Source organism: Chamaea fasciata, unplaced genomic scaffold (genome assembly GCF_029207755.1).
Source record: "Chamaea fasciata isolate MVZ Bird 193981 ecotype frontalis unplaced genomic scaffold, bChaFas1.0.hap1 SCAF_2, whole genome shotgun sequence".
NCBI classification, from domain to species: Eukaryota; Metazoa; Chordata; class Aves; order Passeriformes; family Sylviidae; genus Chamaea; species Chamaea fasciata.
The window spans coordinates 5,254,250-5,395,827 of NW_027094087.1; the positions used below are offsets into that span (position 1 = coordinate 5,254,250).

Consider the following 141,578-nt stretch of genomic DNA (forward strand, 5'->3'; position numbering starts at 1 on the left):
AGAGCAGCCTCCAAGCAGCTCTACATGATAACAGTTTGTCCTCTGAGCTATACCCCTCCTCAGCTTTGCCACCATCCAGGCCAGACTTCTAGTCTGTCTGGAAATAAAGATGGACTGCTGGAAGAACTGGTGTCAAAAAGGAAGGCTGATCTCAGCTGATAAAATTAAAGAACAAAAAGTTCAAGCCTCGTGATGTCCCTTCCCACTTGAATTATGCTATGATTATAAATTGTTGGGAGCGGATGGTCTGCAGCAGGTCAAGGTTAATGCAGCATCTTCTATACAGGTAAATAATATCAAAGTACAGAATTTCTTCAGCATTTCAAGAAAAGTAGCAAAAGGAGAAATTATTTGTATTATTTAAAAAAAAAAATCCTCAGATCAGGCTGTTAAGGGGGCCAAGTGGCCTTGGTTTGAGAAAGAAGCTTTGTTAGAGATCATGAATAAGTAAAAAGAAGGAAATTAATGAAGTAGTTTGCCAGTCTAACACAGGAAAAAAAATAATAAAGGCACATATCCCAAAGCACAGATACTGTTTAAAAGATGTGGTAGTGACCTGAAAAGGAACAAGAACATGACCAAAACTGTAACTGGTGCAAATGTATCTACCTACTGATGTATGTATCTGGTGATAGGCACATATGTCCCATGGCATCAATAACATTTCTAATTTAGGGGGTGAAACTGCTCATTGAGAAGGTCTCTTCTATGTTTTAACACACATTTTATTTACTTTTCTAGATGCATATCTGTCAGAGTGGCTTTTTTTTTTATGTTGCTTGGGTTTTCTGGGTTAGAAATAAATTTATCAACTTTTTTTTTTTTTTTTTTTTTTTTTTTTTTTTTTTTTTTTTCATGGCCAGCTTTTCTCAGTAAGAAGGAGTCCTGAAAAGTGGATACAGACATTCTGGATTAGTTTGCTTTCCCTGGAACATTCTTCTGTGATTGAGACTCCTTTGGCAGAGGATACTTTGTCCCCAGTTTTCTCAGAGCCTATTCTTGCCTCCGAGTTCCCATTCCATTTAGGGAACAACTGCTGAAGTGCCTCATAGATGAACATCTTTCTTTTCATGTGCCAGGGGATTTCTGAGGCTGTCCCAGCTCTCCTGCTCTGAGACACCATGGCACAAGTCCTGTGGGGGCAGTAGTCCAGGCTCCTGTGATGGAATAATCTAAAATGGCCAGGAGATGAAGCAGTGCAGTAGCAGCAGAAACCCCTGGGAGGAATATGAGCTGCTGCACTGGCAGAGGAAGTGTAATGATCTTTAGGTACTCCAGGCTCCAGAACTCCTTAAGCAACCTTAACTCCTCACAGAAAAGGTTGTAGGAAGCCTTTTTGGTGGGCAACTCCATGACAAGAGAGGCACGATTGCCTAAACATGGGGCTTATTGCTGGAGCTGTAAAGACAATGTCTTAATATTGATGAGAGACTGCTCTGCTCATCTTGAGAACAACTGATATGGCACAGCTTATGTCCATTTGGCTTTCCTCTGCCTCCCTTCCTCCCTCAGACCCCAAGCTGGGTGGTTTTGTCCATGGTGTCTTGTGGGAGCTGTTATTCATTAAGCCAGCCTCCTGAATCATCCTGGGAGAGCATCATTGGCCTGGAAATAAATGGTCAGGGAACATGCTGACTGTTCAGCAGTACTAGTGATACTGGGATCAGACTGGAACCTGTGCCTTGGTCCTGTTTGTGAGTTTTAGATGGACCTTCACTGCCTGAGAGCACACTAGATTTGGAAGAGGAGGAAGGTCACAAAGTAAACAATTAAAGTATGACTGTGCCACTGAGATCAGGGACAGAGGAAAAATGAAATCCCTTAAACTGCAACCTGCTGCATTTATTGGACTGGTTTTTGGTAGTGGATTAAGTGATGGATTCCTCAACTCCTGGCTGCCCAAAGAAGTGGATTAGGGCATAATCAACACCTTTGCTAAACTGATGAGCTGATGCAGTAGCTACTGGACTGATGTGCAGGTTGGTGCTGGAGTAGGGTTGGCTTTTGCAGAGCCAAGTGGCTCCAGCCTTTTGTGTCTGTGGTATCTCCATGAGCAGAGTGAGCCAAGCTCTGGGCATCAGAATTCCCAAACTGCGTGTGGGTTGCTCTGTGCTGGGCACTGAGTACAAGCTGGCAGGAGGCAGTCAGTCCTGAGAACATATCCATCATCTTTGAAAAAAAGTATTTGTGGACTAACTCTGCTTTTTGTAGAAGGGAAACCATCAGCTATTAAACATCTAAGTTTAGCTTGGTTGTCCACTTGTCACAGATTGGAGGAGGAGAATCTTGGCTGATTCCTGACTGCCTTTCAACTTTTGGAAGGTGAAAACTTGGTAGAAAGAATGAAACTGGAGCATGAAAGCCTGCAGAAAAAGTTGATGCAGTCACACTATTACCAAACTGTGCATTCTTGCACAGACAGTGTTGCATAGCATTTCTAGAGGCTGGAATAAATATCTTGTGTCTGCAGAGAGCATGTGCTATGTCTGGAGATCCACTCCCTAGTGCACTGTGCTCTTTCATTTGGGGTGTCTTTGAAGTGAATTTGTATATTGATGTTTGTCCAGTCAGTACCTGAAGGACTTTAATTTTTTAATTTTATCCTAAGGGTAGGTGACAATAAAGACCACCGTGTGTGTATAGATAAGGTGGTTATAGATGAGATTTTTTTGCAAATGAAGAACAAACCCACTAAGAATATAAAATCAGGAGCCAACTGTATGGCTCTGTGGAAGCCAGAAATATTTTGGCTGCCTGAAAACCTGGTTCTTGGTCACTGCTCATCCTCTACTCAGCCAAATCAGAAGCATTCAAGTACTGAAGTGTGTTGCTTTTTAATGCACTGTGAATTACCAAGAAACCAAATATTTTCTTTATTCCTGCCTGGAGCTCCCAGGAAGCTGTGTAAGCGTCTGTCAGTTCACTTGGTTGGGACTTGTATTGGCTTGTTGGTCGGCTGCAGGCAGCTGTGTAATTTAAGTGGCAGTGATGTGTAACACCCTACAGTTGTTTGGTCTGTTGAACAAGGAGGAGATGCCCTCACCTACTGACATCATTGTGGTAGCTAGTGCAGCCTGGAGCCCATCCTGCAAAAAAACCCTGCAATGAACCGGCAAAAAAAAACTGCTCAGGAGGAGGGATAAGGACATTGCTAGTGAGCCTGTTCTCTGTGTTGTGCCACACGAGTTACAGAACTCAACGTGACTTGTTTAAAAACAAAGTGTGGTAGGAACCGCCATCACTCCTGCAGTTACTGCAGCTCAAGGAGAAACCCAAGAATATTTAGCAAGCAGAGGTGCTTTCTTCCTGCACTCACCTTTCTTCCCTGAACTCACCAGAACCTGAACACACCTCAGTAGAAATGGTGGCTGTGGGATGTGCTGCATGGTGTTGGTGTGCCTCAGAGATCCTAGAATAAGGTTCTCGGTTTGAATGCATTCCCTTGACTATCAGACACGACCATCTCTGGTTCCCAGAGACCTCTCTCCTCAGTGCAGTGATAAAAGCACTTTTTTAACACCAAAGCTGCTGTGTTCCCACGCCTGTTGCTGTCATGAGGGAGGCTGGTCTTGAACAATAGCAGAGCAATAAAGAATGGCCTTGCTAATCGATATCCTGCCTAGACGCTGAGTCAGGTGGCAGCTCGGGCCTCTTTAAAATTCCTGCATTGTTCCTGATTTCTCATTTGACTGGGGTGAAGTTTTATCTTCAAGGAAAGAAAACACACAGGACCAAGTGTCTCTGCCTGCTCCACCATTCCCTTCCCACACCACCCCCACTCAGTTTTGCTGTCTTTGTCCTGTGGTAGCCTCCAGCAGTGAGGGATATGGATATGATTTTCTAGCTTGGACTCGGAGCTGAGTGTGATGTGCTGTGGTCAGGACAAGGTGACTGCGGTCTGAGCGGGGCACCCTGAGTCACACACACCTGCAAGGCTTTAGATAATGCACCCTTTCACACCCACATTTCCATGGGGGCTCATATTAATGTGTTTGTTTTTAAAATGGTCAGAAGGCAAGACAGGGATGCAGGCACAGGTTTCCAGAAAATTTCTCCATGGATGTGTTTAGAGTCCTGGCAGGATGCTAAGACAGTCTGTGTGTGAACAGACATTTGGAAAATTGACAGAAGTGGTATTTGCTTAAACAAACTGCAAGATCCAGTAGCTCAAGCTCTTGAATCCACCTCAGATGCACTAAAAACATTTTCCAGAAGGAGAAGGGAGCCAGCGAGGCTTTTTGAAATCTCTGAATCTCACGGGGCCTTGCAGGATCCTCTTTGGGGGTTTCATCCATCTCCTGTCACCCCAGAGCATCACCCCAGATCTCCTCTCACCAGCCTGGAGTGGGAAAGGGAAAACTGTGGCTCTGCTCCTTCACCTGCCTCAAAGGTGGTGGAGGACAAAGCTCAGAGACCTTCAGGATTTTCCTCAGGGCTGAGGGGTCCCCAGGACATCTTTGTGGTTCTTTGGCCCTGCTTGCCTCCCACAGAAAGGCCTCAGCAGAGGGGGAGAGCTGGTCCTGGCTGTGCCGCCGGGCAGGAACTGTTGGAGCTGCAAGGGGAACTGGTAAGGGTTACATTTGTGTGTGCAGATGTGAGATAAGAGCTGACCTACCCTTCACCCCAAACTGAACTCTCTGAAGCTCAAACAAGGTAAGCAAGTGCTTGTGAAAATGCTGGGGGAAAGCCTGCCAGACTGGCAAGCTTGCTGCTCCTGTCTGGGGCTGGGAGCAGACTTTCAGCCACTATCCATGGAGTCCATGAGAAGCTTGCCGGGCTCTCGACTACAATGCACAGAGGAATCAGGAGCTGCAGATGCCTGTCAGGAACCAGAGAGAGGGGTAGGGGTGGAGAGAGAAACAGAAAATACAGACAATGGAGGAATTATTTCAAATTAAGCTGAAATAGCACCTACAAGATATTTGAGCAAGGGCCTTCCTGCACGTAGTCCCTGATTGTTGCTCATGGATATCCCTACAGCAATACACATTACAGATACTGCCACAGCCTCTTCGCCCTGTGCAAATATAAACAGGTCCTCATCCACATCTAAGTGTGGGACAGAGTTCCCACATAGGAAATCTGTTTCTTCTGGGAAAGAAACATCTCCCTTCAGTGATATCCCTGAGTGCTTAAGTCTCCCGGGAGCCTCAAATGTGTTTTTCGCAGCACGGGATGTGGTGCCTGCCAACACAAGTGTGGCATGGGCAGGGCTGGCCTGGCCCAACACCAAGCTCTCACCCCTAAACCCTGCGTGCCTGCTGTCCTGGCAGTGAGCAGGAGGATCTGCCTGTCCTGCTACTGCCTGTGAGGTGCATTGGTGAGATGTGTTTTTGTATTGGAGCTCAGGGAGTGGGGGAGGCTCTTTTTGCCCATGGTGTCTTTATGAAAACTAGGAAACGGAAAGCGTGAATATCTCAGGAGGTGTTTTCCAAAAAGCACACACCAAGAAAAAGTGACTCTCTCTTCTCTCTCTGTAAATGTAAATTCAGGGTGCCAGAGGATCACACAGCTGGGCTGGTTAAATGCTCAGTGCAGCTCAGCCTTGCACAGATAGGGACTCCCTGGGGGTGAACTGAACATTTCTTTTCAGGCCTGGGTGTCTGTGCTGAGGCTGCTCCTAAGAGCTTCATTGGCATGATCTGGGAAAGGGAGCAGCTGAGCCAAGCACACTCACACCATGGGAATACAAGGGAGTCCTTTTGCTTCTTACAGAGGCTGTGGGGACTTGCTGTGTGTCAGAGCCTGGTAGCAGGGCTGTGGTGAGTTGGTTGCCCTCCAGAGTAATGTTGCTTGAGCCACTGGGCCCCACCTGTGGTAGCCCAGGTAGTGGGGGCCTCCTTGGTACATGTTTGGGTCCAGATTCCTGAGTTTCATGTTGTTTCGAAGCACTCCAATCAGTCGGGCTGTCTCTGTTCTTGCCGTGTGGAGTTTATGGTCACCATGCCAAGGATGGATCCAGGATGTTTTCTCTCTGACAGCACATATTGCTCTGTGGTCTGGTTAAACCTCCTTTTCTTTCTGGAACTCCGCTCAGGGACTGTGGGTGCACAACAGAAATAAATTTCTGGTGAGCTTGTTCACCTTCCCCTGCAAATCTGGTGGAAAAAGACTTAAGTCCTAATGAAGCTGTTAGTCACAGCAGGTTTCCCAGGCCTTGAGGCTTGCCTGAGCAGGGGGCTAATCTCTGTGGGGTGTATGCCAGTCATGCTCCTGGGGGCTCTGCTCCGGGCATATGGGAGTGCTTGCCTGGGAAACAAGTCACTTCAGGCAGCAAATCTTTCCTCCCTGGGAGGAAGCAACCAGGGGACACATCCATCAGTTTGTCTGAGCAACAAAAAAATCTCTTAAATGTTCTCCAAGGAACCCGTGGGCATTCCATAAGGAAAGATCTGTTCACTGCAGGGCTGGTGTTGTGACAGCTTCCAGCGGAGATGGGATGGATGGACGGACAGGAGGCTGCGTACCGAGAGGAGAGGGTGGAAGGTGCCTCCTTCCAAGGCAGCAGCTGGTGAGAAGGAGCCTGGGCTGCTCAGTGTCACCACACACGTGGCCCGTGGGGAAGCGTGAGCCCAGCTTCAATCCTTGTCAGCGGCACCTCGTTGACTTTTAGCGCTTCCTTATCGTGTCCGTGCCCACCTCGCGCGGCGCCGATAAAATGCCGCGGCCGGGGCGATCTGCTGAGCAGCCCTGCAGAAAAACCTTGCAGAGCATGGGAGCCTGAACTGCCAGCAGCCGGCCCTGGGGCTCCAGGGCACAGCAAGGTAACAAAGGAACGCTCCTAACCTGGGACAAGGCGAGCGAGGGAAGAGCTCCAAGGTGGATACGATGGGACCGGCACGGCAGCAAGTGAATTTTGGGTTGGAATAGGGATGTGCGAAAGTTGGGCTCGCTGTGACTTTCCCATACCTAGCAGAGTTGGAGGTGTAAGAGCCATGTGAAGTGATTGCAGGATGTTAGTTCTCACAGCTATAAACAATAGAGTTGGGAAGGAATGCTCAGGGGCTTTTTGGTTTTTTTGTTTGGTTGGTTTTTTTTCCCTTATTCTCTTTCTTTTCTTTCTTTTCTTTCTTTTCTTTCTTTTCTTTCTTTTCTTTCTTTTCTTTCTTTTCTTTCTTTTCTTTCTTTTCTTTCTTTTCTTTCTTTTCTTTCTTTTCTTTCTTTTCTTTCTTTTCTTTCTTTTCTTCTCTAGTAATAACGTTTCTCTCTCTTGGGGTATTAGGCACCGAAGTAGTTCTGGTACAAACCTTACTTATCACTAAAAAAGGGTATTATTTTCCCACACATTACTGCTACCTTACCTCTAGGCCTTCCTATCTAGGAAACCTTTTGTTTCAGCCCACAGCAATTTTTAAAAGTAGTTTTAATTATTATTATTTTTTTTTAAAACAGGTCAGCAACTTACAGTGATACACTTGGAAGAGTCCTCTTGATGGGTTTGAGCTGAGGGCCCCAGAATATAAAACCCTGAGCATCTACTGAGCAGGTATGTAATTTTTGAAACCTGTAACTACTGCCAAACTTGTGAACAGTATCTTGCCACTACAGGAGAACAATGAAACCTGACTGGCTGGAAAGAAGAATTTTCTTTCTGAGTGTGAAATTTAGATGTGCTTTTCCTTTATTTTAATTTTATTTTGTCAAAAAAAATTTGAAAGGGTCTAAAACTTAGTGTCCTTCTTCCTAAACTGGAGAGAAAATCCATTATGCCAGAGTTTCTTCCTGAGAAAAACCTCTAAAGTTTTTACCACAGAACCTGGGGTCAAAGTTCTTTACCTTTTTTCATGGTTGAAGTTTTGACTTTACCTTTACTGGTCCAAATATTCTAAGTGATTAAAGGTGAAACAAGGGACTTCTTTAGAGAAAGGAATTATGGTTAACAACAGAAACTTGCAGTGAAATCAATGAAAGGTTTCAATTTGACTTGTTGTTCTTCTTTTGCATCTTATTCAGAAAGTCGGTTTATGCAGCTCTTGGCATAGTTTTTTTCTTCTTTGGCTACAGCTCTACTCTGCACTATGTTGTTCATTGAATATTATTATCCCAGATCTCTTATATAGCACTGCTCTTGGAATCATCCCTGTAATCACTTCCACATGCTGCAAACTTGCAGAATGGAACAAACTCCTTCCATATTCCCTGTATTGACATGAGCTTTGCCAAGTTCTTATTCTCCAATACTTGCTGGGATACCTCAAAGTTTATTTTCAAAATCATAGTCCCAAAGCTCTTCTCACAGGAATATCTAGTGTTGCCCCAGTCACCTTTAGGAGTCTCTTACTTTTTTCCCACCAACTTTGTTCTTTTCTGTGCTTTTGAAGTGTTCTCCTCTTCTGCTTTCTTTTGTTTCTGCCCAGCATCTTGTCCTAGCGTCTCTTTATTTTGGAGCCTCACCATTTCTCCAGTCTTTCGTCATCTCCCGCCAACATCTGGGACTCTGTGTGGGAAACCTGGGCCTTTTCCCAAGGCCACCACCTCTTCATCAGCCCCAGCACTTCCGCTCTTCTCCCTGACAGTGACATTCAGATCCCCACACCTTTTACTGTATCTAAGCTCTGTCTTGTGTATGAACCTATAAAATCTCACCATTTTTTCCTCTGAAACCTGACTTTTTGTCTATACTGTCTGATTGAAAACCTCCTTTATGCCTCTTTTCCAAGCCTTCAAAATTTATTATACTGCACTTCAATATTGTTGGTCTTCTAATTTTTTTTTTTTTTTTGATTCTGTCTATACTAGGTAGGATTGAGACCACAACACTTTGAAAACAGTGGATAACTAATTCCCCTTGATGTGAATACTGATTGTCTGCCCACCTAGGAGTTAGGCAAGGGAATACTGAGGTGTTTGTTGCCAGTGTGCCACCTGGCACCCATGTTAGCCCTTTGAGAGCAGTACTTGTATTCCCAGTGCTGTTGACGCCACCTTGTCTGTGGTGTCTGTCAGTAATGCCCTCAAAGTTTGTATTTTGTAACAGCCTGAGGATGGTATCTAGTTCTTGTTTCTGTCCACTGGGATCCCTCTGCTTCTTCCTCTGTCAGGGCTAGATCTCATACAGGTTTTTCTTTGACATTTTAAGGAGCTTCCACTTCAGATTTGCGTGAATTTCATTCCAGAATATGCTCCAGCATGAAAGGTAGAGCCTTTTGTCCAAGACACTCGAGCTCAAGAAAGTGTTGATCTTCATTTTTTTCTTCTTTTTACCCACATTCTTGTGAAATGTCCTAATTAGTGACTTATTGGCCACATCACCACCAGCCTGACTTACTATAATTTTATCTTTCTTTTTTCCCTTGGGTGCTTTATGACACCCCCCACTCCCTGCATTTTGTACATGGACCAGGAAAGACAGCAAGGTGGTGAGTCCCATTTTCAGATGGATTCACGTGCTACAGATTGGTGTGTCATGAGATATCCACGTCCTTATGAAACCATGCCCTCAGCAGCTGTTTTTCCATGGATATCCGATGTGGCATCCCCAAGGGTGCTGGCATTTGCTGGTGCACTTCTGAGGCACCCAGTACCAGCCACCCTCACTCTTTGTGCAGCAGTGAGGGGATGTGAGCTACCAGCTGAGCTGCTCCTGTTTGCTGCTGACCTAGTGAAAGAGTTCACCATGCCAGCAAAAAAGGGAGGAGGAGGAGGAGAAGAAAAAGGGAATAGAGAAACTGAAAAGCGGAGCCTGAAGTTAATGAAAGTGGGGGAGTATTTCTGGTGTTATAATGTTGCCAGAATTAGGTTTCTTTAGCTCCTGCTGTGCTTTGCTAAAAGCGAGTCTAGTTAGCAGCAGCAGATGTGAATGTAACAGCTGTACAACTCTCAGGGGAATGGGAGAAGCTATGAGAAATCCATGAATTAAGTAGATTCTCTTACTTTCTTTGTGTGGAGATCTTAGAAGTGGAAGTTTCCGAAGTGTGTCCTGCTGGCTGCTCATGTCAAGTGATTGGGATGTGGTAGAAAGTGGGAGAAGGGCGCAGCAAGCAAGATGCATGGAATGTTTTCAGTCAGGAAAAGGAGAGCACTTGGGGAATGAGTTACTGGAGCTGCTGGGGGATGATGGGGTAGCTGGGAGGAAAGATGCAGCTTAGGAGTAGACACTAATGTTGCAGAAGTGGGGATGGGAATGCATGCAGCTAAGAATAGATGCGTTTATGGAAAGGATACTGGTGGTTATTTGGTAACCAGAAACTTAAGTGATCAAAGAGTTTAGTAAGACCTTCTGACTTTGCCTTGCCCTTCCAAAAATATATCATGGCTGTGTGGAAGGTTCCCTCCCATCCCTTCTTAGATGTTAATCACCCCCTTCAATATAGGTGGCCTATCAGATTGCATAGGCTGGGTAAACACTGGGATATGTGATAGTATATTTGCTGGGCTGCAGGATCTAAAGGTAAGGATGATATCTGGAATGCCAAGATATTTGTAAGGGGAGGCAGGATTCCTGCTCTCTTCAGCTGCTCGCCCTCCAAGTGGAAGGAGAAGGCATTTTAAATTCCTTGCAAGCTCCAGGCCATAAACAGGCTCTTCCTGTATGAAACAATAAGGATCTAACAGTACTCAGGAGTTGTCTGCTTTTCTGAACAGGTCTAATAATACTGAGATATGCTTTTGTGGGGAGGATGAAGCCCATCAATTGTGGAGACAGAACTGCCCAGTGCTACTGGGGAAGATCATCCAAGAAGACGGTGTTGAAGACAGAGTCATGGGGCAAAGAAGAAATCAAAGTCCCATCAAGCTGAAGCAGACACAGACAGAAAAGGGAAGGAGTCAAAACAAAAAGAAAGCAGGAAAGAGGAAGAAAATAATTAGGCAAAGGTGGGAGAACTATTAGCATTTTTTTGTACAATGGAGAAGTGGCTCAGCCATTAAATACAGTCCATAAACACTGTTTTTTCAGCTAGCTGGGCTAAGGGCCTCTGTGGGGGCAAGCACACAAATGATGGGTCCCCAAGCCCTGCTGCTCTCTCAATGAGAGCAGAATTTATCACCTATATAATGATCCTGAATTCATCTGGGGGGAGGTACTTTGGCTCTAACATGGTCTGGCTCCTCTGTATCACATTTCTGAGTAAGCCTGTATTCCCCAAAGTAATGTGAAGATTGATATGGACAAGGGAATGCATTTGGTATTTTCCTTTGTGGATCACAGGGCGAGTGCCACATGCAGTAGTCATGGATGCTGTGTTTATCCTTACCCTTCTTGCTAGCTTGAAGACAGCGGTGCTGCAGCTTGAGTCTCTGAAGCTGTTCTTGGCATGTAGGCTTTTGGCATTAAAAATCTGCATGGGTCTGTCACCACAGGCCACAGCCATTCCTCGGGGTGCAGGGCATGCAGGGTGTTGGTGCTTTGAAATTATTTGTAAGGCATTGCTCTGTTTTGCCTGGTTCCAGGCAGGGGACTGAAGTGAAGGTTACTAAAATGCAAGCCACTTGGATGATGGAGGAACAGAAGTGTCCCTTAGAGCTAAACTAAAACCTTCTAGGAGGTATGTTGTTCTCACACTCGTCAGCTATGACAGTGGGGGGAAATATCCTGCCTGACCAGGTAGGATATGTTTCACCTGGACCCTTTGTTTACACAGAGAAAAACCATGGGATTTCGTGCCTTTTTGTACAGTGATCCTACAGTGAAATGTGAAACTTCAGATATTCCTGTAGGTACAGACTATGTGACCCTGCCCCAGATGGGAAATCTGCATGGTAAAATGCCAGGTCCCTGAGCCCTTTTCCTCCCTGGGATGAAATTCCCTTTTTTTCATTGTGAATCTTACCAGCCAAGGGTGTTGCTTCACCTTATTCGTTAGCCAGCTAGTGTCAGTATAATTAAGGGTTAAGTAGTTAATTTTAAAAAATCCCTTGGAAGTCAAGGAATCCATACATTTGCTTATTTGTAACTTATGCACTGCCCCTGAGGCAACGAGGCATTGGAATGTGATCCCATATTCGTGTATTTAACAACTGAAAAGATGATGTGAGAAGAGGTTTGGGTTTACAACAGTGTAAAGCAAACTCTGACTGTCTAACCTCCTGTTTCACCTCCCCTGTTGCAAGTCATGCATCTTCCTAGTGCCCAGTCCTGTGGAAATCCGGTATTTCAGTGTGCATTGAGACAGGCTTTTCTGACACAGGATGGAGCTGAGAATATGCTTAAGTTTGTTTTTGTCCCAGCCAGAGAGGAGAAAACTTTCTTCATTAGGGGCCTGTTTGTGGTAGGGTCTACAGAAACACTCATCAAATGCTGACTTTACTTAAAGCTCTTAGAATCAAATCACACCAGGTAGGCTGAGCCAGGAATACCTCTAGAGAGGTTTGTTGTTGCTGTTTTTTGCAATGCAGATGTTAGGATTTTACAGGAAACCCATCAGTCCTCCAAATGGGTGGGGATGTGTACTTGTAAGGAGGAGTAAACATTGAAAAGTTGGTGGTTTGTGGCTGAATGCTACTGAGCAGGACAAGCAAGATAGTAACTGATCAGTAGGAATGACTCAAAAATCGGTGATCTGAAAAAAAAAAAATCCCAACCACAAACCAAAAAAACATTATTGCAATAGTCCGGATGACTCAGAAAGATGGGGCCAAGCATAACATTAGCTGCTGTAAGTCACATGTCAAAGAATAAGGAATACAGGCTACATTTATCAGTTGGCAAGTTTGTCTCGGGAAGGAGTGGGGGCTGGTGCAGCTCCCTGGCTGACTACAGAATTCCAGGAGGATGCTGTAGCTGGGGGAACTCGTGTAGATTTCAGTAAATAAACTGAATGGTTCTAGGAAGGGCTGAGTGTGTTCGTGTGTGATTTAGCACTAACATGTCACTTCCCATGTACTCTGTTCAGTGCTTTTTTGGGTAATTCCCGGATGGAAGAGGTTTCAGGGACAATGCCTGAGGGTGTTAAAGAATTGGAAGTGTGCCTTCCATTAAAGAGGTTGAAGAGGTGGAATGAAAAGGGAAAGCTGAAGGCTAACTTTTTTCAGTGTCTAGATATCCTACAAGGAGAACAAATTTCCTATGGTCTAATAGACTGAGGGGCACTAAGACCCAAAACCAAGGATATGAGACTGGAATAAAAAACGATTTTTAAAAAATGATATGAGAAAAAGCACTACTTTTTAACATCATCTGTAATTAACCACTAAAAAAGCAGTGAGGCTTTTGGAGGATCCTTTCCACAAGGCTTTAAAGTTGTGGCTGGATTCTTGTCAGAAAGTGGACCCCTGTAGAGATGGGAGGGATTTCTGCCAAGTTTTCTGACGCAAGTTTGTGAAGATGTGGGTCTGGGTGATCGTGCCACTTCTTTCTGGCATTACACTCAATGTTAGCTCACAGCTGTTGGCAGTCTGGGGTTGAGAACTGGGACCTCAGGGCAAGAGCCAAAGGCATGCCCTCTGAGCACAGACCTTGCTCCTTTCCATCCTGCCCTGTGCAAACACTCACCAGTGTTTGGTTCACCTTTTTATTGGGTAATGTTGCACTGATATCCCAAAGTAAATGAAGCTTCATTAGCGTCCAGTGGTCAATGATGACTAATTGTCATCTATCAATGGTCCTTCAATCCTCTTCTATCCAAATTGAATTGGATAGAATCTCTCATAGAGGGATTATTCCTTTTACATACCATCATCTATGGCTCTGTCATCCATTTCAAACTTTAAACCTTGTTACCCTCTTGTATTTCTTAGCCAAACTAGAATGAGTTTTTCCTTCTGCTACCTCAATGAACATCTTAATTTTTTTTTCTTTTTTTGTTTTGTGGGAAAGCTGTATTCCCATGATGCCAGGTTTTGCTTTATTTCTTACCTTATTCCCCGCAGACTTAAACTTTGTCAGAGGCCAAGTCTGTGCCTGTGGAAGAATCAGAAGTGCAATGTACCATTAGAAATGAGGCCTGAGAGCAGGAGAAGGATGGGCGTTGATGCAGGTGGAGGCTGGGGCACCATCAAGAGGTGCCAGCAGAGCCTCTGAGCCTTTGCACACAGCCAGCACAGCCAGGTCCTTGCTTTAACAGCATCAGAACTTCCTAGGAAACACAATGGCCACTTGTGAGCCAGTCCTGGGCCAGGGCAGCAGAGGAAAGCCAGGCAGGGCAGCGTGTCCCTGCGGGCAGCAGGGCTGGCTGGGTGGGGCGTGCGAGGATCCTTGGATGTGACTGCCGAGGCCCTGCGGGGTGGGAAGCGTTTTCCTCTCGTGACTTCACCTGGACTGTGTGCCAACCCCGGCACACAATGTTATCACTGCGAGCCAGCACACGGTCAGGACGGCTGTGCTCGCACAGGGGGCCCCAGGAGACTTTCTCCAGGCCTTACAGCTTTTGGCCTTGATGGCTCTTGCCAGAAATATACCACGGCCCCGTTCCGTGGTTTTGTTTCCAGTGGTACCAGAACTGGCTGTGCTTGTGGATGACATGGCACTGAGGTGGAGATCTGGTTGTGAGGAGTAAAGGTGAAAAGTTTTGTCAGGACCTGAAGCAGGGTCTACCCCACGCCCCTCTGGCAATCAGGGCTTGCTCTTGGCTCTTTCCTTATCCAGGGTTTATTGCTGTGCAAAACAGCCAAGTTAATGAGTCATTAAGAACCCTCAGTCCCTGCATGGGGACTTTTCTGCCTGGATGGAAATCCTTCCCAAGAAGCCCATTGCCCTCTCTGTAGCAAACACACAGCTGTTGAAACCTCTTGGATAAACAAATGCAGTCCTTCAGGGCTCAGGCCCAGCCTACAGTGGTTTCCATGGGTCAGGGATGAGTGGTCCTGCCTCCAACCATCTTGACTTTTGTCAGTGTTAAATGGGGAGAGTTGGGCCTGGATCATCAGAATCTCTTGGCAGCTTCACAGATCTCCTTTCATGGCAGTCTACAGAAGCTCTGTCTTCTCTCCAAGGACACACTGTAGATTAAATGCTGCCTCTAGAAGTCCTCAGCCTGCCCTTTTCCCCACACTGGGAGAAACCCTATAGTGTTTATTTTGTTCTGTTGTTCTGTGAATGAGACCTTTCGGCCCAGACAAGCTCGGGCATCCTTTCCTTAAACAAAGAACCTTTCCTTAAATTCTTTGGCAGACTTTGGCTTTCCCAGGACTGATGTTTTGGAGACATCCATGTTTTCCGTGCCTTGGCATTCAAAGAAGGCAACAGCACTGGACTAGTCTGCAGAAAAATGTGATGCTTTCAGCCTTTGACATCTGAGATTTGTAACTGACTGATCTAAGACACTTGTTCATGCAAGTGTCTGTCTCCAGGTTGTTCAGAAGTCTTTGTAGGTTCATCAACAGCTCTCCAGGATTGGTGTTTGTGCTCCAATGGAGTTGAAATGGTGCAGTCCCAAACAGGAGGTTGGTGGCATCCTCATGCTGTGTAAGAATCCTCAGGATGATGCAGCACTTGGCCACTTGTGACTCTGCTTTCTGGGCTACCTCACAAATCATAAATTATTTTTGGGAGGTGGATTGGAGATGAGCAGATCTGAGCCCTTAAAATTACATACCAGCAGGCAACGTGTAGATCTGCAATCTCATGGGATCAGTACAAGGTAAGAAGACACTGCTGGGGGATACCTTGACACCTTCTTCATTCAAGCTGGCAGGTAGTCATTAAAATAAGCTGGCCTTTGAACCAGAAAATAAGTAGTCTTTTTCTAATTTGATGACTTACGGGTCATGGAGAACATGTAATGGGAGCTTTTGATAGCAGAGGGCTTCCATGAAAATTGGAGGACAAACCAGGCAGGACTGAGGTGTATCCAACTTGCCTCTATGTGTCAGCCCTAAGATGTGCAGTGGGAGTTCATATGCAGCTTCTCAGCCACCCTGAGCTCAGGGCCCTCCAGGAAGCCACTGCTTCTGGGACAAAGTTCTCCACAGCAGAGCTACAGCTGGTCTCCCTGCAGAAGGGCAGGAACTGCCCTTCCCTTCCCTGTGCTAAAGCAAACCTAGTCTGTGTTTGTCCAACCCTCTGAGCCATCAGGAGTGCTCTAGATCAGCAGTCCCCTTTTTCATGATCCACCCCCCTCCAGGACTTGGTGACTTTTGTAAAGTGTTTTCTTCTAGGTTATTGACTAAAAATATCCTGATGCCAAACACCCTCCAGGATCTTGGTACAAACATATTATTAAAAAAAACCCGATCACTTCTAGTTCTCAATTGTGTTTTGGAACCAGTCTAATGGGTCATTTATAGTCTGTTTAATGACTGCTGTCTTATTTTTATGCCAAGCAAGTTCTTTAATCATAGTGCCACATGATAGAAGGGAAACTGCCTTCCAGGATCTCAAGTATATTGTACCAGCTTTGTTATATTTAACAATGGTACATGCAATTTCCTCAGAGAAAAGCAGGAACACAGTTCAGTGGGGGTGAATTTTCTGTAAACCCGTGTCGGTTGCCCCTAGTTTTATTTCCCTCTTTCTCTTCCCTGTGTTCTTTGTTAGCCACTTCATTATTTAGTTCAGGTCTGAGATCCTGTCACAGGTCTGTAGTTACCTGTGAGTAATTATGAGATAATTATAAAATAATTACGCCCTTCTACATAGTCTTTACAAAATGCCAGACTGTGGGATTTCTTCTGCTCCTCTAGGACTTACCCATTGCACCACGAAGTACAGAAGATCAACATAATCATGGAATTATGTATGCAGCTTACGAAAAAAACCCACAACTAAAGAAAGATAGAAATTTTTAGTGCAAGGTACTTAGTCCTGATGATTTAAAATGCCTGATTTTAGTAGCTGGTATTTAACTCCTCTGAGACACTACCAGAAGAGACATGTCATTAACAAGGTCTTCATCAACTACTTTCTTTCCTCTCAGCAGTAGGATAGGAGTATTTATTGATTTCTTTTGTTGTTCTCTGCATTGTTATTGAATAATCTAAGATTTCTATCTGATAACAGATCAATACTATGAGTCAGACTCATTCTGGTCTTAATTTACTTTTTAAAAAAATGCCTTTGTCAGTCTTTTTTTCCCCCCCCTTTCACCTCCATAATTTTTTTTTATAATTCTTATCTTCTAATTTGTATTCCGCTTCTCTCATACTATTTGTTACATATGTTATACTTCACTTACTTAAAGCTGCCTCATTTCAATTTTACATCAGGTTGTGTTTTTTTCAGTTGCACTATTCTTTCTTTACTGGGGAGCTGTGTATTTTTGGTGCCTCGTAAATGATTTTTAAGCAGCTGCTAGTGATTATTTATATTTTTGTGTTTAAATACTTTCTTTGTGTTTATTTAGCCCAGAATTCTCTTCAGGGCTGGGAGACAGGACTTTTTAAAACAACATTTTTTTTTTTAAAGCATTGCATTACCAGTTTGGACTTTTTTCTGCTTTCATATAAGAGTGCAGCGAGCTGGGGATCAGTGAACTTGCTACCAGCCTCTCATTTCTGCCATCACTTTACCCCTCCTGATAAGGGAAACGCAAGTTTTGTTCAATTTGGATTTAAAGTCTGCCAGATGAGGAAGCTGTTAAGAACATTTTCAAATCCCCAAGGCTGTTTATTGAGTCAGCAACATCACCATGCATTAAACTAAGCAATAACTTAAGTTTTTACTTTGGTGAGTGCTTGAGTAACCAGTGCTGCCATATTCCAGCGTTTCTTGATTATCCATCCAAATCATCAATCCTGTTACTGGAGCACCAACTCACAAATATTGGGTACTGATAGCTAGGAAATTGTGATTCAAAGTCACAAACAAGATAGCAAGTACTTTTTTTTTTGTTCCATTCAGTCTGTCTTAGGGCTATACCTATTGATTTTAATATGGTCTTACAAACCATGCCAGCATTTATTCCAATGTCTTACCGCTGTAGTCCCCTGGGCAGGCAAAGCCTTGATGAATATAACCTGAAAAGGAATGCTACAACTGTATGCAGCTAAAGAGGATGTACTGGAATGGACTTGGCTTCTGTATTGTGTTCCTGTAAAGGAGGGCAGGCTTTTGAAAGGCTGAGTCAGGGCTGCAGCTGCATAAACTCAGCACTGCTCAGGGGGAGTAGAAACCTACCAAACCTGCAGCACCCTGGGCCAAAGCAGGGGGGCAAACAGAAATATTAGAGCACATGTCCTTGCTTCAGAGCTTTGGGGACTGGAGAGACACAGGCCATTTAAAAAATGCCTATATTTTGCTGAGGAACTACCTGTAATAGCTGCAGTGGGCTAGGAAGCTCTTACATTGACTGGGATGGTGTTTATCAGTCAGGCAAGAACGGGGTCTCACAGCACAGGGCATGTGGGAGAGTATTCAGCTGTTGCCAAGGTGGGATTTAGAAGTAGTTCCTGAGATTTCTGCCAAGTTTCTCACAGGACAAGGGTCCCCCAGGGAGTCTTAATGCTTCTTTTAAAAGGATCCAGATATGCTTTAAACCATTTTCTTCCTAAGAATATCATATTCACTGAGCAGTAACAGGGCTGAAATGGATTGCAGTTTGCTGGAAATAATGAAGAAAAAACTCTCCAGTCCTCTCCAAACTGGATAAGCCCTTTGGCTCTCCCACCTATGTTTTCTGGCAGGTCTGTACACAGATAATCCTTGACTCCTTCCATCTGGCTGTTTATTAGTTTGGAGCCAAATTGTCTCAGTGAATGCTGAACACCTCTGGATGAATGATGATCTATGGGCAGGTTGTCTTCTTGATCAGGAAAAGAGAATGACTGGCTCAACAGCTTCCAAGTTCAATAACCTCCTTTACTTCTTAATGAATTGCTGAGGCATGAGCGGCTTCCGTTCCTTGCTGGCATCTTTTACACTGTGCCCAAAGAAACAATCATATCAGGCTCAGGAAGACTGAAAGGGCAGGGAAACAGGAACCATCCCCACGGATGTCCTCCCCAGAGAGGCTGGGAACACGCTCTGCTGTGGGAAATGGGAAGCTGAGGTCAGCCAAAGTGCACAGCAGGTATGCACATCTTTTGGGATGGGAAGAGCAGATAATGGCCTGCTTTGCCATCCCCATCCCTGCCCTGGCCTGCTGGTGAGCTCTCCTGGGCCACCTTCACACCTTGCATGCAGAGTGCACCTCCAACTGTGTCATTCCGTGGTGTGGAAATGAAGGCAGGAGATAAAGGTGGAGAGTGGGTGGTGACAACGTTCCTGAGAGCCCTGAGCCTACCACTCAGCAAGGCAGGCCTTGGTGGTGTGAGAAGAGCCCAGAAGAAGTGAGAAAGGAGTAGGGAATGAGCCCCCAAGAAAAACTGGAAGGCAAAAAACTCCATGGACAGTGAGGTAACACAGGACGCTTCCAGTCATACAGACTTGTTCCCATCTTTCAGAAGCTTTGTCCCTTCTAGCTCCTTGTGCCTGGGAATGTTAAGAGATTGTACAAAAAGTCTTGATAAAACAAACATATGGAGATCCCCTCAAGAGGCTGGGAGATATTATTAGCTCCTCTTTTACTGGCAGGCCTGGAGCAATTAATTATTACCAGAAGTATTATCAGGTACTTGTCACTGCTTTCCCTGGATCCACTTCACATAGCCCAGTCTGGCTGTAAGCAACATGTTCCCTGACTGGCCTGATACCCCATAATTCCTGATAGCAGTTCCCTCTGCTCCTCTCTTGAGGATCTCAGCACTGGTGGAAGGGCCATAACCTCGAATATATGCTGAAAGAAATTTGAGTCCATGGATCACTTAAGTATGCAGCATGCCTGTGTTTTTATATCTTCTCAGTGATGTGCTCCACCTCTGTGACCAGGGGGAAAGTTTTAGGCAGGAGGCAGAAAAAAGGGACAGGTAAGAGGATACGGGGACCTAGGGAAAGGCATTTTGTGTCTGATGGCTGCATAATAATGCATGTTTAACAATTTGCCTGTGAGCTCTGGGCCCTGTCCCAGTGCTGCTCCTCAGAAATGCCATTGTGGATGCTCTAAGAACTTAGAATTTCTAACCAACACTCTCTTGTAAAGGTTTGTGCCTCTAGAAATAGTCTGGTCAGGTTTTAAGTGAAATTGTGCTGATCCATGAAATCATGTGTCTAAAGGAGTATTCTTCTCTTCCTGGTGCTGCCTGCTGCAGTAGCACAGCACCTACCTTTGACACACGAGAAATATCTTTTTTGCCTTACTAGTTCTTTGTACCTTTAATGAATTTTCACTATTGATATACTTTTAATGACGTTTCTATTATTTACCATGTTATTGTTAAAGGGAAAACCATGCAGATCAGCTGGCATACCTGTGAAATATTTGCTGGAAAAGGGATGCAGGTTCAGGTGAAAATACAGATTTTTACTAGTAAAAAAGGTGCTTTGGCAACAAAGTTTACCCTGAGTTTATAGGTAAAATTAGAGACATAAAAATGATCCTCATGTCACTTTAACTCCATCTGTTTAACCACTGTAAAAGTACTGTAAAAACCCGTATCCGGAATAGTCATTACAGCATCGCTGTGTTTGCCGCGCTTAGTTTTGCATCCGCGGAAGAAGTTTAAGAAACGAGCGACGGGAAGGGTCGGGTGTGGCCAGGAGAAGGCACAGCGTGCCCGTGGCGCCCTTTGTCACCCGCAGCATCCCTGGCTGCCGGCGCATGGATGAGAACGCAGTGCCCGCTAGCGGCGCGGGATGCGGGAGCCGCCGGCTGCTGCTCCCGCTGCTCCAGTGATGCTGCTCCAGCAAATGCACCGGGACGAGGTGCCTGGCCCTCCCTCCAGCCGCCCGCGGATAAAATCAGCACCTCTGGGGAAAGCCCTGGCTGGGCTGGGCCGAGAAAACAGAGCAAATTGGTTGAAATTGGGGTCATGGTGAGCAAACGCCTCTAAATCTGCAGCACGTTCAAAACCATCACTGGAGGGAAAGAACTCTCCTGAAGGTGCCCTGGGCAGCGTGGAGATACCTGGGGTGAGCAGTGGGAAGCAGTACAGCACCACCGTGCTTCACACTGCCCCAGCTAATTAGCCCCACTCCAGAGGAGAGAATTAACTCAAGCGCAATTCCTTGCTGGCGTAGCCAGAGCTGTGTCCCCCCGGGTCAGCATTGCACTGGGTGGTGTAGAAAACCCGCCATGCCCAGGCTGGGATTTCAGAACTGGTGGCAAGATACTAATTTTTTGGGTTTTTTTTTTTCAACTGAAGGCATTTCTCTTCTCTTGGCCCTACCCCAAACCGTGGAGCCAAAGACCTCAGAAAGCCTCCCTCTCCCCCTGTTGTTTTTCTGCTTAAGAGGTAAGATCATCCTTAACAGATGTTTGTTTACCTCTTCATAAAAACCTCCTGTGATTCTACAGCCTCCCCAAGCAGTGTGCTGCCGTGCTTTGCTATTCTTGCCATTGCAAAGTGTTTTTCTAATGTTTAGCTATATCATTTTTATTGCAAATTAAGCTGATTATTTCCTCTTCTACTTTTGGTGAATGTAGGGGACAACTGTTTAGTCTCTCCACCCATTATAAGAAATGTTTATGTGCTGGAAGACTGTTATCATGCCTCCCCTCCCGTTGTTCTTTTCCTAGAGAAAACAAACTCAATTATTTTATCCATTCCTTATAAGTCATGGGCTTTTTTTCCACCTCTCTTATCATTTTGCTGTTCTGTTTTGGACTTTCTCCAACTTGTCTGCATCTCCTGTAAAATGCAGTGCCTGGGAGTGGACACACTGTTCCTGCTGGGAGCTCAGCAGTATCAACTAAATGCACAAAATAACTGCTTCCATTGCCTTATACACGAAATCCACATTAAAGCACCTCAGAATGAGATTTGTCCTCTTCTGTGGGGATCTCCCTTAGCAGGCACACGTTGGGTCCCACCCCAGCTCTCTCTGCTTGACTGGTCACCATTCAGTTTGGAGCAGCACACCTGGTGTCTGTGCAGCCACCTCTCCTGAGCTGGATCTTGGTGCAGTCACCTCTGCAGAGGCAGCCCAGCTCCCCAGTGTCTCACATTCCTCTCAAACTCCAATCACTTCAGCCTCCTGCCTTCAGGAGGGACTGCTGACCCGCAGCCCAGCTGTCATCCTCTTGGTTTTGTCCTCTAGTCTGTTGTCCAAGACACTCAAGGAAATACTGAGCAGCCCTGGAGGCAGAACTTCAGGGACACAACTCTCCCAGCTGGAAAAGTGAAGCCCTGCTAATTACCCTTGATTATGGTACTTCAACCTTTGTTCCCTCTGCATGGTGACTTTGCATGCTGCCCTGGGAGCCTGTAATCTAGATATTTTCCAAGTGTCCACTGAAGTAAAAGTATTTTACACCTACCATTTCCTCCTCATCTACCAGGCCTGTTAGTCAAAGAAGGAAATTAGCTTGGTTTGACATGATTTGTTCTTCAAAATTCCCTGCTGGTTGTTTCTTATCAGCATATTGTCCTTTCGCTGCTTATAAATTGATTGTTTCATAATTGGTTCCAGTATCTCTCTAGGTATCACAGTTAGGCTGACTGGCCTGTAATTCCCCAGGTCCTCCTAGAACAGTAATTTTCAGAGAAGAACTGCATTTAGCAGATACTGAAAGACATTCCACTTTTGCCCTGCTTATCTTTATTAATTGTCTAGTTTGGTTCCATCCCTTAAATTAAAAACATGTTTCCCATAAGTATTCATCCTCCACTTGAGGCTCAGCAGAACAACCCAGCCCTATCTTCACCTCTTCCGTGTTCCTGCCCTTGTGTTACATACTTCCCTAATTTTCTTCCTCCCTGATGCTTTATATCTTCCTCCCTCTCTTTTCTTTGTGGTTTGCTTGCAGCTCCCTAGCAAAATATATTTCCCAGCAATTCACATCCACCAGTGCCTGGAGAGTGTCCTGGAAAAATCTGGGAGCCTGGCCCTCAAAATGCAGGCAAGTGACATTTGCCAGGCTTGCAGGGACGTGGTAAGGTCTGCTTAAAGATTTGTCCAGGGCTGGCTACACTTAGATGATTTCTGAGACCAGTAGGTGGCAGAGAGATGATAAAATCTGGGAGACTGATCCTGGTGATCAGAGGATAGATCACTTTGGCTCTGGGATAGACTAAAGACCTGGGTGAGTGTGTGGCAGAGGAGATAGCTGGGTAAAGTTCCCAGCTTCTTGCAGGGAGGCTGAATGTGCCCAGTGTTCAGCCTCAGCCACGAGTGAGAGGTCTGTGTGCTCAGCAGAAGAACAGGAAGCGTGTGCCACTTCCTAGCTAAGCAGATCCCCAGAAGATAACTTTGTTTGAGGGAGGGGTATCGTTATCCAGGGTTGTGCGCTATATAATTGCACAATCTGCTATCATGCATGAACAGAGCTGTTCAATAGCATGGCCCTGCCTTGCCCTGACATCATGTCTGTGTTGGAAATCCATTTGGAATAAAAAATCCGACATTCCCCAAGTGACCTCGCAGTCTCTGAGCAAAAGGCTGAGTTGCAGTGGAGACTTCACAGACTCAGTGGTGCCAGGGACAGAAGCTCAGTCACCAGCCTCAAAGCAGCTAAAGGTTGAGAAGTCAGCAATGAAGCAAACTTCTTTCCAGAGAAAATAGTATTTTAAAAGTGCAAGAGATGCCTGTGATTCTTTGAAGGCTAGAAAAGTCCCAAAGGCAAGGAAAGGGCACCGTGAGTTAACAGTGCAGTGTTACTTTCACTAGCTGCTACTATTTTTAGCACTGGTTTTTGGGGATGAAAGTACTCAGCACATCTACAGGTTGCTGCAGAGAGAGAATAAATTAATGAGAGCATAAATACCAAGCCAGCTACACAGGTTGAAAGTGTTTGCCCTTCTCAGTCTGGCACTGTCAGTGCTGCAATTCTTTTGCAGACTCAGTGATTGTCACATGCTGCATGTGAGGTCCAGTCTTCTCAACCTTTGCTTTTATGGTCTCTACTCCTTTCTTTCACAGCCACTGCTTTCATGCTACAAAGCTAGCCCTGATTTCCAGCATTACCCTGATGCCTAAGTGAATCAAATTTCCTTCTTGCTCTTCTCATGCTCTGCCATCTCCTCTTCATGCCCATCTCAAACAACCACTTCCCTGCATAGCCCCAGGACAAGAGGAATTCCTCACTGCCCAGCTTCGTTTTCATTTAGATCCTTTTCTTCAGAGGGAGGAGGCCCTAGTGAGCTGGAGAACTTGATCCAGAGCTCGGTGGTGCTTTTGTAAAAAGCCTCCAGATGAAGGGACTCTGGTTTTCCACAAACCAGAAATGTCCTGCAAACTGGGTGTGCCCCATGCTAAAGGCTCTGTACTCTGTGATGCCAAAGAAAGTCAGCCTGATCATTTGGATGAAGGTAACACAGACCCAGTAATCACAGACTTGAATATAATTTCTGCATCAGTTGCATATTGCAAGCTGTTCTGCAACTTGTCAGACAATGTTTGATATTTGGATAGTGTTAGCAAAAGGCAGATAGAAGGTTAATGGGAAAGGTCTCTGACAGTAGATGGATGTAATTTAGAGATGGACTAGAGCCATGTAGTTACATACCAGATTTGGGGTTTGGCTCATTATATTAGAGAGAAAAGGCCTAGAAAGGGACGTGCACATTCAGCTAGAGCCGAGTCTTCCAAAAACACAGTTTTGGTCTGGAAAGGAATGGGCAGTTTAACACCTGAACCACCTGCCCTCTGTGATGCACCATCCTCCAGGCACTCTCTAAAAGTGCTGTTTAGTCCTCCCTCTCTTACTGCTTCCCAGAGAGGGGTTGAGGGTGGCAGTGATGATCACTCACTCATGTATTGATACTAGTTTATTTTCAGTAGTATATAGCAAAACAATAAAGGTGTTCCTTCCTCCTCCTCACTGTCCTCACTCCTCTCATTGATCCAACCACGCCTTTTCTCATTCACTTTGTGTTCTTGGGACTTGTGAATTCTCCGCAGTGTGTCCTCGCTCCAGGAAGGCTGTTCCCATGCTTTCTGTAGCATGGGCTAAAAAATGTTCTGCTATTGTCTCCCTGTTTAAGAGAGTGATTTCTTAAGGTGTTCAGAATATGACTTTCAGTCCAACTACATGCATTGAGAGTGATTTTTCTTTTGTGTCTCCAGACTGGTTCCTCTTGCAAAATATGATTCTTTTTCATCTCTCCCTTATGCTTTAGCCCTTTTGAAATCCAGTTTGAAAAACATCATCTCTTGCCTCCAGTTGTGCTTTGGACTTTGGGGCTCTGCAAATCAGCCTAAAAGCTGTTTGGGGAGACAACTCCTGAGATGAAGCTCTGAACTTAAATGGACACAAATGCCCAGAAACACAGAAGAGTGGCCTGAAACTCTTGGTTTGAGGGTACAAAATTTTGTGGCCCTCGTGTTCTAATATCTCATTCAAATTACAGCATTTTTGGAGACAGAGTGTCTCCCAGATCTGGGAAATTAAATTCAGTGTTGAGTTTGCATAAACAGAGAGGAGAACTACTTGCTGCTTCATCACTTTATGAGCCTGGCATCTGTATCACTGCTTAGCAAATCTTGCTTCCAGTAATCCTCTTTTTCTTCAGAACTGAGCACCAAGAGCACATTCTGAGCAATGCCTTCAGAAAGATGACAAAAACCATACCTCAGAGTAAGGTTATAGCCTTTGACTTTTAATTAAAACTCTCAGGGCGTTTAGTTGTACTTGTGGATGCATTACTGAGCCTGTGACTCCTCTCTTCTGTGGCCCCTCCAGCATTTTTGCAGGTGGCTGGTGGTAGACAAGTGTGCCTGGGGTAGCATTCCTGTTTGCTGGGCTGCTGGACTTCAGCTATGCTCCTTAATAAAACAGTTTGGTTTAGACATTCTTGATGCATGTGCACATGCAAGATGCATTTGGAGGAAAAACTAAGCAGAGCTAAGAGACTGAGAGGTGAGGTTGTAAAATTGGTCTTTCTCAGCTTTGATTAATATTGACTGATAATCTTGTTTCCCCATTCTGCTGCTTTTTCCAGGTAAAAGATGTTAAAGACCAGGCCAAAGTATCTGACAGTGCCAAATATAAACCTAGTACTTCAGTACCTGCCTGAAAATCAGTAATGCAACTTGTCTGTCAGAGCTGGGTGTAGGGTAACAAATTAATTTAATCAATGCTGCCACTATCAGAGATGTTGGCGTTCACTTTTCACTCGCCACACCACAACACCTAAAGACCAGCGAGTGTGGACACACACATAGCTGTGCTGAACCACAGTGGAATGGCAGAGATGCTTTGGTCCCTGCTTAACTGAGCAAACTCCCATTTATACATGTATTAGGTTTTCACTGCCTGCCGCCTGTTCCTCTCCCCCCTCTGCTTTTTTATGTTCAGTGGACTCTCCTCTCTGTGTCTCTGCCTCTCTCTCTATTTTTTTTTCTGCCTATTGTTCCCCACGTCACTGACTGTCACTCACTTCATAAAGCCGTCTGGCTTGGAGCTTAAATATTGCAGGGCAACTAAAACCCACCATCAGAGCCAATTCAGTCATATCTGCTCAGTCGTGCGACAAGATTGGGGCTTTTAGGGTAGGGAAGAAGAGAGACAAAAGTTCACTCTTCCCTGCAGAGTGCCAAGAGAGGAGGGGGACACATTTCTTCGGTGGAGCCTCTCGCAGCGGCAAGTTGCTTGCTCAACACCCTTAACCTGTTCGGCCTCTCTCGCCGGTAGCGTACGCAGGTCGCGACGTCTGGGAGCGCAGGGTGGGGGTCTGCAGCCAGCCCGGGGGAGTTCAGGACACAAATCTGTTGACTCTGAGTGGGCTTTAGGCAGGGTCCTGCTCTTTTCCTCGTGACAGGCAATTTCAGGGGGAAGGTGGCTTCCTAAATACCTGGCTTGCCCCTTTTTTTGAGGCTGGAAGGGCTGACTGCTTGCTGGTGGAATCCCAGACATTTTCAAACTGGTTGTGCCACCACTCGTCATCCGTCCACCCAATATTGTCCACCCAACCTCGAACAACTTCACTTGCAGAAAACAGAGGGGATGGGCATGGCAGGGTTGTGAAGAACGTGGCCAGTTGGAAGTGATCTCAGGGAGGGCTTAGCCCAATGTAGCAAGTTGAGAGCGAGAGACGTGTGATGGAGTTAGACAGGAAACATTTTCCCTTCTCTTGTGCAGTGAGTTTTCCGTGTGATAAGGTTAATCACACCTAGAATGTGGCTCTTGCTTGCTGCAGTGGAAGTGCTCAAAGGGTAGCGTAGATATCGGTGTGACTCACAGGGAAAGAAAGGAATGGAGTTAACCGAGGTGCCTGGGGGACAATGAAGCTTGTACTCTGTGTAGTCACGTTTTTTACAGAGTTGCACGTGATTGGAAACTGTCGGGTGTACTTTGCTCTGTGAATTAGCAGAAAGAGGATGTTTAAATCAGTTTAGATAATGTATGTAAACAGCATAATCTTCTGCTAGACTTGTTAATGTAAGCGCTGACATTAACACACTTCTTTACACGACTTTAATGACTGAGAAAGTAGCAATTTTCCTTGGTGATTAAATTATATGTTTGCCGCTTATGTATGCGAGGTGTTTGTGCAAGCTGAAGGAGCTGTGTTCTGTTCTTCATTTTCTAACATGGTTGTCCGGGATAAAAATATTGTGAGGTTTGAAGGCACGGAATATGAGTCCGTCTTGCTTTAGCAAAACGCCATCATAAGCCTTTTGTTTGTTTGTTGTTTTTTTTTTTTTTAATTGAAAATTTGTGAAATTCCCCTGAGCCATAGAATTCTCAATATTTTGCGTGTTTGTCTATGTGTGACTACGTACACAGAGTAGTTGAAACAGACTGGTATGCGTTGGTGTGTCGTAGCATATGGCATTACAAATATATCCCAGTGGTATCTGAAGGAGGAGGGAAGTTTAGATCCTCAGATTTTCATGCTGTTGACTGTACCTTCCTTTTCCCAGTGCTTGTGTATGTGTCTGCACTTAGGGAACTATAGATGGAGGTAGTATCTAAGAGATGAACTTCTAGATCCCTGTGAACAGCTATTTTATGAATAACTTTCCCTGATTCACTTGTCATGCTCTACAAGTCAGTCTTTCTGGGCCACTGTAATAGTCTGCATTCCTCAGAGATTTCAGACTGCTGTGATGTGTTAAATCAACCCATACAAAACAACTTTCATCTCTATTTTCCTCATTCATAGATCTTCCCTTGCCTGAAATTATATAGTGGGAAGTGCAGGATATGCAGAATGCAGCCCTGACCTAGGAATAATTTCTTGTCATGCAAAAGTAATGACAGATGCATTATTTGACTTGCATTACTTGAAAATGGATGACTATCTTAGCTTTCCAATAGTATATCTGCAGCTGGCTCCCAGCTCTGTGTTAGCCTGAGATAGTGGCACTGACATTTTAGAGGCAGCAAATAGTATTTTAGGTCCCAGTTAGAGACCTTGGTGTTTTCCCCAGGTTGGTTACACTGTCAGTGTGGCAACCAACTTCAGCAGGGGATGCAAAGGAATAGCCACAACAGCACCAAAAGAATTACACTGCATATAACATATTCTACATAGCAAAACTAATCTCTGTAGTAGTTGTTAAGCTTATACAGCATTACTAGCACAGTAATGGTGGCGTAATTGCTGTTCTTACCTAACAGAGTGATTGCTAAAGTAGAATTGACATTTGCAACCCAGAGAGAATTCAGGTTTGTTTAGTTGCAAGATGGGCGCAGATTTGAGATCTGTTCGACCCGGGAGGGGTTCTGGTGCAGAAGTGCTAGTGTGCTTAAAAGCTTCACCCTCTCTTCTAACCACTGCAGCTGCCTTGCTGATAAATCTGTTCCACTGTATTGCTGGTGAGTGTTTGTATGTGTACAAAATCTAAGCAGACTCACAGAACTGAGCCCACAAGGCGCCACAGAAGACTCTCACCTGCAAAAGGAGATAAATATACTCCCTGGCTGAAAAGTAATTGCCCATTTAGAGCCACGGAAGGAAGAATTTAGCAGGCAGCTTGCTCTGGCTTCCCAGCCCTTTTCCTGCTAATAAATCATTGTGAACAGGCAAATCAGCAAGCAAGCAACTGCCTTTCTGTTCTCAAAGCATATTAGGGAAATACTGATTGAAAGCAACCAAAGACATCAGCGGAAAAATCTGAAATCTTTAAAATTTAGCATAATTTGTGGTCTTTCTCTTTGTTTTTTTTCTTCCCTTAGACTGTAAGAAATGGGTGACTGGAGTTTCTTGGGGAACATTTTAGAGCAGGTGAACGAGCAATCCACTGTCATCGGGAGAGTTTGGCTCACAGTGCTCTTCATTTTCCGCATCCTGATCCTGGGCACGGCTGCCGAGCTCGTGTGGGGAGACGAGCAGTCAGACTTTGTGTGCAACACCCAGCAACCTGGTTGTGAGAACGTCTGCTACGATGAGGCCTTCCCCATCTCCCACATCCGGCTCTGGGTCCTGCAGATCATTTTTGTATCCACCCCTTCGCTGATGTACTTCGGGCACGCTGTGCACCACGTCCGCATGGAGGAGAAGAGGAAAGAGAGGGAGGAAGCGGAGAGGCGCCAGCAAGCTGAGGTGGATGAAGAGAAGCTGCCCCTGGCTCCAAACCAAAACAAAGGCAACAACCCTGATGGAACCAAGAAGTTTCGCCTGGAAGGTACTCTCCTGAGAACGTACATCTTCCACATCATTTTCAAAACCCTCTTTGAGGTGGGATTCATAGTAGGTCAGTACTTCCTGTATGGCTTCCGAATTCTCCCCCTTTACCGCTGTGGGCGGTGGCCCTGTCCCAATCTTGTGGACTGTTTTGTCTCCAGGCCCACGGAGAAGACCATCTTCATTATGTTCATGCTGGTGGTGGCTTCCGTATCCCTCTTCCTCAACCTGGTGGAGATCAGTCATTTGATCTTGAAAAGAATCCGGAGGGCTCTGAGGAGACCAGCAGAGGAGCAGCTTGGAGAGGTCCCGGAGAAGCCCCTCCACGCCATCACAGTCCCCTCCATCCCAAAGGCCAAAGGCTACAAGCTGCTGGAAGAAGAGAAGCCGGTGTCCCACTATTTCCCTCTCACGGAAGTAGGTGTTGAGCCCAGCCCCCTTCCATCAGCCTACAATGAGTTTGAGGAAAAGATTGGGATGGGACCCTTGGAAGATCTCTCCAGGGCATTCGATGAGAGGTTACCGTCGTATGCGCAAGCAAAGGAACCGGAAGAGAAGGTACGAGCAGAGGAGGAGAAGGAACAAGAGGAGGAGCGGCCAGGGCCTCATGAAGAGCCAGGGGTGAAGAAAGCAGAAGAGGAGGTGGTGAGAGATGAAGTGGAAGGGCCTTCAGCACCTGCTGAACTTGCCGCTGATATGAGACCCCTGAGCAGGCTAAGTAAAGCCAGCAGCCGGGCCAGGTCAGATGATTTGACTGTATGAAGGTGCAGGATGCGGGGAGCAAATGAAAAGGAAAAGGTTGAAGAGAAAAGGAGAGATAGAGAAAGAATCAAATGATATTTTTAAGCAAAGTGCTAAAACGGCCACTTGAGTATTATTTCCTTTTATGATTCTCAACTGGAAAGGTACTACCATGGTAACTGTGCCTTATTTGCCCCATATGTCCCTGTATTTCCCTGTTTCCACATGCCAGCTCACTCCTTACAGTAATATCTACACTGTACACATAACTGATGTATTTTAAGCCCTAACATGGCAGTGATACCCAAATGTTGCCACTGTGATTTACTGAAAGCCTTGTGTTCTACATTTCTCTAGGAATGTGGGGAGGATCTGTCTTTCAGCCAGTGAGGGGAAAGACTGATCAGCAACTGTATCTAGTTTTCTGTTTCCTCCTATGGCTCACTGAGCAGATCTCCCCTTTGCTGTTGGCATGGAATTGCAGTTATTTAATTCACAAAGTGAATTCTATGCTTAGCATCAACACACTAAAATACTAAGCCAAACTTCCCTTCTTTATTCAGAAAATAAAGGCAAAAATGTTCCAAATTTCTCTGTGAATGCATATCTGAGTTAGGTAAAAATATTTTCCCAGGCCAAAAATATTTCTGCTCTTCAAGTGACATTGACAGCGGGCAAGGTTAACAGTAGCTCTCTACTAGGATTTAGCAGATGCCCAGAGATGGATTATTTGTTCCCAAGAGGGTCATCCAGCCCTGAGACTAGTTCAGAATACTGGAAAGAATATGTACAAGTGATATTTTTTACTTGTAGCCTTGTGACTTAAAGATCTGAAACTAGATTTAGCCAAGCAAGAGGGAAAAATCTTCTGAGAAAGGAAGGGACAGCTACAGCCCCCAGAGCATGAAACCAAATACAAGCCTTCACGGTATGATCCTGACAGGTGTTCAGTTCTTGGAGCTTCCAGGCTCCCAGGCACTCAGCAAATCTCAGGTACAGAGTCCTGAAGGCACCTGTGAACCTAAACCAGGGGTCTAGGTAACTATGTGACTTTTTAGACCTCTAAATACAAAATTGGTTGGTCAAGTCTGAAAAGACTGATATGGTAAAAGTCTTTTGACAGCCTTTGTTTTTAATTCGACAGACGGGAGCCATTCGGTGGGCTACTTCTCCATTAAATGCCAAAGTCTCCCTCAAGTAAGACAATGCCTTTCAAAAGATGATTTAGACCTTTTGTGCCAACAGGTCTGTACAGAGTTCTCAGAGACTCAGAAAAGTCTTTTTTTACAGAAGGCAGAAAATGATGTGCTTGCAAATGTTTAGATGTCTAATACAGATTTCTAATTTTAGGACTACAGCAGCAACTCTTGGCTGGGACAGTGCAGCAATGCGTTCAAAAGCTTCAGGTTAACAGCTGTGTCCCCCCAAACTGAGCCTCATGCCAAAAAAGTGCAGGTATGCACTCTGCTCTGCTCTGCTCTGCAAACCCCAGACCCTGCCATCTCAGCAAATTCTTTCTGCTGGGCTGCAGCCCATCCCATTGTTCCCAGGGCAGGCTCTAATCCAGGTCAGGGAAAAAAAGGTCTTTGGCACAATGCATCAAACTCATCCCGCCATTAGCTAGAAAAGACCCCCTGCGGCCTCCCATTGTAGCAGGTCTGACTCAAAGCCCAGGGAAGGCAAATGGGTGTCTGTCTGTGAGAGCCCTGGGTAGGCTTGGGTCCCGTCCGGGGCAGCCCCGGTACAGTCAGCCCTGTCACTCCTGATCCCACCCCTCTGGTGGAGTCGATGGAGTTCCCTGCCTGGCCACGCAGCTGCCAAGGTGGCCGGACTCCGCTGCTGAGTGATGATAAACTGTACATATGTAGAAAGTTTGTAAGGTGCATTGGGATTCTTCAGCGCCACAGAGGTGCCACCTCTTCTTCTTCTTTTTTATTTTTTTTTTTTCTTTATTTTTTTTTCTTTTTTCTTTTCTTCACCACATCCTTTTGCTCCTCTTGGGCCTGTGTATGTTCCCAACCTGAGGTCAAAACCTTTATTCCTTAGACAAAGGCTGTTGGGTGTCTTTCCTTGTGAAGGAAGACTGGAAGGTCCCTCCTCAGTTTTGGGAAGGAATATGACAAAGCAATACATGCAGGGAGAGAGCCTGGAGTCTACCATTTATCCACTCTCTTAATATAGAAACAGGAGAACTGTTATCACAACTGAGGAAAGAGAATGGTTTTCAGCAGGAAGAGTCCACTCTGCCCAGTTCAAGATACTAGAACTAAAGGAAGGGCTAAGATTTAGATGATCTAAACCACCACGCTTACACACAATCACCACACTTACAGTAGATGGGATCTATTTTATTTTCTCCACAGAAAGAGATAAGAGAGTTTGAATGATTCTAAGCATCAACCAGCCCCCTTGTTGCAGGGGGTTGGAAACATACTTTCCTGCAGGTAAAAACCACAACCTCGTAACAGTTTAGTATGAGGTATCTGCATCAAAGCATCTGACCCTTCCAGATACCAAGGTACTGGACTGGCTGAATCACACCCACCCCTGTTGACTTCTAATTACTCAACAATTCCACTCCTGATCTCTGACATTCATACATTCATTAGACTACAAGACTACTTAAGGATGAGTGCTTGTTCATCAGGAGTATGTGGTTCACCACATGACTGTGAGGCAGGGCAGTCTTTGATCACCACATGTTAATTATGTCCTTTTCCACTGGACAGCCTCAGTAAAAATGCACCATGTGCAGTGTACTCCACGGACACTGTAGTTCTCTCACAGCTGCCTCAGGAATGCTCCTTTTTTCCTCTGGGTCCCCAACAGCACAAGGAGAAGTTGGCATTTTACTCCTGCATCCACTCAACTGCTTCTTGATTTTAAGGGTTTTTTTTTAAAAGCCAGTTTTCAAGTACTCTGCCAGGCTGGCAGTGAATCTGTAGCCACCAAGCATGGGCCACGGCATCAGGACAGTGCTGCTCGGCAAACGGGGCAGGGAACAGTCCAGTCTTCTGGCACTCAGCCTCATCTCCGCAAGGAAATCACTGTGGGACTGTCAGCAAGTCATTCTTCCTTCCTGTGCAATTGGGAATCATTTTCTACCTTACAATGATGATGTGAGGCCTGACATGTTGTGCTAGTTGTGGAAAGGGAGGTCCTTGGATGGAAGGCCCTACAGATGAGCAAAGGATTATTGCTATTTCTGGATGTGATGGCATATAAATGTGCTTTATTCCTTCTCAATGAGACAAACTTAATAATTTTTTCAAGAAATTCCTAGTGAAGATGTATAACAGCTTCAGAGCTGTGGATTCAGTGTATGATTCTACTCAAAAAAAAACTTAGCAAAACATAGAGATATATATGATGATTGGGGAATATTATTTCCTTGGGAAGGGGGAAATCACTGGACAATTAGAGCCATGCCTGGATCATTTAAAGGTGTGTTTACCCCCTTGGCTCCCTGTGCAAATAAATTCCTAACTGATCACATGGCTCTCTGCAAGGAGCATAAGATGCAAGTGTCAAAATCACCAAAGGAGGTGAAAGTAGAAGAGCAAGGTAGTCTCTTAGCTTACAATAGCACGTGGGGGTTGGTGTTCTCTAGTGTCTAGAGCAGTGGACCTAGGATAATAATCTTAGATTTATTTCCAGCTCTGCTTCTGACTTGCTGTGATAATCACTTTACCTCTCAGTGCCTGTTTTCTCCACCTGTAAAATGGGTGTAAGAATTTCCACCTACCTCACAGGGATGTTGTGAGGCTTCCTTAATCCTGTTTGTAAAGTAAGTAGGAATGATCTGATGAAAAGCACTGCTGAAATGCATGGTATCCTTGTTATTTCTTGGCAGAACTGCTAAATTGGGTAATATATGACTCCTCGATCAGAAGGGCAATAGTTTGGAGATGTGAACACTGCACTGCACTGGCAACATTAACATGGATGTGGATTTGCCATGGGTCAAAAAGACTTTATTGATTCCCTCACCCATCTCTCCCACCTTAGCCAAGGCCACGTATGAAGCTGTGGTGACAGTGTGGTGACGTGGACCCCTCTTCTCCATCCCTGGCATCCATTCTTGGGCAGCATTTGTGCTTAAATAAGGCAGCTCCTGGAGCACTTGGTTCAGGTTGGTGGAGCTCTGACAGTTTTAAGGTGCTGGCAAGGCATGTGGGAGAGGGTTGTATCATACAGAATATTGCTGGGCTTCTGTTTTGAACCACTCAGCGCAACAGAGACCGACACCCACAGTCTCCCAGTGGTGAAAAACAGTGAGGTGCAGATTCCTCCTCCTGCAGGAGAGGAGAGATTTGGGGGATCTCTGCTCTCTAGGTCTGTGTGGGCCTAGATACATATATTTCTAAATATACTGATGGGGGAAGTCCCATCTCTCCTGCTGCTCAGTAACTCACTGACTGTGCAGTTTTACATTAAAGAGCGGCTGTGTCACAGAGTGCTGAAAAAAAAAAGTGGCAGTTTGCTGTTTTGTATAGAAAATGGCTTTTCAGGCTGACAACCGAAAGTAATCCTAGCCTAGGCTTAGTTTTGTTTAGTAAAGACAGGAACATCCATGAGTACTACACTAAAGCCTTCCTGTAAGCCCAAGGCAGCTGCGATAAAACAGTATATGGTGCCAGATTTCCTGAGGGCCAGGGCTGGATAAATGCACCAAAATCAGGGGACTTGTCGAAGTATTGGAATAATCTTTCCCCCCAACAGAATGACATTGCCATTCCTTGGCCTCTGTGTGTGCTGTACCTTTTAACATGGCTCAGGAAGGGCTTTTTGCCAACACCCAATGTGCTTACACAGCTGAGCAGTAACCATGGCAAGCGAGTATGTGTCGGCTTGCCAAGACATAGCCTGGCACACAGTCCTTTCCTTGCCACCAGCTTGGCACCAACCTATTTCAGTAGAAGAGGCAAGACTTATGTATCTGTCAACAACTGAAGCTTTCCTCTCAGTAGCCTGCTGTACAAAGAGACACGGGAGGTTTGTTCAGCCTGGAGAGGAGGGGGCTGAGGGCATTGGGAGCCCTAAGTGCTTTCTTCAGGTTCCTAAGGGGGGAGGAATTCCAGGGAAGATGGAGGCAGACTCTTGACAGAGGTGCACAGCAAAAGACCAGAGACAACAATCACAATGAGCAGCAAAGGAAAATTTTGGCTAAAAAAACTCTGACAAGGAAAAAAAATGTTCAAATGGAGAGTGGTTCAGCACTAAAGCAGGTGCCCAGAGACATGGTGGGATCTTCATCCTTGGGGGATGAAGCTCGGCTGGGAAAAGCACTGAGCATCCTAATCTGACTCTGCATTGAGCTGAAGGTTGGGCCAGGTGATGCCTTCCAGCCTGAACTATCTATCCCATGGGATATCCCAAGTTGAAAGCTCAGTGCAGCCACTGCGTGGTGGAATGACGTGCGTAGGGCACTTCTGCCTCCCGGGGTGCTCTGGTGGAGCTGGTTTGGGCTGTCCCAAAGGCCACACCACCTCCCCAGGCACCGGCAGAGGCTGATGCACACACAGAGTCAGCTCTTCCAGTGTTCAAGGCCAGGTTGGATGGAGCTCTGAGCAGCCTGGTCTGATGAAAAGTGTCCCTGCCCATGGCGGGGGGTTGGAACTGGATGGTCTTCAAGGTCCCTTCCAACCCAAACTATTCTATGATTCTGTGAACTGATGTTTGGTAGCTACAAAAGGTGCTTGAAGCCAGAATCGTGTTGTGTAACTGGTTTGGAAAAAGCATTACAAATAAAAAAAAAAAAAAAGAAAAAAAGAAAAAAGAGAGTATGGTTGTCCACAGATAAAATCACGAAAATATAGCAGCTTAGGTCTTTCCAATTTTAACTTCAGTGTCAAGTGTGCCTTTAAATCCATCTGAAAGTGCAGAGGACTGCATTTTAACATTCTGTCAACAAAAAACCTGTGTGCTTTAAAGCTTGCTGATCTGGGATGAAGCAGCACTGAATAGAAATGGTGATTACAGAGCTACTGACAGAACATTTTGATAAAAACAAAGACTGTTAGCCTTCGCCTTGCTAGATCCAGCCTGGTACAGTGAAAGCAAACCAGTCATTTATTGGCTTCCAAGGTGGAAAAGCTATATAAAAAAATGCTCAGGTACGTTTTTCAATACATACATGTTAGTTCACAAAAGAGTCATAGACAACCCTGTAAAGGAATCCATGAATTGCCAAGTGAACATCATCACCTGAACTCATCAAAAATAAACTCAAAAGAAATGCAGAAATCAGAACTATGTGGGAATCCTTCCAGCTTCAGAGTTCTTGTTTATGAAAACCTCTGGAGAGAAAAGAAAATGGGTGGCTGGCTGCCAGCTAAGGCAATTTATCATAAATATGCCCCGTAGCACCTTCTGGAAACCTGTGTGATTTCTAAATATACTATTGGCCAAACCCCATGATTTAATTCAGTATGCTGCACCTTCCTGTTTTACATAAAAGGCTTGATTTTGGTTCTCTCTACAAACTGAACATAAAATAGCCTCATTCACTGTAATATGGGGAAGAATAACCACAACTAAGGAGCTGCCTCTGTACCTGTGGAGGGCCACGGAGCCTTCTCCCCACAGATGCACATCAGCGACTATCTAAGGAGGAACAGCACAAAAGGAATGCCCCATTTTCTTTTCACACTTTTTGCCTTCCCTGAAGGAGAAGTCCTGGGGCTGAGAGGCGGGTGTAGGGCTGGGTTTTTCCTGTAGGAATTAACTTGTTCCCTGCGTGTTTCTCTATCAGTGATTTACAGCTAAGCAGAGGCATGTTTCAAGCCTATTTCCAAAAACATGCAGAGAAGAAAGTTTAAGAACTGTGACCAAACTCTGCCTTGTTTTTTACCCTTGTGTGGAAGTTGAGTTGCCAAGGCACAAACAAGAGCAGAATTTGGCTCTGTTTAACTTATTTTTAAAGGATTTCCTGTTAACCTCGGTCTCTAAAAGGCAACCAACAGCTAACCTTGCCCCACAACCTACCAACATGGAACAAAACAACCACAAATCCCTCCAAACTCAGGAATCTCATCACTATTGGAAAGAACAGCTTCTACGTAGCAGATACAGAAAGAAAGAACAGGCTGATCTCAGATCTGCATTAACTGGCAGTGATACCAGAAGCTGTAAAATAAAAGGTCTCAGATCAGATACAATAACCTGCTCCCCCAGTTAATTTCTCTGTGAAAGATGAATGTTTTCTTCTCTTTGCAATGCTGCAGACAAGGAGACAAGTTTCAAACCAAGAAGTCTGAGAGCAAGACAGAAAGCCAAACAATCAGAGAGTAGTGGGACTAATCTGGTGATTTGGCATGACCATAGATTTGTTTTCCTAGTGAAATGAGTTGCAATGAATAAAGTTTGCTGATTTTCAGTCAGCAGGGGCTCTGTGCTTTGTTAAACTCACAACTCGATTCTTCTCTTCTGCTTTATTATTCTGAATACAGAGAGTTTTGAGTGGCAATGGCTAAAATCATAGAATCAGAATCCTTAACGTTGGAAAAGGCCTCCAAGATCATCAAGTCCAACTGCAAACCCAGCACCACCATCAAACCATGTCCTCAAGAGCCATATCCATGTTTTTCAAACATTTCCAGGGATGGTGATCCACCGCTTCCCCGCGCAGTCTGTTCCAATGTTTTACAATCTTTTCTGTGAATTTTTTTCCCTAAAGTCTAATCTAAATGTCTCCTGGTGCCACTTGAGGCCATTTCCTCAAGGTGTGTTTTTAAGAGGAAAAAAAGAGAAAAGATTCAGACGCCATGAAGGTCAAGTGGGAACATGACTGTGACATGAAGGATTGGATCTCACACCGATAGCTATCAGGAAATTCCCTGTCTGCACTTTTGCTTCCCTTCTGGCTCCGTTCCTTGACATAACTCTAATTGCAAGTCTTGAAAGGCGTCCGCACGCAGTGCTGGGCGTGGAGGGAGGATGGAGAGGGCTCCATGCAGGAGATCAATCTCCCCTTAGCGGGCAAGATGGGCCAGGAGCAGTCGTGGTGTTGTGCCAAGGGCCACTCACTGCTGCCCGGCCCCTGCAGAGGAGTCACAGCGGTGGTAGAATAGCAGAATCACAGAATTGTTTGGGTCTTTAAGAGACCTTAAAGATCATCCAGTTCCACACCCCTGTCGTGGACGGGGACATCACCCACTAGACAGGTTGCTCAGAGATTCACCCAATCTGGCCTTAAACACTTCCAGGGATGGGGCGGCCGAATCTCTGGGAAACCTGTTCCAGTGCCTCACCATCCTTACAGTAAAGAATTTCTTTGCAACGTTTAACCTAAACCTGCCCGCTTTCAGTTTGAATCCATTCCCCCTTGTTCTGTCAGTCCATGCTCTCGTACAAAGCCCCTTTCCATCTTTCTTGCAGGCTCCCTTCAGACACTTTAAGGCTGCAATTAGATGATCCCTAAGCCGTCTCTTCTGCAGGTTGAACAATCCCAATTTTCTCAGCCTTTTGTCGCAGGAGTGGTGCTCCATCCCCCCAATTAACTCGGTGGTTTCCTCTGGACTTGCTCCCATGTCCCTCTTGGGCTGGGGACCCCAGAGGTCGGTGTCCACCCTCCCCTTCTTGCTGTGCCTCGCACACCTCCTGCTGCTCCCAGGCCAGCAGCGGGTGCCCTTCCCGCGGCTCCTGTGGGCAGCACCTGCGCCGAGCTTCGAAGGGGCAGGCGAAGGGCTCAGCGTCGCGAACATCCCCACTCCCCTCCCGCACCCCGGGACCGCCATGCTCCCCTCGTTGGGGCAGGTCCCGGCGGGGGGCGGAGCCTCCCCGCATTGCCCCGCCCCTTGGCCCCGCCCCCGCCGTGAGGAGGGCGGGGCGCCGTGGCCGGGGCACGCGCCCACACGCCTGCGCGCCGCCGCCACCGGAGCCGGAAGCGCGGCGGGCGGGGCGGAGCGGGCAGCCGTGGGCGCCGCCATGAGCTTCCTCATCGACTCCAGCATCATGTTCACCTCGCAGGTAGCCCACCCCTTCCCCTCCGCTGCTGCCTCCGGCCGGGAGAAGAGCGGGGGAGCGGGGCGGTCCCGCCGTCACCGGGATTCCCTTTCCCTGCGCCGTGTCCCTGCGGGAGAAACGCGGGGGCGGTGCCTGGGGGCGCGCGGCCCCTCAGGGGGGCCGGGCCGAGCGGAGCTCCGTTCGGGTTTAGATTTAATTTCCTCCACTTGGAGCAGCCAGGGAAGTTCATCTTGCTGATCCCTACTGAGTGCTTGGTTTATTTCTCAACCGGGCCGATCCTAGGCAGTTGGGCCAGGTGAAAATGCGTTTAGGTGGTTCACAGAGGGGTCTGATTTAAGCTTCTGAGCTGGTGTGAAAGTTTTGTGTCGTAGTGATGAGGGGTGAGCTGAGGAAAAGGAACCCTTCTCCTCTCAGCAGCAAGTGGTTGTCTTGGGTAGACTTCAACGCACAGCCCTAATTGCTGACAATTTTCAGGACTACTTCTGGCCGTTTCTTAGAAGAACAGTGCCCTCCTATTTTATAATGCTTTGAGTTTTGCTTAAAACGTCCTTTTTCACTCTTGGTGGCTTGAGCGTAGCTTTGGTGCTGTTAACAGTTCACCCAGAACAAAAACTCCCACTTTTTTGCTTTGAGTTCTGAGCTCTAACTTATCTAATAGCTTTTCTTTCATTTCTGATGGCAGCTTTGAATCCTCTCATCATCTTTAGCACTACCAAGTTAGATGTTCAAGCCGCTGCATGTAATTGTCGAATGCTCAAGGCTTTGCCGAGTTTACATGTCACATTCAACTGCAGTGTCTTAGAGCGTGAACTTTTACTAAAATGTCTTTCTTTGCTTTTGTACAGTCCCTAACACGAAGGGAGTCGAATCTTCATGTTCAGGTTTCTGTAATTGTTCTTATCTCTTCTTTTTTCTCCTACTTCTTTTTGAAAAGTTTGTCTCTACCTTTTTTCTCCTTCCCACTGTTAAATGTGGAATTGCTTTATGTAGATCTCATTTGCTTATCATACTTCTTTAACTGATGACCTGTAGATATGAGGCTCATGGAATATCTTTCCTTTTTGCTAGCAGCCACTTTAAAGTCTGAAGTCCTCCTCAAACAAGTTTTGCCAGGTGTTACCAGTCACTCATTCGACCTCATTCCTGTTTCAGTTGTTCTTTCAAGGCAACTGTGTTTGATCTTCTTACCCAGTATTCCAGATATTCCTTGTCTGTAAATCATGTTAGTGTGTTGCCTTTGCCACTATGGGTACTTCTGATGTGCAGGGAAGTAATCCACAATAGTTCCTTTGTTTTTGTCTTTGAATATTTCCCATCTCCACGGCAGGGTGGGCAGAAAGCTCTGGCGGCTTCCATGTGCTCTGAGGAGATACACTGACTTTATTCCTTGATGTCTGACATATACTGAATTTTGGCTTTGCCTTGATCAGAGCTACTTCTGTAAAAAATACTGAGTGTTTCCTGAATTCTCTTACTTGGGCTCTTTTAAATCATTGCACTCCCTCTCAGTCTTATGAGGAATAGATGGGGCTACTCACAGGAGGCCTGGCAGCACAGTCCCCTTTAACTCTCTCAAGACAGGTAATTGCTGTTTTGGCCACCTTGTTCAGTTTGTATTTTCTTCATTGAAGTCATTTGTAGAATAGCTGTGATATGAAGTTGATCCCTTCAGGAGTGTGAAGAAACTTGGACGTAATGTGCCTTCACAACCACTGAAATGCAAAGTGCTGTTGGCTTTTTCTGCTTCACCTGCCTTGTCCGTGTGGCTTTCTGCAGCTCCAGATTGTGGTTTGAGGCATTCAGCACTGCCTTTTCCCCACCTCAGAGACAATTGCAGCACCTTTCACCCGCAATGTGTCAGTGTCTCACCAGACGTACAAAAAATTCACAAGCACCTTCTAGTCTACAGGAGACAGCAGATGTTTTTATAAAATTTACTCATCTCTATAAGATGTGTGTGTGGCAGACATTCAAGTGTTTACTTTGCCTCCATTTCTGTATTTTCTGTAAAGAAACCCATAGGCTTTAATTCTGTAGATTACAAGAGTGAAACAAGGATCAACACTGCACAGGATTCTGGCAGGCCAGGAACTGAGGAATTCTGAGAATTTAGGAACACCAAACTCTGTTGTCTTGACTAGGTCTTCCTTAAGGCCATAGCCTTTTGTGTCTGCTACACTTGGATGTTTAAAATACAATTTTTTTCCATGTTGCTGTGGCAAATTTTAATCTTCTGGGATCTTGGGTACTTTGGGTTAGCTCTTCTCCTTCCATTTATTTAATTTACAGTCAGCAGAGCAGTGGGTTTGTGTTTGGCGAGTTGCAGGGTGCAAATGTTGAGTGCCTCATCTCTTCTGCAGGTGTTGTTCTTTGGATTTGGGTGGCTCTTCTTCATGCGAAAGCTCTTCAAGGATTATGAGGTAAGAAACAGACTTGTAATGAAAGTTTCTATTGTAAAAAATTACTCCCAATTATAGAAATGTTTTTTAAACTGCATTTAGCCTTATTCCTTACTTTAATCCCTTTTATCTTACCTGCAGTTACTTTCTTTTTAATTTCCTCTTGTGCTTCTCTTTGAAAGACTCCTGGATATCTGTGGAAATGGGTTCTTCTGTGGCCACTGAAAGTCTCCATACTGGCTATGTTAAATAAAAAGAAATGTGGAGGAGATGCAAGGATAATAGTAAACTGAGGGAAGTGTTTTGCCTTTTGCCCTAGTAAGCCCACCTTATATAAAGTAAAATTTTTGAGACAAAATCAAATCCAGTGGTTTACTTTAAACTCAGTGTGATGTGTCAGTTGCAGCTGAGTTGGTTATGAGGCTCAGATGGGATAAAAATGCCATTCTCTTATCCACAGTGGAGTATGAGATTGTAGTCTAGGTCAAAGGTGGTTTAAGTGCAAACCAAATTCAGACCCCAACAGTTTTTCTGATGTGGATTTTGTTTTTGAATCCAAGGTTAATATCAAAGAGCTCTCTTAGTGTATGAGTTTGCCCTCTGTTTTCCAAGATGCTTTTGGCTTCCTCCTAAGCAGGTAAAGGGCTTGGTGCCTTTAAGCAAGAGCCCAAGTTGTGGGCCAGCATACCTTGTGATTTGTTTTGTTAGCTGAGGGATATCAGGATGCCATTCCAGAAATGTCAATGCCCAGTGTCTCTGGATTGTTCTCTGCATTGCAGGTGCGACAATACGTGGTCCAGGTGATCTTCTCTGTGACTTTTGCCTTCTCTTGCACCATGTTTGAACTCATCATCTTTGAGATTTTGGGGGTGCTGAACAGCAGGTGAGTCTGGGAGCCCACTGGGGACTGGCCTGCCTTGTGCTCTGCAGTGTCTTCAGTCCAACTTCTAAATTAATAGCTTAGTCTTGGATTGGGGTAATCATGGGAGAAAACTGCCAACAACTCAGTGAAGATGTTTGTACAGCAACATTTGTTTATTTGACAGAGCATGGGACTAGCAGCCATAAGCTTCCGATTTTCCTTGCAATTGCTATTAACAATTGGTCTAGGTCCTTAGGGCAAGGCTTTAGCCTTTGATTTTCTCCATTTGTGAAGTTAAAAGAAATGATTTCTTCTCTGGCAGTATTGTAACTCTTCAGATCATGCTAAGAGCATTTTTCAGATGCTGAAGACTACAGAAACTTTAAGCACTGGTTTTTCTTTTGTGGTCAGAGGAGTGAATAAGATGTGAAGCTAACCGTGGAGTGAAAGCTACGTCTGTAACAATACAGGATTTGCGAATCAAAGGTGAATCCCCCCTTGACAATAGGGTGAGGACTTCTACATGAAGGGGATGTTAAAAGCTGTCTTCTTTGGAAGTCAGTAGGAAAGAGCAGATAGAACAATAACACGTAGAGGCTATGTTGGGTTTCTTCCTATTCTGTCTGATCATACAAGTGTGAGAGAGCAGACAAATGGGTTGAAAGGCAAGAAGTACAGAACTGATGAAAAGTAATTTCAGTTCTGTATGTTATTAATATGTGGGGCCGGCAGCAGAGAGATCACTGAGGAGATTGCTTTTATAAGCTTCAGTAAAGGGCTAAACTTCACTATAGATAAAAATGTTTGCTTCTGAATCAGTTAGGAAAAAGTGGCAAAGATTCTTGTAATTTCTTCTTCCCTGAGGATAAAGAGGATATGAGTTAATGTTGGGAATGCAGACATATATTTTTCTGTTCAAGTAAAGTGAAAGGTCAGTTCAGCCAAGGTCAATCTCACCTGCATTTGACTACTCTTAATTTGGTCAGAGGGGTATTGATATGTTGATCTATATATGTATTTATAAAACCTTGCTTTGCAAAGTCTTGCAGATGAGACAATTCACTCTGAAGTGAAACATGCTGAATTGTCAACGTTAAATATTTTTAGTCTTTTCAATATGAATTACCTCTTTTTTGACTCAGCTGTTCATTAGAAAATTAATTACTGCTTATACTTAGTTTTGATTTACTGTTCAAGTAGATGAGCAGTCACATGAATCATGCTGCAACTGGCATTAGTCACCACAGAAAATACAGTATTTGATAAAATACCCAGCCTGGTTTTCTGGATAGTTGTTTAGTTTTAAATACACATTCTTGACCTCTGTATTTAAAAACAAAACCCTACAAAACCCCAAACCAAACAACTCCCTCTCCTTTACCCTAATAAAAAAAAAAAAATCCAGAGTATTCTATATGCTAAGCCAATATTATTCATTGGTTGATGTAGTTGAAAAGATTTCACTGACATGCAGTTTTCTTTGAGAAATTTGTTGTGTTATGATATCATGCTAATCAGTGTTTTGGCTTTATTTCAGCTCTCGATATTTTCATTGGAAGCTGAACCTGTGTGTCATTTTGCTCATCCTGGTCTTCATGGTGCCCTTCTACATTGGTTACTTTGTTGTGAGCAATATCAGATTATGTGAGTACTTGTTTTGTGGCAGGGGAGCTGCTAATTTGAGACTAGGAGTACAAATGAGAAAAAATTTTGGTCATTGTCCTTGTACCTCCCTCCTTGCCCTGGCTGTGTTCTGGCTAAATACCTTCTCTTTGGAGCTTCATGCTTTATCATGAACCATTCATTGAACAGTCAGGAGATGCTTTACATGGCCCCAGAAAATGCTGCTTTTCTTCATGGGTTTCAGCAAAGTTGAACACTTCAGAGCAATATTACTGGGATTTGTTCCTTTGCACTTTTAAGCTTGCAGCCAAACTCTGCAACTCTTGGCAAGGCTGTGTTGTTCTGCTAGGGGGCGAAAGAAATGAGGCAGAGGAGCTCAATAAATCACTTCTGAAGCAGAAAGGCTCAGTAAATTACTTTTGGTTTTTTTTTGTTTCTACTGTGTCTGGATGAGGCCTCTTCCATGAGCTAATGGACACTTAAGCTGTTGATACTCATCACTCTTTTGTGTGAAGCTTAGGCATGTAGGTTGGGAATATTAAATGTGTAGTCTTGCCATGAAGATGAAATACTTAACATTGATGTTCAAGATCACACAAGAAGGAAGAAGTGAAGTGGTGCCATGTGGACAGTGGAGCCTTGTGGGAGGTGAAGGGGTACTCACTGCAAGCTGTAGCTCTGTCAGGTGACACCTGCTTTGGCCACCTGTTCTCAAAGTAGCATTTAGATCAGTGTAGAAATGTTGCAAGCTATAAAAAGCCCTCAAGTTTAAAATCCATTGTAAACACTGCCTTTTTCCTCTCCATTAGTGCACAGACAAAAACTACTTTTTGCGTGTGTTGTGTGGTTGACATTCATGTATTTCTTCTGGAAGCTGGGGGATCCCTTTCCTATCCTCAGCCCAAAACACGGTGAGTTTCATTTTCTTGCTGATTTCTTCCCTCCTGCAAATAGGCTTTGTTATTTCATTTTCATTTTGGAGCTGTTATTATCTCAGCTCTGCAGCTGGGACTATAGAAAGTTCTTGCAACTGAGGGTCTGCTCTGCTTTGAAATCTGCAATGTGAGACTGACAGAAATAGGTGGATGAATCTGGATTACTTTCATTAGTTTTCTTCCAGTACCACAGGAAAACTTGAACGAAGTAAGTCCTAACTGAACCTAGACTATGTAAGGACATGGTGTACTTTGGAGGACACAGAATCTTAATCTCCACACAAAACTGATCACAATTTTTATTCACTTCTTTCTATTGTGGGACTAAACCTCATTTTTTTAAGAAGAACATCAGCAACCAATCCTTCATCTGACTTCTCTTTAGTCAGGTTTTTTTTTCTTGTGACTGAAATCAGATGAGTTTAGCATGAGTGGCTGTCCAGTTGTGTCCAGTGTGCCTGAACACTGGAGCTGCCCAGACTGCAGCCAGCAATGGGCCTGGCAGTTGTGCTGGCTTTAGTACAGATTCCTGCTGTGCCTAAGCCCAGAGGGTGTGCAGTTGCATGGGACTGGAGTGTGTCTGCTGGATGCCAGTTGCATGGGACTGGAGTGTGTCTGCTGGATGCCAGAGCTGTTTGTGTGCAGAATTAGCTTGGGTGTTTCTGTTGTGGTCATGAGTATTTACAGTGTGAAGATACTGTGGGCACTTGGGTCCAACAGGGTTAGCCTGTGCCTGGCTCTGCTGAACCCTTGAGGCACCTGACTGTGCTGAAGGATTGTAACACTGTTAGAACCAGACTATTTGTCACCTGTGTTACCTGTCGCCCTTCAATTTCCCCTGTACTGGAATATTGTTGGGATATTGCTCCCAACAGGTGAAATTCAGTCCATTTCACAGAAATTGGTGAATATATCTGTCTGCATACAAAATGCTCAGCTTAGTCCTTCTGTTCTGTGGGAAGCTGCTTGACTCTATACTCACGTGAGAAGTTGAAGGATATCAACTGGTGTAGGGTCTGCTCACCCTTTCAGCTGTGATCCTAAAAGTTTCCTAGGAAAAGATGAGTGTCTGTGTTTTGTAATTGTGTCATTTGCCTCCGAAATCCAGCAGCTGATGGGTAGCGCAGATCCCTCTGCCCAGAGTTCCACTGCCAAGAGAAACCTGTGTCCATTGTGAGCTGCAGAAGGTGCTTGAGTTGGCAGAATGTAATGATCCAGTGGAAACTTAGCCATGGGGTTTGGGTAATCCTCTTCAGGTGAACAGAAGGTTCTGGGAGGCTGTGTAACACCTGCAGATTTCCAGAATGGGTAGTAGGGTGTTTTCTGTTTTTCATTGTACTTTAGAGGGTGTGATACCTCCACTTAAGAGTTTTACAGTGCCTTGTCCTACCAGGTGTAGACATGAGGTTAGAGCAAAGGATTCTACATGTTTATTCCCTGCTGTATTGTTGGGGTGCTGCTGTCCTGCATGTACAGACAAGGCTTCTGTGGGTTTCATCAGGTAGTGGTGACCCGATTCAGCCAGGTGGGGATGGGGATGGCAGTGTCCTGCAGCTGAGAAGTGCACCATTGTACAAGGGCTCCCTTGTACTGCAGCTTTTTTTAACAAACCTGAGTTTGGGAGCTTGTAGTAGAAGGAAGGTTTTGCTAATGACACACCAGTATTCTAATGAAGCTCTTACCTTAAGTTGATGGAACACTCATTTGCTTTGTGTGTGAGTTTCATGGGGAAGCATTGCTCCAACCAGTGGAATGTCATGTCATTTTGAAGGCACCTCTGTTTGAAGTGCTTTAGTCTGACAGTGTGTGGGGCAAAAGGCCAGTGTATTGTAGCACATTCTGTAGCTCCTGTAAATCTCTGTGCAGCTGCACATGACTGGGTGTCTCGGTTTCCCTTTGTGAAGTCTTTTTGCCTTGTTTTCATCATTCATTCCACTTCTCTGAAGCATGAAATGTGGCTTGGCGCTCAGCCATCTCGGCTTTGCAATCGTGTAAGCTCTAAATGTGCTGTGTGTGGCAGCTGCTCTATAACCAGCTCCCTAAAAAGTATGTGGTGGTAACTACACGTGGCACTGTGTCCTGGGAAGGCAGGTTGAGGTCTGTGTTTGAGAAGGAAATGCAGCTTCAGTTCTTGGTGATGGTTATAGCACAGGCTTGATGTTCATGTTGAATTACGTGTTTGGTGCTCAGGTAGAAGACCTGGTTGGTGGTCACCTCAATGTGTTTGTGTCAAGCAGATGAACACTGAACAGCCAGGAGCAGCTTAAGCTTCCCAACTTCACTGTCCTACCAGCACAGCTTGTATCTGATCTGGAAGGGTCACTTCCAGTGGATTGGGGGTTCAGACATTTTTAGGCCAGCGCCAACTGGTTTGGTAGTAATTGCTGATAATTGCAGAAGTGTCTTTATGGAAGGCACTGCTTTATAAGTGCCTGGTGGATGATCTGTGTTCCCACCTCAGCAAATGTTAAACATATTTTATTAGTTTGGAACCAAAATACTGATGTTTAGTCCTCTCCACATATCCATATATCTGCCTTAAGTTTCTTCGTAGCTGGAGTTCCCCATCCCTGTTTCTAAGCATGGTAATGTGATTTCTGAGGGAGACTTCCTACCCCTTTCTTCTCCTAGTCCCTGTCCGTCCTTCCTGTTACCTGGGGTCATTGCAGTGGGAAGGCAGTCAGATTAATTAAGCAGCTCTGTGTTGTGTTAGGAAGGCATCAAGTGTGGAGCAGAGTGAAGAGAGCAAGATTGCTGATGCCATGTTTTTCCCTCCCTCAGGAATCCTGTCTATAGAACAGCTCATCAGCCGTGTTGGTGTGATTGGGGTGACACTCATGGCTTTGCTGTCAGGATTTGGGGCTGTCAACTGTCCATACACCTACATGTCCTACTTTCTCAGGTAACTGCAGCCTTGTGAAATACTTGTCCAGCTTTTTGAGATTGTTTTTTGCTTTTCCTGTGGCATTGTTTCAATTTTTTTTGTTACTTTATTTCTGAATCTAGCTGTTGTCATGTCTGCATGATAGAACCATTTCCACTGCCTCTGCATATTCCCCTTATACAGGCATTTCTTTGTCTCATGGGCATGTGCACATCTCCTCTGAAATGGGGTAGCAGGTCTCATTTGGGGTCTTTATTTTGCAGGAATGTGACAGATGCAGATATTCTGGCTCTGGAGCGACGGCTCCTTCAGACTATGGACATGATAGTTAGCAAGAAAAAAAGGTGAGAGGACAACAGTGGCACAGAATTATTTATCTCATGGATTTGCAGTCAGTAGGGTAAAACATGGTTCTTGAAGTGGCGTAAGATGGATTTTGAAATCTGAATTGGGTTGAGCTGTGTCATGTTTTGTTCTGGCCTGATACATGACTGTTTTTGTCACTAAGTGGTGCCCTTTGTGGCTGCAGTGGCACAGATCAGGCTCCCAAGACCATTTGTAACTCCCTGCTGGCAGCGTAACTAATCTGTAGGATGGGCACCTTTCTCTCCTGCCAAGTCAGGGACCTTTAGGCCACCGCAGCTGGCTCTTACTCATGGTTTCAGGACAGCAAGTGGTTTGTACATGTGGATCCTGCTCAAAGCTGAAGCAGGGTAGTAAGCTGGTGTGGGCATAGTTATATTCTTGCAAACAGCAAAGTTTATGTTGGTTAAGTTTTGCAGAACTGCAGAACGTTGCTCATGTGGATATCCTGTAGTACACAAGTGTGCCATCAGAGCTCTGCTGGCATTGGTTTAGCTTATTCCATATCCCCCAAGATAAAAAAACCTACTTTCAGAAACAATGTAATTTCACTGAAAAGGTTTTTGTCTGCATATTTCATATCAATATAAGGTATTTCATGTCTTGCTCGTAGTGCAGAACAAATCCAGTTACTGGAGTCACTGCAAAGGTTTGACTGTCTGACACAACAGTCTCCCAGACTTTACTTTTGATACCTTAATGTTTCAATGGAACCTTTTAACATGTGCAGGGGAGCTTTTGGATTGCTTAACCTTGCCAAATTCATCACCATGTGTGTATCTGCTGATGAGTATTAGCTGATGGAAGTGTAGTTAAAGCATAACCTCCTTCCCCTTTGAAAATGTTAAGTGGTGAACAGCAGTTAACTCTGTATTTGTGGTCGTGTGTAAGATGGTAAGTAGTGAGAGAATTTAATTACTCAGGTTTAATTGATTTAATTGACTGGAAGCACACTAAAAGACTGCCTTTGGAGTTAAAAGATAGTGCTGTTTCTGGCTCTGCTCTTTTGTTTCGTTCAGTGTATTTGGACTTGTGGTCCAGGGAGAGTTATGTTGGGGCAAAAGTCAAGATAGCAATGGCTTGTAACTAACTAGCACTTTCTTGCCTTCCTATCGCCAGGAAATCTTCTGAATATGGCAACTTCCTCACCATTATGAAGAGCTGTGTATTAATCACTTGGGAATTATAATGAAGCTTGTGTATATGTATTTTAAAAAAACCCAGCAAAAACCTCCAAACAGACTGCAAACCTACGTAGTCTCAGAACTGCAAGAAATAGCAGAAGCTTGAGTTCTGTAGATTTTGCTCTCTTTTGCTTTGACAGGGAGCAGTGGCTTGCATGATTGGACTAGTTGCTCATATAAAGACAAATTTAAAAGGTTAGATATGTTTCAGTCCAACTGCAACCAAGTAATTGGCAGAACAAGTGGGAATAGCAGTTTTTTCCAGTGCAGGGTAAATGCTACAGTTCCATAAATTGTCAGTGATGTGCTGGCCACCTTCTCAGTACTACTTATAGTTCAGAACTTACCAGTGAGCACAAGAGTTCTAAGGCAATAGAACATAAAGCTTTTTGGTTTTTTTGCTGATCCTGACATTTCTTCTCATGCCAACCCTTATCCATGCTGGCTTTCTAGTCAGTAGGAGATAGTTGGTGAAAGTTGTTTGCCCTGATGGTTTTAGCACTGGAATCACTTTTCTCTCCTTCCTGAGCACAGTCAAGTAAAGCCTTATGGAAACTCACCTCTAAGGCTGTCAGTCTTTATCCTCATTCTTGCAGGTGTGGCATAGCTAAGCCTCAGGTTTGAAATGCCAGCATTCTGATTGCATTGCTTCGTTGGGATCATGTTAGAGTCAGATCAGCTGATGTGACACACAGATATCACATAACATCATTACCCATCTGCGTGCACAGAGTGTGTGGGGTTTGCCTGTGGATCCTTTCTGTGAGGTCTCCAGAGCTCCTGGCCGCTCTGTGGATACAGAGATCCCTGCCACCTCTCAAAAGAGAAGATCTGCCTTTGTGCAGCTATAGCCTTGTGCTTCACCTGGATATTGCTGCAGTTTTGCTGCAATGGTGTGAATCATTTGGGATGGACCATGTGAATCTGTACTGTGAAGAAAGCAAGGATTAAAAATGCATTTCTTACATTTGGCAGCTATCAGGATTCCAGGATCTCTTATTTGTAGTCTGTGGCCATATGTGCTTTTATGTGTATATAGGGTGCCCCAAGGGTGTTTCTTTTGCTGTTGTGAAAGGAATGATGGAATGATTTGTAATTTTTTTTTTTATTACACTGCTTATCAACAGCCTTGAAGAGGGCTCAGTGCCAAATGCAGCAATGCTGGCTGCAGCTACAAGAAAGGGACTGAACACTACAGAATTGTGGATCATCCTCCGAATCCTGTGAATAGTCTTCAGCTTAGGAATGGATAACTTGCTCACAGATTTCAGTGGGGAGAAATGTGAGGAAACAAGACCAGAAGCCAACACAGCTCGTGGGGATTATGCTGTGGTGCACATGGAAGTGTGAGGGACGATAGGCAGCTGCTGCTGGAGTGTTGGAATTAACTTCAGGAGTCACATTCAGATCGCCTGAAGCATCCAGTGGTTCAGTCCAAGAATGGATTTGTGTGTTTCTGCTTCATAACAGCTTGTCATGCAGCCCAGCAGTGAGTGACAGCATACCAGAGAGTGCTCTGCACACCATCCAGAGCTCATAGCTCTGTGGAAAAGGCGGATGTGCAGTGATAAAGGAGAGGTGTCCAGGGGAGGGAGGAGCAGGAGAAGTCTTCTAATTCCTGAACTTGAGATAACACAGTCATGTGTTCGAGGAGAGGAAAGCAGCTAACCATATGACTAATAAATCCATTTGAATTCTGAATTTTTAACTGGGTTTAAATCCCTTTAGGATTGAAACAGGATTCTGAATGGAAGTGTCTCATTGAATCTCACTTGATTAGATCTAGGCTCTACTCCAGAGCTAATCAAGATAATTTTATGTAGTGGGATTGGTGTTTAGGGGAAGAAAAAAGGGTCATCTCTTTTTGGTGAATTTAGTTTAACAGCATCTTCTAAGAATCTGGTGGATTTTTTTTTTTTTCTTGTTCTGATTTTTCGTAAAAATATTATATTCCTAAGGACTTGTGTTTTCTGTTCTTTCAGGATAGCAGTGGCTCACAGGACAATGTTCCAGAGAGGAGAAGTGCATAACAGACCCACTGGCTTCTGGGGAATGATAAAAAGTGTTACAACATCTGTTCCCGGCAGTGAAAGTATCCTTCATCTGCATGCTGGCACCTGCCTTGAGAGGTGGATCCAGCTTTCTTTGTTTGAGAGGTAGAGTGTTAGTTGGGATAGTCACAAAACATTTGTGTTTCAACACATTTCAAGCCTAATGTCTACTAAGTGTGTTCTCCAGCACTCTCTGATCTTTTGCCTGGGCCTTGGGCAGTTTTACTGTGACACAGGCAGAAGTTTTATGCTCCTGCCCTGCTCTGTAAATGTTCTGTTGCATCACCATGGGTAAGGTATACCAGTGTATCAGGGGACACTTGATGTGCTTATTTACCACAGAATCATCAAATGATTTGGGTTAGAAGGGACCTTAAAGATAATCCAGTTTTGGCCTTCCCTGTAGAAGGAATCTCATGGGAATGACAAGGGTCTGTACTCCTCTAACAGAGTTGCTTACCAAGGTTTTCTGTCAGACCAGTTGAAGTGTGCATTTTGCATGTTTGAGGCTGAGGATTCTTCTTCCTCTCACACTAGCTGCTAAAATCAGAATTTGGCTATTTGACAGACTCTTCATAGAAATCACTAATCTCTTTGAGCAGTTACTCAGCGGTTTTGTTTATGAAGATGATCTGAGATGACATCTTGTGAGATGCACTTCAGTGGCAGGGGACACAGATCAAAGTGGAGCAGCAGTTTTTGAGAGCTCTGGTTGTATTCTGTGATGTGTTTCCCAGGCAAAGAAATAGTTTGTTGCATGACTGTCTAAATACTGTGTCCTGCCTACCTCCTTAAACTGGAGCAGTGTGTATCAGAGATTTCTTTGGTGCTGTATTAATGAGAAGCATGAGGACTGAATGACAAAGCTGATCTGGATCTAAGAAGAGACCAAACCATTAGATGTGGCCCTTGGGCTGAAGGTAGACAATGTTTTGTTCTTAATTAAGAATTCATGATGTGTTCTAGCCTTGACTATGTTGGTTTGCCAGATCTGTCCCTTATCCAGCAAGAAGTGGATGCCCTGGAAGAACTGAGTCGGCAGCTTTTCCTGGAAACTGCTGACTTGCATGCAACAAAGGTACCCAGCAAATAATTGCCCAGATGGGTGTTGGGAGGTCAGAGTGGTTTGAAAGAGTGCATGTGTTAGGAGAAATTGAAACCTGTTCAATAAGTAAATGATGAAATGTAATGCAGTGGAGTGAAGATCTGTTTCTTTAACTTCAGGGCTAGATGACACTTCCCTTCCAGTTCAGATCCATCCCCTCAGTCTTCCCCATGCCTCTATAACCATTCACAAGCTTATGAATTCACACTTTGGAGTTCAGAAACGTTTGAATTAAAAATATAGAAAGGGCTGTGTTTGCTACTGTTGGTGCTCCGTTACAATTTTATGTTGTGGGTGATTGTGAAAATTACGTATTTTTTTATATTCTACTCCCTCTCCCTTTTTTTCTATTTCCAGGAGAGAATAGAGTATTCCAAAACTTTCCAGGGAAAATACTTCAACTTTTTGGGTTATTTTTTCTCCATCTATTGTGTCTGGAAAATCTTCATGGTATGTAAATGTTTTATTGCATTTTATGTGGATATATACAAATATACTCTGCATAGATTTCTTTAAAATCCAGAAATTCTGAAAGAAACTGGCCCTTGGTTGACATAAAGCTCTAGATCTGGGTTTTTCTATAGAGCATCAGACCAGTAATTCTTACATGGATGTGTTTTGTGCCTTCTTTGGCAGTCTGACCATGTCTGCCCTTTCCTTGGTGGTACAGTGGAATAGTCGTGCATGAGCTTCACCTGTGAGAGTGAGAAACGCTTTTGCCTTTTTGCTTGAATGTTAATCCATCTCTCTTGCAGGCTACCATCAATATTGTATTTGACCGTGTGGGGAAGACTGATCCAGTCACAAGAGGAATTGAGATCACTGTAAATTACCTGGGAATCCAGTTTGATGTGAGCCTTTATTAATTCTTACAGCCTTTTCAGCAATTCATATCTTATCTAAATAAAATCATCCTGCTGCTAGGGAGAAAGCGATAGACCCTGAGAATGTGGCTTTGGCTTTTGGCTTACTGAGGGGGAAAGGAAAATGCACCATGAGCATTGTTTTCACACTGATTTTATGCTGAGATGGTGATGGATGTGGTCTTTCCAGAGAGGCAGTGATTTTTTTTGTTGTTGTTTTGGAGAAATGGAAGCACATTAGACAATCTGCTTAGATTGAGACATTCAGCTACAGAGTAATTCTGATTGTTTATGCAAATAGTTATTCTGTCATTTACACTTAAAACATATCCCTGTGAAAATAGGGTTCTTTGGGATTGGTATAAACAAACTCTCCTTCTCTTGTGTTTGGAGTAAACAGTTGCTAATACATTTGTGAAAATGTCTGTTATATAAACCTGTGTACAAATAGGAGAGACAAAACCCCTGAAGAATTGGCAGCTATACAATGTGATGTAAATGAGGTTAGTGTTAAAGTTTTAACTGTGTTCTTCTTGTTGATACAGGTCAAATTCTGGTCTCAGCACATTTCCTTTATTCTTGTTGGAATAATCATTGTTACCTCTATTAGAGGGTTGTTAATCACACTTACAAAGGTAAGAACTAGGACTCTTAAGTGGTTTTACAAAGAGAAATTAATTATCAGATCTTTTTCAGTATGCATTTATGTTTAAATATCTGAATATAAATTCTTGCAGAGGGAGGAAGGTAGGAAGAATACCTTTTGCAGGATATTTCCCCAGTCTCTGTCAGGAAGGCATCTAAGTATTAAATAAGATGCTAAATGGAAGCAAGGGTTCAAAATGATGCTGGAGCCAAGGCTTATTGGTAAGGTTGATGAAATAGTGATTACTTGATTTAAGCTGCTGGTAAGACTGAAAGGCATTAATTCAACAGACATGTGACTCACTGACTTGACCTGGCCTTTGGTACCTGTGCTTAAACTTCTCTGTATTGTTTTGTGATTTTTAACACAAGATGTAACTGGCTGGGGGAGATTGATGTTTCAGGCTAGGCTTTGTGAAAGTTTTGGGTTTATGACAGTAGGCTACAGGTAGCCCTCTGGAATGTATGGTTTTGATTGGGTATTTTTAGATGAAAAGGTATTGAATGGTATGTACCTTTCATGCTGTCCTAAGGCCCATCATATTTACCTAACTGCTTATTTCCAGTGTTTTTTGGTATTTTTTCCCTAGTTTTTCTATGCCATTTCCAGCAGCAAGTCCTCCAATGTTATTGTTCTGCTGTTAGCACAAATAATGGTGAGTATGGAGCACCGCGGGCACACCCATGTGCATTTCTGCTGCATACTTTGTGTGTGTTTAAACACATAACAGTATCTTTGTGTGCTGCCCCCTTAGCCCCAGAGCCTGTGGTGAAGCAATAACTGCTGTCCCTGTTTTTTAACTTCCAGGGAATGTACTTTGTGTCCTCGGTGCTGCTGATCCGCATGAGCATGCCCCCGGAATACCGCACCATCATTACAGAAGTCCTGGGAGAGCTCCAGTTCAACTTCTATCACCGTTGGTTTGATGTGATATTCCTAGTCAGTGCCCTCTCCAGTATCCTCTTTCTCTATTTAGCACACAAACAAGCCCCAGAAAAGCATATGGCCCTCTGAGGCAGAGCTGCAGCCATGCACTGCTCTCTGTCCTGTCAGCTGCACTGCTGCAACTCCTGTGGATTGCAGAACTGGAGAGACAGGACTGCTCTGTGTGTTCTGCCAGTGTAACTGCAAAACTTGGAGAGACAGGACTGCCCTGCGTGTTCTGGCTCCTTGAACCTCCACACGGGTCATCATCAAGCTCTGTGGCTCATTTTGTTCAGTGCCACAGCTGGAAGGGATGGGGGTGTGTGTCTTTAACTTGAAACAGTTCATTGCCAAGCAGTAAAAGCAATCCTGGATTCGCCACTATCCAGGGGCATCAGAACTTCTGTGGTAGGCTGGCTGAGGGAACACCTCCTACTGTTGGAAAAACATGTTCAGAGAAGGCACCAAGAAATGTGATTTTTCTTTTGAAAATCAACTCATAATTGGGATTTGGAGGACAGCAATTCTGGAACTGAATGTTTGAGTCTGTGTAATTAAATAAGCTTTTGTAATATGCAAGTATCGGTTGTTTTTTGTCAGTCCCAAAGATCTGGCTGGATTTGAGCCAGAAGGTGGTTAGGATTTGCTGTCTGGCAGAAGTGGAGAGAACTCCATTTCTGTATGCAGTTTGTGCTAGTGTGTATCACTAGTATCACCTACTATCCTTAGGAATTGGAGATTTACTTTCTCTTACTGAGTGTCAACTTTTTTTTCTCTCTCTCCATAAGTGGAACTGAAGTTTTGGGTTCCTCCTTGTTAGAGTTCAGTGTTAAGTTGAAGACCACTGCCATGCCTTGTTTACATTGTATGTTACAAATTTTATTCCTGTGACTTAAACTTTTAGGTTCCCATGGCCACTCTCTGAGGCTTTGTTTTATAGTTGTTCTGGAACATAAATTGTAGGTGGTGAGAGTAAGACTTGGAGGGGGGAAAATAACCACTCTACATAATTTATTTCAGTATTGTCTTTGGTGTCCAGCAAGGAGGCAAAGATACAGCAGCAGTATTACAGGACCATTTATGTCACATTCAAGACAACATGGTGGTGACTTGGGGTTAGATAAACGTGCATGACTGAATTACATACACTATTCCAATCTACAGCTGTATCCAGAGGAGACAGAATAGTGATTAAACATCTTGAGTTGTGAATTACAAAGTTAGCTGAATGAAAGAAATTTCTGCAGTGTTAGCAGGGAAAAGGATCATAATGCACAGACTACCTGGGCTTATGCCATTTCAGAGCAGCTGTACTGCTGTAAGCAAAGAGATGCTGCAGAGATTGAGGTGATGAACTTGGATTAGGGGGAGAGCTGCCTTTCCTGGGAGATGGGCAGAAATCAATTGGTCTTTATTAAGAGCTTATCCGTAACAGGCTAAGACGCTTACAAATCTGTAAAACATTTCCAGCTTCTGCTGCAGGACACTTAATTATAAAGTTGCAGTTCTTTAAGCCTTTTCAGAAGTGAGTGACTTGGGTTCTCACTTCACAAAGCAGAAATTATGCCAGTGTGGCACAGCTGCAGAGTGTTATATGGATACAAGTTACACTGAAGTGTTTATTGCAGCAAGAGTTTGCAGTCCATTATGGCTCTGGCATTCCTTGGAAGAGCCAAGTTCTGAGAGGTGGAATAGCAAAGAAGAACTGAAGAAAAGATTTGGCAGGTTTCTTTTTTGTTGTTGTTGGCATAGTTTTGTGTTCTCACAACTTTGTGTCATCACTGTTGTCACCATCAGCTCTTGTGGAGGCAGCTGATCGTGAGGAGGAGGATGAGTCTGCCTGCAGAGGAATAACAAAGATGTGATTATTTTCAGTTTGTAAACATGTCTGATTGTATGCACTGTTGCAGACTCCTGTTTTCATCTGCACTAATCACACACTTGTTTAGGTGGCAGAATGAACCAACAAATAGCATTTTTGTTGTTGAAGGGTTTTTTTGGTAAAGTACATTTTGATAGAAATTTGTTCAATAGCGGGTTTCTATTGTTGAATTCCCATATCTGCTCAATTTGAACACAAAACTTGTGCTAACTTCTGCAGAATGCACCTTGGGGACTAAGACATTCTTGAAAAAACTTGCAGACAAGGCTAACAAAAAATAAATGGGAAGCACTATTAGTCTTTTGTCTCTTTTGCATGATCAGAAAAAAAGCATTTTAGTATTTATGGCTGACCACACAGAGGGTTAAAAGTGGTTTAAGAAGTAGCACCTTCTTGCTTTTCTGACTTTAGTCATGCTACAGATTCTTCCTAGTGGCATGAAGTGAGTCAAATAATTTCAAATCAGCACATTTTCTAGAAAGCTCTCAGTTGCTGTTCCTTCTCCAAAATGGTCCATTTTGAAATATTTCATGTGGTTTTCAAAAATGTTAAATTTTTTTGTGTATTTTAGTGCTTTCCCCTCCACTTCCACAATTGTATTGCCTGTTTTCCATCATTGGGATTACTGTATTTGGATTATCTTTTTCCATAAAATCTCTTGTATGTGCATTCTTTGTATGACTTAATCTTGCATTAAAGATACTCCCGTTATGTGTGGGGAAGAGTTGTGATAATTAACAGCTTTCCTTTTAATGACTTGAGAAAATCCAGGCTCAAGTTAACAATCCTAGCTCTGAAAAACTTATTACCTAAAGAAAAGGTTCTTTTCCTATGCCCTGTGTGATCCCTCAGCATCTGCCTAATGCAGGATTACTCACCCTTTCCCTTGGCTCAGGTGAGTTCCTCTCTGGCTCTGCTGGATGGTTTTCTGTGTAAGCAGGAGACTCGAGAGGGTCTGAATCTGCCATGGAGGCTGTGATGGGAATGTTTTGGCCTTGGAAGTACCTGTAAGCATCTTTGCTGCACACCAGCAGTGTCAATGTGTCCCCACTGCTTTGGATCCTTGCCACCACTTTGTCGTAGGATTCGTTGGTCACATTCACTCCGTTCACTTCCACCAAGAAGTCGTTGTTTTCCACACCTGCTCTGCCAGCTGGCTCCTGGCTTTGTACCTGCAGAAGGGAGTTCAAAGCAGGATATTGGCAGAAGACTTGGAAAGATGCAGTAACAGCTGAGGGTTAGTAGTGTTACTGCTCTCCCTAGAGCATGGGGAAAGGGGAGATACATGGGGCAGGAAGGAATTGGGATGGGCAATGGCCCCAGACATAATAAACATGGAGCCCATCAGTTTGAGATTTTACGATGCTTCTTGATCTTGTTAGACTTGCATTATAAGAATGTGGCATGAAGACAGGTGGAAAAACAGTTTTCTAACTGTTTGGAGGTCTCTGTCCAATAACTTCAAAGTTTAGTACAATTCACAGATCCTTAGTCATGAGTGGAACCCCTCCTCTCAAGAAAGCTGAAGTTACAGATGTAATCTGGGACAGAAGGAGTTTGGCTTTTACCAGCTGTGGAATTCAGAGAAGTGGGTAGAAGTAGGACAAAGGCATCTCTCCTATAATTAAGTTGTTCTCCAGTACAAACCAATTCTCTCTAAAATACTAATTCTAGTGTGCCAGACTTATGAGTAAAGGTAAAAATTATGCAAAAGCTGAATTCTCCTTCCCTCTAGATGTCTAACAGAGGAAGGAATGTTTTCTGATGCTCATTTTTTATCTTGGGCCAACAATGTCAGTCTGACTTAAACTATTCCAGCTCTGATCTGAGAACATTGGAAAAGAGACTTTTGTGGCTTTTCTTGCATTTATTTGCAGGATGGAGGGGGGGAAGCTGCCCAACAGACTACTTGAGCTTCTCCTTGCTCCTCATTCTTCATTGGTACCTCAGTGATGAAAAAGCCAGGTTTGTTCTTGATCATGTTTAAACTGAAGCCAAATCCATTAGGTCCTTTCACCATCTTGCAGATCCTTGGCTTGTGGTTTACTTTCTGCTCAGTGTGCAACTCCACTCTTTCCTCCATTTTAGCTGGGGTTGAATCCTGTGCTTTGTAGTAGTATGAGAAAGGGGAAATTTGAGCCTGGAAAAAGTGAAAAAAACTACATTAAAATAAAAACTTCTGTTGTGAAATCTGTTTCAAACGTATTTTGTTTGAAACTTCGTTAATGACTCAAAAGTTTAGCCACAGTGAAGAATCCTTCCCTATTCTGGGTGGAAAACTACAGTGCTGATCTATGTGGGAAGGGAACTTTGTTATTCATAATTGGTTACACAGTCATATAACTGAATTTGAGTCTTAACAGCAAACTTTAACCTTTCTTCTGAAGTGTTTGAATTTAGAATTGTTCCAGTAATGTCTAGAAAAATCAGGAAGAGGCCAAAGATTTGGGTGTTTAGTGACTTCCTGTACCAGTGGAGTTGCTGGAATACAGGTGTCTTTTAGATTTCCTGCAATCTGAAAAAGTGCTAGAGCAGATTGGCTATTTCATTGTGATAAATTACCAATTCCTAGTAGTAGTTTTACATTTTCTTACCAGCTTGTACATGCTGTCAGTTTCCTTATCCACCACCAACAGGGAGGTTCTTTCCTCAGACTGCTTAATTTTTCCCACTACGCTTTCATGATCCAGCCCATCCACACGCTCGCCATTGACAGCCACCAAGATGTCATTGTCCTTTAGACCTGCCATGGCTGCTGGGCTTCCAGGATTAACATCTTTGATTATGTGGTCTAAGATGAGAACGGGAGAAAGATTGCTGTGAAGGCAAAGCTTGGTGAGTATTAAAGACATTAAAAAGCATGGCAAAGGTGAGTGGTCAGAATTGCACTTCAGGTTGAGGCTGTTTTCCCTGAGGATTTCTCCTAGATGGCTGGTAAGAAGCCAAAGAGAATGAGGGCTGCAAACATCACGTAGGAAGAAATGGTACAGCAAATGTCATGGGCTGTCTGTGAACTTGGATCTTACCACCAGTGTTTTGTTCCATCCGAAGATAAAATCCATAACCGCTTTTTCCTTTCTGGATCTCAATAAGTCGTGGTTTGAGGGGAAGCAACCTTAGGCTGGCGCTCTCTTTGCTCAGTGCCATCCTCTGGCTTGTGAAATAGCGGTCTGTTTCTTCATTTGAAAGTAGAAACATAACATGATTTTCAGACTTCTTTACCTGTGACAGCACATGTACAGTCTCAGATGTCACCCCTTCAACAGCAGGTGGGAACTGAGGATATTTGGTAACTGGTGCACTGATACATAGCTGAGTCTGGGTGCTGTTAGTCCAGGCCATGCTACTACAAATTGATTTTTCTTTCTCCCCACTCCAGTCAGAAATTTGGACCATGACAAAATCAGAGGCATGTAATATGTGACAAAATTTTCCGTATTTTGTACTGTGTTCCTGACCTGTAGGGAATCACCTGTGGAGGGCCGTGGCGGTGGCCATACAGTGCTGCAGAATCCAGGGAGCCTGAGTAGATAATATTTGGAGGTGTGGAACTCTACAATATAGACTTATTGTGCCACCTATGCCACTATTTTAGATTACAGTGATGGGAGTCTAATTTCCATCATTCTTGGTCCTCCGGTCTCCCTGTATTACTTTTTCTGAGGTGAGGGGTTTTTTTTCTATCTGTTCAACCTCTCCAAATCTTTCTCTTAGTCCTTTCTACTCTGATGGGTGTTCTTTTTACACATCTTAACCAGTGTCACTCTGCTGCTGGTGTTGCAGCAGCTCAGCAAAACACAGGTGTTGCATGATTCCACAGTTAGCCGTGTGCACTGAATGCTGCTGGAATGCTGGAGTCTCATGGCTCTGGGAAATCTCTTTAGCTCCAGCTGCATTTTAGCAGTGCCAACAGTGGAAAGCTGGAAGCCTCATTAGCAATGTTCTTTGCAGCCAATTAGTGAAATTAGTTGCACAGTAATTTTCATGCGTTTCAGACTCCTTCACAGGAGAAAGGGACTACTGTCTAAAATAGTGAAACCTGCTCCATGCTGACTGTATCATCAGAGGCTTCCCTCTTCCTGCCCTGGAAACCACATCTGATGACTTGCCCTCCTGCCATTAGGAGCATTTCCAGGCCTTCTAGGAAATAAATTCTTTTAATAGGGTTCCTGGCAGCAGAATACTTGTGTTATTTAGCATTCTTTGGCCTGTCTTGATGGCAGTGTTCATTGACAGGCAGCTCAGGAGGCCGCTTGACAACAGAGCCAGCACAGAGGGCTGTGCTGATGTGTTGATGGTACATGAACAGCAGCTCCCAAGATTTACTGTGAAATGCTTAAATCAGCCAGCCTGGCCTCCTTAGTAACCCTGATAGGTTGCTGTGAAAGCAGGCCAGAACAGGAGATAAATCAATACCTTTTCCACCACTTCTTCGTGTGTGTCATTTTCCACATTTTTTCCATTGATTTCAATCAGGCGATCGTTATTTTGGACACCAGCCTTTGCAGCTGCTCCTTGTGATGAAAGCTCTACTATGAACAACCCCTTCTGTCCTAAAATAAATGAAAACTCATTACTCAGGGTAAGTCACTGCAATAGGCCTGAATATAGTGGTTAAGGAAACTCAGCACTGATGTCCTCAGAGGCTCTTGCACTTGCTTGCACGCAGATTACAGGAGCACCACAAACCTTCCACACAGACACTCCTCTGTCTCATATTCTGGCCTGGAAAAATCATTTCAGTGGTGGAGGGAGGTATTTGTTCACGATCTGCAGCTCAAACTGGTGTTTATTTCCCTACCAGGAGTGCAAAGGGGCTGATTAACATAGCTGAAAGGGATTTGATTCCTGCTCCCTCCCACCCTCCTGTAACCCCATCATTTTGAAGAGAGGAGCTGCTTTTACTGTTGTTTTTTTACATTTCATAATTTCCTGTGTTTGGAAGCCTTCTATCTTTGGTCCTTCAATTATATTGCATTCCAAAATACCCTTTAGAGGGCTCTTTAGAGGTGGTGCTTTCCAGGAGACCTCCCTCTTCCGTTGACTGGCCTTGGTAAAAAGGCATATATGGAAAAGGTTCAAAATCCTTTTCTTTCTAAATGAATTAACTCACAAATCAGAGAAATTATTTCTTACAGCTGTCTAGAACCTCCTGTGCTGATTCCTGAGGTGATTTTGAGGAACGGGACAGGACTTAACATAGCACATTGAGCGTATATCTAGTGTTTGACTGTAAATTTGGTTTGGTTAAGTGGGCTTAAATAACAAGCAGAAAACAGCTTAGTATTTCTCTCTCTCTCTTTTTTTTTTCATCTGTTTTCCACCCCATGAGAGGCATGGTCCTCCAAAAATCTTGCGCTGCATTTGCAGTACAGAAATGTAATGGAGATGGATCTGAATTCACCCTGCCGCTTGTCACTTTCTTTCTGTTAGCAAGAACAGTTTGTGTGTCCCCATTAACTCCCACGGGTTAACTGTGGTTGCCTCTGTCCCTGCTGCCAATTTTATATCTATATATCTATATATATCTATATATCATCTATATATCTATATATCATCTATATATCTCTCTATATCTCTATCTCACTCTCTATATATATCTCCAGTTTCTTTTCTCCAGGCTCTTACCTTCTGTGCTTCTCAGGGAGAAGCCGTATCCTGTCTCCTCCTTCACGAGGTAGCAGAGCCGGGGCTGTGGAGCTTCAGTGGTTTCTCTGTTGGCTGTGGATAGTGGGCACTGCTGCTCCTGCTGTTGTCCTGTGGATGCGTTTTGACCCAGCTCTTCCAGGTTCACCCCCTCCTTTTGTGCCTTTTCGTAGGATGCGTCATCCAGAACAAGGAGTACAACAGAATTCCCGCTGCTTCTGACAATCTCCACCACCTGTAATGGGCAAGGGGAAATGGAAGCAGGCACCTGAGTGGTGGAGCTAAAAGCTTTCCCCGGGAAAGGCTGCACTGTCCACCGTCTTTGTTGTGGTGGGTAATGAATGATGCAGGGCAATGGATACTCAGAGCAGTTGACTCTGCTCCTGCATTTCCTCACCATAAAAACTGGAAGAAAAAGCCTCACACAGCAGCCGTGGGCCTGGGAAATGGGGGCATGGTGTGGATCCCAGAATGAGCAAGTTTGTACCTGTGCATGGTCCTCCTTGTCCACGAAGACACCGTTGACCCTGAGGACCCTGTCTCCATCCCTCAGGCCGGCCCTTTGGGCAGGGCTGTTGTCCCCCACGTTGCGGATGATGTGCCCGGCGGTGTCCTGCTCGATGCGCAGGAAGAAGCCGTATTTCTTCTGGGGCTTCTTGGTCACTCTGCACTCCCGGGGCTGCAGAGAAGAAGTCATCTCTACCATACACGATGGGAAAAATACCTGTGAGTAAGAACAGTCAGCTTACCTAGGATATATTCCCTCTAATTACATGTTGAGAAGGTTTGCTTCATAATTCTTGGGGTTTGGTGTGTTTCTGGTGGTGTTTTTTTGGGTTTTTTTTTTGCCACAGGAAATCCAGCTGTGCAAAGCTGAATTTAGTTAACAAGGCTAGAGCAAAGCAACCAAACCGTTTTCCCTGACCCTCCTTGCTTTTTTTTTTGTCCCTGTATTGCAAAAGAAGTTAAGCAAAATGCAGAACTGAAACAAGAAAAGTCTGCCTGTGAAAACATAGTAAAGATTGAGGAGAGGGTGTAATGCCAGGGTTAAATCTTACAGAGGAAATGAAGTTTTGGGTAAAGGGATTGTAACTGGAGTGAAGGGATTGTTCCCCTCCATTTGTCACTTGGGAGAGCACATGTGACTACTGCCCCCAGTTTTGATCTCCCCAGGTAATTGACATACTGGAGCTAGTTCACAGAGGGGATTTTGGTTCTGAAGCACATATTTAAGGAGGCTGAGGAGCTGGATTTGCTCAGTTTTGGGAAGAAAGTAAAGAGAAGATCTTATGCGTATCTTCCCACTGCCTAACTGGATTGTATGGAGAACACAGCCAGACTCTTCTTGGAAATTAACAGTGGGAGGATGAGAAGCAACAGACACAGGCTACAGCACAGCTAGGGAAATTCCAACCAGGCATCCATAAGGACAGCTTTTCCTCTTGGGAGCAGTTAGATACGATTAGAAATGCCCAGAAAGGCTGTGAAATCTCTGTCCTTGGAGATGCCTGGATTGGGCCCTGAGCAACTTGATCTAAGCTGGCCCTGTTTTCTATGGGGCATTGCACCAGGCAATCTCTGAAAGTCCCTTCCTACCTAAACTGCTCTGTGATCTTAAACTCTGGTTTGGGTGAAGTTTGTCGTGTAGGAATACCACATATGGAAGGTGAATAACAGGTGGGACCAGGGAACATCTCCCAAGATGTTGTTCTGCCAAAGATCCACGAATATGAACTGAAATTCTTCCAGCTGGAAAATCCAGGTAATTAGCAACCATATTTTACTGGAAAGACTTTTTTTTTTTCTGTCTCTTTACTGATGGAAGTCAGTTCTTTAGATCTGCTGGCAAGTCAAATCCTTCTGTGAGAGCAACTTAGTGCAGAGCCACTGCTGTGTCTACCCATGCTGCAGACTCTGCTATGGGAGCTGAAGCTGCATTGTTGATGTTACTTGGGCAGCACATAGAACAGCATGGATGTGTGGTGTGAGTTTGGCACAGATGTCACTGGAGCTGGAGAACAGAGGAATTTCAGCCTGCAAGGATATGCAGCCTGCAGATCAGGATTCACTTGTGGTCCAGGGTCAGGTGCCTTGAGCATTTTTGAGTCTCTGTGTATTGCACTGACATTAACCAATAAAGGGATGAACTTCCCTGTTATTTGAACACAGCAGACTGTATCAGTTGCAAGTACAATTCAAAGCAGCTTTTCTTGACAAACACTGGGAATCTGTGACAATTCCAGAAATTAACATGCAAAACTAGTACTACACAGAACTGGAGAAATAGTTGGCTTCTATGGGAAAAATTATTTCTTCATATTTACAAGTGGAGAGAAGGTTACAGTGCACTGCATATGACACCTTTTGATCTGTGCAAAATTATTTGTATTGCAAAAAGGAGTTTTCAAAGGGAAAAGGCGTTAGGAAAAAAGGAATTTCTTACCTGTTTATCTATGTAGAGCAGCCTTCACTGGAGCTGTCTTTTGCTGTTCCTCCTGTGGCTGTACGTATAAGTAAGGCTGGACTTTGATTGGGCAAAGGTTGATTTAAAAGATGATTTATTTAACCAAGTTTCACTGAATGTGTGATACCTTTATAGGCTGTCTCGTCCTTGTGGGCAGAAGTGCTAATCACATGAATTTCTCATCAACTTTACATTTTGTCCTACCTATTTATACTCAAAAACTCTCTCAAGGAGGTCATCTGAGGCAAGCCTGACCTTTGCTCTGGGCAAGAGCTTTCTCCTGCTCTGAGAAATGTCTTAAAGGGAGCAGGTTTGGGTTGTGCTGGATTCACCTGGGCCAGCAGCATTTTCTTGCAGGTTAGGAGATTACTGGTTAAAATCTGTATGCCCACTGCTGGATGAAAGAAAAAAAAAAAAAAAAAGACTGTGGCAGGTTAACCTTGACCAGCAGCCAGATGCCCACTGAGCCACTTTCACCCCCTTCCTCTATAGGACATGTGGAGAAAACAGGATGAAAAAGCTTGAAGAATTCAAGATAAGGACCATAACTGGAAGAGATGCATTGAAAAAAATGGGTTTGTGATTGAGGGGTGGGCCCTGACTGTTGAGGCCATTACACATGTGAAATGTGCAATGCAATCAAGTGACCCACGTAGGTGAAAATTCCCTGGAGCAGATGGAGGGAGGTGTCTGTGATGTCAATATGGTGAGGCATGGCAAACTGGCTTCACTGGAGGTGCACTGGGAAAGGCAGTGTGGGTTGCTCTGCCTTGGGAAAAGGAAAGTGCATTTGTGAGATTGTCTTTGCTCAGGGACCCAGGTGCGCTTGGTGCAGGAGAAAGTGGAAATCTGCAGTGTACCTCAAGGAGATTTATCCCTGGCAGAAAAGAATCCATTACTTGACTTGTATGGTGTAGGAAAGAATACAGCAGGAATCATGTGAACCAACAGAGAATGAGCCTCACCAGGAACCAGCTGCACCACTGCATGTGAGTGCAGTGCTGACCCGCCCCAAGTGGTCTTGTTGCTTAACAATCCAACGTGGTGCTGTCCTCGGTGGTCCCCTTAACAGATAGGACCAAAGTAATCGACTGTTCTTATGGAAATTTGGGAGAGGGAGTGCATGGAATGAGAGAATAATATCTGTCTATATGTCAAAGGATAAGGTATAGTGGTTATAGAGGATGTATAAAGCTGACTGTAGGATGTAAAGATGGTTTAGGTATGTAGTATGAGTTGTAAGTGTTGGTAAGAAGCAATTCCAGGAAAGATAAATAGATATAATGAAAGGTTTGAGTAGGGTTTAGAAATGAAGCAATGTGAAGGGGGACAGAGGAGACTTTGATATCTCACATCACACATGATATGAATGGTGTGGAATAAGGGGTTGAGATTGTACTGTGTCTGGCTGGGATGGAGTTAAATTCATCCCTTGGCAACCTTCATGGTGCTGTGCTTTGCATCTGTGGCTAAGTCAGTGTTGATGCTGCACCACTTTTTTGGCTGCTGTGGAGTAGTGTTTGCTTTCTCTTTTGGCTTTTCTCCCCTTCAGTCCTCCCAGACTCCAGGGAGGGGACAGAGTGGTGACAGCTGACCTCAGCTGACCTAAGGGTTATTCTATATTCCACACCATTTGATGTTGAGGTCAGCATTAAAGCTTGGTAAAAGGAGGGAAAGGGCAGTTGTTTGTGGTTATGGTGGTCTTCCCAGGCAGCTGTTGTGCATGTTGAGGTGTAGCTTCCCATGAAGGTAGTTAGAGATCTGCCTGCTGATGGGAACCAGGGAATGAATTCCCACTTTTTTTGGCTTGCACGTGCAGCTTTGGTTTCCTTTCCCTATCAAGCTATCCTTATCTCAATGCATAAGTCTAGCCTTTCTTTTATTTTGTCCCCATTCATCAGGAAAGGAGTGAGAGGGAGTCGGGGGGGGGGGAATGGATGTTTGGCTGTTGATTGGGGTCGGTCTGTCACAAGGGCATATCTTATCCATGATCCATGAGCATGTGCAGGATATACTTATGGACACCACCTGACATGATGGTGTTTCTAATGCAGGTGGAAACCTCTAAATCTGAGATCTCAGAATACCAAGGTAATTACTAAACTGACCCTGTGAACTTCTTGATAAAAAAAAATCTAATTCAATTTTAAAAAGCTTTAAAACCACTTATTTCTCTCATTGACTTGCTGTGGAATTGGATTATTAGAAGTAATACCTGTGTTTTTCCTGGCTGTCTGCTCCAACTGCTTAATTCAAAGGAAAGGTAATAGCAATGATCATAACCCAAATGTGCTGCAACATGACAGTCATTGATGTTGTAAAAGCCTTACTGTAATCCACTTACTCTAAGTGGATTTACAGGCTGTTGTGGCTTGGAGTTGCTCCTTTTGGTACAACTTCAAACCTACAAAGTGAAGTAAGAGAGCCCTGGTGTTGTAAGAACCAGACAAGTCAAACCTGCCCTGTCCTCTGCTTGCAGCCTTTCACACAACTCAGGCAGACTGGATGATGAAGGACATCAGAGTGCCTCATCAGCCAAGCACAGCACAGATGGGAACTTCACAAGGATCACAGGTCAGCAAACAAGGAAACAGCACCTGAATCAAGATTCATTTTTTCATACTGTAATGCCACTGTGATAGTCAAGTGAGGTAATTTTGGGTCCCGACAGGATTTTTCCAAGAAAAAGGTGCTACATGAATGTAAAATGTTTGTGAAGCACAGAAATTCAATAATTCTCCTATCCTTCCACCAGTAGAATGAAAATTATATGAAAATTGATCAGAGTAAAGACAGCTTGTAATGTCTCCTTTCTGGCTCTTGAGCCTTTTGCAAGAGTGTTCTCAAGCATATCCATGCATCTACAAAAATGAGGAACAAAACTAAAAAAAGAAAGAAGATACCTTACTTTTTAACACTGTGAAAAGTGGAAAAATCTGAAAAAAACCCTCTTAATTTACAATATTCCTGTATTGCAGGAGTTGGCAACAGTGACTCAGGTGGTGTGGTTCTGTTAGCAAAGGGACTAGATTTAGGGGGTCTGCTTTCTCCAAATTGTGTCCCTTTCCAACTGTAGCCTGGCTGTAGTAGTACATGAACCTTTGTTTCTAGTGTCATGGCGTTATCCTGTGGGATAACATTTACAAAATATTTTCTGTAAATTCTTTTTGCCAAAGCTTTCCTGATGTTTGGTTAGAAAAATTTCCGCGAAGCTCTCATGTGTTAGCAAAAATGGTCAGAAATAAGCGTTTTCTAGTAGTTATAAGTGTTCACATGGTTTCCTCAGTGTGTTGGGTGAGTGGAGGGAAGCACCTTTGTTCTTAATTTTGGTACTTGCTGGGATCTCTGACTTTAGTAAATTCACAGGTGAAGTATATGTTTAATGTCTTTAATAGGAGAATAAATTTACAAAGTCCAGTTCACTAAAAGGTGCCTTTTGTTATTAATACAATTTTACAAGGAGTCTAGCCCTAAAATTGAATGAATATACTTTGTATGTTTGGTTCTGAAAATAAAGTTGGGCTCAAAGGATCTGTAACACTGCCAGCATTGTTCTATTGACAAAAGGTTTATGTGGCTATTTTGGTGTAAAAATATTCCTTCTTTATGATGGTGACTCACTTTCTTGCCTGGGAGCATGTACGTCCCTTAAAATTTCATGTAATGAGGATTTCTAAATAGTGCTTGTTCACCTATTGCTTACTGTGGACTTGCTGACCACTGAGGCTCACTTCTCTCTTTGCAGTGGCATCCTTTTCTTGGATGCATAACAAAGCAGTTCATGAAAATTCATTGTCAAATATTTGGAAGCATGCTTTATTTGTTCCTGTATTTAAACCTTTCAAAATCACTGCAGCACTTTCCCTTTGCCCCTTCTTTTGCCAGTGGTGGTTTTTCCACTTTAGTTTGGCAAGTGTTGTATAAAGCACCATGTGATTTGGTCGTAGAAATATTTGGTTCACTGAAGTCCTCCTTAATCATGAAGCAAAGTCCACTTGAGCTACCAAATGAATATTCATCAGTCATCCTGTACAGAGCCAAGTGGTAATTAATTCTTTCTCTTCTGGTGACCCGCATGCTTCTGACATGCTAAAGAGACTCAGAGAAAAGAAAAAAAAAAAAAAAAAGGAGAGGAAGCAAATGTTGCAATCCTACTGTTTTGCAGGATCTAGAGGAAGGGGAGAATACCCCTCCTTCGAGCACTTTGGGCTTATGTCTTCCTAAAAAGTAGGAGAGGAAAGAAAATTATTTGCTGTCCCTGTGTTTGCAGCAAAGAGAGGTTTTCTATCCCCTGGACCTGTCAGTAAGGAACTACAGCGGCAGTCCTCTTGCCCCAGGCTTTGCTCTTTGAGCTTTAAATATTGAATTGTCTTCCCTAGTGTCCTTTTTACTGGAGAATATAAACTCCCAACAATGTTTCTTTAGAATGTTCTGTATGGATCACGAATTTGGGTTTTTAGGTGCAGAATTTACTACTGAGGTAACTATGAGGTCTTCTCTTTCTGCATGTCAGACTGAAATCAGTGTTAAAAACCTGGCAAAAATTCAAAGGTCTGAAAAATGAGGTCTTGTGCAAGCTAAGTAGACTTTTTTCGGTGGAGCTACATGTTTGTTCTAGTAAATGGCAGTACACATATGGGTATGTTTACATGCATGCACAACAATCAGGCTGTCTGCAGCATTTTTTGGGTAACTGGAGCTGATGTTGGGGTGATTAATGCTGCTTGAATGGAAATGCCTTCAGAATTCTCCTCTTCCCACAGGCCCTGGTACCTTGAGAAGACTTTTCATTCCAGCTTATCCCATTGGACATTTTCTGGATGTGTATTTCTTCAGTTTTGCCTTTCAATTGCTGTATCATTTGGTACTCTTTGGACATGTAAGATGCCGAGACATCAAAATTCATGTCATAAATTTACAAGTCTGGCTTTTCCCATCCAGCTCATGGACCTTTCTTTTTACTACAGTATGTACTCTTATAAATTTCGTTTTGTTTTGTGTTTGGTTTGGTTTTTTTCCCCCTAGTCTCTGAATGAAAAGTCCAAGTTACTTACCTCTCTGTTGCATATGCATTTCTTGCCCTTTGGAGAGAGATTTCTGAATTTGACAGTACACTGTGTTCCTTTACTTTTAAGCTTTTGTAATGTATAAATAATAACCACTATGTCTAATTCACTATTTTCCTCGAGAAGTACGATGAAAAGGTGCTTATACAATTACCAAAGAAAGCATATACTCTTCCTCCAGAAATACAGCTCTGTGAGGCTGGAAGTATCCAGGCTTAAGGGCACCGATTCCTCTTTCTCTTCCCGTTTTCCATTCCTCTTCCTGCTCCCTGTGTCCCATCTCCTCCTATTCCCACTCCCCAAGTCTCTAATCCTCCAAGGAAATGCCCCTAATTTCTGCATTAACCTTTCTGTAGTGGTCAGTGTTTAATTTCACTTTGCCAGTAAAGACTCTATTCTGAAATTTCATTACCCTAAGATCAGGCTGAACTGATATTTGGAGTGCTTGGGTGTTTCAGCCTCAGCTAATCAGGATCTAACTTCTGCATCAGATTTCTCCTTGGGTGCATTCACTCTTGCAGCAAGAAGGGTTTAAATTGGACTAGCATTCATTTACCTTTCTATCTGAGATCAGTGAACATAATGGAAAAATCTGAATGTAGCCTTGAAGGCAAAGAGAAATACAAACTTCCTGTAGGTTTCCATCTCCTTGGCCACTGTATATTGGCTTTTGTGCTGGGAGAACTATTGTGTTCTGCTCTGATGAGGCTTTTGTGATGCTTATAGAACTTTTAATAGAAACGTGAGGGTGGATAATGCCTGGTCTTTATTAGTTCTTGTCACTTTGTGGCTTTGAAAGGCTTGTTATCTGTTATCATGAAAAGGAAATGGCTACTGCTATGTTTGGCACTGCAGAAATGCAGAATGCAGCCCTTTTCCTGTGTAACTATTGAAAACCATTATTATAAGCTTTGGGAGGGATATAAATCTAGACCCCTATTTGAATGCAAGATTAATAAATAAAAAAATAGTATAAAATTAAATTATTTTAATATAGTGTAAAAGCCAGTAGAATTTGTATGAGCTTATATTTATTCTTTAAAAATTCCCTTCAAATAAGCAACAGATCCTACCAGGAAACCATGCCTAAGTACTAAGGATAGGATAAATCTCAATAAATGCATACCTGGAAATAAGGTTGGTTTGATTGTAAGAGTAAACTCAGTTTTGGTTACAGCAGAACTTGTGCCCCTGATTTAACTGGAAGATGACACAAACTTCCTAGAAAATACCCACCTACACCTTAGCTTACTGCCTGCCTTGAAAATCACCCGGATCATCCTGACATGACTATATCTGGGCCTAAAAAATTATCCCAAATGACCCTGAAATACTGAACTGGATTGAGAGCTGCAGTGAGTGGGACACGCTCTTTCAAGAGGTAAAGATCAGAGAAGGAAAACCAAAAAAAACCTGTTATCCCCAGACACAACTGAAGTTGATTCCTTGGCAGGTCATCCAGCAGAGGAAGAATTTAAAGATCTGTGTCACTGGGGAAACCAGCATAAGCCTGAAGGAAACTCCTGTGTATGGCAGTAATTTTAGGGTTTGAGTCCTTATAGCCAGTGACAAGAACCCAAGAAGGTAACCAGCAAAGAGTTTATCCTGCTCTCATGGTTTTTGTATTTTTTTCTTTTTTTGCGTTGCAGGGTGCAGTTACACTGTTATCTCTTGGTTTTCATTTTTCTGTGCACATGAGAGATTCCCAGCAGAGTTCTTTAATGATTTCCTAAACTTAAACCACAACTTCTCACTGAGTTAGATTTTCTCATAATAATGGTTGCATTTTAAGCTGTTGCATGACTGAACTGTTAGACATTTTCTGAAAGCTCACTGTGTCCTTTTGAAAAAGGGAATGATAGAGTATGAACCCTCCTGTAATAAAAAGTACCTAGTGCTCACTCTAAGTGCATTTATATTAAGTAAGGTAATTGAAACTGAATGATGTCTTAAACTCTCCTAGGGTTACTTTAGTGGCAATAATCTCTTATTTTAGTTTGAGTGCTTGATCACTTGGCTGTGTTACTCTGATGTTCCACTGCAACACTGTAAAGTTATATATTTAATTAATTTAGCTTACAGTGCAGTATTGATTTCTCAAGGTTTGCATACTTGTTATTTGATTGACATAATTAATTTTGTTATATTGATTAAAAAAGAGGTGCATCTTTTCACTAATTGGTATCCTGTTTTAATTCAATATAGAACTCTTGGGTTTTGATGTTAATGTTTTAATGTTTTAATTTTATTTTTCTATCTTGATATAAGAAAGTAAAACTGACAGCCCATTTGTTATTTATAGAAGCAAACATATAAGATACGTAATACTGAAGTGGTACTCTAGAAAAGCAAACCCAGAGAACTAAGTCTGATACTGAGGTAAAGCAGGAGGGTAAAAAGGTGCCTTTTGTCATCACTGAGTTGTTTGGATATGGATTTTTCCCATGATGATGCTTTTTTTTTTAAACAAAGGATAAAAATATCAGGATTTCAACAGCTAAATTTTATCACTGTTTAGTCTTTTGATTTAATATCAACACACACAAGAACTCAAACCATCCTTTTTTTTTTTTTCTCTCTTCTTCCAAGAGGAGGTTTGTTCCTAAAGCAGGACACATGCAGGATACAGGAGGACAGTGGAGAACAACACTGTCTGATCTGTTTTTCTCCTAGTCCTGATTGCCTTTCAACCCTGTAATGAAATTTGTTACCTGTTGCATTGGATCTGATGGATTTACCGAAGCTGGGCTGTCTGAGGAGGTCTCGCTTGCCTTAAAACAAATGGGCACATATTTAGATTTGCTCATCAAGAGGAACTTTGATACTTTGATATTTGCTTTTTTTTTGTGGTTGAAATAGGAGATTCCCCCCTCATTTAAGCCCTAAGCACACTGTCCTCCTGTGCTCCTCAGCTCCAACGCTGCTGAGAATGTGTGTGCAGCTCACAGTGCTGGCTTCAAGCCTCCCGAGGCTTTTCTCAGATAAAAAGGTTGTTCACTACCCTCTTTCTGAGAGGAAAACCTCAGAGACATGTCCAGTGCTGTTTGCTGGTGAATATGAATCCAGAGGCATCTCTGAGGAGACTGAGTACCTGGGATTACACTGCATGGACAGGCCCAGTGCTGAATGGACTTCAAAGTCCACTGCTTGCTCTGCAGGAGAAGGGATTGCTTTGGGAGTGGCATGGGGTATGAGAAAGTGGAAAGAGAAGAGAAAAAAACCATCTTGCTTTGCTCTCAGGGTTGTGCATGCTTTGTGAATGGCTGCTGCTTGTGTCTGAGGTCTCAAGCCAGCACCTTTCATGTCTTCTTAAGGAAGTTTGGGAGCAGCTCTGGAAGCGAATATTTCCCTGCTCAGAGAGTTTACATTCTCAGTAAGCCTGTCTGGGACACTGAACTGCTTTTTGTTAGTAATGAGAGTTTTTATTGCTTCAATGGCTTGCAGAGGCTGTGAGCTGGCAGCTCCCATTATTCCCTTTCCATGAGCCACTGGGCTCTGTGCACCTCTGGAGTTGTTAAAAGAGCAACTGAGCTCGTGCCTGTTTCTTGCAGTCTGAAGCTGAAACGTCTTCTGAGTCTTTTAAGAGTCTGAAAATCACTGGGTCATCAGGAAAGGCTGAGCCAAGCTGGCCTTAGTTAGTAAAAGCCAACAAAATCTCCTGGTCCTGGGTAGCTGACCCATAACTGAAAGTTTGACACCGGAGAGTGCAATGTGTACCCTTTTAAAACACCAACAGAGAGCTGAAAGATAAGTGAAAAATACATATAATGGTTAAAATAACACAGGAACCATCCAGACATGTAACTTCTTGCAAGTACAGCCTACAGAGGAATTTCTGTGTGGTATAGAAAAGTGCAGATAAATGCTTGTCTGTGATTTTCACTCCCATTTGCTGCCCTCCCCTGCCAACAAGAAGATCAGGGCATACCCAAAATAACTGATTTAACTCAGACAACCGCACAGGACACAAGCACAAGCTTACAAAGACCAGGCAATGTGGAGCAACCAGAAATCCTTCCATGGCTAAGGTGAGAGGAGGGAAAGAAAAAAATCAATCCTCAAGCAAACAAACACTTTCTTTTGATTTTTAGTTTTCTATTGAATCACAAAACCTCTCAAGCCACCTACCCATTTGGAAAATGGGGGCCAAGCAAACCACTCTTGTTTTCTCCTTTCCAGCAGTGTGCCAAGTTTCACTTGCTGGTCTGGCACTTAAAGATGTTTCTAAAAGACAGCCTTGTTTTTCTAGGAAAAAGAAAAATCTATATTTTGAAGTAAAGAGAGAAGCTCTCCTGCTTCTTAACGCTAGTCTGAAACAGGAGGATGTTGTGGTAAGCATTATTCTTTTTTCTTTCAGAATTGCTCTATTTTTTTCTGATGCTCACATCAGAATTCTCCTACCCAACGTGCAAATTACAGTAATAAGAATTGATTTTTTTTTCATCATTCAAAAAGAGATGCCAGTAGCATGTTGTTCTATATATTTATATTGGTGGGAGTCAGGATCTTACCTCTGCCAGCCAAATAATTTGATACAAGTGCCCTCTTGAGGAGGAGAAACAATTACAGAGGAATTCTGCTTGCTTTTGGCATTTTTTCAGTCCACTTTAGGAGTTACTTGGTGTGGCCAGGAGGTGCTGCCCAGGTTCTGGGAAAGAAGGAACATCTATTGCAATAAGCTTCTATTGAGGCATGATGTATTTCAGTCTTTTGTTTTCTCTATGCTCAATTTTCCCCGGAGAGCTGGGAGGTGAAACCTGGTGCCAAAAGAGAATTATTTTGAGCCAATCAGTATTTTTAGATTATCTTTCAATGGAACAGCTCAATATTTGATAAAAGGAAAAACCTTCAAATTGAAGAAAAAAAAAAACCAAACAGCTGTCCCAAATATCCCTCTCCCCTGATGCTTTCACTTGCTTATTTTTTGAAGAGAGGATGCTTTTGTCATCTTCCATTTTTATGAAAACAGCGAAGCTTGTAGAGAATATTCTGTTGGCACAAGGCCTTTGCTGCAAGATCTATGTTAGGAAATAGATTTTCTGGTTCTCTCATGTGAAGGAAAAAGTGTTGTTTTCACTGTGTTGCCTGTTATCCTGGGTGCTCTGTGCACATCTGAAGCACAGGATGTCCCCTCCTTTTACAGTGCATTAACAAGTGGAGAATGGGGTGGGAGAGGGATTGGCCTGGCACAAGGGTCAGCTCAGTTAATGTCTGCACTCTCCCACCACAGAACACAGCATGCTGCAAATCATTTATTCATCTGCCACAAAATGTCTGGAAGAAGGAAAGAATCTGAACTGCCTTATCAGGCACCAGAAAAATCACAATTCACAAATTGAGGCTCACCAGCATAAAAGAGCTAATAAGGAAAATGAGACAGGATTTGGAAAGGATGTGGAATGCTTGCACCTCTCACAAAATGCAGACCCCATGGCAAAAGTCACATCCTCACTGAAAACTTCTGAAAATATGGGAGGTCAACCCGTCAGACACTGCTTGCTATCAGTGCAGAAACAACATAAAGAATATTTTCCTAACTGCTGTGGGCCACTTCAGTAGGGTGAGTGTAACAGGTAAGCTCTGTGTGCCCAGGGGCTTGCTTGTAGAGGGAGTGGTGTCTCAGCAGAAATTTCTGCCTGATAAAAACCGTGTTCATGAAGATGTATCCTCTCCTCCTAGGGTGTGAAACTGAAATTGATTGCTGCCACGCTGTGACATGTGCAATGAGTTTCATACTCCTCTCTCTCTTCATCTGTGCATGCTAAATGCAAGGCTGACACATGAAAAATGCCAGGAGTTTGTTTTAGATTGGCTGTGGGTTTCTCTGAGCTAATGGAAATAGCTTCCCATGGGATTTCAACTCTGAGCACCGTTACCAGAGCTGAAAGAATTTGGGTGAAAAAAGCAGTGTGGGAAAATGTGTGTTAGTCTTGGGTTAGATGCAGGTCTGCCCCAGCTCACCTAGCAGCTGTTCTGGGTTCATATCCACAGCTGCATTCACAGGCAGCAAAGTTATTTTATCTAAAATGAAGATCTACGAATTTTCTTAAATTGAAAGCTTTGTGTACACAGACAGCCCGGCCTTATCACCCCTGGAATTCATTTTCCTGTATGTAGACCTCAGGGAGGATTGGTGCTTAGCTGGAGTTGTGGCAGCCGCTGCTGGGAGTTACTTTGCTCTTTTTGAGGTGCTTTTTAAATTCTCCTGCTTCATAGGTTAGAAGAGAAAAAAATACTGTGCAGAAAGGCTGGGGAGGCTGAAACACACAGTGGTAGAGCCCCTGTGCAATCATTTCTGTGTCTTAACTGGTCACATGGTGTGATGTCCTCTACTCGTGCCCAGGGACTTCAGCTCCATACCCCCAGCAGAAGGGAATATCTATTTGACCTACGTAGCCAAGGTGGTGAGCTCCTAGAGCTTTATGGGTTGGTTCTTACCTGGCTTGGGCTGAGAAACCAGTTCATATTCTTTCCAGGCTGTTCCCCAGTTTTGTTAAAATGTAGGGATTTATAGTCACTTTTCTCCTTCTTTAAGTTTTCTCCAAAATATTTTCACTAAAAATAAAATGAGAATTATGGCTTCACTCACCTTTTTGACGCCAATTTTCAGGTAAGGAAAGATGCAATTCTGCAGACTTTTATTTGCATGTTCGTCATTGTTGTATCAGGTGTGGCATTGTGAATTCCACAGAGAGTACAGAGGTTTATGAGGAAAGGAGCAAAGCTTTGAGGGTGGATTCTGGGCTGGGAAAACATGGTCTGTGCTCATGGTATCTTGGATAATTGTCTATGTCAAAGGTAAGAAAATATATACATATATTTTTATATTTTTTTCCTGAAAATAAGGTGTATGATTGATTTTATAAAATCACAAGTCTCTTGGGTGGATTTCTGGCATTGTCTATTTATTTATTGACACCCCTTTCCCATTTTTTTTTCCAGCTGTACTTTCTGGGACCTGCCTCCCATGCAGGGAGTTTTTTTCCTTTCTTCTGCTGCTCTCTGTGCAAAGAAGGAATTCCTGTCTTGTTCTCACCTCTGAAATAGCTTCTGGCTCATTTGTAGTCCATCCTCTGTGCTCTTTGGCTTGCTCTGGGAAAGCTGAGAACACTCTCAGTGGGATGAGCTCAAGGTGGGGAATGCACAGGGAGCAGAAATGAAGTTAAAATCAAACTCACTCTTGTATAAACAGAAATCAAAATAAGTTGTAGTAGTTTCCCCAACTCTGTGATATTTTGAAAGTTATTTTGGCTACAACAGCCTTTTCACACTGCTGAGTCCCTCTCCCCTTTTCCAAGGTATTGATGTAAATTTGCCTTTTGTAAAAGGACTTCACTCTCAGGCCTTAAAATTTGTTGCCAAATGACAAGGGGAAGATGGTTACACCTGTATCTGTTTCTGTGATGACTAAGGCTTGTCTGATGGGCACTGCGGATCCCTGCCATGTTTGTCATACCTCGACATACGTGTAATGTTTTTGAGTGTCAAGGCAGACACACAGACCAAGTGAAAATTTATCTCCTTGTCACTTTGCAAGGGATCTGATTGTTTATCAGTCGTGAAGGGCTGCAATGGCTGCTGCTGTGGGAGCCTTTCAATCACAGGCAGCCTGACTTTGGGATTCTTGCTGAAATAAACGTGTAAGTCACATCTGAGAGAACCAGCTGCTTTAAGGGCACCTATAGCAAGCAGTATGGATTTCTTGCTGGGTGGGGGAAAGTGATGTGGAGGGAGAGCATTGTATGACGCTATGTTTTGGGCTCCAGTGAGCCAATTGGGACTGCAGATATTTTTAGCACCATTCTTCAGCAGGCAGCACGCTGTACAACTGCACATCAGCACGATGCTTCTCCCGTAGGTTGGTGTAGCTATGTTTCCACCTCCTGGCAACTACAAGGAATAGCTGTGGAGAGACTAAGGAGAATTATTTTTTGGTTTTGCAAGAAGATGAAGTAGGAATTTTAAAGAGCCAGTTCTCCTGAGCTCAGGGGGATTTTTAACTCTTTGGCATTTGGTATTCCATGCTGTATTTAAGCACAGAAGCTGCTTCCAAATACCCTGCTTTGCAACAACTGTGAATACGAGTCCTTGAGCTGAAGGGTCATAAAAAAACAAGGTGCTTGCAGCAGGTCTGTGAGTAATGAGACACTAGAGGGACACTTTACATTGAGGGAGGGAGCATCAGTGAAATTCCAGCTCCAAGTACCCGTGCATTCTGTCTATTAGGAACAACAGTTATAGAGGCAGGTACTGTTATAGAGGACACATAATCAAGACTAGGAATTCTGTGACATGAATAGCCTTGAGTAAGAAGAAAATGCTGATTTTTTTTGTCAAAAATGAGTGTTTTATGTGGCCCAAAGAATCAAAGGATTTGGCAAAAGCAGGTTTAATATTGAAGTGAAAGCGCGACAAAACACATTGGCAAGGCTTGCTCTACTGCTTACTAGATGGTTAAAGCACAGAGAAAAATCATGCTAAAATGTAATCAATCTAAAACTAAAATCAACCACAAATGATCTACACTGAGGCTGGGGAAAGAAGAAGCGTAAAGATGGGAAAAGACAAGGATAAAAAGGAATAAGGAAGGCCCTCTCAATGTTTAGAGAGGTCCACCTTGCTAAACTTAGGCCCAGAGTTGACCAACCGCTTAGGGCTAAACTCAGGTTGTTATTTGGGCAAGAAAAAGAAGTTTCTAAAGCTCTTTGTTAAAAACCAAAATTTGGTAGACAGCACTAGTTCCTGGGAACAGACAGTGTTTCTGATTTCTGGTGCAGTTCATCAAGGCCAAGGTCTAACCAGCATTTTTAAGTCACGGTGTGGCCCAAGGAGAGTGAGGGAGGCATTCTGTGAGTGTCCTTCTGTAGTAAGAAAACACTGACTTTTCCCCAATAAAGATGTCTTGCACAAGTCAGTATGACCTCTCCTTGTCCTTGACAAATAGAGCCAGATCTGGGTTTTCTTTCAGGACCAGCTCAGAAATCTATGTTGCCTGTTTCTTGTCCCATGCCAGGGCAATGCCATCTCCCTGTTTCACAGGAAAGAATGGAAGTTCTTTATCCATCTCAGAACTGCCCTGTGTAAACAAGCAAAAATAAACTTTGAGTAGATTGTGCAATACATGTTTCTAGAGCCTATAAAGAAATACAGACTGTTAGTCCAAAGCTTCCAGATCAAAATGTCTGGAAGCATTTCAGTGAAAATGGATTTTCAAGCTAACTGTCCAGATATGCATTCAGCCAGGATACCTCACCCCGTGTGTTCCTTATGCCCTTGTTAACTGCATTAAAACTACTTCAGAGAAGTTTTGCAGCACACATGCATAACCCTGATGAAGTCGAGGTGCTGGACTCACTGAATCTGGACTTTGAGTGAGGTTGTTTTCTTTGTTGTTCAGTTGCAGGTACCCCCCATGTAAAATGCAATCAGCTGTCCATAGGTGATCTTCTTTTACACGAGGAATTACCTTATTTGGGGAAGATCATCCTCTTCAAAGAGGTTTGTTGGAAGCCTGTATAGTTCAAAGTTGCCTCTAGTTTATCACTTTGGATGCATTTTAAAAATCACTTCGCCAGAGACTCTATCATTACAAAAGCCATGAACTAGCTCTGACAACAAACAGTGTGGAAGCAATGTACAAAACTCGGATTTCTAGTGATGGAGACTTTGCAAACAAGCCAATTAACTTTTCCTGCTGTGTCAGAGGGCTGTGAGTGCAGCAGCTCCAAGCGTGTGCATAAAGCTGTACCTCTATATAATGATTTTTTAAAATATTCATGTATGTAGCAATACACATTGACATGGCCACAGCACAGACACTTTTAGCAAATTAAGACACGTTTTTTCATGTCTTTTAGGTGAGCCCTTAGCTGTGCACAGACACAGCCATGTGGCTGTAGCCTATGTACGTACATAGCTTACACAGGCCTGGTGGTAGGGGTAGCAAAAAGGCTGTGGTCTGTGGCACAATTGCATTCTGCTGCTCGTGCTGGGGAGCTAGAGGCTTCCTGAGCCTCTGTCTGACACTTCTGCATTCTGTATGCTAGTTGGCCTTTTTTTTTTTTTTAATCTTACTTCCCTTTTTGTCATTTGTGTTGTAGTGCTGCACCTCAACTTTTCGCACAGCGCCTTTGGACATTGAATCAGGAGACAATGATGTGCATCATCTTCTCCCAGCCTGGAGAAGCTCTGCCACCTCATTCTCAGGAGCTTCCCCTCTGGAAGTGTACTTTAAGCCACTCTAGGAAGATGAGAAAATGAAGATCTTTTATCAGCAATGCCCACAGTCCCATGACAGCATTAACATTTGTGGGAGATGACCTGAACTTATTCTGTGTTTTTCACCTGCAGACCACTGGTCTACAAAATATGGGGGGAAGTTTGCTTAGCAGAAACCTGAATAAGGACATGTTGTAGGACTCCTCCCAGCAACTCCACTATCCTGCATCATCCTGCCTCAAATGGAGCTTAAAATCTGCCAGAAGTGCTGGTAACCAGAAGAGAAATGAGGTGAGAAGTTTCACTGGAAACCACCAGGGAGAATTTTTCTAGACCACTGACACAGCCTATAGATGCTAACTGGCTCATGAGAGGGAGTCTATCACAGCAAAGAGACCTATATGGTGAGGAAGGAAAAAGGATAAGCATCCCCTTTGGTGTATTTTGCTGCACCAAAAAAGTGTAGGCAGTGATAAATGGCATCCTGACCCTAGTGTCATGACTTTACTTGGCATTTGAGAGGTGGGATGTGTAGTTTTTTCCAATAGAGATGTCGGTTTCTATTTTAGGTTTCTATTTTGTTATACAACCAATTTATTCCACTTGTAAAAAATACCCAAAAAACAAAAAAACCACAGAAAGGGAAATGAAACAAAACTATTCCTCCTTTGCCATACAATAGTAGTATGTATTTCATATTTGCAAGTGTTGATCTAGCTGCTCTACTAAACACAGGGGACAATTTTTTTCCTTCCTTAAATATATGAATAAATAAAATACATATCTTCTTCTATTCTTTGACTCCAATGAGTGCAAAGAATGCAGCTCCTTGAGGCTGTCTCCCAGCTGGTGGGGGTTCCTGGGGCTTCTTGCTGGATCTTCACAACTGCCATGGAATGGGGAAGCTGTTGATTTCTGAGAAAATGATGTTCCTTGAAGTGTGAATAAGAAAGAGCAGTGAAGAGCTGAAGGAGAGAGGCTGGGTAAGTGCTGTGTCTCTACCCCTGGGTAAGTGCTGTGTCTCTACCCCTGCTTAGCACTGCCTAAACCATGGTTAGTGACACTACAGGTAAGACTGACTGACAGGTGAGGAAGGACTACCTCTGCTATACACCAGATGGAGAGGAAGCTTTCTTCTGGGGAGCTGAACATATGTCCTGATGCTTACCAGAGTGTTTTAGGAGTTAAACATGAAGCTAAACCATCTCCTCTCTGTTCATCTGTGAATACTTGTATGGAAGAATTTTCTCTGGTTATCCACAGCCCTGAAAGCAGTAATTGCACTTGTGGGTTGCTAATTCCCAGCTTTTTTTTTCCTGGAAAATCAGCAGCAAAAAGCAGTAGGCCCACAAGGAGCAGGAGTTAAAGCAGTTAAGACCATGAACATGTGTGGTAGATGGATTTGTCTGCTGCAGTACTGGGATTGAGTGAGAAGCTCCTGAGGTTAATGGCTTACAAGTGATAAGGGGATTCTCTAGGGCCAGGAGTAGAAGTTGCTGAGCATGGTCTCTGCTGGCCCAGCGCAGTCAGCTGCAGTTAAAAAAGAAATACATTTTCTTGATCTCTGCAAATTGTGATACAATTGCCTCTGGATATTCTAACATGGAAGTGTCAGGTTTTACAGGCTTCGTTATCAGCAGAGCTTTCCCCCATCTGTTCGCTGACTTTGGTGAGAGCCACAGATGGTTTATACCTGGGAAAGTCAAGGTGTTAGGTACAAGAACTGGGGGTTTTTTTCTGCATAAAATGGAAAAAGTAAAGCAAATGTCTTTTCACTTTCTGAAATGAAGAGAATGAGCTACTAGGGGTGGTGTTGTTCTCATTCATCCTTTGCTCCTACTGCCCCTTCCCAACACTGGTTTACTCTCTGAGGGGGCTGGCTGCAAGGCAGCTACAGATGTGAGGAATATGCCATGGCTTGTGCAATAACTTCATGGGACTAAGCTATTTTCCAGATGAGCTAGTGATAAAAAGGTAAAGATATCTGAGAAGAGGGGAGATGCCCAACTGCTTTCTGGAATTACAGCTACTATGTGTGACAAACTTTTTTCCCCTGGGGAAAAATCGACACTTGTTAATGTTGGTATTACTCTAAATATTGGTATCACTCTAAATATTGGTATCTTGATGAATTCAATAGCACAAATCTCTGCCTTGCTGTGGAGGAAATTTCAAACCTATTTACCTTTAGGTATATTTACCTAAACACTGTAATTTAGCAGTTGTTTTGTATAACTTCCTTGTGATTATTTTGAGAGCTGATTCTGTTAGGCTAATTCTCTCTCTCAGAAAGCCATCCACCCTCTATTTCCCATTTTGCAGGGAAAGTTTTGTAGTTTGGAACTTAATGAAACTAGCTCACAAACTGGACGGACTAAATTTCAAATCATTTCTGGCTTCAACAGATACCAACAACTGTGAGACAAGCAGGGAGCCTGAGAAGAAAATGCACTGTGGAGGTTCTGATCCATCAGTCCCTGACGGTGCTAAGAGTCTTCTGCTGTGCTAGTACAGAAATTCAGGGATCAGTTTTGAGGGCCAGGATATCTTTCAGAGAATAAAAATAGCAGGAGGCTCTGAAGTCAAAGCAAAGGTCCATTAGTTAGCAGCATTGTCAGGGGCCAGCCGCAGATGGCTGAGAACAGAGAAAGAGCACAGCCTCTCCTCTCCCCCCAGAGCTTTCCAGTTTCAGTTTTGGGAATATCTACCTGCTGCTCCTTCTGATATGTTTTGTCTTCCACTCAGGGCATTCAAAGTCTTGCTATATTTTGTTGCTTCATTTCCAGTGGAGGGACTTGAGGAATTCCCAGCAGAGGACCATTGCTAGGGAGAAAGGGGAGCAGAAGAGGTTGACCTGAGGATGTTGAAAATACAACATAACCAGCATCTCTCACTTCAGAAAAGCTGCAGGCCATTGAGTTGGGTGCTGTGTGGTCTTGGTGATGAGGTAGAAACATCAAATACTGCGTAGAAGATGCTGCTGCTGTTCTGACTGCCAAAAGTGTGGGTTTGGATTTTAAATAACGTGGCCTTGATTTGCAGGGCAGTCACATTATCCTTATCCTTATTTGAGTAAGCAAGAGAGTTGATACAGATGTGTGCTGCTGCTCCTCTTCTCGCCATCCCTTCAAGCCCTTCCTTGCCCAAAGACACACGTCTTACAGAGAACAGACTTATAAGGCAGGGTCTTTTGTACCCTTTAAAATGTGCTTTCACTTCAAAACAGAACCGTATTTTGCTGAGTTAAACACAGGAATGGCTCTGTGACATACTGGTTATCCTTTAAAAATTGTGGTGACAACTGATGCACTGATGGATACCTGACCTTTTCCTCTTTCAGGTCGTGTTAGCAAATATTTAAATCATGTTGAACCTCGCATTTATTTGCCTGATTTTATGTTGGTGCTTTGTATAGCTCAAGGCTTGTGGCTGCTGTGTGATGTGTAACAACAGACAGCTAAGGTTGTAACCCGTACATGTCACAAAGCCGTTTCTTTCTCCCAATTTAACTCCGCCACATCCTCTTCAGGGCAGTGTACCACCAGAGGGGTTTTTTTACCTCATCTCTTTCAGGGAGGGTGGAGGCTTGATCTGTCTCTGAGAAAAATCAGCTGCGTGTTAAGGTCTCAGAAGCAACAATGTAAAGAAACTAATGAACCTTAAGGCTGAACACAGGGACTACCTGGGATGGAATCTCCCAAACTGAGATAGTTCCCACTTTGCAGCCACATCCCCGCAGTTCCCAGGCGTGCAGGAGCTGCCCCGGAATCAGCCATCACGACTGGGATCCCCGTGGATCTGTGTGCCGATGCCTCCCTGCCCACCCCAGAAGGGGAATCGGAACACCAGAGCACGCTGGAGCTGCTGCTGCTCCCCTCGCACCTCCTGGGGTGAGGAGGGCTCCTCCTGAACCTGATAACTGAGTGAATCTCCCCCAGCCTCAGCACTCCTTGGGATGAATCCGAGCGGGAGGGGTGCCGTGCCCCGGCTGGAAGAGTGACACACGGTCTTGTGCCAGCCACCGCCACCGAGGCTGAGTAAAAATTTTAATTTATTTTAATGCAGCTATTGAGGCATTTTAATTCCATCAAAGGCAATAACACAAGGCGAGCCACCAAGTATTCGTTTGCTACTTTTAAATGGGTTTGCTTCGTCTCTGCTTGGTTGGTCCTTTTTGGATTTTGAGAGTTCCTTCTCGCTCAGAAGCACAACTGTTCAAGGGTTGTGAATTTTAAAAGTTGCAGATTAAATTCTGCGTTTCACGCATGAATATTTAAACAGAGTCATATACTCTTTTCTTTCTGTAAGGTCCCATTTTTAATCATTAATGCCTGTTCTTTTGAGCAAATAAACCCCATATATGAGATTTGTATGCACTTGAAAAAAAAAGATACTTCTCTGGGACAAGTTCCAATATGACAATATTCCGTTATGAATATTTATGGACCCATCAAAATCGGTGAATACTGAATTTGCTGATAGAAATTGTGAAAGGTTTGTTGTTTTTTCTTTTACTTTGCTCTTGAAAGAGACTGAGAAGTTCTTTGCAAATTGGGTCAAGTTCAGTACATAAGTCTGGTCAAAATGTAGCTTTTAAATTTTTTTTGGTTAAAAAAAAATTCAGCTCTTAAAGTTTCAAACATTTTTCACTGAAAGCAACTTTTGCATGCATAACGTATCCAAATTGCAAAGAAAAAAAAATCCCCAAACTTCTGACAGCACTGAATAAAATGAAACACAAAAAAAATATTTCCTTTATGGCAAAGATTTTATGTGAATGAAAATGAAATTTGAGATGTTTTTAATGTAAGAGTTACATTGCTTATTGAGCATTAGTAGCAGAATATAGCTCAATGTGGTTGCATTGGCATTTCTACTGGGTTGTAATGAAAGATTTTCATCAGGATGCATCACAATTCTGTGTTGGAGTTGTGAGCAAAACAATTCTTTGAGGAAAACAATTCTGTTGACGGTGGCAAGGTGCTGGAACAGGTTGCCCAGAAGAATTGTGGATGCCCCATCCCTGGAAGTGTTCAGGGTCAGGCTGGATAGAGCTCTGAGCAGCCTGGTCTGGTGGAAGTGTCCAAGGCAGGGGGTTGAAACTGGAAGATCTTTGAGGTCCCTTCCAACCCAAACCATTCTGTGATTCAGTGACTTGAATATGCACTTGTATCACACTGTGTTAAGGAAAACACCATCTCTTGCATTTGTCTTGTGACTGTGGCAGCATTTGCTCTTCCTGTGCCACACGTGTGGCAGTGCTGTGGCTTCTCTCCTGTGCACCATCCTCATGCCATCCTCATGTGGTTGGTTTCACATCTAAAATGAAATCTGTAATGCTGCATAGTTGAAGCCTATTACTTTCATGGCAGCTGGTCCCAGATGAGGATTTAGGTCTCTGGGTGCAAAGTGAACCCTGGCTGCCTTTCCTTCTCCTCCCTGCACATGGTGGAAAACTTGGTAGTGTTTGAATGAGGGAGTGAACAGTGTGTGAACCAAACAATCCACAAGGAAAGTCCTGTAACTACAAATAGGACATTTCTGACTCAGCCATTGCACAGAGATGTTTGCTTGTCTGCTGCGTCTTGGGTTTTCACTTGGGAATGAAAACATCATGTCAGTATTTCCCATGGGATGAGAGCACAATTTTCCAATCATCTCTAGCTGTGGGTGCCTGATTCAGAAAGTACATAATTAAAGAGATAGAAATGGCAGCATTTATAAGACATGGTTTGTTAAAAGGTTTACATAGTTGTACAATAGCAGGAGTTACTAGATGCCTCTTTAGTTCACCCTGCCTAAGAAAGCAAGAAACCGACTCGTATGGTTTTGATCCCTTGCAATAGGAGGGTTGGTCTTTTTGTCCTGCTCCAACAGGGGAGTTACTCTTCAAGAAATTATAAGTGTGCAAAGTCTAGGAATAATTTCTTTGCCAAATAGTTGATGAGGTCTAGATCTTGAGTGGTACCAGAGATCCAGGATTCAAAAAAAAGTTTAAACAGTAGCTTTTTTTAAAAAAATTTACTTTTATGTCCTTATTTTCTTTTTAATTTTTAAAAAAATTATTTTCAACCGTGTTTTTGCCTTACTTTCTTCATTATAAGAATGACACTTGACATGGTCTTGCTTGTAGCTCCTGCTTTTGAAGAAAATGGGTTTTACTACATGTTCTCTTTGAAGGGATAAGCACAACAATTTGTGACTACATGTCATTTTCTATGCCTTCGTTTTCTGCAGTGCTGATTCCTTCTGCTAAAGATGGCTCAGAAACGGGCAGTCCTGGCTGTGCTCCTTTTCTTGCCAATCAGTCTGGTTGAAGGTAAGTGAGAAAGATCCAAAACTACATGTAACACTGTTTGGTTCTCTGCAGTTCCACCTTGCCAGGACACTGAACCTTCATAGTACACCAGAGCAAATTTTGCCTATTTCTTAGCGGGAATGGAAAGAGTAATGTCACCTCAGCTAGCAAAATAATTGAGTGCCTTGCAGAATGGCACAGAATGATAAATCTGATAGGAATCCAAAACTGGTCATCTAAAGACACATCTGCTCAGCTGGGACTAAGGCAGGAGAGCTATGATTTCTGGAGTAAAAGGGATCCACATATGTCTCTTACTAAACTACTGCTCCAAGTGATGTTGGTTTTAACCGTGCCACAGGTGTGTGCTCCACAGCTATCCCAGGTTTTACTGGCATTTGAAGCAAGGCACCCAATTCAGGAACACAAGAAAGTTTTTAAAAGTAGTTTCCTTTCCCTTTAGAGTGAATTTTGCCTGCCCCATCAATTTTTCAAAACCAGTATTAAAGTCATAGAAATTTGTTGCCTAAAACTGAGGTGGAGGATTTGCAGCTCAAGTCAGCATCACTGTCCACAGCAGAAAGGCACCATCTCCACTGCACTTCCAAACTTTAGGAAGGTAGATCTGGAAGTTGAATACTAATATGTGCCCCAAGGTTGCCAGTACGGTCAGGAAGTATATTTTTAAGTGCGATGAATCCAAGAGTTTCCTGTGCTTTTACAATGGCTGTAGCACCTTTTTAATGTCTTTTTTTTTCATCTTATGCAGCTCACAACAGGGTGAGTGTGGAGGCTGGCCATGAAGCTGTGCTGAGCTGCCCCAACATCTTCAAGGTGCCTTTTCTGTTGGTGACATGGAGGAGCAGTTGCAGCAGTTGCTGCCTGTTGTCCTATAGAACGGATCTCAAGAAGATAAGCAGGCTTAACTGCAGTGAGAGGATCAAGTGGAAATATTCATCTGTCAGAGACCCTGCACTTCATATTTACCCTGTGAGCCTCAGGGATGAGGGAAATTACACCTGTGAAATTGCCAGCAGTGAAGGGAATTTTAATTTTTTCTCTTCTCTGACTGTGATAGGTAAGACTGCATCATTAAAATAAAAATTAAATTAGTCTATTTGCAGCATAGGCAGGAACAAAAGAATATTAGGAAGCGTAATGAATGCATCAAATCACCTTTTTCATATAGTCAGGTAAACTATATCTAGGTTTCCATAAATTGGAAAAAAAAAAAACAACCCACACAAACACTGTGTTTTGGCTATATTAGTTAAATCATCTCAATATAACTAAAATTTATAAGAAATTAATTTTCAACTCTATGATTGCTATTATTAATTTTAGTAATTTTTTTGTTTGTTTCTTTTATTAGCTTTTTTTGGTTTTGGGTTTTGGGTTTTTTGTTGTTCTGAAGAATCTTGCCTTTCTGATAAAGACATAGGTGTTGCATAAGCCTTACCCTGTTTGGCCAAATGCAGACTATGAGTTGTTGGACTTCAAGCAGAACAATTTTGCCCAATTCCTATTTTATTTCCCTGCTATCAGATTTTTTATTCTACATATTCAAACTCTGAAATATTGTACCTGAAGCTGCAGCAGTCTGCCTTTTCATCAGTCAAGTTGTAAATCTTTATTTAATCCACCCCTCTCTATCATCCCATCTCCTGTTAATCTGTTGTTACCTTTCGGAAAACAGGAGGAAGCAGTGCTTTAGACGCAGCCAGCTAGTTTTTGAGATGCCCACCTTGGACTTTTTGCTGTATTGTTTTTCCTTGAAGATGTGCTAATATTTCAAATTATTTTAAAATCTCATGAATTGGTCATACAATCTAAAAAATACCAACTATTTGTTAGTTTCTCAGTTGGTGATTTTATACTAAAAATGAAATAGAATTAATTATTTTATAGAAATAGAATTAATAGAAATAATACTTGTGGCTTTTTAAAATTTCTTCTGCAGTCCCTCCTACAGTGACTCTGACCCAAGACAAGATCAGGGTGGCTGTCTGTCAGGCATCTGCAGGAAAGCCACCTGCTGACATCTCCTGGATCCCTGCCAGCAATCACAGCTCTGAGGAAGAATTCCATCACCCCAATGGAACAGTGACCAGAGTGAGCTACTTTGGCTGGGCCAACAGCTCATTCCCCTCTGTCACCTGCCTGATCACCCATCCAGCCATGAACCAGACTCTGGTCATGGACCTGAGAGGTAAATAATGTTATTTTGTGATTTCTTTTTATCATGCCTTGGGGTCCTCTCTGCTGTTCTGTGCAGCTGTTCCTACTAAATGCCAGCGCCCTGGAACTAGGTTAGCATGGTTAAAAGGTGAAGTTCTAGTGCATGTTGAGAGATAAATTATTAATTTTGAAACCAAATGTTTTGGAACACTCTAGGGAGAAGTTTCAGCATGTTTTTCTTTCAATTTCAGTTCTTTTTTACAAGAATTCTTTATTTTGCTTTCAGTGAGTTCACCTTGGCTGGCTGCCAGGTGCCCTTCAAGCTGCTCTATTGCTCTCCCCTCTTCAACAAGGCATGGAGAAAAATACAGTGGACATCTTGTGGGTCAAGGTGAAGACAGGGAGAGATCATTCACCAATTACTGTCACAGGCAAAAGAGACTTGAGAGAAATTAATTTCTTGCCTCTCAAATCAGAGTAGGATAGTGAGAAACAAGAACGAATCAAAAAGCACCTTCCCCACAACGTTTTGTCCAGCTTTTCCACAGTAGTGATGGTCTGGAGAAAATTTCCTTGGACAATGTCTGTCTGTGACTTACAAGTGTTCCAAAGGTAGTAAAGGCTAAAATTCAGCTTCTCCTCTGGCTGTGCTGGACCTGTTGGAAGTCTGTTGCAGTAGGATTTGTAAGAACAGCTAAGTAAGTGCTCATATCACCAAAGTATCTCTACTAGTAGAGGCATGAGGAATAGAAATCAGCATAAAACAGTCTTTAATAACAGCATTTTGCAGGGGTGGCTGCTGAGATGTTCAGGGCTAGTAGTACTTGAAGAAAATGAGAATGTAAAGGCAGGTGAGTTGAAAATGAAAATGTGTTTGTACACAGAAATGACTGGGGGTGTGAGGCAGATTCTTTTTGCTGGTTGGCATCCACACATCTCCTATGTTTCTCTCTGCTTTGTTTGGGAGCAGAGGATTAGCTTTTTCCTCCAGTTAAGGTAGGCAGTAACATCACAAATTCATGGATACTGACATCTAGCTCTGTAACTTGCTCTCTTTTCTCATTGCTCAGACACTTCCCATGACTTCCCAGGACTTCTCTACATCCTGATAGGAGCAGCTGCAGGTGTCGGTGCTGTCACTGGTCTGACTTTATGCTTGATTTTCAGGTGCAGAGGTGAGTCCTTTGATGAACCTGAAATATATTACAATCCCATTGCTGACTATGTGCAGGTACAAGGACATGCACTTTATTGCTGAGACTGAGGTGGGAGGCAAGGGCTGAGGAGAATGTTCATATATGCACTGTTCTTTTGGAGAAGTCCTAATAAAATAAGGGGGGGGATATTTAAAATAAATCTCGAGTTTTGAAAGGGCCATAGGCATTGTATTAATGAATTACAGACATGTCAGAGATTCATTCAGGATGAAAAGGGTTCTTTCTAAGAATAGGGCAGGCTTTGAGTTTTTATAATTATTTTGTTTGTTCTGCATTTACTGGCACAAAATTCTATACTTCAGAATGACAGTTCATAAACTAATGACTAAACACAAATGATCTCTGTTTCCATGAACAGTGATAAGTTTTCCCTGGAGCAAGTGTAAGAAAAGGCCAAATTGTACATACTTCAATATCTTTCAGATAATTGTGCATTGGGCATATTAGATAGGTGATTTGTTTCATTTCTCATACTAAATGCAAAACACAGCTACTTAAGAAGAAAATGAACCCTACCCCAGTAGAAATCAGGACACCCAGCATGACCAAAACTTTCAATGAAGGGAAAAATAAAACAAGAGTATGTTAAAGAGCAGGATGTAAAAAAATATAAGAACTTAACATATGAGGGTTACCGTATTTTGAAGGAAGTCTTTCAAGAACTGGGGGCAGCTAGAGGAGGACCCCAGATATACCAGCTGTATACCCTGTAACACCCGACCATTTTAACTTCCTGCCATCCTATTTTCAGCTTGCTGGTTATGTAAACAGGCACGTGGCCCGGCAGAACACTTTACAGTAAGTGGTCTTTGTTCATGTGTGTGCTTTGAAGGTCTTGGTGTATTCTTCACTGAAACCTGAAATTTCTTTGCAATGTGTCTACTCTGCCAAACCTCCTATTTACCTCTGGGGGGGGGGGGGGGAATTGGGGAACACATCATCCGTGAGAATGTTGTTTGGATGGCCCCATCTTCATGCATAATCAGAGTATTTGAGCAATTGTTTAAGCACTGGATAGAGAGTGGTGTAGTGCATTTCCTGTCTATAAGTAACATCATTTACAGTGCTGAATTTTAACTCTCAAAAAACTCAGCATTTTCATATTTCTTCTTCACAGAGTAGTCTTTACTCAGATGTTTTATTTAAGAATGTGTATTCTTAATGGTAGAAACCTGCCTGATTAAAAATTGGATGGAACCAGACATGCTTTTTACAATGAGGGAAAAAGGTCCACTTTGTTTCACTGTATTGGAGACAAACACAGCTATGCAACTGTTATTTTTCACGTGGCAGTTTTTATACTTGGAAGCCAGGAAACAGCAGTGATAAATCTGCCACCACAACTTTTACTTACTCTCTAATTCCAGTGTGTTGTGATAAATATATAACAAAATGAAAATGTGCTGCTTTTCCTCAGGGCTTCTGCCTCACTTAATGCACATGGAAAGACCAATTATTTCCAATTTTGATTTCTCCTCATGATTTAATTAATGGTCGTGTGCCTTGTTTGTTACAAACAAGTCAGAGTGCTCTGAAGTTAGAATGATTCATTTCCTGACATGCTCTTGTGTGGCATTCAGGACAATTTCATTGACAAGAGGGAGAGTTGCAGAGATCAAAGGCTTCCAATGATTTTAGGTGCCTAAATTGGATTGTTTGTGGTCTGTCTGTTTTGTTTTTGTTTTGGTGTTTTATTTTCAGAGAAATTAGCATTGTTCATTTTCTTCTATTTTGCTGTAGATACCAACATTTCAAAATTTGTTCTCAATCATGTTAAGAAAATGAATTTCAAAGGCTGTCCTGTTGAGGCTTTGTGAAGGCTTTTCTTGCATCTGTCTGCCAGTTCATGTTTCACCCTCTGTGTTCTACCCTTTTGCTCAGAGAGCTCAGAGAAATCACATTTCTTTTGCAACAGTAACGTAACCTACCAGATTTCTTTCTTGCTTTTTGTCTGGGATCGATAGTAAAGACGATCCCACAAAATTTTACAATGTAATACAATGATAAATGTTTTTCTTCCTGTTGCAGACTAAAACCTGGAAGTTCCGTGTGAGAAGAGAAGCAGTCAAGCCTCCTGACTTTCCAGAGCCAATCTATGAGAATTACCACTCAAGATCTATTTATGTATGCTTATAATAGTGTAGGCACAAGCAGCTAGCTCAGCTACTAATGATACTCAGCTACTTGAGCTTCTACTTCAACTCTTAAGATCTTACCCACAAAAGTCTTTGTCTTTCCTGACCTAATACTGGTGGGCCACAAAGGCCCGTTTTAGTAAGTTTTTTTACTCTTTCTCTAAATGTCAGTACAGCTCCAGAAAAGGCTGGAACTTTTAAAGATTGACTTAGGGGAACCCCTTAATTTTGTTTGGAAGTGGGCTCAGCTGTTTGTGCTGCCTTTCCTCAAAACAATAATGGACACATTTCGGTGCCAGAGTAAAAGACTGCTGGTGAAAATAAAGCACTTTTCTTTCCATTTTGACAGCTGGATTCTCTTTAAAGTTCTGCGCTGGAAACCAGAAAGTGGCATGGGGGACCTCAAAACACAAAAGGTCAAAGTAATACATCCAACAGAAATGCAGAAATAAGAGAGTTTTAGGTTTTGATGGTTGTATTGTTTTGTTTTCTGGGTAGGTGTTTGCACATGACAGATGATAATCTAGTATTTGACATCTTTGTTTATTTTTGAATTTTTAACGTATTTCTTTTTCAATTTATCTTTCTGTTTGTATTGATAATTGATGGAAAATAAAACAAATTTGATATTATACTGGATACGGAAATGAGAAACAGCAATGGACAATTTGTAGACGCACTTTAAAGTAAATGTACAAATATGCAAATCCTTACCTGAAGGATTTCTGTGGTTATTTGGGTAAATGTTTGTTGACCAGTTTCTGAGAAGCTGAGTTTTACTCACAGCATGGTTTTACTTAGAACAGAAGTGTTAAGTTGTATAAAGTTCAGGTGGTGTGCTTGTTTAAAACAAAAGAAAAAAAAGACAACTCTAACCACAACATTTATTTATTCTCATCTTCATGTTCCCAAGCTAAAAAACCTCCACAGACTGGTTGTTAATTTCAGTTTTCTTTGGTCAGGTCTGTCAGACCATCCAAACACTAATGCAGCAGTAACTACACTGAAATGTATGTTTTGAAGAGGCTTTTTCTGCTTGTTTCTGCAGAGTCATCTCTGCTCCATAAGCATTCTTAGGCATGAGCACCTCCCAGTGCCTTTTAATTGCACTTTATCACTTGTAAACAGACATGGATGCCAGCTGACATCACTCCAGCCTTTCATTTTAGTCAGAAAAGCATGAAGAATGAATCTCTGCCTTAATAAAAAGGGCCTAAAGAGGCCAGGCTGCTTTCCAGCCTTGGTGGAGAAGCAATGCCTTTCCTGTGGTGTCGAATGTCAGTGATGGGTCGCTTTCAGAGCTATGAGCAGCATCATCATGTTTTCTGTGGGGAGAGAGAAGCACTTTTCACGTGCAAAACCTCTGGGAGAAATAAGTGACAGCTTGGAAGCAGTGCAAATAGGTTTGAAATGATGCTAGAAAGGGAAAGTGTTCTGTAGCTTAAGTGAAATCAGCAGCAGTGCCTTAGTCCAAGGTGCTGTCGAGGGGTCATTTGTGACTTGAAGCTTCTGAAATAGAGGGAAGATCTTTTGTTCCTTGAGGAACTGCCCAGTCAGGTCTAAACCTGGGTGCCTGGGTTCCTGGGCTGGTGTTTCTCAGTGTGGTAAGTGAGCATGGATTGTTTTTGTGGACAGCTACAGCAATCTGTGTCTTTTTCAGAAGCTGGATCATTGCAGCCAGACCGAAGGATGACAGGGCTGTTAAAATTAAGAGAGTTAGGCTGTGGAGCAGTCTGCTTCTGGGAATCACAGTGCACGTGTGCTGTGATTATTAGGGTGAAATGTAAGACCTTTTCTTAATTCCTTTGCACCAAGTGAAATGTTGAAGGGTGAGATCTAATGGAGACAGAAAAGATAGAACCTAGACAGGGAGATGATGATGTGTGGGGGGGAAAGCTCTCTGAAGCTATCTGTGATAATTTGTCCTGGCTGAAAACTATGGTTTTCACACTCATAACTTTATTTTCACCTTTAATTTGTGTTTGGTGGAATTGGTCCAGTCACCTGCAATGTGTCAGCACTTCATTAACGTAGAAATTCTGAGCAGACTTAGTGCTGAAACAAGCTGCTCTGGCAATGACACGGGCTATCCTGGAATAAAATTGGCCTTTGTGCTTTTTAGGCCTGTTGTGTAGGATTAATAAAAGTTATCAGGCCAAAGAGAAGAAAGTGGCTATGGGGGTGGTTGTCAGAAAGGCTGGGACATCAATAAAGCTTCTATAGGTACTTTTCCTCTTGGCTGTGACTGGCGAAGGGCAGAGTTTTGTCACCTGTGGAGCTCCTGGCGTGGCCTTTGGTGGCTTCCTCTCTGCCTGCCATGAACAGAGCCAAGTGTGCCCTGCTTCTTGGGCTGATGAGCTGATCTCTTGAGTATTTGAGAATGAGAAATAAATCACTTAAATATTTTCTGTCATGCCGCTTTCTATGGGATAGGCAGTTAGGCAGCTTGGTGTAACCCAAAGAACAACTCAAATTGTGTGTTTGGTATCTTACAACAATTTGGCCTCCAAAATAAGTAACTTGAAATGTTTTTATGAGTATATTTATCATGATCCCGCCCCCCCCCCCCCCATGTACACTTTTGGTGACCCTATACCCTTTTTATTTGCACTGAAAGAAAATTTAATCAAGGCAGGTATTTTAGACTGCCAAAATGTGTGGGAAAATGCTGACTGTTTGTTGAATAATCATTGTGAGAGAGCTACTAAAAAGTGATGGGAATTGGAGTGAACTATTTGCACACTGTCACAAGCAAAAAATTTAAATAAACCCCTGGGAGTGTGACACTGCTGTTTCAGATTGACTATTTAGTCAAATGCACTGTTGACTGAATGTCACTTGAGCTTTTTAGCACCAGATGTGATTATGGATGAAAATGCTCCTGTTTATTGTGTGGATTTTCACTCACATTGTTCATAGGACACTCTTTGTAATAATGATGATGTCTGCTTTCTGATTAATCTATGAACAATTTGTCTTCTGGAAATAGCAGGTGGTGTGATGCCTCTTTCTCTTCACTGAATATGGAAAAAAATGGTGACAAAGAGTTATGTTTAGACCTTCATAAATTGGAATGTGACTTCAGATTATGAACAATATTTGTTTAAAATCACAAACATCATGACCAAGATGGAAATGAAGAAGGTAAACAATTTTCCTGCAGACTTTGGAAATGGAGCAGATGTCCAAAGGGTATTTTCCAGTTCAGTGAAGAGCTGGGTTTTCCTAAGTTTGAAGTTGCAGCTTTAAGTTTTGTCTAACCTTCCTGGCATCAATTTGTCACAGCTTTTCTTCTCTGATGAGAAAATAATGCCTTCCTTGGTTCTCCTCTAGTAACCGTAACACCTGTGTGATGTCTTTGTGACCTGGTCTCTCTGACTTTGTGAAGTCTTTGCAGTTAATGATAACTTGTCAGCTCCTTGATTTTGTGTCCACACTGTATACACTTGACATATGCTGGAGGCAGTGAAGAACTCAGGAATTAACCAAGTGGGACTTATTCTACATTTCCTGTCACCTCTCTCTTCCGCCACAGTTTGTACTTGTGCTCTTAATGGTGCTTCTTTTAGCAAGTACCCACATTTCTCTTTTACCTCCCCAATCTTTTCATGCACTAGTTTTCTCAGTTTATTCATTTTTTATGTTCTCTAAGTATTTTATTATCCAGTTTTCTTTCCTTCTCTTTTTGACATCAAATACAAGTTTATTTTTCATTATTTTGTTGCCTTTTGTATCTATGTAACAAGAAGTTTCAAATAGTGAATTGTTTTGGATTTTTTTGTGCTTTTCACTGAACTTCTCCATAGAGACATACTTACTCCAGGTCTCCTTCACTTTTATTTTTCCCTTCAATGCATAATAAGAAATTAAACACTCTTGATGAGTAATATCTTCTGTTCTTAGACTTCTGTGAATCTAAGCTCACTTACCAAATCCAAATGCATAATATGCAGCATTTTATTTGTTCTTGGCTGACATCTGTCTCACAGAATCATAGAATTGTTAAGGTTGGAAATAACTTCTGAGATCATCAAGTCCAACCATTAACCAAGCACCATCGTGGTCACAGCTAAACTGTGTTACTCTGTGACACATGTACATGTTTTTGAACACATCCAGGGATGGTGATTCCACCACTTCCCTGGGCAGCCTGTTTTAAAATGCCTGACCAGCTTCTCAGTGAAGAAACTTTTCCGAATATTTAATACACAGTACCTGTGAGGAAGAGGAGGGAGAAAAATGTGAGAGGAGCAGCCCTGCAGACACCAAGGTCAGTGGAGGAGGCCAGGAGGTGCTGCAGGTGCCAAAGCTGAGATTCCCCTGCAGCCCATGGGGGTCCATGGAAGAGCAGATTTCCACCTGCAGCTCATGAGGATCCCACCCTGGAGTATATTTCTGGTGGGAGCTGTGACCCTGGAGAGGGATCTGTGCAGTAGCAGCTTTTCTGGCAGAAACTGCATTGGAGCAATCTGTTCCTGAAAGGAACAAACGTGGAAAGGACCCGTGCTCGAGCAGTTCATGAAGAACTGCAGGCTGTAGGAAGGACCCACATTGGAGCAGTTTGTGAAGGACTCTGTCCCATGGTAAGGAACTTGCTGGAACAGAGGAACTGTGTGAAGAAGAGTGGTGAAGGTGAAGAGGTATGAACTGATCCCCAAACCCCATTCTCCTGCACTGCTGGGGCTGGGGAATGTGAGGTAAATCTAAGAAGAGGGAGTGAGAGCAAAGGTGGTTTCAATTTTGTTTTTTATTTCTCATTATCCTACTCTGTTATGGATTGCTAATAAATGAAATTAACTTCCCCTAAGTCAGGTCTGCTTTGCCCATGACACTAACCAGTGATCTCCCTGTTCTTATCTTGACCCATGAACTTTTCCATCATATTTTCTCCCCCTGTTGCTCTGAGGAGGGGGAGTGAGAGAGCGTCTGCCTGGGCCCTGTCAGGTGGCAGCCAGCCAAGGTCAACGCACCAGGCAAGGCTTAGTCACCAGCAGAGCTATAATAGGAAAGAGGATGCTGTAAACATCGGATTCGACATTATTAAGGCATTTTTATGCCGATGGTCCCTCTCTAGGTCTTCTGACTTTAATCTCATCACTGTGTACTGAGCTCTGAAAATTTCATTTCCACTCATTCTATTCTCTCAGCTGTCAATAAGTACTGCTGAGCAAACAAGGCTAAGTGCTTTTGGGATTGATTTTTGTCTCACTCCTGCCACAGTTCAACAGCGTTCACACTGTCATATCATAATGTTCATATCTAGCTGTGCTTACAGTTTAGATTTCCGTGTGTACGTCTGAAAAGGAAACCACGGACACCCCCCCTGAAATCGTTTCTGTGTTAGATTTATGACGTCTGAAGAGTACAACCCCCTCTTCTGTGCAAAACATGTGGCCACATGCTGCAGAACAACGTGCTCAGTACATGAATGTCTTGTAACTCACTCCATCTCGTGTGAGAGGAGTGTTGTGTGGAACAAACAGACGAGCAAGCCAACTACTAAAAAGCTCTGGTCTGGCTGCTCGTCTTTTTGTGCAACTCGCTTGAAATATTCAAATCAGGAAGATTGGAATCCAACACCATCAGTCAGTGTATTGTTAGGGCTGCCTCCTTAATCAGGCCAGTTAGTGCCTGCAAAGCTCTGATACCTTCAGGAGCACTGCTTGCCTCCAGGTCTGAGTATCTACCAGCTACACTTAGTATCATCCCCTTCATCACTGTCATTCTTGTGTAATCAACAGTGGCTGCCAATTTCATGCTGCTATAGATAGCAAAAATAAAAATGTACACCTATATGCAAACATCTTGATTCATACGAACATTGCTCTCTGTGTGTGTGTGTGTGAAGCTGTGAATATACACAGGAAAAGTTACAGGGTTTTTTTCCTTGAGAAATTAATTTCTTAATAATTTCCCATCAACAGAACATCTCATTGTATATAAATGTTGTGAAAGACCTTATAAGACAGATAGACACATGAGGGATAAAATGAAAAGTTGCTGTGGAAACCATAACCTGAAATAAATCTTTCTTCTGTGCACTCGGAATTCCAGTCTTTGTCTTCTATTAGAATATTGTTTGCATATCATTTCCCTCTTTTAGAAAGGATCTGAATTTCTGATACACAAATGGAAATCCCATCTTGACAGTGAGTGTAAAGTGCATCTCAAAGTAATGGAATATTTTTTTTTCCTCTCCTGTGAGTATTTTAAGCCTTTCTCTTGTCTTGGTATCAGTCTGGTGTAAGGCAGAAAAAAAATGTAATCCCTGTTGGTCAGTACTGCTCACATCTGACCAGCTGCAGCAGTTTCAAACTGATGATAATAATGCCTTAATTGGAGCTAATATTGGTGTAGGAGGCAGCTGGGGGTAGGGTGCAGAGTAGAGAATAAGAAACACATAGAAGATGCTAAGGCACAGAGGAAATGTTTGGCTAAACACAAAACAATCTTTAGCTCTCAGCTTGCAGCTGTCATCGTCCCTCTATAGCACATTCTTAGAAAAACGCATTCCAAATAGGGCCTGTCAAATGAGCAAAAAAGAGATTTGAGCTCCGGTATGGAGAGGCTGGATCACACCAGAGCTGTTGTCCATGTTCTGTCCTTGGGACTCTCCTGTAGCTGTTTTCTGCAGTCATCTGTTGGCAGATGCGTTCACACAGTGTTAGCCTGGCTCAGGAATGTGCTTTTGAAAAGAAACTCCCGATGGTCCCGTGCTCCCTGCCCGGGGTTGGTATTGTCCAGCAGCCTTGGGGCACACAGCAAACGCTGCATCTTTTCTGCAGCGCCCCAGGGGTTCACCTAATGCTCTCCAGCTGCTCACGAGTGTTCAGCTCACAGGACCACACCAGAGCTAGCCCAAAATAAAATCCCCCAACCCGTGCTGTGCTCTGTCAAATCACTCCTGCTGAGCTACGCAGCTGATGAGATAAACTTAGCTTTTGTTAAGCAAGCTCTTCCTGCAGTGTGATTTTTAAAAAATCTGTTTTGTATGCAAGAAATAACTTCAGCATCAGCTCCAAGAAGGCACTGAAAAATACCAATTTGCAGTGCTCATGTATTGAAGATCTTTCTTGATCACACAAAGGATGTGCGTGAAAAAGATGGGGTTAACTATTGAGTGTGCTCCTGTGATTTTCAGCCTAGCAAAAAGCATGGGGGACTGATTCTTGACCTGCTAAAACTGGATTGCTTGGCAAGAAAATACAGCAGCCATAGCTTCATGTAGGCATTATTGCTGGCTAAGCCTCATGTTTTCTTCACAAATGCTGAAATACCAAAAAGAATGATTTAAGAGCAATCTGCACAATGATTTGCAAATGCATTTGTCCCATTTCCCTTATTCAGTAGTTACACATATACAAATACATACATTAAAAAACTGGCATAAAATTTCTACTGGTATTGCACAACAGCTTGCATTCGAAAAGTCATTGTGCTTAAGTGCAAATGGAGAATTAGCATATCTGTAAGAAAAAAAAAGAGGAGTGTGTGTGTGTTTGTGTGTGACAAAATAATGTGCAAAAAGCCAAATTCATGGAACACATCTACTAGATGCAATGTCAAGCCCAGTCCCATATCTGGAGCTCACCCTCAGCAAACATTTATTTTAGATACAGACACTGCCTAATGGAGAGGCAATTCTTCTGCCCTTCCAGTTTTAGTGCCATCAATGGAGAGCTCAGCCTGGTAGAGTTTGATGGAATTGGGTCTGAATCAGTACTTGAATGCCTCTGTGGTGTCTTGCCCATGGCAGGGGGGCTGGAACCAGATGAACTTTGGGATCCCCTTCCAACCCAAACCATGCTATGATTCTATGATTTGAATGAGGAGCTGGCTGTGAAACAAGCCCAGACATTGTGAAATGCATCTCTTTTTCAGCAACACAGAGGAACATTCTGGAGATGGTTGAGACTATTTCAACTTTGTGTAATATTTTACAGGATGGGCCAGAGTGGCCAGATGAGAAATGACCACAGGAAACCACAGCTATCCGAAAACTACAGCTACCTTTTGAAAACCTTGCTAAGCTTCTTACAGTCAAGGGTTTAGGACTTTGGGAATGGAAGTTGTGTTTGAATCATCTCTTAACACCCACTGATAAACCTGTCCTCCGCAATTATTTCAATGTATTTTAACCTTTTTTTATGTTTTTGATCTATATTATAAGACACAGCAATGAGTTCCGCAAATTTAATTACCTTCTGTGAAAAAAATATTTATGTTGGTGGTTGAAACCCACTTCTTGGTGGTTAAATGCTGAGAGGAGCAGGCATTACTGGGGTGAAGCTGAAGAAAACAATCAACAAGTACCAAAAGAAACAGTAGTGGCAAAGAAGAGGAGCAAAGCACCTCATTCCATACGAGAGGCAAGAGTCAGGAAGAAGGATACTAGGGAGAGGACCTCAAAGATTCCCACCTGCCTACAAAAGGGCACATCCAGGAGTGTAAACAACCTTGGCTAAGGAAAAATTGGTCAGGTTTTCACTGGTGAGTGGGAGACTTATGAACCACATCCCTAAGGAAGGACTAGGACAGGGTGTTGAGGCTGAAAATGACTCTGAAGGTCATAGGAAGGATCAACAGTGGATTTTTCCCTGTTAAAAAAAAAAATCACAAAAAAACCAAAAAAACAAGAAAACCCCCCTGTCAATGCACAAAGGGAGTAAAAAAATAACTGTGTGGAAGTTATATTCAAGAAAAAACTTAGTTTAGGTGAAATTTGGTAAAATACTTTGAAATGAGATTCAGAAAAGTTCCTCTAGATCACTACAGTCAATGCAAGGAGTGGATAGAAGGAAAAGCCATGCAAAGGGGATTCATCTGAGGGTGGATAGTGCTGAAGACACAGCTTCCTGGGATCACACTTAACAAGACTTGTGAAAAGAAATCTAAATAAAGAAATGAATAAAATTGTTTGGAAAAGAGGTGAAGTCCTTACAGTTATTTTTATAATACAAGGAGAAGGGGAAAAGGGAGTAAAACTGCTGCCAACTGTAGTTGAGTGGGCAATATCAATATCAAAGTATTTACTTTTATATGCCTAGAAAGTACGGTCAGGAGACCACAGATATGGTGCTCACACCAAGCAAGTGTTGTTAGAGCAGGAAACTGAATATCATCATCAACTACATCAATTATACTGAGGTGGAAGAGCAGCAGTGATTATTACATGACAGGAGCAATCATGTTGGAAATGGGCTGTACAGAAATGACAGAATAATGATTTTAAAGGTATTGGAGGAGTAGAAACATATTTTAAAGATGTTAAGGGAAAAAAGGTGGTAATGTGGATAACATAGATTAGTTTCCATCAGAATTATTCCAGGAAGAGATGTCAAAGGAAGCCCTCCTGGGATAGACTGGGGAGTTGAATTTGGATGCAAATAAAGAATTACTGAATGCTTTTAGAGAGTGAAATACTCCAGAGATTCGTGTCACAGGAAATTTTCTTAGTCATCCAGACTGAAAACCATTAGCAATCATATGCCACGGGAGTGACAACAGAAGATCTATTTAACTCCACAGTCAATGAACCAGGGGCTGATATGACTTAAATTTTTGTTTCTGAGACTAACATTAACAACTTAGAGGAGATAGCTGTAGAAAAAAATCTTTGAGTGAGCAAGTGAGGTTGATTTAGTTGATGTGACCTGGAACATGTGTATGTGATCTTAGTTTAAAAAGGGAAAATCATGCAGAACTAGGGGGAACTTAATGGTGCAGAATGGACCGAAAAGCTCAAGATTTCATTTTAAATGAAGCCAGGGATTTCTTTATGTTAAAGATGTAGAGATGTTGGGGACTTCTCTTCTAAACCAAAGGAAATATCAGCCCAGCCAGCTCTGGAAATAAGGGTAAATTCTATTGAAATGGGCTGCTTAACATTTTTCCTACTGGCTTCATGCAGAATTTCCTCACGTGAAATAATTTTTCACTTTCCCCCATCTCTGAAAACACAAGGTGACTACAGCCTTGCTTGTTCTCACTGCTTACTCTCAGAATCTCTGTTGGTTTTTGCTTTGTTTTACCTTAAAACCCGCCTTGTTTGAGTCCCAGTTTTGGTGTTTGGCTTACTCTGTGTTCCTAGATTTTAAAATGATTGAAAACCCAGTGGATCTGACATCAGAGCTGTTAATGGCAAATAAGGCAAATCTCAGCTGTACTATTTTCTGAAGTCCCAACTATGACTTCAAACAGTAAAGGTTAACAATAAAGAGACTAGCAAAAAAAAATAAAAATCTATATTCTTTCATCGAATCTCTACTCTAGACCCTGCACTTTTATGTCAAAGGAGCTCCCTTGCTTGTTTCCTGACTTTAATATTTTACAGACTTTTAAAGATGACCTAATGAAGCCTAATGAGAGACTCAAATAATGTCATTTGATTAGGTGAGGAAACTTGGGTTTAATTCTTTGCAGCTGTTTTCTTTTGTGATCTTGGGCAATAGTTTCTCCTTCTCTGTCTCTCTCTTTGGTACAATTTTTTTATCTTTAACTGAGGACACAGAACAAAGGAAACTTTCTTGTTTCTCCTGGAAACGCATTATTTTAATTACTACAAAAAACAACGAAGAGCTCAGACAAGAAAGCAAGGGGATTGTGTTAAATACAAGAGAGGGAAAAAAACCCCAAAAACCAAAGCCACTCTGAGGCTTATGACTTAAGGATGGATTGTTTAATTATTTTTATCAATTTGTTGTGCCTTCTGTGAACATGAGAAGCGAGAACACCAATAACATCCGCCCCTTACTCAGTTAGAGATCCAACCTCTGCTGCCAACTCAAACCTTGGTCTCACTTTTACAAATACCTTTGCAACTGGTAATCTCTGATGTTGAAAAAGACAGTAGAAAACAAACCCACCTGTGAAATGGAAGTGTAGAAGGAAATGCCTTTTTCTTTTTCTGGTTTTTGGTGGATATGTTTTTTTTGGTTGATATTGTTATTAAAGTAGAAAATTAGGTACTTAATGAATTCGTCTTGTCCTACTTGAGTTTTGTGCCTAGATTGCTACAGCTTGGGCTTATTAACAGCTTTGAAAAGGAGATGAGTAGACCAGCAAGGAAATGGCACATCACACTGATCCCCCATAATTATCAAGACTGTCCACAAATGGTGCTGGCTGTCACCTTTGGATTTGATGAACTTTAGGCAGAAGCAGCCTGGAAGGAAGGAATTTCCCTGCAACATCTAAACAAAACAGCCACCTGACAGGACAAACTGCTGGCTGATAGTGCTGTCATTCAGATGAATGTCTGGTTTATTGTCAGTTTTTTTTTTTAAATCCCTATTTGCTTGGTGAGCACTCTTTAGCCTTTTTAGGACAAGATAATATCCGTATTTCTGTACTGGAAAGGAAGCCCAGGTGCTTGACTTTGCTCTTTTGACACGCTCGGAGATGTGCAAATGGAAAAAACACATGCATTTGTGGGCAGTAATTCTGCATGTAGAAGCTACGTATCAGACTCTGGCTGCCTTGTGGTCTGTGAAGCCTCTCTGAGCACTGGGCCACCTGTGGGTTGTACTGAAGTAGAAGATGATGTTGATGGGGTTAGAGCAAGGAAATGACCACAGTGTGGGGGATATAGTGTGAAAGAAGAAAATAGAAATACACCTCTAAAGACCAGGCAGGAAATGGTAGCACATGTCCCACTTTTGCTGCATTAATAAAGGATTATTTTGTATTTATATTTTGGGTTACTAAGCCGTGCTTTGTATGTACAGACAGCCAGACCAGAAAATGCATTGCTGAGGGCAGTGATACTCCCCATTCCATTCCTGGCAACAAAGGCCAGAGTTATCTGGAGCATATTCATGGTCGGCATTTTTACCACAGCGTGATGACAAGCAAAGGGCAAGCTGGACTAATTGGTCAGCAGGGGACTTCCTTATATGAAAAAGGCCCTCAAAAGGCTCAGAAGTGACCATAACTTAATGACAGCAAGCTGTGTCTGTATTTCAGTGAAGGACTAGAGGCACACAGGCCTGCCATCTTCCTTGGCTGTGTGTTTGGGCTGGCCTTTCCCTGACTGCAGTGACTTCAGCCCTGCGCCACTGTGAGCCAGGGTGTCACTGTGTGCCAGCATGACCCCCAACACTGTCCTTCTGCAGTTGCTGCTGGGACACAGCTCAGCTGAGCACAGAGAGACTCTTGGGAGGTTGCTCTCCCTGGGTGCTGGATTGTGGATTTCACTCTTTCTGGCTGTGCTCCAAGCCACACTCAGCAGACTGGCTCATCATCAGTCTTCTTTTTCCTCACTAGGGCCTGGGGAAGCTCCTATCCTTATTTGTTTCACATCAGCTTGCTTCATTTCACCTAAGGGCCTTTAACAGGTACCTTGTGTAGTGCAGAGACAATCACTCACTTTATATCTGTGATCTCCTGCCATGTGGGTGACAATGCTTGAACTTCCCTGCTGTAGCAATGAAACTCCAGGAGATGCATTTGAGCAAGGAGACCTCCCATGCCAGAACATTTGTCTGGATATGTCATGTAGTGACAGAAAGAAATAAATTGAGCTAGGGGAATAAGGGAAGGAGTTTACTCCACACTCGCTGATTAAATGGTGAACTACTGCAGGTAGAAGGAGTCCCTGTGATATTTTTGCATCAAACAAATGTTAAATATTTTAAAGAGGACTCTCTGGCAAGCAATCCTAACCACAGGTTTCTGGGCAATTGAATAGGAGGATGTGGTTTGCACCACCTTGTGACCACGCTGAATGCAGGGTTACTGTTTGTACATCTCTCCAACCAGAAAATGTGAATTCTCTACAGTTTAAAACTAGCTTGTCTTGAGGGTGTCTGAATAGCTGTAATTACCACCTCTATAGCAATATATTCCACAGCAGAAGAGAATGAGATAGGATCATACTGCCACTGTGTATTCCCTTGGAAATGCAGCACAAATAACTGTAACTGGCCTCACAGTTGTGATGAAAGATTTGGATTGATTTTTTTGATCCTGTGGGGTTTTAAAAAAATTTTTATTTATTATTTTTATTTTTATTTTTTCCCCTACCCCTCAGAATCGAACAAAACTTGGAAAGAAATTTCCAGGTCTGGTGAAGTTGTTTGTGTGGGGGTTTTTTTGTTTTGTTCATTTGTTTCTTTGTTTTGTTTGTTTTGTGCCTGTCTGACAGTGAAGAAAGCATATAGGACAGAAAAAAGATGTTGACAGAAGCACAGGAGTCAGAAAATCTGTCATAATTTTTCTTTCTGCTTTGCAAAGCAGTTCGAGTATTTCTGTGGCTTTTGTGGTGCCTACATTTAAAAAAAGAAGAAAAATAAAATTCAAGCTGCGAGTGAATTGCATAAACAATTCTAGATTCACTTTTCCAGAAACAGGAATGGAATTGGACAGCTGACAGGAACCAACTGAAGCACTTGGGTATAAATCAATGGTTAGGCAATGCAAGAGAGACAATTTCTTAACATGAAAAAATGCCAGGGGAATTAGAAAGAGCCCTTACAGCTCCTGAGTTCTTCTCTTGCTCAGAAAAAAATCTGCCAACATGAATGCCTTATATTTGGTAATTTCTAACTCTGAAAAAGATTGTTTGTGACACTTTAGCTCTATGTTCATGTATAAATATTTGTGTATCCTCTTTGTGTTTCTTTGTGTACATATTCTGGTCTCAGCTGAGACTTTAAAGCTCCTCTCCTCAGTACCCAGAGTATGCATTGATGTACTGCTGCCCAGTATCCCATCAAATTCAGACATGCTGTTGATAGAATTTCACAGAAAATGTATGAAGACAGTAAGACTTCAAATCTTCACACTTCAGCATGGTTTTTCTTTCCTAGAGTGAAATTCCAGTCACTGACCACTTTATAATTCTAGAGCATAACTCTCCACCACCCTGTGCTTTGCTTTGTCCTTACACAGTATGAGAGGGCTATAGATTTCGGAAATGAGGAAGTTTTGGACACTTTACACAGGACTGTGCAACATCAAAAAGTGGTGAAGGGCAACTGTAAACAAAACCTCTAGTTCAGTAACCACAAACAAGTCCAAATCAAGAATAGTTATAATTCACATCATTACTTTAAATAGATAGGTAAGTGGCTATTTCTGTAGTGCTTGGTATTGCTCATGAATACTTAGAATTAAATCCTGAAATAAACCAAATAATACATCAGAAAAAAAAGGCTTCTCTGGAAACCACCTTAGAAGCTTCTACTTGTCACTGAGGCCTTTATTATTGTGTTATCAGCTTCCCTGATCTCTGGTGATTTGTAATTTTCCCCCCCCAATATACGTTTTTCAACTGCGTGTTTCTGCATATCATTTCAAGTGACAGTCTTTCCTGACCTTTGCTTGGGAGGTTGTACACACACTGCTGAACTCCCCAGACTTGCCAACTTAATTGGAATGCCCTGGAGTCTCATTCAACTCAAAGAAATGTTACTTACTACCTCAGTCTTGAAGCAGCCGTGAGAGGGAGCAAATGTCACGCTCCCTTTCTTGGAAATCTCCATTGCCTCTGGCACCTAACCCAGAGAAAAGTAATATTGCGGGCTCCCTTGTTCACCAACCCAGCCTTCAACCTGCTCTTTGCTCAGCGGCTCCTCTCACGTTATTGTCCCAGTAATGATTCCTTATGTGACTCAACCTTTCACTGAAATTTTTCTTGCTTTTGTGTCCGTGGTGCACCAGGTCTCTGAATGAGCAGACACTGGGTGCATCAGGCACAGCAGCACTGGCCAGTCGAGGTGATTGTTCTGCTCTGCTCTGCACTGGTGTGCCCTCACCTCAAGTCCTGAAGGCATTTTTGTGTGCCATGATAGAAAAAAGACATGAAGCCATTAGAGGGTGTCCAAAGGAGGGCCATGAGGATGGTCAAGGGCCTGGAGGGGAAACCTTATGAGGAGAGGCTGAGGTCACTTGTTCTGTTCAGCCAGGAAAAGAGGAGACTGAGAGGAGACCTCATTGTGGTCTTCAACACCCTCAGGAGGGGAAGTGAAGCGGCTGACACAGCTCTTCTTCTCTCTGGTGTCCAGCCCTGGGGGAATGGCACGGAGCTGTGTCAGGGAGGAGAAAGTGGCCTGGATATCACGAAAAAGTTCTTCGCCCAGACAGTGGCTGTGCACTGGAACACGTTCCACAGGGAACTGGTGGCAGATCCAAGCCTGCCAAAAAGCGCTCGGACAAAGCTCTCGGGCACATGACGTGGTGCAGGGCCAGGGGTCGGCCGCGGTGATCCCTGTGGTTCCTTTACAACTCAGGGTATTTCGTGATTCTCTGATAACCCCTTCTGAAAGGGGGTGCAGGTGGACATGGGGGTTCTGAGGACCTTGCTGGGAAAGGGGGGATCCCATGCCGATTGATGGCTTCCCCGGCACGTCTGTCCCCACGCCGGGGATGCCCGTCAGCGGGCGGCACGGGCTGCCGTGCTGGGGGCACAGGGAGCGGGGCTCGGCTGCCAGCCGGGCCCACGCCGACCAGGAGGGTGTGTGGGGGGCGGCAGCCGGGCTTGTGACCCGCGGGGTTGTCCCCGGGCTCGGCGGGCAGGGAGCGGGATCCCGGCCGGGGCCGCTGCCCGGCTCAGGTGCCGCTAGAGGGACCCGCCCGCCCGGGAAAAGGCTCCGCGTCCCGGCACATCCCCGGCCCTGCAGCCAGCCTCCAGCGGCTCCAGGGCCTGGCACGGGGAGAACAGCCCCGAGTCGCCTCCTGTTCCTTCTGTTCCCCCGCTGTGTACTCATGGTTTCTTGCCCATGAGTCCTTCTTCTTGGAGGGGAGCTGGGGTTGCTCCGTCATGAAGTGTCCGGGAGCTGAGGCTGCTCTGTCCTGTGAGAAGCCAGCCCTCAGTGAGAGCTTGCTCCTTCCTCCTTCTCCCCTTTCATCTGTGCTGTGTTTCCCTGCCTGCACCTCAGTCAAAAATCCCTCGCTCCTCTTTGGTTTTCTTTGTACAGCTGAGGATGAGAGAAGGCAAAGCAGGTTATGATTTCACAGCCTTCCTCGCTCCCCTGAAGCTCTTTAAACAAGAACTCTTTAGCCCAGCTATACAAAATAAGTCAAACCTGCTACTGAAATAACTTTTTCCCTTCCCTCACAGTGTGCAGTGTGTTGTGGGTGAGAAGAGAGCGTGGTGTGGGATGAATAGAAAGGGTGGTTCAGAAGAGTGTCACTTGATTTATTTTCTCTTAAATACAGACTGCTTCCTTCTATTTCTATTTTATGCCCTATTTGCAGGTTTAGAGCTTGGAGAGTGTTTCAGTTGCTTTTTATTATTCTTCTCCAGTCAAGTGAAAGAGAGGAGTGTTGGAGTAAATTGTTATGGAGCGCTTTAACACCATGTTCAGTGAGCTGGAGACACAGGCGAGGGCCAGGCTGGCAGGGGCTGGGGAAGATTGGCATACACTGGGGTATTTAACTAAGAAGAGCAGGAAATGTGGTAGTGGTTTGACTGTGCAAGTTGTACTTCTGAAATATAAAGCAAACTGAGCATCTATCCCTGTCTAAAGCAGGGGACAAAGTCTCCATTACAGCTTTCCAGGTACTTGAGGTGGCTTTTGAGAAAGTGGGAGGGCTTGGAATGTAGATAAGATTTTAAGATAACCTTTCTTACTACTATTTTTTTTTCCTCTCTGCTGTTTGTACCTCTCAAGATCTCAGTACTTGCAGTTCCCCATCCTCGCTGGTTGAGCACGGCTGGTGCTGACCAGGGTTGTCACAGCAGTCTTGGAGAAGGATGACGTGTGCTGGGCTGTGCAGTGCTGCACTGACCCTGCGTGGGGTGGAGGTGGCAAAACCACCTCCTCTCCCTCTCTCAGCTCCGGGAGGTGCCAGGCAGCTCCAAAGCAAACTGGCACTTCTGTTAGCTGGATCTGAGCTGTGATGAGTTCAAGCAAGTTTATTTCAAGGCTACCAGGCCCTATAAGGAGAAAACTGCTCAGTGTTTCTCTCTCTGTTCTCCTCCTTCCTCTTTCCTGATTTGCTTTGCTCCACAGCCCTCATTTTCATCCCTCGGACAGTAGTGTGTGATTCCTTGTCCAGTTAACAAAGAGACTCCTGTTCTCCCTTCCCCTCCTTTCCCCTCCCCTCCCCTCCTGTCCTCCACTCCAGGACCTCAGGATGAGGTGCTGGCTGCCTTCTTCCCTTAGCTCCTGGTTTTCTAACTATAAACATGAGATAAGACCTCCCTGAGGTAATGAACTAATTAGTATTTCCTCCACACTTTGAAAACCAGATTAAAAAAATACTTGCCCAAATGCAAGAGACCATCAGTGAAAAAGGTTTGAAACAGTCCAATTGTAACCTATCTTATATTTTTGTGTGTGAAAAAGGAAGTCTTGCTTAGCTGTTTTAGAGATATCTTGCTTGGGAAACTGTTTTGGGTTCAAAATGACCGCAGTTTACTGGCTGTTAAAGTAGATGTGGAAGACAAATCCCCAACCTGAAAACACTTAGCTTGAAATTTTCTTATCTTAAATTCCAGTATTTTTGCATATGTCTAAGCTGATGGATCACCTCAGGCTTCAGAGCTGAACTTTTTGAGGACAGAGAATGCAAGACCTGTATTGACCAGAGCTGTTGAGGTACTTCAACACTGTTTTGCTTGTCACTGGCACTCTCCTTGAAGTGATCTCTTTTTGTGTCTGGCTGGGGAGCAGTGCTGCTCTGTCTTGAGCCCACCTGGCCATGAGTCAGTTCAGGCTGCCTCCAAAGTATGTGAAAGTTTTCTTTTTTTTTTTTTTTCCTGTGGATGCAGGCACAGCTTTGTTGGTTAGTGAAGTGTGTTTGTGGGGCAACTATCTTGCAGTGACTGCCAGAACTAGAAACAACTGGAGTGCAAATCCTTATTTCACGGCTGTGGACCGTTTCATGCAGCTTTGTACTATGAAAGATGGGAAACCAGGCTTAGCCAAGAGTGAGTTGCTTAGCAGACGCTTGCTGTCATACAAATTAGCCACAGCTTTTGCATCTTGGAGTGCTGCCAGCACAGAACCAGCTATTGCATTAAATGTCTACCACCAGTCATGATCTAAACTGAAAGTGAGAAGATTAATCGCTCTTCCAGCATTACCTTAACAGTTAGCGCTTTTTGTGGTGTTAAGCATGTTTTTCCTCTTTCAACCCAAACCATGAAATACAGCTCTGAGTTTCAGATAAATGGGTGTACAGGAAGAAAGAAAAGGTCTTAATTTAGTGAGGGGAAAATATCATCCATGTATAGGAGGTATCTTGCTTTAAAGTGGAAAGAGGGGCTAATATTTATTGGTGCTGCCCATCTGGTGCATAGCAATAAATACCTTCGAAACTGTACTTTAAATAATTTTAGGCCTAGATGATATATATATATAAAATATAATAGTATTATATTATAAACAAAAGTAGATACAATTAGTTTGAGCTACTAGTGGAAAAAAAGCAATAGCATTTGAAAAGCAGCGTCTTTGACTTTACACTGCCCCAACCAGGATTTTAAATTTCATAATTGTACTTTGTAATGTGCTTTGACTAATGAAACATGGTACTTTTTCCTTGCCTGAAAATATTCCCTTCTAAAATTTTCCTGAGTTGCAGAGTTCTTACTTAAGAAGTAACTCACTTGACTGTGAAGTAAACAACTGAAATTTATGAAACTCATACTTCAGTAAGTTAGGATAGAATGTGAGGATAAAAAGTTGCTTTCAGTCACTGGTCTCTATTATGTGTGGGGGATTTGACACCAGAAAGTCTTGTTTTGGATTTGGCTGGTAACCTTGGCTGTTCACAATCCTTGCTGCTGACTTCTGTTTGTTCTGTTCTCTGTAATCTTTCCTCTTAGCCAAGATTAGTACCATCAAAGATTTAATTTTTTTGAGTTACTTTATGATGGCTAGAAACATTAAATCAAAAAAACATTTATATTTCTTTTAGAGGTTTAGCTTTCCTGGTTGAGGAGCGAAATAAGAAATTTGATCCTGGTTCTCCAGAAGACAATGAAAAATCTGAAAAAAAATACTTGGTTTAATTAATTTCAGGATTTCACAGGACAGGAGATACGAACATCTTGCTGGTAATTTTTAGCAGTTCTGCTATTGGTAGTACTGTCCCTGTAGTAGGACTGACACAAGTGTTAGGATTCTTCTTATTCTTTACAGGGCTGCTGCAAAGGTTTCCTCTCACTTTCTTGCAGGATTTACTCTTTGGTGTGCAGAGTCCCAAAAAGCCCTTTTTGTTCCTTTTTTTTTTTTTTTTTTTTTTTTTTTTTTTTTTTTTTTTTTTTTTTTTTTTTTTTTTGCCTTGGCTACAGCAGTGATTTTCTGTTTCTGTTTCTCTTCTGCGAGGGGAATCTGACGTGCAAAGGTCGAGTAGTAATGCGTACTTGCCTAGAAATAATGTGCTGAGTTTGTAGCTGCTGGAAAAAATAATTTGGCACAGAGCTATTTCCGTGCACCTCCCCAGCACCGAGAACAATCAGGCACCAGCTGAAGACAGCGACTGCCAAAAGCGCATTTGGATGAGGTGGGTGTTTCTGGGTGGTACAGTCATGTGTTAACAAGTGTGACTGCATCACTAAAACAAATGTATTTTTGAGTCCCCGAGTTCTTTGTAAGGGATATGCCATCTTCAGGAGAAAAGGACACCAATAAAGCATCTGGCAGGGAGGAAAGGCAAAGAAATGAGTAGAGCATAGTAGGTGTAGCTAACTGCTTGTTGTTAGTAAACCCCATCCACCTGAGCTGTATGCTGTGTTCACAGCTGCTTCAGGAACCATTCTCTGTGAAAGCTGGAGTGGGAGTGGGTCAGCTGCTCCAAATCAGTTCTCCGGGTGTTGGAAGAAATCTAAACTGATGGGTGGGCAGCAAACAGCAGTGGGGAGGGCAGCTGCAGCAGGAATAGGGACCCAGGAAGATTTGTGCACACTCTGGAGGGCATGTAAACCCTTTCCCTGAAATGCACACACAGAGTCTCCTGACAGAGGTGGGAAACCAGACACATTTTTTTTCTCTTTGCTGAGACTGAACTCTCACAGGACACAGAGCTACTTGCAAAAAAATCCTAGCTCGAGTGGATAAAGCCCTGTTCCACTGTGCACCTTGAACCTGGTGCTAAGGTCCAGTGGCAGCCTGTGTGCTTCATGGGGAGGGAAAGTAGGATCCTGCAGGCATCTTAACCTCTATCCATTTTGAAAGGGGATTTCTTGTTTTTATTCTGGACGCATCACATGCATGGGTAAATGCTAGAGATGAAGTGATACCGTGTGGTGCTGTGTGGGGAAGTGTTTGGCACAGTGGGTTCTGTAAGGGAATGAGTGATGAGTTGCAGTCAGACACCAAGAAATGATAGTCCACAAGCCGCGAGTGCTTTTAATGGAATAACTGCCCACTCATTTGATCAGATTTCTTGTAGCTGCCTCTCCCACCACTGTGTTGAAGGGTGAGCAGATACAGCTCAGTGAAAACGATACAAAAGAAACCACCCTGCATCTTGAGAAATGTTTCGCAGCTTAATTAGTTTCAGAGTATAATACTGTTAACAGTGCATATGACAGCTATTTTCTGTTTATCTACATATGATTCCTTTGAGCTTCACCCATTATTATTTAAATGAGTATTTTAAGTATCTTTTCTTCTGGAAAGCAGCCCCTATTTTTTCTTCCCATTCGATTTCACAGGATATTGTCAAACATCTTACGAGTAAGAGGATAAACAATATAGTCTGTACTCCAGCAGCCATAAAGGGAGAGGCTGGGGGAGAGGGATGGATTCCCCCAAGACACCCAGGGTTATGACTCGGGAAATGTGGGAAACAGAGGTCTTCAAGAGTGAATGATTTAGTGGGGTTTTCTGTGCTGCCTCCCGCTAATCTGCTAATCCTTTTGGAAAGCTAAATTTCATGGCTCTTTCTGGAGACAGCAGAGCACAACTGATGCTGAGAGCAATTTTTTCTCTCAGCATAATGCAGCTAGTGCTGAGGTCATGGGGGCTGCAGAGGCTGTGCTCTGACTGCAATGGTAATAAAGTGTGCTGACTTGCACTGAGCATGAGCCAATCCCACTCTGTCGCATCCCAGTGTCTTCAAAATTTAGCTGTGCCACTGCTGTGCTAGAGCTCCATGGTATGACAAGTGAGCTTTCTATTAGGTTCCTGGCTGTGTTAAAATCAACAGCAAAGCAAATGCACCCTTTCTGGTAATTCTGAATAGCATTTCATTTGGACCTTGATGTGAAAGCAGAATACAGTAAGTTGCAAGTGACAGAAACAAATTAGTTCAGTGACTCAAGTTTCAAACCTCATCGTCTTGCAGGAATGCACCCTTTTGACAGCTGTTGTGTCAGCTGGTGGCGACCGGGGAAAATACAAAAATTTTTACAAACTCCACAGTTTGTAATACAGAGGAGGGAGAGGGGGAAGAAAGAAACAACAGTGATGACTTTTTTCCAGTGTGTTTTTCTTTTTTTGTCTAATGTAAACCACTGAAAGTCTCATGGAAGAGCAACTGCAAGGGCCAGTGACACCTCTCCCCAACTAGAAGTGGCCATGATGCTGTCATGTCTCAGTTCCTTTGTGGTGTCCCTAGGCTGGTGGTCCAGGTGCCAAACTGGGGCTCCCTTGCAGGAGATTGCTGCTGCTGACAGTGGGGTTTGTAGTCCCTGTAAGGAGCCTCAAGTCCCTGTTCCTGTGAGGCAGCACTGAATGTCTGACAAAGAATTTGAAGCTGGGCTAGACCAGGGATCTAGCTAGTGACACAGCCTGAATCTGTTTGTCCTGAAAAGTGCAAAACCAGGGCTTTGGTGTGGCTCTTAACAACTTCATGGCTTGGCATCTGGAGCATGTCAGTCAGGATTGGCCAAGCTGCCATTTTTCAGGCCTTGGAAGGGATTTGTTCATAGGGGTCATCTTCAAGTAGTAAGTTAGGGTGGGCTGGAGTTCCTGTAATGCCTTTTTAACTCTGCTGGGAATGGGGATATGGATGGATGCTGTAGGGGAAGGAGGGGTTTAGAAGTGAGCTTCTCAGTGAGCATCCTACAGGATCCCCTGCCCAGATGTGCAGTGCATACTGAGGTCACTCCCTCTGCCCCTGCTGCACAAGGTGCTGTACAGCCTTTTCCAGAGACCTGCACTGCCAGCACTGTGGTGCTTTCTCACTTTCTTGGAAAGGGAGCACAGCCCTGGTGCTTGGGGCAGTTGAGAAAAGGCTCGGGGGCATCAGGCTTCTGAGGATGGAGAGCTGAACATGCTGAGCTGGAGCTGTCAGCCCCAGTTCTTCAAACCTCACTTAAGCCAACCTCTGTCAGCAGTGCTCAGCCCGGGCATGAGCTGTGGCTGGTTTGGTCACAGGCTTTGTGCCTGGCCATGTGTGGGGACATGGAGAAAGGAATGTCTCCTTGTCTTCTGCTTCTCTCCCTTCTAATATCTCCACAAGGAGAGCCAGCTGCTCTTTATGAGCCTTCCCTTCCCCACAGAAGTGGTGTCAGAGCACCAGGCACTCCGTGTACGTTGCTCTGCAGGTGCCCCAGATGTTTGGCTGTTTCCCTTGGGGTTATTCTCACATCTCCTGTGGGTGTGCAATGTCAGAGGGCTCCCAACACTGGCCTGCTATGAAACTGGTAACCCATGAGAGCCCCTTGCCTGCTGCTGGGACACTGGGAAGTCCGCCTATGGGACAAGGCAAGGCTGCAACTCACTTAGCTGACTGACATAGGGGGATGGTAGATATATTTAAAGCTACTACCCTTGGCTGTGAATGGCTTGGCTCTATGCTGCAGGCCTGTGCCAGACTGTTGAAATCATGTTGTCATTCCATGGTGTATTTTTGGTCTTATATCAGACATGGGTTTAAAACATGTGTGTTGTTTTACTTAACATTTCATTGATGACTGAGGGTTACTTTTAAAAAAGTTTTGTTTCTTTGTCTACTTCAAGTGTGTATTTCCTTCATATTTAAGGTAATACCTTACGCTTCAAGCTAGGCAGCTGTGCAAATCCCAGCTGGATGAGAGCCACAATATGCTACCTCTTTTTCTGGAGCAAAACCAATCCCAGATGATCCATCTCTTTAAAATTTGGGCAATTAATGCCCCCAAAATTACCTATACAAAAAAAGTCATTACAATGTAAATGCAGAGTCCTGGTGCTTTGCCTTAAATACAACAAATGCCATCTCAGTCATATAAATTTATACAGGTTAAAAAACAATGACTATGTTCTCCTTATATGAACAAACTCTCTTAAAGGTACTGCCCGCACCGTACAAGCTTCTGGAAGGCTTTCTTGAAATCTTCATTAAAGATTGTGTAGATTAAAGGGTTGATAAGGGAGTTTATATATCCCAGCCATGCTAGGAAATTAGACATGTCTTCTGAGATATGACATGTTTCACAGGTATTAACAACTACCTCTTTTACAAAAAACGGGAGCCAGCAGATCACAAATGCCCCCAAGATCAAACCCAGCGTCGTTGCTGCTTTTCGCTCTCTCGTGCTGGAGATTCTCTGTTTTTTCCAGGACTTCTCGTGCTTGGATTCAGACCTGGGGCTTCGTAGGGTGATATTGATTTTATCGGAGCTCACCAGGGGATCTGAGGTCTTCTCTGTCGTGCTGGGCATTGAAGCTGATTTGGTACTCCTTTCACCTGTGTCCAAAAGGACTTGTCCATTCACCCCCTCCTCCCTCACGATCCGGCTGACGCTTCTCCTGTGAAATGTCTTTGCTGCTTTGTAGATCTTGTAGTAAAGGATCAGGATCAAGGCCAGCGGGATGTAGAAGGCGCCAAACGTGGAATAAATGGTGGAAACAATGTGGTCGTGTTTGATGATGCATTCGTCCTCCCTGCTGGTTGTCTGGTGCCTCCAAAACAAAGGTGGCATGGAGATAAAAATGGATATGATCCATACAACTGCTATCATGATGCCAGCATGCTTAGGTGTCCTTTTCCGGGCATATTCCACGGCATCCGTGATCGCTCGGTACCGGTCCAAAGCAATGGCGGAGAGGTGCAAGATGGAACACGTGCAGCACGTGATGTCCACGCTCAGCCAAATGTCACACACCACCTGCCCCATGATCCAGGTCTCCTTTACAATGTAGACAATGCTGAAGGGCATCACTAGGACTGCCACGAGGAAATCAGTCACTGCAAGAGAGCAGATGAGATAGTTGGCGGGGTGGTGGAGCTTTCTCGTCACGATTATCGCAGTCATCACGAGGGAATTGATGGCCGTTGTCATTAGAGCGAGCACAGACAGGGTAATGGATATGAGAATCTTGGATGTTGCCCATTTAAAAGGTTCTCCTGATGTACTGTTTTGTTCAGTTGAGTTTATTAAATCCATGTTCCCTTTTAAAGATGATCTTTACCCGTAGCAGTTACCTGTTGGAAAAGTAAAAACATTCAGATAATGCACCCTTGATTTTTGTCATCTTGGAAGACAGTGGGCCCTCAGCTTACAAGAAGTTCAGACTTATCATTTGAAATAATTCTGGCTCCAAACTCCAGCCTGGTTCCTTGAGTGGCTAAAAATACTTACTTCCCCTCCAGCTAAAAGCAGTTATTCTGAATGCTTTGTAGAGGAGTCCTGAAACCGGTTAAATGTGAACAACCTCATCCTAAAGTAAGCAATAATACTACTTTTAGGCTTATGCTGTCCGCTCCACTAAGCAATGTAATGACTGTTGAAAACATTAATCCAGCAGGCATAATGCTTATTTTCCCCATATAAACTCATTTCCCCCCATCAATAAGTGACTCATTCCTTGTGTATTAGCTAAACGTGGGATTTCTTAACTGGGACATAGTTTAGAAGAGAAAACAGAAATGTGAAACATTGCCATGTGTCCTAGGGTGACACTATACAAACAGGAGAAGAAAAGAATTGTGTGATGAAAGTGTCATTTTACGTCTTCCTCTTTCACATCTCTAAAATGAAACAGCTTAATATGTTTTAAAGCTTCAAATGGTTCACTTCTTGTCTAATTGAAGTATTAGACATACATCCCTGAGAACGTCTCTACTTTTCCTCAAGTTTTGCTGTTCTATGGCTTCTGCCAAAGAAAGCTGCAGAAAACTTGGATGCTGCTTGTTCTGCTAATGACTGTCTATGGAAATAGCCTAACTCCTCCTATGGCTCTGCAGGAAGGAAAATGCAGGGAAATACTGATGAAATAAGTTCATGGTTGTGTTCTGGGGATACGTTCTTATGAAGAAGGGTTTCTGAATACCCTGCAGAGTGCAGCTTAATTGGAGTTTCCGGCTTTTACTGTGAGTAACAAGCTCTGCTCTAAAGAGGATCAGGTTTCATCCTCTAGTGAGTGTTGACCTGCAATTTCCTGTGTAAGATCTACTTGATGAACACCTAAGTGGGGTTATCTCTGACAGATTCTTGAGTGTAGTGAGTGAGTTGCACTTGTGTTACATTGGATGCCACATGTAGGGGAATATGTGAAATTTGTGAATAATTTTTCTTTCAGAAATTTGGTTTCATTAGCATAACTAAGGCTTTGTGGTATTATGCTGGAGTGGACGAAAAAGAATCTCATTTACTATTTATAACCTTGGACCCAACTCACTCACTTGGTTTGATATTTTAACCTGGACAGTGACTACTCAAAAATATTTTTAGCACTGGTTGACTAACATTTAATTGAATGGAAGCACAAGGAAAGGAAATGTATTTTATGTGGTGATATTTACACATGCTGAGCAGATTCTTGTCCTGTACATGAGTTGATCACATCATGTGTGTGCTTTCTGTGTTCCTTTCTCTGAATCTGAAATATACCTTACACACGTAAAAATAAATCTTTCATCGTGTCAGTGTGCCACCTTAAAACCTTCTGAATCCACACTAATTTCTATTTTGCAGATATTTTTGTCTATAGTTAGCTGCCTTTTAGGGAAAGAACAGATACATGTGCTATTATCTGGTGAATGTTCAACCTCTGCTAAATAAATCTTCCTTTTCAAGCTTCTGCAAATACATAGGGAAAAAAATGTTTATTGGGAAAAACTAAGGTATCTGTTGATATTCAGCAGCTGATCATACTTTAAAACAGTTACTTATCATGGTTAATCACCTTATAAATTTGTAACTCTTTGGATATTAGTCCTTAATTGCAAGCTAGGAAAAAGCAATTTAGAGCTAATGAAAGCTGATTAATCATTTTTGAAAGATTTTTCAGTTTGAGACCACAGAGTAAGGAAGATGGCATGGGTAGATCTGTAAAAGTGGCACCTAGGAATAAGAAGTTTCCTTAGTACTGCTGTCATTTGGAGCCTCTTTATGGGAAGCACAGTGGCAGAAACGTGCTGGCTTGCACATTTCTGTGCTGGGGTTATGCCTCTCTGTGTGGAGGCAGAGCCATGCAGAGGGCTGTGCTGCTTAGGACTGCCAGTCACAAAATTGGGTGGCCTTCCTGGTCAGCTGGGGTGGGAATCCTTTTCTAAGTGATGGGAATTTGTGCAGCTTTACTGGGTGATCATTTTATAAATATGTGGACATGAAGCATTGACAGTATTTAAGGACTGCTTCTTCTCTCTCTTTTGATAATGGCCAGAGTGACCTAATTCTGGATTTTTTCTTAAGTGGAACTCAGTTCAGTCAGTTTGCATGGCTGACTTCTATCCTCAGCAAACAAACAACCCACTTTTAGGTGTATGAAAGATGATCCTGTAGACAGTGCAGTGAATTAGGATGCAGGAGGGCTGGCCTCTGCCCCTGTGCTTTAGCCTTTCCTTGTCAATTTTTGAGCAAATTCATTACAGTGCTTCCACTAATTCACTGTAAAACAAGAGGAATTCCCTGGAACCTTAGTTTGTTTATTTTTATTGCTTTCTCTCAGTAGCATGATTTATCTCTTGTGGAATGGGAGGAATCAGCCACTTCTACAAATTGTTTTTTCCTTCCTTTCCAGACCTGGCACATTAAGGTGACCTGAATGTAAATACTTTCTTGTCTGCAAACACACACATCTATCATCTTGCTGATCATGTTTAGAAGGCATGGGTGAAAATGTCTGTGCAGCCTTATCACAAAAGTAAACGTTGAATTTGTCTAGTGGCCACTCAAGGAAAATGGATGTTGTGGTGTTTCGGCTTTTCCTGAGCGTGTGTGTGTGTGTGTGTGTGTGTGTGTGTGTGTGTGTGTGTGTGTGTTATTAAGCGCATAACCTCCCATTTGTGACTAAGATTTACAAAATAACGATGTAATTGGTCTTGTTCAACAGCCTTAGTCTGCCCTTCTAGGTTTGGAAAACAGTACTATTCTGCCTTTGAAAACCTGGAAAAAATTAAAAATGCCTAATGCTGGAGAAACATGACTGGGAATACCTTTGTGAAAGGCACCATCAGTCTGCTGTTTGGGGTTCTGAATGTTGACTGAACTGCTAGAAATGTACAGCTCTTGATTTTTGGACCTGTTTTTTTCTTTCTTTTTTAATTTTTAATTTTATTTTTTTTTAAATTTTGCTTTAAGCATTGGCAGGGTGAAAACTTGCTAATTAGGGTTTAAGTACTGCTTTAAAATACAGGTACTGGGAGGGGTGGGAGAAGGTATTTGCTTTTTTTCCGTGTAGGTTCATTAGCAAAATGTGTCTTAATTAAGAAACTGTAACAGTAATCAGACAGCAAAATAAGCCAGGGATTGAATTTAGGGCATTTAAACTGCTACAGGAGGCAATAGCAGCCTTTGTGCTTTAAGTAAACACAAAGCTGTGCTGGGGCAGAGAAAGCTCCCACTTTTCCACCTTCCAGCAGGCCTCAGCTGGCTTTGAAGTGAAACACTTCACTTGCCAGCAGGAGTCCCTTGCTCTGTTGGCCACTCTGACCTGCAAGCCGATTGGATCTAAAATTTTTTTAATGAGGCTTTATAAACTTGTACAAATCCTTCCTGGTGTGACTGTGTGTCTTTAGATACTGACCAAGTGACGTACTAATGACAATTAGCTTTATCCATCATATTAAATGTGAGTAGAGGGAAATATTGCTGCTTTGGATTAAAAAAATCCATTTAAGAAAGATGAGCTTGTACTTGGATCTGACAGGGGACTTGTACTTTGAGCTTGAACCCCAGTGTCCCAACAGAGGAGGAAGGGTAGAGGGACACTTTCACTTGATTTTTGATGTCCTTAAATTATTTCCTGACAATCACTCTTCCTAAGGCTTCTAAAGCCACAGTGCATCCCTGGGACAAGGCAGGGAAGGTTTGTAAGGGAAGTTCTTTGCCAGCTGCTGCAGCAAACCTGCCTTTCCTGGAATGCAAAATAGATGTCTGTCAGCAGATTGAAGTGCGAAGAAATTACAAGGTTGCCAACTCTTCTTACCCAGTCTGCATTTCTGCATGCTTAAAACCTTATTTTTTCTTTTTTCTCCCCCGTATCTGCAACTTAACTCAGAGGCAGAGTTATTTCCATTTCTTAATCTGTCAGCAAATATTTGTATATGCATGCTAAAATAATGCTTAAGATTCCCTGTTTGGGTGATGCTGTTCAGTCCATGGGACTGAGCACAGTCTGGACCTGAAATGTATTGGCAACTAGAGGAATATCTTAAAAGCTGTTTAGGTTTTTCTGTATGAGTCTCCACAAACTGGAGTTATTTATAATTTCCACTTGTAAAAGGTCACAACAGACCTAGAAACACAGATGACAAATAACTGCAAAATTACAGATAAATCAATTGAACTAATATCAACTAAAGATAATGTGGAATTCTGTCTCCCAAGCATGCCTCAGGGGAAGGACAGGCGAAGAAATAGGCTTTGCAGCATGCCCTGAATACCTTTATAATGCAGGAAGGAAACAAATCTGAGTCCTGGAGCATAGGTACCTCCATGTCTGAGCACAGGTGCTGTGATTTCTTACAGAATGGAAAAAGAAAGTCTCTTTCTGTGCCTTGAACCTGGATTTGGTGCTTGTCTTAGCTGTGTAACAGTCTTAAAAATCCTTCTGTTGGCAAAATGATGTGCTGTATGCTTTGTGTCAGGCACCACAGAGATTACTCTTGCTTTAAATTTTCTGGATGTCTCTTTAAATTCATTCAGCCAGCAGAAATAATCCCAAATGGCTAAAATGACAAAGTCTGATAGATTTAGCCCTGAAAATTACCACCCCAAATGTCTGCTCTGTCATGTTGTTGCTCCTGGAGCAAAACCAACAGAGGTAGGTAGTGTTTCCACTGAAGCAGCTGAAATGCAAAGGATGAAGCCTTCCTCGGCTGCCAGGGAAGGGAAATTTGCCCTCTGCCACTGGGTGCTGACAGGAGAGATGCAAGCACCAACTCCAGCAGGACTGGAATGAAGACAGTGCTCTCTGTTGAAAGGGAAGCACTGGAATAGCTCTGTCCTCGTCTTGCTGGTGTGATTAACTCACCTTCATGCTTCCTATTGTGATTCCTTTGCCAGGTCCTCTGCTTGTGTCTCTAGGACTGCAGTGTAGTCCCAGACTGCCTGTCAAGCCTGCCTAGAGGATCCCTCCCCTGCTTGTTGTCATCATGTCTGTAGCAACCACTGCATCTGCTTGTGTGGAAGAATGTGATGTTCAGAGGGTAATTATGCATTCCTTGCTGCTTCTAACGCTGAAGTTAAGGGTTTGGCTTTCTGTCTCCTTTTGGAAAATTACTCACTTGCCTGTGTTTGCTCTTTATTTCATGTCCCTCTGCCATCTGTTTTAATCTAGCTGAGGGGTGTGGGGGGGAGGGAAGGAGGAGCAGCAAGAACACAGGATGATGGACTTGCTTATATAATACATGACTCTCAAATCCAGCTTCAGTTCTTGGGTGGTCATAGAGTGAACCTGTTACGATTTGATAATTTTTGGCTGGAGAAAGAAAATTTCATTCCCCTATTCATGGTTCTCCAGAAGAGATGACAGTAATTTGTTTCTATAATTCGTTAGTTGAAGGGATTTGGTTTCCTCTCTTATTTGAGGCTGGTCTGAACCCCTAGTCCAGATCTCTCAGGATAATGGCCTGGCTAGTTGTCTGTTGTGTTGTATACGTAGTGGAAGAGCCTCAGAGGATCAGGTCCTGGGCAGTAGTGCCTATGGGAGCTGCTTCCTTCCATCTTTTCTGCTGCTGATGTTCCTAGCTGTTTAAATAAATAAATGTATGTGAGAAATAGTGTTTGAGCACCTCACCCCCCAGTGTGAGCTCCACACTGAGCAGAATGGCACGTTCATGATGGCAACTGTTCTATAAAGACAAAATCCCATGTAACCACGTGCCCACCATCCAGTCCTTAGAGGCACATATCTCCTTGGACTTGGGGTTTGGATCTGAACTTGGACCCTCCATAACATGAGTGGGCCACTCACTTTTGCCATCCCTACTCTCATTCTTTGTTTAGTTTGGATCTAAAATGCCTAAAATGTTCCATTCAACCCAAAATCTTCTGTATTAAGGAAAAGTTTAAAATTTTAACTAATTTAGTCCTGGTGAAGAAAAAGTAATGTTCCTATTTGTTTTTATTTGAAAATATAGATTGGTTTTACTTGTGTTCCAAAAACCCTGCCTTTTCAGGTAAGGGTTTGAAACCTGTAGGAATCACAAAGCAGTCCTGGAGCAGGGAGGTTGAGAGGTAGTGTTAGTTTGCTTGAACAGCCATAATATGCAGCCTTGTTTCTCCCACTTCCCACTCATCCTTATGCTTTGAGGGCATGTGTTCTTTGACAGCCCTCTGAAAACACTTGTGTGTGCAGCTGCAATCCCAAAGCTCCTTCACTGACAGACCTTCTTCTGAAACTCTTTTAAAAGAAGGAGGTTCAGTAACAAAACAATCAATATTTTCAAATGTCTGCCTGGAAAAGATCTCTATTTCAATCTATAATATAAAAACTCATAATTTTCAGACTATACCCTGCTCCAACAGTTGGGGAATTATTTTTCTGCTGTGTGATCACCGGGACAGCTTTGAGGGAGAGCTGGTCTCAGAAGAGTTTGCTGGAAGAGGAGTGAAGGCGACACATCCCTGTGCTCCTCCCCTGCAGCAGGATTCTGTGTGACACAAGAGCAGCCCAAGTCTGTGGCTGATCACTTACAGTTAGGAGAGATGGCAAAATTCACTTAATATTTAATCTCGTCTCTGACTTGTTTTTGGAGACTGATGCTATTTTAGATAGTATTTTTCTCACCGCATATTTCCCAGTGTCTTTCTCTATATTCCTCACCATGTCATTTGTCTTTGTCCTAGTCCTCACCTAGTCATCTTGGAGACTGAAGGTCTTTTCCCCTTGCTCTTATTATCCATATGGCATAGGATAATCCTATCAGATGTAAACTCTGCACTTAGTTTGCCCTAAACAGCACTTCTCTAACATTTCCTGTATCAGGACCAACTGAGACAATTCAGGCTATTTCCCCTGAATGATGTGCATGTAGCCCTGGCCAAGAAGTACTTCAAGCAATACAAAATAGTCCTTAAAGCTGATGATTTTGGAATAGGGAGGGATATTAAGAGCATCAACCTTTCAGAGGTTTAGAACTAAAAATATTGTGGTTTTTCCCAGTCTCCATGGGAAAGAAGAGGGGAAAGCTGCCAGAAAAACAGGAAGAATTTGTGGAAAGCTTTCTCAAAGTGATGCATCTGTGGCATAGGATTTTGTTGTGGAGGAATGTTTGTTATTTTTCTTTCAGACAATGCTTTTTTGCCAGAGGATGCCAGGCTGCCTTGGCTTGATGACTTCCACCTGCCTTGATGACTTGTACACTTAGGTTGGGGGCTGTCTTTCTAAAATTCAGATTCTGTGCCTTCAAACTTAGATCTATACTAAAGAGGACATGATTTTTGCTATACTCTGCATGGGGTGCCACAGTGCTGGTGATACAATACAAAGAACTATTTTTGTACCTACTTTCTCCTGCATGGAGGCAGAGCATTAATGTGGGCAGGTAACTGATCAGGTAACTGAGGTGCTTTCCATGAGCGCCACAGGAAAACCAATCCTCATTTGCTGTTTTCGTGTGCTTTTCCAGTTGTGTGGAGATTTTTTTTTTCTCTTTGTTTGTTTGGTTTTAATTTTTTTAAGGGATTTAAATCCTAGCATTGACACACCTGAATATTTTAGCCAGAATAATTATGTTCACTCAGTGAATTGGCATAAATGCTAATGGCAGAAACCCCATTAGTTCCAGGGCTGTTTAAACCATCTGTGTCTTGAGATCTGGGAAGCAGCTATGCTGGCAAACTCTACTGCAGATTGGGCTTTAGCTTTCCTTCTTTTTACAGTTTCCAACTACTCGGCAGCTCTTGAGCATGCCTTTCTCTTTACTTCAGTTTCTTTTTGCACCGCAATCTGATTCTTTTTGAAAGCACCGGCGTTAGGCAGAATAAGGGCAGCCTTTCTCTCTCTAACAGGGACAGGACTCGCAGGACAGTCTGCATGAAATCGTGTGTGGTGAGACGAGCTGTGGAGATAGGGGAGAGTACATCATGTGCAAGAGCTGTGAGGAGCACTAAGGGAAGTGGAATGGCTGGGAAGGAGGGCTGCTGGAGTAACCCCTGCTTAGTATTTGCATGTGTCTGAATCCCACACTGGTGCTGAGTTGCACTGAAATGATACAGATACAGCAACTTCCTTGGAGAACAAAGATGCATCAAGTGGCACATCCGTGCAGTGCCATGGAAGTCAGTGTGTGGGATTTCTGAGATCTCTGAGATTTCTGGCAGGTTTCCTTGGCTCAGTGTGTGTCTGCAGCAGCGAGGATGAGAGGAAGGCAGACTGGAGCAGCTGCCACCAGCCCAGACTGGCAGCTGGTCTGGAAATGACTTATGCGTGGTCAGAACTGGGAGCCCAGCAAAATCTCCCAAGATCCTATTTTGGCAGAGAGTGACTGTCTCTGTGGTCAGCTGCCATCAAAGCTTGCTGAATAATTCCTGGAAACGTTCAGCCTTGGGTGTATTTTTAGGGGTACAACACTTTCCAGGAAGCTTGTAGCAGCAGGACAGTGTAAAAAGTGTTCAAACACAGAAACAAGGATTTATTTTAGTAAGCTTCCTGGATCTGCCAGGTCTCTTGTTGTAGATGCTGTGATTACTAAATCAGTTCTTAAGCTCTCGAATGCTTTGTGAACTCATTTTCATTTCTGAAAGGAAAATAACAGACTGTCACATACAACTTTTTTCCTATGCATAATTCAGATGTAGTTGTGACACTTGACACACAGCGCAGATGACTGTGAATGGCTCCTTAAAATTTAAACAGATGATTCAGAATTAATTATGAAAACCAACCTTATAGTTGTCCCAGGAATTCAGTACAGATGATCATTGTCTAAGAAGTTCACCCAGCTCCAGTTGATCCCCAAAATTTCTCATTGATAAAGCAGCTAAAGAATCTTGAATGATAGAATAAGGAAGTATTTAAAAATTTTTGGTTTGCCTGTTACTGATTTTTTTTTCCTTTGAGAATCTATCAATGTTGGGTTTCTAAGATCTTTTAAAACATAAGTTTGCGATGATGAAAGCCTTCAGCACTGTATAGAACTTTAGGTACAACTTTGTCCTAGGGATTCTTGTAGGCAGCACTTCACCTCTTTGTTTCCGGAGTAAGAAAAACGTATGCAGTTTCCAAAGAGGATTGTGCAAATCTAACTTTTAGATTTAGATTGTAATCATAACATAAAGAAGAAGTAATTCTGGCAGCTGATTTCTCCTTAAGTTGTATGCTGAGCAAATGAAATTTGTGTTTTTATATGATAAGAATGTTTTTTTGAGAACTTGGTGAACACTTGCAATGTATTTCACTATATTTCATGACTGTTAAAAAAAAGCTGTTTGACTGTACTTGAACATGATAACATGAAATATCAACTTGGTGTGAAAAGAAGCATTAAACAGACTGTGTCTAATTGCCCAAATCCACAGGAGGCACATCAGTGCTCTGAACTCCTGCAGGAGAGTTCAGAAAACCTCCAGTGGATTCTCAACAATCACAGGCTTTCTGTGGCCCCTGTCATTTCTGAGAGAGATCAAGATTGTAAGATGTGCTTTCACATAATAACATGGTAAAAGCAAGAGTAAAGGACAGAGGCAAATGGTTAAAGTGCTGATCTTCAGAGACTGGAAGAGGCCGGGAAAAATCAAAGGTGAGCCCATCCTTCTGCATGATCTGGCTTTTTTGTTATGCATGGGAACAACAACGTCGTGCTTAGCACTGCTGGAAATGCTGAATTCCTTTCCCTGGGTTGCTTACAGCCCAAATGTCACTTTGGGAAACTGGAGGATTTCCCTATGGACTGTAGCATGAAAAACTATTTTTCTACTAGGAGATTGGAAAAGACCAAATTATAACTTCAAAGCTGTCTGCTCAAAAATGCTTTTTCAATTTTAACCTCTGAAACTACTGAAATTTATGGGAAAAGGTTTTTAACATTTTGACATCAATGTACTGTTGACAAGCAATGAGAACTGTAGTACAGGTTCTCACATTGTTTGTCCTTGTGTATATATGTGTACCTTGCATCATATTTTTCCCCATCATTTCTGTATTTTCTATTTTAAGAAGTCATCACTGAAAACCACATTTCCTTAGTGTTCAAAATGCTTCTTTGCTCTTTGAAGCTGAAGAATGTTATAATGTTAAGTCTTCTGGAAAGGAGCAATGAACCAGATTCAGGCAAGTGCCCACTTCTGTATAATACCTTGAGGAATTTTTTCCTCATTTCAGTTTTTCCCATTTTCAGACACTAAATGCTGACATCACATTCTCTGATTCTTTTTCCTCTTTGTTTCTTTATTCACCATCTTTCAGATGTGACTAGTTCATATATACCAATTATTCCCCCTCCTAGTCCCAAGGGTTAGAGGCTTTCTTAAAAAGACACGGATGGTTACGTATGCATAAATTAGAAGGATGCTCTCTCTAATCAGTTGACCTGAGTATCTAAGGCTTCAAGTAAGACTGAAGAGTAATAGCCAGATCACCAGCTGTTGGAACAGGAAAAATGTTCCTGGCTCAGCTGTTACTTGACCTCTACTGCAAGATTGTTTTCCTTTCTGATAAATCCAAATGGATTGTTTTAGGCCCAGGCAAGAAGTCATAGTATTTTCCACCTGCAAAGAGTTTATTAGAGTTTCTTTGTTCTGTTTCTGATAATCCCTCCTAATGAAAAAAAAAAAAAATTAGGTGCTAATTTAGGCCATGCAGTAAGCTTTATCCTAAAATCTTAGAATTGATTGTGTGGGAAATAACAGTGTATTACACACTTACACACTGTCTTTTGATTACTGCAGTATGACCTGGTTTGACCACAATATTGACTGCCAATATTCTCTATTCACTAGATTATAGGCAGCACTGCAAGGAAGAAAACTGCAAAGACATAAGCATTCATTCATCAACTATTCTAAGTCCAAATTCAAATTTTAATTTGGAAAAAAAGCCTATAACAAACAGCATAGGAGCTTTCAGAAAATTTGTAATTTGAGGTAGTGTTGTAGGAGGTAAAAATGCAATGCAATGAAGTCCTTGCTTCCCTATTATTTTCAGCTAGTAGAGGTAAAAATGCTGCAGACCTTTAAATACCATGAAGGTTTCTCTTATCTCAGTTGGAGATAAGATATTTTGTGGAAAGTAGGTGCAGAAGAGCACTGAAGAAAGAAACAAAACTACCCCAAGCCTAAGAAAAAACCAACCAAATAGAAAACAACAAAAAACCCACCACAACAAACCAACCCCCCAAAATAAAATTTGACTACATCTTATAACCATCAAATATGCCACAGGATCATTAGATTAACCTTTTGTTATGATGAAAAGCATTGCTGTAAGATGTTTTTCAGCTGTATTTAATGGGATCAGTAGGTTTATGCTCCTTATTATGTTGAAACGGATAAAGATTTTTATTTAGATAAATGGGTACCTGACATGGTCTGTTGTTGTGGGGTTTTTTTTTATATAACTGCTGCTTTTATGTTGGCTTCTGACTTCTGTGATGATTAACAGATAATTACTTTTCCTGTAGTGAGCAGTGATGAATTTGGGTGGCAAGAAGGAATTATGTTCTTTGTGTGGATGTTGCAGCAGGAATGGTGGAACTGGTGTCCATGTGGGCAATCCTGGATAAGGGCAGCTGCATGTGTCCAGCTCACAGAACTTGGCTGCCCTTTTTGGCTTGCCTCTGCCCGATTTAGAGAACTGTGTCAAAATGTGCCTCTTCAGGCCTGTGAAACAGATGAATCTGTTTAAATGCTAGAGGTTGTTATTCAGTTGGGAGAAGTTGATATCGCTGCCAAAACTGTTTTGGAAAGGTCCCTGTTGGATGCCAGAGCAGGACAATACAAATCAAGCAACTGTTCTGGCCCCTTCCCTCCTCCCAGAACTGATTTCTCTCTTCTCTACCAGGGCACCTCTTGGCATCCACCGTGCATGCCCAGGATCCCATGTGCCCTGCAGTGTCCAGCAGCTGGTGCCAAGCAGGGTGGTGGGATCCCTGCTGCTCCTTTGTGACTGCTAGGAAATCGTGCTGCATGATGTACTGGGAGAGCTTGGTGAGAGGATGACTTCAGCAGGTAAAATGGACAATCCAGCACTTGTTCTTTGTAAATATATTGAAAACCCTCAGCCCTGCAGATAGTCCTGGGAAGGAAAGATTGAATTAAGGTGTACAACACATTTAGGCTAGAAAATATCCAGCTCAAATAATCTGTTACAGCTTCCAGTTGTTTTTCCTTCAGTCTGAGTGTGGGATACTTTAATCATATCTATTTAATATTTCATCCAAGGTTGCTCGGATGCCGTGGCATGGAGTGCCAGTAGTGACCTCCAGAAAGCAGAACCACTTGGAAATAACAATGCTCAGTATTTACAACTGTTAGCATTGTCAAATGCTTGCACATTGCTCGAGGTAACCTTCTCAAAGACAAACGATGATGAGAAGTTTGGGTCTCTGAAAGAGTGAATGGCTGAAGCCTCAGGGAGCTGCTATCAGCAGCGCAGTGGTCAGGGGCACAGCAGGTCCTCCTTTCTTCTCTCATCCCCTCCTGTTTGCATAATGAAATGCAACGAAAAGGGGGTTTGTTCATCAGATGCTTTGAACTCAAGCCAATTATTTATCAGTCCCTTTCCCCCAGTAATTGCTTTACAGCTGGAAAAACAGATGCACTCCAGCCAGGGCTCCTTGCCCTGTGCCACTGATGGTCTCATTCACATTTTTCCATGTCTGGCTGATCCATTGCCAGATCAAGGCTTAGGGTCTGTAAGCCTTAATAGGTTTTAGATAAGAACTATTTGATTGTTACTTAATAATGTATTTTTTCAGCCTAATATGGTTAAAAATCTTTTACTACCATGGTAGTTGTTACAGAATACCCAGAAGGAGGATATTGAGCTGTCTTCGAATTACAAGAATTTGGTGTCTTTGTGGCTCTTCTATTGCTCACATGTAAGAGTAGGGAAGAGGTGCTTTTGACCTTTTTTTCAACTGCTGAGAGTGTGCTTTCTTGAGTTTTTGTGTGGGTGGGAAGTATGCCTGAGAAGGAAGCTGGGCTGCGTCAGTGACAGCATTGTGCTAACAGAAGTCTGCAGAATAATTCCTGAGAAGAGACATCCGTGTAGGAAACTGGTGGCAGAGGGCTCTTCATTTGCTTGACTCTGTGGCATGACAAAGTTGTTTTCCAGTCTGGAACTGAGGGAAGTATTTGGATTTTTGACTGCCACTGTCTGAGACGCTCATAAGAGCAATAATAATAACAGCAGTTACTTCTTCAGGCTTCTTCATCTCCATGTGTTGGCTGCATTGCAGGTTGCTAATAAAAGTGGTGTTATGGATTGCAGTGGCTTATATGTGGGAATAGGTCTTTTTATATTCTCAGTTCACCACGGATGATGTTTACTGCATTTGCACTTTTAAAAGCAGTTATGTAAAACCAGCAAAAGGTGTGTCAGAGGAAAGGCAATTGACTTTGAAAAGTTTTCATAAGCTGTGTTATTAAGTATTTATCTGTGTGGTCTCAGAGCAGGTAGTCTGAAAAGCAGCTGCCTTTAAGAATGTGACAAATGCTGCTTGGGACTGCTGGGAGAGCACTATTTGAATCATTTATCTATCAAAACAAGAGACTGATGAGCACAGGAACTTTCTTCTGACTACAGTAAAAATGTCAATCTGAGCAGTTCTTGCCATTTCAAGCCTTTGCTTTTCATCTAAAATTCTACTGCCATTTGATCAGAACATTAAAGTCGTTCTCAAATTCTGTGTTCTATTCAATCAGGAGATTTTTTATTCCTGTATGGATGCTACAGATTCTAGAGAACTAACACTTCAGTTGGTAGGGAGTGAGGAATGCACATGCCTCTTTCTGGACCTTGTTTTGTGTGGTTAGAAATTATATTATATTGGCTATAAAGAAGCTTTTAGTACTAATGTTGTAGTCATATATAGGAGAGTTTTTGAAAAGACAACAACCATACTGCCTATATTTATTGACTTTAGCCAAAAGTCATAGATTCAGCTGCTTGCTTTTCCTAAAGCTCTGTTTATGACCAGAGAAAAAGTCATAAAGATCTTCTCTTCTCCATGAAACTGGATAAAAAAACCTCATGCATCAATTTCTTGAGAACCCCTTTCAACATCTAGGTGACTCCCTGCATACCTTTAAAGAACATTTCATCTTGCCTAGATATTTAAATCAAAGGAGTCTCAGCCTTGGGAAATGTTATAGCTAAGTATCTAAAATTGCTGTGATTTAAAGGAATTAAATGCAGTTAAATTGTATTTTCCTATTCTACTATATTGCAAACAGTATGTCAGGGATTGTATTTGTTTAATTGTATTTTTAATACTTAGGCTTAATGGTGGACCTGATCCTCTAGGCACTACTGCAATTTTTCTACTTGTACATAAGGAGTTAATGAAATAAACCTCTATCAAGGAGATGTAAACCTTCCTTCAGCACACAGAATTATGACACTAATAATGAGTGGCAATGGAAAATTCACATACATATAAATTTAATTATCCATTTTTTGTTTTTGGACATCTGGATTGCCAACAACACATGGCACTTAAATTGGCTTTTGGGTTTCTTTATTTTATTAATCATTTAGATGTTTGATAATATTAGCAGTAGAGTGTCTATGAGTAGGGAGAGAAATTGAATATTTCCTGGCCCCCCATTTCCTTCCTCATCTACTAGAAATGCAGGCACTAGCGAAGCTAAAGACAAGATTTTAACCTTTTTGCTTAAGCTGCAAAGAAATGTAAAAAACCTGATGACCTAATGCCCCAGGAGAGGGCGAATAAGTACTTTCCTTTTGCTCTAGTGGCAAAAATGTCTTGAAGTAAAGCCGAGCTCAGTCCCCTGTTTCACAGAGCTTTTAGAATATCTTTCTGTGCAATTTGACCAAATGCTCCCACTTGGCTGCCTTTCCCAGTCCATACCCCTTGGCAGCAGCGAGCTGGTGGCATTTTCCCTGCCAATCTCTGCACAGTCTGCAAGTAGTCTGAGCCATGAGCCATGTCCATTAGTTCTGCAGCAGAGAACCCAGCAGCAAATCCTTCCAGATGCATCTCCTGGGGAGGAGATTTGCTTCTCGCGTCTGCTGCTTCTGATCTGCCAGGTAGAAATCCAGCCTAAGCACACTGCAAGGTTACAGAGGATTTTGTGAGCTCTTGCTTGAACTTCACAGGGTGATTCATTAAGCCTGGAGTGCCAGTTGAAGTGTAATGGGTGTCTAGGATGCCGAAAAGCCGTCTGAGACAAGGAGCTTACCATTAAGAATGATATACTGGTTTCAGTGGCATTTGCATTTATGGTTTTTTTTTTACTTTGAAGCAATTCTGGTTTCACCCAGGTGTGGTAGTGTACGAGGGTTTTTGAAGGTGCAAGCTGGAGTCCAGGGTGCAAGCACTTTGCACCAGTCCTTGGGAACCTTGATGGTTGCAACAGAGTGAACTGAAATCCAATGCTGATTGATCCTGTTAATTGATCCATCACAATCCCCCTGCCAAAAGGTGCCTCCTTACAGGAGAAGCCATCCAAGGGCCTTAAACATCTAAAGCAGGGATTTGGACACGGCAAATCAACATGTTCACCGTGACTTCATAAGGCTGCAGTAAATTTCTTCGTTGGTAGTGAACAAGAGAGCTGAGTATAAATAACTTGAACATTTAGCTGACCAGCAGCTGTAAACTTCTCTCCAAGTAAAGCCAAAATTCTTTGACTAAGCACTTCTTGGTGTGCCTCAGGAGAACAAGACAGAAGGAGGCTCTTGGATTTTCTTCTAGCCAAGGCAGAGCTGCAGGTGGAAGATCTCTTACATAAAAAGGTGTAGCATGAAGCTCAAGGATGTAGCCATGAAAGAAAATTTGTGTAGAATTTCTTTCCAAATGTTATATTCTCTAGTAAGAAAATATTTTTTTTCCAGACACAAGAGTGTGGCTGAAAATAACTCGGTATAATAATAACTGTGCTTCAAAGGGCAACAGTCTCCTCCTTTTCAAATTAGCTTGGTATTTAACTTGAAAGTTGATCCCTTTTCCATTTCACATGGCTGAAGTTAAACTGTGGCACATATTTGATTCCACAACTGTTGGCTAGAGCTATTTTTGGAACAAGTGGGACCAGAAAAGACACTTCTCTGCCAATGATGCCAGATGACCCAGCTCCAGATGAGGCATCACCAGTGTTGTTCCTAGGGTAGATTATCCTTGCCACAAAGGGATCTGGCATTATCCTTAGTGTACTTGGCACCTCAAGAAGCAAAGCAAGCATGAGAAGTTCAGGAAGGAAAGTTGGAGTAATCTGTGTAGTTGGTAGGCTGTCTTCAAGCACATTTTACATTGTCAGATTCCTCTCTTAGGCTCAGCCTTACCTCCATGCTTTACACTGAGTGATCTTGTGTTTCTTAGCAGAAGGTACATGAAGGATTAAAAGTAATAGCATTTTTTTTCTTCTGTTAGAGAAAGGTATCTCTAGGCCTAAGCTCCTGGTAGTGGAGAAAGATCCACAGCTGATGTTTATTCTCACACACTGGTACCTTGCTTGAGTGTATGGACAAAATAAAACCTGTCTGTGTCTGTCTTTGCACTGATGACACTGGACTTGGGGACTGGAAAAGTCAGATAGTTCCCATAGTGACCTCTCTATTCCCTCTGGAAAACTGCCATTTATAAACTGAAGAGGAATGGTCCTAGCAGCCACCCCTATTATAAATCCCAAAGGGATTTATCCCAAAGGGAGCACCCTGTCTCCTTGTCAGTGCTGGTCAAAAAGATGAAATCCAGTCACTCAGGGGGTGTGTGGGAGTGACAGCTGCCTCATGCACCTCTAGCATGTCTGGAGGTGGTGTTTGTCTTCCCATTGCTCCTTCACCTGTGAACTGTGGCTTGAAAACCCCATGAGGAAGCTCAGAGAAGCTTTTTTCCCAGGAGGGCCCTCTGCTGTGTTCAAAATTTGAAAAGTACCATGCTGGAGCATTAGAGAGCAAGCTGGAAGTAAATTATGACAAATCAATTAGCTACAAGTGCTATTGAGAGAGTGTTTTGGATTGAAATACGCACCTAAGAGCATGAAGTATTCTGTCAAATCATTGAACATAAGGGTGAAAAATGGAGGAAGTCCATTTTAGTACACATGTTCAGCCACATTAATTCGAGAAAACTGATGATTTTCTTCTGCTGGGAAATGTTGAGCCTGTACTCTCAAGAGAAAATCAGCTCTTTAGAGGGAAAACTCTCCAGCAGGTTATTGTGTACAGGCTCCACTTACAACCATGTGAGACTTCACTACCCGTGTCATGCTCCACGTTGGGAGCATTGGGGGAAAATAACATTTTAAACCGCAGATGGTGGGATTTAACTGACTAAGTGCAGCCGTCTAATCCTTAATTGTCACCCTACACAGGGAAGCAGTCATCTCCAGGGCGGAGTTATTCTCAGCCTGAAGTAGCTGACTCAGTTGAGTTGGGTGAATTATGCCTGGAGGTGCTTATTTCTCCCCACAGTTTGTAAAGGGAGCCTGGGAAGACTGACTCAGATACAGAAGTGTGCAGTGTGGCCCTCTAGAGCTGAAGGAGGTGAAGCCTGCCCAAGAGATCAATAGTGGAAGGTCGACAGGTAAGATTTCCAAGCAGAACATTTGTCATGTCCATTGCGGTGTTACTCAGTGGCCAGAGAAGGTTGTAGACATGGCATGAAAATTTCAGAGCTGCAGTGGTTCATCAGTGAAGATAACCAACAGGGCAGGGCATGCAAGGAGCATTCTTTAGGATGTTTGTTGTAATGTCAACATTGAGATGACCTCTGCTGGGGAATTTAACCCATTTAGGTTCACCAGCTGTCTTTACACCCTTGTAAAAGGCAACTCAGAGGAAAGCAAGAGAACTTAGGCTTCATCTCATTTCAGCCTGTTTTTATTACTCTTAGAAGATAGGTGCTTTCCTGTAATACTTCTTGCATTAAAATTCTCCTTTTCTCTCTCTCTTCTGGCTGGAAAATTGTATGTGGTGCCACTTGGATTTTATCTTATTGGCAATAATCAGTTTCTCATAAAGGAGAATATTTGAATATAAGATATGAGGTAAAGAACTTTCAGTGAGTCTTCAACAACATAGTTACAGTCTAAAAGAATTTACATATTTTAAAAAGGTACCATGGACATAGGGATGTGTTGAGGGCCTGTGTCTAGAACAGCAAAAGTTGGCTATTTCACTGTATTAAATTATTAAAACACTTCCAGCTTCAAGGACATGGAGCTGCAAGCTGCTAAATATTTTTTTTTTGAACCAATATGTGCCTCTATAAAGACAATGAATTGTGACTGCCTTCTCATCTTGTGCAAAGAACAATAAGTCTTAGAAGGCAGAAGCTTTAAAGATTGGTACTTAATTAGAAAGCGTCCTAAATGAAAAGTCAGTGTTTTAATAAATTTCCTCTAGGATGAAAGAAATGTCTCTCAAAGGAAATTGCAGCAGATGCGTGAGTATTTGGGATCACAGGGGAGACCTTGGCATTTGAAGGCAGAGAACTTTAACTGTGAAGTGTTTGCTTCGTCGTTTTGAAGGACGTGTCTGTGTGCAAACGCTGTGTGTGCATAACATTGAAAAAATGTCTATAAACACATAAATATATAGGGGGTTTTATACACACTGAAAAATCCCAAAACAACCCCCTCCAAAAACAGGATTAGGCATCTTTCTGAGTAGCACTGGTGGGTGGGAGGGGAGGTGGTAGCAGAAGTTGTGGTAGGGATTTATGAGGAAACAGCACAGCCTGGAAGGGATAACTGGAGCCAAAGATGGGACTCCTGATTCCCAGGACTGGAAATCCTGCATAAATCACCCTTTCCTGCCTCCTTCATTGCTGGTGGGACTTCTGAGAGTTTAGTGCATGTCATGGGTCCTTGACAAAGCAAAAGCTGTCAGGGATGGAGGGGAGTGTGGAATCTCCTCCCAGGAGCTGTTCCATGTCCTCTTGAACACCATGGTTTGGTGTTCCCAGCTCATGGATTCCAGCCTGCCCTGGGCCAGGTGAGGTGCAGTGAGGAGGTGCCTGTTCCCTATGCCCTGCTGTGCCCACAGCATTTTGGGGAAGTCTGATGGGGCAGGCTCGGGGCCATCCTCCCCATGTGGGTTTTGGTTACCTCACCCTTCCCACACCAATACCATTGGGAGAAATTTCCAATAACTCTCACATCCTTCCTCCTAAGTGATCCATGAATAACTTGGAAAAGTTCCTTTGGGCCATTATTTTAAACTGGCAGCTGTGAGTGATGCCACTGTGGAAAGCTGGTACACAGTGTCTTGCACTCTCTTTATGACCCAGCTGATCCAATATGCTAGTGCTTGCAATGGGTTTCAAAGGACTTTGATACTTAATCTGTGTTTGAAGTCATGTTTGTTCCTAGCAGTTTTTGAAATTGAACAAATACAGGAAATTACTTTTGGTAATGTAGGCTGATAGACTGATTTCCTGTTACTTTCAGATCAGTTAATTCTAATTTTCTTAAATCAATGTAAAATTTATCAAGTCGAGCAATGTCCTGTATGAGTTTATTCCTCAGTTCAGACAGAAGTATTTTATAAACTTCTCTGCAGGAAATGTCCAATTGAGTTGTTAAAATTGCTTGGCAGGTTCAAAATTACATTAACTGTTTTACCAGCATAAGGGGATTGTTGAAAAAACATCTGTTCTGAAAGGCTTATCAAATTTTTACCCTCTCATCATCAGATTAGTTTTTGTCTTGTTCATTCAGTTGTTCTACCTGACAATTTACGGCAATTTTCTGCTCATTTCTTTGACCTAGAGTTTGAGATTTAAAGGTTATAAGTTCTAGGCTAGTAGGAAGCATTGGTTTTGTAGGAGAAATATAAATATTTCCTACGTCATAACACTTTTGATAATATTGGTAAGCAGAAGACTTTTCTTCATTACTAAGTAATGCAATGAATGTTTCTATCTGATAAGAGTCCTCAAATTGCTGCTCCATACATCCTCAAGCTCCTGCATTGCAATGGCAGCTTTGTATTATGGGAAAGGAAAACTTTGGGACTTACCGTGCAGTTATTTTGAGTTTAAAAAGGATGGCTGGCAGGGATTTCTAAGACCTGTGCACTCAGAAACAGAGGAAGTTTCAGATTTCACAGTATCACTGCCCACCTTGCTGTACCTGAGCAGCAGCCTCTGCCTGGCCTTCCTCAAAGTGGTTAGTTCCTCCAAAACACTCCCAGAATTGCCTGCCCTCAGGAGCCAACAATTAAGTGGGTGCTCTCAACCAATACTGGAATACTCATGTTAATTTTCCTTACTTTGTATTTTTATATAAATATAGAATATATATATATATATGCATAAAATCTAGTCATATGAACTTTCTGTGAATTCCCTGCAGATTTTTGAGAATTATAGGATGATGAAGGCCCTCTCCAGACATTTTTTCCTTAGAGAATAATCCCGTACTTTAAAATTCCATCTGGGGTACTACAGTGCAGCGTAGATGAGCAACAGTTTCTGCAATAATCATATTAGTTCTGCAATAATGGTATTGGTTCATTAATAGAATATCAATTCTATAATTATCTTATTCTCTCTCTTTCAAATCCTATAAACCTCATTTGTACAAGACAGCTGATTAGCACAATGCTGCAGCATGAAGCCGTAACAGCACAACAATAAAAGTGTTACGCATTTTCTTAGTAATGACTTTTTGGTGATAAATATACAGCTATTTTTAAAGCAACAATTACAAGACTTATTGTTTTAATTTTTGTGGGAAGTACTAAAGGATGAACAATTTCATTGATATAATGAATATAGCCTTGCATGCAGCTAATGCTAAATGGTTAGGGAAAGCGAGATTATTTGAAAGATTTTGTGTGCATATATATAGAGTAAGTGATCCTTAAGAACAAGTAAGGAGAGAAATTTGCTAAGGAAGCATGTTTTACTGGCTTGATGATTTTTTAAAAATTTGCTGGATTAATGGTTTAGACGATCCATTAGGTATCTAATGGAAATGTTTAAAACAACTTTTTTAAAATGACATTTTCAGTAGTAAGTCAACTAAGTCAAGTACAAATACAGTATACAAAGCTGTTAATAGAGTTCACGTGGTGCACAGCAAGTTTGGAAACCCAGACTCCATCCCATGCATGTCTATGTTTAGAGCAGGTCAGTGCAGTGTTTCTAAATCTGAGCACACTGATACTATTCAGAACTTGAACAAAAGAGTGAAATACGACAGAACTTGCTTATTCTTTGAAAAGATTTGCAGAAGTTCCTTAACAGAAGAAATCACATATCTCGTGCTTTGAGCAGAGCATAAAGAAATGTGGGGGTTGTGACTGACAGGTTTCAGTCTTGAAAATGGCAAAAGTTTGAACATCTTTCAAAAAAGACCTTGAAAGTAAGAATGGTTGAATCATGCTGTTTGCCTGTCTTTTCCATGATAGCCAGTTTGAGCTGCAGAGTGAGATGTAGCTGTTTATAGTCCTTTTCAAAGGGGAATGGAGTATATGTACATAAAGCTTTAAATACTTTCCTCTCTCTGGGGGATACTAAAGTGGCCATTTTGGGAAGAAACAGAGAAAAAAAGAGATAGAATTTTAGGTCTCTTCCTACTTCAGAGAAGTACTTGTTAAAAATAACCATTACATTTCTTCCACAGAAACTCTGAAATTTGAGCAGCTTTGCCTTGCATTCAGATCACTGCAGCCTCAGCACACACAGGTTCAAATATGCAGCACAAAGGCCAGTCTCCCTGGGGATGCTGCTGTCCTGTATTTCCTCCCCAGCCCCTCCTGCTTGTCAGACTGCACTTCCCATAGCAATTTCTTCAGTGTTACACGAGCTGCATTACAGAGGAGTGTTTAGAAGAGCAGAACAAACACGAGGGATGCCTTTCTGGAGGCCTCTGGGGGAAAAATCTGATGAACCACAGCCTTCTTCCCTCCATGCAGCTGGTGGTAGCAGGTGTTTAGGGTGCGCTAGCTCTGTTTCCCTCTGGCAGAGATAAACTGGACATCCTTGGCAGCCTCATGTCCTAGGATGATGGGGACACTTAAAGCCTTGGTGTGGGTCAGTAGGAGGGGCAGGAATAATAACACAGATCTCTTGGAAGCATCAGCTCAGAGCTTTAATGACTGAATGGCCAAACAGCCAGAAACTTCTATAGAGCTTGGCTGAAAAGCGTTCTCTTCCTATCTTGGCCCTAAAGAGTTGGGAGAATGGAAAGACAAGGTGCTACTGAGAAAATAGGAAATGTAGAAGGTGATGAATGCTTCTTGTTCGTCCATTTTTTGAAATGTGATGAGACAGTTGCCATAGAAATGCTGTTCTCTGCTCGATACAATGGGTGCCAGTTCCAGGAAGCCATTGACAGCTGTCACAAACAGCTTTCCATGAATTTAAATATCTCAGAGTAATGTAAAGGGAAATAAGTCCTTGTGTTTCCTTATGGATGAGATGCTGTAAGATTTGCTTTTACTTAGGGGAATATGACTGAGCAGGGCATCAGCTGTTACACATGGTCTGTAAAGTGAATGTAACTGCAGTTTGGTTTTGCTGCAAACAAAAAGTGGCATTTGTTTTCCAGAAAGAAATTAACTTACATCTTTTAAGACTGTTTTGATAGACCTGAGCTTGCAACTACCTTGATGTTCACTACCAGATTATAAAGCTACACAAATTAATTTTTTTTTCAGAGGACAGTTTTGGCAGTTTGAAAGAATATACTCCATAAGAATAAAGTGCTCATTAAGAAAGAGTTTTCAGCTGTAAATAGTTTAGGATTTCAAACCATTTTGAATACAGCTAGTAAGTGTATTGTGAAAGATCAGTTAGCAAGGAAGAGGCTTCTCTAGTTGTTTTTGTGGCCAACATTCCTTATCCTAGTTGTGTGCTCAGATACTGCAGGAGGTAAGAGCAACTGGGGGGAGAGCACCGAGCATGTAGTATGAGCTTCTGATCTACTTTTTTGGGTTAGCACTGAGCTCTGCAGAGCTCAGTTGAGAGCAAACTCCTTTGGGCAGACTCATCAGAACAGTCAAAGTTGAGCTGCCTCAGGGGAGGAAGAGTGACCCATACCAAACATGCAATGGAAACAATTCGTAAGAAAACGAAGGCTCTAAAACTGTTTTGCCGATGAAAGAGGCAATTCATGGATACATTTAGTAGCTCATGCTGTTTACAAAATTCTGCTGGACAGGCCTTATGCTTGTAAGAACTTGTTTCTTTTATTCTGAGATGAGAAAGATATGAAAATTAAATTATTTTATGTGAGCAGATCCCTTTATGGAAGACTAGACTCTGTTATAAATGAAGATAGGGCCAGTTCATTTTCTTTTCCCCAGAGCTTTCTGGACTGGAACAGCATCCTTAAACAGCCTTATAGCAATTTAAAAACTGAGACTGACTTAACTTTTTTAAAGAGACTTGCTGCTTTCCTTTTCTGATAGTATGCAAAAAAAAAAAGCATTAATTAAGACATGCATTAATTAAGACTGTCATGACCTGTAAAATTTATCTGTCCCCGTGAATGTCTTATGTAACCTACTGGAGGATTGTTACTTTGCTTCTCCTACACTGCCCTTCCAGTCTAAAGGGACCTTTCTGGCCCATCACGTCTTAAAAATTGAGGGTAGGATGGCTGCAGGCTAATATATTAATTAATGGGAAGACTAAGTCTGTGTGAGAGTCTGGGTCAGAAATTTAGTGTTCCGTTTTCCTTTTCATGGAATCTGTCCAACACTACAAATTGCCAAAATATTCACAGCCACTCTAGTGGGGAAGAAAGAGCTTAGCAGCAAGACAGCACCTAATCCACCCTCAGGGCACAGTGATCTGGCACTTGTCTTGCTCCAAGGCCTCTGTGGATCCAGCAGGTGAGCATCACAACCTTCATCTCAGACTCAGTGCCTCCCACAGGTCCTGCTGGCAGGTTTTCAATTCACTCTGCCTCTGCTCGGCTTGTTATTAATTCTTGCTGGGCAGCAAAGGTGCAAGGAGTGCCTGCTCAAGTCCTAAGGGTGCAGGGGGAATAGTTAATGATCCCCTGTGCTAGAACCGACTGAGTAGAAAAGAACATCACCCCGTGGGCTACAGGTGCTATACTGGGAACCTGGAGGACATGGGGGTCCCAAAATGACTGGGATCCGAGGGGATTTGAGGTGCAGACCTCTAACTGAGGGCTGTGGTCATCCCTTCTGAAGGGACACAGTTGCTCAGCACTTTGTGTCTTGGGGAATTTGCCAAGTTCTTGTTCATTATAGGACAAACTTAATTTGGCACTACCAACTGCCAGAAGCCTGAAGTCACATTGAGGTTTAGTACTCTGTTTCCTGCAGCTACTGTAAACAAATATGTGCTGTCTGCTAAGAGCATCATGTACTTGTTCAGCATTAGACTTACAGACAGCTTTGTTCTTGGAGCAGTTCTTTTATTCATCATTCTATACGAATTTGCAGACTTATTTTCTCAACCTCAGCACTGATCCTGTTCTTGCTTTTCCATCTCTGATTTGTTGAATATCGTTAATCTTGGCAGGATTCAATTGCTTGAAATAACCATATTGTTGATCCTGAAATGTCCTACTGTGAGGCTTCAAATTTGAGGGCTCTTAGAGCTGCAGCTTAATTTACATGATGCTGCTAGCATTTTGGAAGTATTAATTTCAGTTTGTAAACATTTGTGCTTTGATGAATGGCAATCTATTGTTAACGATCCTGCACCCTCTTTCTACTTCTTTGCTTTCACAGCCAGAGACAGGGCAGATTCTACCCACACCATGTGTGACTTTTTTCCTCTTTAAAAACATATATTTTGTTCCATTCTGTTGAAATGGAGGAAACTTCTGCCACTGGGTGCGTGGATCTGGCAGTAGTACTGTCCACCCATGGGCAAAAGAAATGCAACCTCTCTTGAAAGTGTACCACAGCATGAGGCTGTCTCATTTATGTCACCGCCCTTGGGAGCCAAACCATGAGAAATAACAAGGATTTTGCTGAAGAGGTGCTGCAAGCACGTTCTTCCTGCAATCCACAGCCTGTGCTATGAGATGGAGCTCCAAAGGGATCCCTCCCTTCTCACACTGTCCTGAATATTGAAACTTGAACCTGCTTGGACAGATTTTCACTTCTTGTGCTTGAA

At 42.9% G+C, this 141,578-nt stretch overlaps 5 protein-coding genes across 10 annotated transcripts; 3 read left to right on the forward strand and 2 right to left on the reverse strand.

Moving 5' to 3' along the window:
* Positions 1-6,690: 6,690 nt before the first annotated feature.
* Positions 6,691-30,766, forward strand: GJA8 (gap junction protein alpha 8). Of its 3 annotated transcripts, XM_066208314.1 has the most exons (5): positions 6,691-6,764; positions 7,393-7,486; positions 10,585-10,815; positions 21,055-21,144; positions 28,974-30,766. In XM_066208314.1, exon 5 carries the CDS (start codon positions 28,984-28,986, stop codon positions 30,181-30,183), a length of 1,200 nt encoding a protein of 399 aa, XP_066064411.1. In that variant the 5' UTR covers positions 6,691-6,764; positions 7,393-7,486; positions 10,585-10,815; positions 21,055-21,144; positions 28,974-28,983; the 3' UTR covers positions 30,184-30,766. The 3 variants fall into 3 exon arrangements, with proteins under 3 accessions (XP_066064411.1, XP_066064405.1, XP_066064410.1); XM_066208308.1 differs by lacking the exon at positions 21,055-21,144; XM_066208313.1 differs by lacking the exon at positions 21,055-21,144 and having other exon boundaries at positions 6,701-6,819.
* An 8,295-nt stretch (positions 30,767-39,061) lies between these two features.
* Positions 39,062-55,542, forward strand: GPR89B (G protein-coupled receptor 89B). 2 transcript variants are annotated; one of them, XM_066208340.1, is made up of 14 exons: positions 39,062-39,132; positions 41,490-41,549; positions 42,308-42,411; positions 43,928-44,034; positions 44,823-44,924; positions 47,730-47,850; positions 48,096-48,176; positions 51,362-51,471; positions 52,420-52,508; positions 52,893-52,985; positions 53,291-53,386; positions 53,944-54,033; positions 54,634-54,699; positions 54,852-55,542. In XM_066208340.1, the coding sequence occupies exons 1-14, from the start codon at positions 39,091-39,093 to the stop codon at positions 55,056-55,058; spliced, it is 1,368 nt and encodes a 455-aa protein (XP_066064437.1). In that variant the 5' UTR covers positions 39,062-39,090; the 3' UTR covers positions 55,059-55,542. The 2 variants fall into 2 exon arrangements, with proteins under 2 accessions (XP_066064437.1, XP_066064441.1); XM_066208344.1 differs by lacking the exon at positions 39,062-39,132 and adding an exon at positions 39,382-39,424.
* A 243-nt stretch (positions 55,543-55,785) lies between these two features.
* On the reverse strand, positions 55,786-65,027 carry PDZK1 (PDZ domain containing 1). Of its 3 annotated transcripts, none has more exons than XM_066208323.1 (9): positions 64,940-65,027; positions 62,984-63,195; positions 62,479-62,731; positions 61,267-61,403; positions 59,877-60,072; positions 59,445-59,641; positions 58,796-58,990; positions 57,856-58,022; positions 55,786-56,808 (listed from the first exon to the last, which is right to left on the reverse strand). In XM_066208323.1, exons 2-9 carry the CDS (start codon positions 63,191-63,193, stop codon positions 56,574-56,576), a joined length of 1,590 nt encoding a protein of 529 aa, XP_066064420.1. In that variant the 5' UTR covers positions 63,194-63,195; positions 64,940-65,027; the 3' UTR covers positions 55,786-56,573. The 3 variants fall into 3 exon arrangements, with proteins under 3 accessions (XP_066064420.1, XP_066064412.1, XP_066064429.1); XM_066208315.1 differs by having other exon boundaries at positions 62,984-63,220; positions 64,940-65,026; XM_066208332.1 differs by having other exon boundaries at positions 56,635-56,808; positions 57,729-58,022; positions 62,984-63,220; positions 64,940-65,026.
* Positions 65,028-83,892: 18,865 nt separating this feature from the next.
* LOC136285794 (cell surface glycoprotein CD200 receptor 1-B-like) lies at positions 83,893-92,743 on the forward strand. The gene is made up of 7 exons (XM_066177320.1): positions 83,893-84,281; positions 86,482-86,563; positions 87,312-87,620; positions 88,503-88,751; positions 89,791-89,895; positions 90,689-90,735; positions 91,966-92,743. The coding sequence occupies exons 2-7, from the start codon at positions 86,503-86,505 to the stop codon at positions 92,071-92,073; spliced, it is 879 nt and encodes a 292-aa protein (XP_066033417.1). The 5' UTR covers positions 83,893-84,281; positions 86,482-86,502; the 3' UTR covers positions 92,074-92,743.
* Positions 92,744-115,220: 22,477 nt separating this feature from the next.
* HTR1F (5-hydroxytryptamine receptor 1F) lies at positions 115,221-116,340 on the reverse strand. Its single transcript, XM_066177321.1, has one exon. The coding sequence runs from the start codon at positions 116,338-116,340 to the stop codon at positions 115,237-115,239; it is 1,104 nt and encodes a 367-aa protein (XP_066033418.1). The 3' UTR covers positions 115,221-115,236.
* Positions 116,341-141,578: the final 25,238 nt, after the last annotated feature.

Bases quoted from the DNA above. Each gene is read 5' to 3' on its own strand.
- GPR89B (XM_066208340.1), top strand. From the start codon at position 39,091: ATGAGCTTCCTCATCGACTCCAGCATCATGTTCACCTCGCAG. The intron at 44,035-44,822 runs GTGAGTACTTGT...CCTCTCCATTAG, and splicing joins TGTGAGCAATATCAGATTAT to TGCACAGACAAAAACTACTT. The intron at 51,472-52,419 runs GTATCCTTCATC...TTGGTTTGCCAG, and splicing joins ATCTGTTCCCGGCAGTGAAA to ATCTGTCCCTTATCCAGCAA.
- LOC136285794 (XM_066177320.1), top strand. From the start codon at position 86,503: ATGGCTCAGAAACGGGCAGTCCTGGCTGTGCTCCTTTTCTTGCCAATC. The intron at 86,564-87,311 runs GTAAGTGAGAAA...CATCTTATGCAG, and splicing joins GCCAATCAGTCTGGTTGAAG to CTCACAACAGGGTGAGTGTG. The intron at 87,621-88,502 runs GTAAGACTGCAT...TTTCTTCTGCAG, and splicing joins CTCTTCTCTGACTGTGATAG to TCCCTCCTACAGTGACTCTG.
- GJA8 (XM_066208314.1), top strand. From the start codon at position 28,984: ATGGGTGACTGGAGTTTCTTGGGGAACATTTTAGAGCAGGTGAACGAG.
- PDZK1 (XM_066208315.1), bottom strand. From the start codon at position 63,202: ATGGTAGAGATGACTTCTTCTCTGCAGCCCCGGGAGTGCAGAGTGACC. The intron at 59,642-59,876 runs GTAAGATCCAAG...TTCTCATCTTAG, and splicing joins GATGGAACAAAACACTGGTG to ACCACATAATCAAAGATGTT. The intron at 58,023-58,795 runs GTACCAATGAAG...TCCCTTCTGCAG, and splicing joins CTGGCTTTTTCATCACTGAG to GTACAAAGCCAGGAGCCAGC.
- HTR1F (XM_066177321.1), bottom strand. From the start codon at position 116,340: ATGGATTTAATAAACTCAACTGAACAAAACAGTACATCAGGAGAACCT.